This window comes from Anopheles marshallii, chromosome 2 (genome assembly GCF_943734725.1).
Source record: "Anopheles marshallii chromosome 2, idAnoMarsDA_429_01, whole genome shotgun sequence".
NCBI classification, from domain to species: Eukaryota; Metazoa; Arthropoda; class Insecta; order Diptera; family Culicidae; genus Anopheles; species Anopheles marshallii.
In genome coordinates this window covers 42,587,632-42,709,573 of record NC_071326.1, presented here as the reverse complement: position 1 = coordinate 42,709,573, position 121,942 = coordinate 42,587,632, and the positions used below count along the sequence as shown (strand labels likewise).

At 43.4% G+C, this 121,942-nt stretch overlaps 7 protein-coding genes and 3 non-coding genes across 10 annotated transcripts; 7 read left to right on the top strand and 3 right to left on the bottom strand.

Annotated features, from left to right (window-relative positions):
* Positions 1-22,539: 22,539 nt before the first annotated feature.
* LOC128718913 (uncharacterized) lies at positions 22,540-35,877 on the top strand. Its single transcript, XM_053812530.1, has 12 exons — positions 22,540-22,722; positions 22,812-22,971; positions 26,231-26,264; positions 29,686-29,833; positions 30,246-31,330; positions 31,417-31,517; positions 31,581-31,830; positions 31,906-32,032; positions 32,110-32,356; positions 32,427-32,886; positions 33,148-33,533; positions 33,605-35,877. Exons 1-12 carry the CDS (start codon positions 22,540-22,542, stop codon positions 35,875-35,877), a joined length of 5,454 nt encoding a protein of 1,817 aa, XP_053668505.1.
* Positions 35,878-37,979: 2,102 nt separating this feature from the next.
* LOC128719960 (male-specific lethal 3 homolog) lies at positions 37,980-39,739 on the top strand. Its single transcript, XM_053813603.1, has 4 exons — positions 37,980-38,087; positions 38,182-38,360; positions 38,447-38,616; positions 38,682-39,739. The coding sequence occupies exons 1-4, from the start codon at positions 37,980-37,982 to the stop codon at positions 39,737-39,739; spliced, it is 1,515 nt and encodes a 504-aa protein (XP_053669578.1).
* A 293-nt stretch (positions 39,740-40,032) lies between these two features.
* On the top strand, positions 40,033-41,678 carry LOC128717989 (microfibrillar-associated protein 1). Its single transcript, XM_053811665.1, has 4 exons — positions 40,033-40,102; positions 40,192-40,345; positions 40,416-41,174; positions 41,243-41,678. The coding sequence occupies exons 1-4, from the start codon at positions 40,033-40,035 to the stop codon at positions 41,676-41,678; spliced, it is 1,419 nt and encodes a 472-aa protein (XP_053667640.1).
* Positions 41,679-41,833: 155 nt separating this feature from the next.
* LOC128717988 (uncharacterized) lies at positions 41,834-48,612 on the bottom strand. Its single transcript, XM_053811664.1, has 6 exons — positions 48,598-48,612; positions 47,474-48,528; positions 46,630-47,412; positions 44,411-45,356; positions 41,996-42,166; positions 41,834-41,923 (listed from the first exon to the last, which is right to left on the bottom strand). The coding sequence occupies exons 1-6, from the start codon at positions 48,610-48,612 to the stop codon at positions 41,834-41,836; spliced, it is 3,060 nt and encodes a 1,019-aa protein (XP_053667639.1).
* On the top strand, positions 42,681-44,000 carry LOC128715133 (protein disulfide-isomerase A6 homolog). The gene has a single exon (XM_053810017.1). The coding sequence runs from the start codon at positions 42,681-42,683 to the stop codon at positions 43,998-44,000; it is 1,320 nt and encodes a 439-aa protein (XP_053665992.1).
* Trnad-guc (transfer RNA aspartic acid (anticodon GUC)) lies at positions 45,414-45,485 on the bottom strand. The gene has a single exon. It is a non-coding gene; the product is annotated as a tRNA-Asp (tRNA).
* Trnad-guc (transfer RNA aspartic acid (anticodon GUC)) lies at positions 45,971-46,042 on the bottom strand. The gene has a single exon. It is a non-coding gene; the product is annotated as a tRNA-Asp (tRNA).
* Positions 46,184-46,255, top strand: Trnad-guc (transfer RNA aspartic acid (anticodon GUC)). Its single transcript has one exon. It is a non-coding gene; the product is annotated as a tRNA-Asp (tRNA).
* A 552-nt stretch (positions 48,613-49,164) lies between the features above and the next one.
* LOC128707295 (putative sodium-coupled neutral amino acid transporter 10) lies at positions 49,165-51,830 on the top strand. The gene is made up of 4 exons (XM_053802247.1): positions 49,165-49,251; positions 49,322-49,439; positions 49,509-49,911; positions 49,976-51,830. The coding sequence occupies exons 1-4, from the start codon at positions 49,165-49,167 to the stop codon at positions 51,828-51,830; spliced, it is 2,463 nt and encodes an 820-aa protein (XP_053658222.1).
* A 46,115-nt stretch (positions 51,831-97,945) lies between these two features.
* Positions 97,946-99,723, top strand: LOC128717987 (chymotrypsin-like elastase family member 2A). The gene is made up of 3 exons (XM_053811662.1): positions 97,946-98,192; positions 98,257-98,928; positions 99,428-99,723. The coding sequence occupies exons 1-3, from the start codon at positions 97,946-97,948 to the stop codon at positions 99,721-99,723; spliced, it is 1,215 nt and encodes a 404-aa protein (XP_053667637.1).
* Positions 99,724-121,942: the final 22,219 nt, after the last annotated feature.

Here is a 121,942-nt window from a genome sequence, read left to right as displayed (position 1 = left end):
ATAAATCCCCCTGGCGGTTGCTAAAGATCAGTGCGTGATTAGTAACGTGAGTTTTGTAGAAAGTTTGAATAGTTGGTACTGATTTGTCCGAGATTGGGAAATAGCCAGCAACTCTGCACACCACTTCTTGTCCGCCAGAAACAGGCAAGCCGGTTTCGATCGTCTAGCTGTCAAACTTCTTCGTCTCAAGAACTACGGCTCATGCCAAAAAGGCGAAATTGTGGGGCGAAGGGTAACGGCTCATTACCCCTATGCTATTTCCGGTCCCAAACCAGTCAACCTGTGGGGCGTCCCGTAGTAAATGATGTCATTCCGTCGCAAGACGCGGGCAGCACTACTACTGCGAATGCTCCGGTAGCAGAAGATTGGCTTCGGCCGATGTAGCGGTACGAGACCTTAACGGGTACGCCAACGCAACCGAACACGATACGCTACACCAGCAGCTACGCGCGTGGAGGTTATGTTACGCGAGCTCTTCTCTGCTTCTCACCTGACTAACTTTTTTTTTCGTCCATTCCATTCGCTGTCAGCGTTAGGTGGTTGCCTTTAGGAGCTCTATCACTCGCAGGCGTAGCCGCCTTCATCGACTTCGCCGGGCCGCCATACCGACAGACTTGCTTTGTCACATCTTAAGTAATGAACGATTCCAATGGGAGATTTTTTCTTTAGCAATAAAAACGATCTTGTTACACCGGTGATCGCCGAAATCATTCGCTTATTTGAAGTTATGTGGTCGAGCTGAAGTAATAATCCTCTCATTCATGGATCCGGTGTTCGTAAATATCCATCACGGAGGACCTTCGGAGTTTAACGTAAAGTTCTCTCTACTCTCATACACAGACACGCGCGTTATCGCGAGTAGGCAGCAAACAGTATGGGAGGTTAACCGGATCGGTGTGACGACCAACCGTACCAGTTCTACGCACCCAGTGTCATTTGCCCCCGTTTGGAAGCCACTTCAAACGATTGGTTTTGATTAGTGGACACGGTTCACGGGTCACGCATGCCGAAAAGCATGAATGAAATCGATTCGTCACTGTTGCGTGTGTATATGTGGTCGTGAATGTGCGTGACGGTATCTCAAATGTTTCGCTACTTAATTAATAGTGTGACGTACGGCGGTGACCATGAGCGGGTGCGTTTAACAGCACGCAGAGAACGATGAATGAAATCGAGGAGGAGTTTTCGGTCTTATTATTTTTGAAATATGGATCATATGTTTGGTGCGATTGAATTACAATTGGTCACTGATGGTGTTGTTGTGTGATTCAGTGATCATTGATCATTGATAGATATTTCGAAGCAGATATGGAGTATCCGAGGTCTGACAATTGATGGGATATAAACTATTGAACGATTGTAAAATTTTAACTAAATTTAAAACAAACAAATGATACAAATTATTACTAGAAGATGTACAGAAGATCACCGTGTCTTATACGAAGAAGATAATATTAAAATGGTTAGGTTTGACTCAGACTCCGTTATAAAGAAATGATCAAGGAAAAATTTGCTATAAACATAAACATTATTTACTGGATAATTAAACTAAATGTACTTTGGTTGCAAACCGTAAAAAATACCAGGAAACCGTTGATGTTGATGTATGCGAAATATTTATTGGCTTACTTGGGATGAACGGTTGAGTCGATCAAATAGTATCATGGGCAAAGTGCCTATCATGTACATATAGGGTGTCCCACATCAAATTGCATCGCGGTTGAAATGCTGAGGATAAAATTAACTAGTTGAACGATCCTTTTCAAACTTTCTGGCAATAACATATAATCCTTAAGTAAGCTTTTGGGAAATTTATTTCATTTATCTTCTATACCAGAACCGTACGCTCGCATCTTGCGTTTAACCCAGTCAACAGGTTCTGACGATGTAGTTTTTTGTACATAAACTCAAATTTTCTTTATGTCTGCTAAACATTTGACCTTCTTGATATGTCTGATCCTGTTTAACTATAGTCCAGTATTTTTCGATGAGCCATAGTTCCTGTGCGTTTGGCAGGGATCATGTCCATGTGTAAGCATGTGAGGCACTTGGCTGGGCACTCTAGGAAATAGAATAAATAGCACAACGAAACTAGCCCATAAGACCCACGTGTTGTTTTTAAAGAGGAAACAAACGCATCTCTAGACGCTACTTGAGGTAGATATTCGCGTTTACAGTATCAGTAGTAACTAACTAACGAACGCATGCTTCTTTATTTGAGCAGTACATTAGTAGGTCGCTAGCCTAATCATGTATTTCGTGGAAAGTTTTTGAAAGATTTTAAGAAAATATAGATATTTCTTTCTCAGGCCTCTGTATGTCATGATGGATACGAATCATGACATACCTCTGTACGTCAGCATCTAATTTGGTAAACAAGTTATTTTCCACGTGTTTTCAAAAAATCTTTTCGCGACGTTGTGTTAATAATGGTAACGCCAGTTTTTTACTACTACTACTTAAAACTTCAAGAGCAAATTTCCAGTAGAAAATGTTCTAGCTCAATTCAACCGTAATTTGATGTGAGACACCCTTTATGATGAACAATGGTCCGGTCTGGGTTCAATCCTCGTCTAAAGTTTGACCTCTCGGAAATAGTACTTTTACTATTGAACTATGAAAAAAGTAGTGAACGGTTGTCTATTTCATTTCATTGTAAGCCTTTAATAGATTTAATGACAGTACATTTTGTTAAAACTTTCCCCCCTACGTTAATAATAATTTGACAGTTTTAATTGACGTTTGTTCGTTACAAGGTTATTGCTTTGAAGCATTTAATTCACCAATTGCACTAAATCATCTCCGTCGGTCTTAATATGAAACAATTGATGTTAATGAAATTATGTTGGTCGGTTGAACGCAATGTGTGGGTAAAGGAATCGCGTAAAGCGCAAGAAATTGATTCCGTTTCACTGTGCTCGTGCGCGGGCTTCATACAACACAGCGAAGCCCTTTTCACACCCAATAAAACCCATTCATCATTTCGGGGCGTCCTTCGAGGCGCTGACCTTTCCGCTGGGTCGCTGCCTGCTGCAGAGAGATCCCCATATGTGAAGCAAATTGGTCACACCTTATGGGAGGTGGGCCTACCCTCCCAAACCTTCCTCCCCCCTTCCCCCAGCGCGCACCGGTGATAAAGGTTACACCGCCGCAGCGAATTGGAGGAATGTGTCGCACGAATATGCCCATCCTGCTGGCTTAAAGGTAAGATTGTCACGCTCGCAAAACGCACTGCGCACATGAGCGCATAAATTACGCGCGTAGCGAATAAATTAAGCTATTTCCATGTGGCTGCGTGCGATTGGTTCCGTTTCACGATGCAGTGGTGTTTTTTCGCGCACAAAGCATCATGTTGCAGTTTTTGGATGGCGAGCGAGCGACACAGGGCAACCGAAAGTAATGCACCCTTACCGTGGCGTACGCGTGGCGAAAGACAAGGGACGGGCACCACCTTAATCGAGGGTAGCGATGCATTTTATTTTCTTGCCGTGTGCACACAACAATGCAGTGCGCTCGGGGTAATCTGCACGCGATCGCACTACCGAAACAATGGTAAGTTGGTCGGGGGATTGGTTGTAATGGCGAAGCAGTGGCCATTCCTGCATCATCCGGCCGTTCGGTTGGGTTGGTGACCGATGCATTGCAGCGAGATACGGCGCTGGCAGTAGGTGCAACGATGATTGAAAAATAAATCACCAGAAACACGCGAACATCGGCGTCAACGGAGTGCACTGGTGGGTGCAACATGAGTAGGAAATTATAACGAAGTATACAAACAAGTGATTGAAAAAGACGGACATTTTTTAAACAAAAGGTGCCAAAATTATTAAAATTATTTTGAACAATGTCAATCAATTTTAAGAGTATTCGACTAACTTTAATTTGTTTGCAACATTCTACACCTTTCCCTTATCGTGTAAATAATCTTTCCGTACGGTTGCTACCCTTAATGCTGCAGGGTTGCAAATCCCAGGCGCCACCCAAACGTCTCCGTCATTGCAACAGGTGCGGGAGCGACGTTTTCTAGCACTGCGATGCGATAATCGCGATGCACATCGATGGCCGCTTGTGGGGAGTTGCTTTGCGGGACACAATTGAATGGCCCATAATTGTTGCTCCATTCCGAATCACTCACGATTTCCCTCCCGGGATGCCGCGCCCCGGCAATAGCTTGGCGGGCGGCAGCCGCGAGTAGCGTACAGTTCCTTCGCTCGATCACGGTTTTGTTCTCACCGTGCGAAAGGAGTCGAAGCGGACGTGGAGTCCTCGCATGGGGAAGCAACACGTAAAGATCGGTCGCAAGATTGAAGGTTTTCTGCTTTTTCTGTCCCGGGTCCCAACAGGCGGGCTGGCTCCATTACTGTATCATTAACCCGATCGGAACCAATTTGAAGTCGTTACGATCGATAGGTTAAGCTTAATGTAAAATTGCGTGTTTGGGTAAAATATTCGCCGGGACGATGCGCGATTTACAACATCACGCTGACGGTTTGCCGGGGCACCGGACAGGGGTAGATAAATTGTGCTTGATCAAGATTAAAACATTAATATCTGAAAACTAAATGAGCAATATACTTAACACGGTTGCCCGACGTGACGGAGTGTTGTTTCTTGCAAGAAGTTTCGCACATGAACATTATCGTTATTGCTAAATACAATTGCTTAACGAAGTAGTGAGGTTTTCTCCTTTTAAATTAAAAACTATTTAAGCGCAAAGCATGATTTAACACGCATAGTAATATAAATTCGGTTTAAGAGTTTAAGCATTTACAAACATTGTAATTAATTTCTTGCTTAATATCGGCCATAATCTATATTTATACACCCTTCTTTGTTTCAAGCTGATGAATCGGTGGCGTGTCTTCGTGCCACATCACTTGGTATAATACACTGACGATCGTGGTTCAAATCTCATCTGAATCAACTTCCTATAGACAGGGGACTTACAGTGGCTGTCCGATTATATGGAAAAATAAATCACTTTAGTAAAAGCTGTCCCAACATGTTCTCTACTAGATTGTCGGTTTAGTCTCGAAAAAAAAGAAGAAATTCTTCAAAATATTAATTCTTAAAACGCAGCAAATAATTGAATGTTTTGCAATGAATCATCATCAATATACATTTGTTTCGTAGCAATTTGCCATATTCATATTTTCATAATAGTTGTTTACACTTCCTCGCAGCGCAATAAATTTCGTCCGAAACGGAATAAAATTCACATAATTATCAAAGGACATCTCCTGAATGGTATCCGTGGTTGTTCCAAAAATGGACCGTGAAGGAAGTGTTTTTGGTTTATGAGAGATGTATGCCACCGCTACCTTCACCCGGCCCATTAATCCACCGGATCGAAGAAGCATATTCACACGGTGAAGCATACCTTCCGCAATTCCACGATGACCACCATACGGCTCATACGTCCACCGTGCCTTGACCGCAAATCTCAGCCCCATGCACCATGTTCGGCGGGCAACACGTGAACACGCTTACAGCACAGTATGCTCTCCTTTACCCTATCGACGCGGTGAGAGGACTGACGCGAGCGGCAGACAGTGCTGCTAAGCCCCTTTTTGGGGGTCCAACTGACCCAGGGCCGAAGTACGCGCGCTCAGCCGTTTTGCCGGGCTAATCATCGGTTCGCGATCGCGATCTCCAACACCCCGGCTCATATTCATATCTTTTCTCTTGCGTCCTTCCCGTATGGCGCCGGCAATAAATCCGCATAAACGCGTGTGCGACAAATAAACAAAACCGATCCGTTGCTGCGGCCGGCTAACCTTCAACCGTCGGAGTCGGTAGAGAGGGTGGCGGGCACAAGCGCGATGTTAAAAGGGTAGAGGAAAATTTCGATCTTCCGGCGTTAATCGTGCGCCTAGCGCACTGGAGACTGTACAACCTGTGCAACCAAGTCCAAGTTCGCAAACAACGGCGATGGAGCGATGGGGTCGCGCGAGCGAACACGGGTCCGGTTCCATTGGTTGGGGGAAAAAATCATTCCTTTTAGGGAAAATTCAAGATTTTTAGTGGTTATGCGCAGCCTGACACGGTTCACGGAGCCCAAACGGGGTAGTGTGCCGGTGAGGAGTGCGGACGACAGCAGGGAGGGAATCCTTGTACCACAATCGTTCTCCCGCGCTGAAGGTGATGAGCGGCAGCATGGCCCCGAACTCCACGTACGCGTACCTATAGGTTGCCTTTTGGGTTGGTATGTTTTTGTTGTCGTTGTTTCCTGTTTTTCCACTCATGCAAACGTTTCGCGGTCACTGTGGATGGCTGGCGATTGAGTGTGGCAGGGGATGGCGATAACAGACGCAACGTAACAACACACGTGTACAAAACAATACTTTTTGTTTCACTTTTCAGGTACAGGACACGACGATGATGATATAGATGACAAGGGAGCATGTTTGCATACCCGATGAATAATTCGGAAGGGTTTATTTTTAAAGCGTGTATTGCAAAAAGATATAAAGAAACAAATTTTTAACTATCTTGACAAATCGTACCATTTTTCTTTGTTAGTTTGCTCCACCAGCTTTGCAAGCATCGTTCACTGAACAGTGCAAGAAAGAAATATTGTTAAATCGTTTAACGAGCATGTACGCATGTGGCCAAGAACCTTAACTGCAAGATCATGTGTCAATTTACGAACTGTAGAAATGTTCGCAAAGATCCTGCCCCGAGAAATGCTTCCATACTGGCGCTGCGCAAAAAACATCCCGCATTCAAACGCGTCTCGTCTTACTTTTGAATCATCTGACAGCAAAGCAACCACCGTTTCCTTGCTGGTGGTACACTTCATTACCAATCGTATCGGTACAAAATTACCATCGAACCATCTTCATCTTGGGCAACACCAGAGAGAACGTTTGGGGGGGGAATATGGGAAGCATCCATTCTGTCCGTCGTTGGTGTCATGCTTACGAAATATGATACAGGGAAGGGCAAACGGAAGGTTGCTCATAAATTATGCAGTGTGAAGATGTTGGCGTGTCCTCCTCCTTCATCATCTGCTCACCTTCAGCGGGCTGCGAGATGTTGATAATATAATTCCGATGCATTTCATCCACTCGGATGGTTTTTTTTATTGTTGTTTTGTTTTACATTCATACCCAGCTCATACGTGCTGTAGATGAATGATCTTCTGCTTGAAAAGAATGGGGTTGGGTTTCGTGGATGGTACTGCTGCCGGTACTGCAACATTTCAATTTTGGACCACCCGAATAAGCGGGTGGATTATTTTCCGTCTTTGGCAATGAACGAATGGACAGTAATATATTCGTACCCAATTAGCGACCGTATGTTCCGTTCGGGGAGATTGGTTGTTAAATTTTAATGATTGTTGTCTTCCCAATAGGTATCTGCGAAATGTGGATAATAATTTATTTTTCATTCCGTTGATAGTAATCCTTCGAAAGGATACTTATTTCCAATTATGAAACTGCAAGGATTTGTACGGAATTGATAGTTGGGAATTAGGTATGAATTTCCGGTCATTTATTCTCAGGCATAATCATAAAAGATTAATTAGATATGCGTAAACGTCCTTTGCAAAATACACTGTGAATGAGTTGACTACAAGGCGATTCTGTAGAAGGTTTGGAATTTTAATTGCTACTACATTATCCGATAGCGTCCGTAATAACTTTATCAATATTCATTAACACACGCTCTTTCAAATCAATGATAAAGATATTTAATTAGAGGTCCGTTTTACTCACAACCATTCCCTTTGAATGGAACTTACCACCCCATCAAAACTATTTGCCACCAGTGCCACAACTCAGCCGCTGTAGGCCATTTCTAATGAACAGAAAAAGAAGTCATTAGAGGCTGCCTCACCGACAGCTGTTAAGTGTTTTTGCCGTGCACCACGTACCCCTCGAAGGAATGCACTTGATCGCACCCATCTAACCGCGACTCATAACGTGTCCCAGAGCGCAACGCAGATGCGTTTAGCAAGTGTGAGTTCGGTGCCGATTTTTTTTCCTCCGCTGCTTCCGATTGATCACACCGATTGTGCGGGCAGAAGTCCTGTGCTGTCTGGCGATTTCCGTCACCGGTTGCTGGTCATTTATCTGTCATCTGATCATCGGATGAACAAATTGCGGCAAGGACGCGTTGGACACTTGGAGCTATTAGCAGACTGTTGCGGTAGGTAGGGTTTTAGGGCAGCCCTATTTGTGTGATCGCGTTGAAGTTGAATTGCAAATCGAACCAATATGCGCTTGGTAACACATCGAGCTGTGTGCGCAAAACAAAAAAAAACCGTCAAAGTATCTCGTCAATCTGGCTAGGAAGGCAGGAGAATGAGTGAGTGGTTGAAAAGATATGCCACATTTGCCAATGCCATGGCTATCTGTCTCCGGAGATCGTTTCATTGCTACGCCCGGCGAGCGTTTCAGTTTCATCGCGTTTTTTTTTCTGCGTAATAATAACCCTGCCTTCCCTTATGAACGCATACATCGGAACCGCTTCAGTTGGATCGAATCTAGTTCCTTCGCGTCAAACGTACCGGTCGAACAGCTGAGAATCGGCGGGATCTTCTGGGCAGTGGTTCACTCTCACCTGATGCACCTGTTCTAATGAGACCCAATTTCACAGCCTTCCGATGCTCCATACGGTCCGTGCTTGATCTCAACTTCAAGTGCGGAATGTAAACCATGTTTTGGTCGCACCCAGCTAAAGCTGTTGCGGGAGAAAGTAAAGGAAAAGTCGTCCTATAATCAATGCGACGCTAGAACAACGCCTGTGGAAACACGTACCACTACCAGTTTTGCACGGCACAGCAGATCGGCATGTATTTTGTGTGTGAGTGTATGCGTTTTTAGCGTTCGAGATGCTGCTTAAAGCTGTTTTTAGAATGTATAAACACGAAAGAAAGAGACTGAGCAAGCAAAGCAAAAAAAAAGAGAGATGGAGGAACATTACGATCGATTATTGCGTGAGAAGAAGGCTTGTTGATCTTGTGCGCTGAGTGTCTCGATCACACAACGCGAGTGCCGTATCAGCACCATGTCAAAACAGCATGTACATGTGCGATTTAGCCGGGAGACCTCCACTCCGCAATGCAAAGGTCAAAAGCAGACAGGATCAATCGGTGTGAGAAATATGGTTCCATGTTCGTACGTAATAACCGGACCGAAAGGGCCCCATCATCACCGTCTAATCCTTCCTGGGAGGTGAAGGTCTTCCCGGGCGAACCTTAAAAGGGATCTACTTATGGACGCGATCGAGCAGAGGAGTCTAATTGTTGTGGCGCAAAATCCCATCTTTCATTGGCAAGCTTTAAAAAAAAACGCTAAATTATGCCCCATTAAGCGTCTATTAATAGGTGTAATGAATTCTGCCAGCATGGATAAGATATGGGCTCTGCGAATATGCCTTCAACATCCCTCACACATTGAGCGACCATTGAAGGTACGGATTTTGGTTGTGTCGTATGAAGCGTGCAACTATGTCACGATCGCACCAACCCGTGAGATAGTCACGGAATGGGTCAGGAAGTAGAGCATGCGAGTAATCCTAGCAGATATACATTTGTTTTCCGTTGATAGAACACTGCTTAGTAGGCAGTGGCCCACTTTCGCAACATCTTAGAACGTCCCGCAACTGTTGTATATTTTGCTATTTTTTCCTCTTTCGATAGTAGACCGTGTAGGTCAAGGTCTTGGGTACGGTCAAGATCATGAGCGCTGATCGTAGGCTACCATCGTACCATCATTTTGGCCAGATTTGGTAGAGCACGCGGAAACGGCATGCCGTCAGTGTCCTACCGTTCCATTGCTCACTGCCAATTGACTGACTGTCTTGCCAATCCGGTTCCCCCCAGTGTGGTGTCAGCCCCAGCCACGAACTAACGAGCATATGCCGCGTGCATGGCATTTTCACAAATATGGCGATATGGCGCCGATGACTCGACGAGCCTCGGCCGTTAGCCATCGTAAAGGGGATAATAATGAGCTACCGGGCTCTCTACCGCTTTTGGGTGACCTTCCCGTAACATTGTAGGAGGAGGATCATCCATCCAGTGGAGTGGTTTGAATTTCTCCCTTGATTTGTCTTTTTTTTTTTGGTTGGCGCGTAGGATATGTATGCACACACCCGAACACCTTTCAAGCGGTGCTAATGAACGGCCTTGCCTGATGTCACGTAGATTCGGTAACCCGGGCACGGTAATGGTGGCAGGTCGCCAACTTCAACTTGACATTGACGGACAACGATTTTGTGTGTTGAGTACTTTTGGGTAATTTTTTTCATTCCTCTGTTCGTATGCAAATTTCGCAACTCGCGTTGGAGGCTGATGGCCTTCTTTTGCCGGTTCGAATATTTTTGTTTCGACGGCATTGATAAGTGACGTTGCACCGGCAACGTAAACGACCTGAACGTTCACCGAACGACGAACTGGATGGTGTCGACGTCATCAAACGCGCAGTGAATCATGTGCTAGCGCCGGATATGCTCGATTTGGACATCAATCAATTGCTATTGCCACGGGTGATTTCCCCTTTAGTGTGGTGCAAGCAAAAGCCGCACATTAAGCAGCTATTCACGGCAGGATGTTTAACGTTTCGTGTGACGTCATCTAGGTCGGAATGATCGAACTGGTTTCAGGTGCTTTGCCTTTATCTACCCTTTTCCAAACTATCGTCGTTAATGGTGCGAGTACGTGTCTTCGCTTTAATATTGTGGTTCATGACATAGGGGTAACACTAGCACCACTTTGGACTCGCCTTAACATATGCAACATGTTAGTACTTCATTACTCCAAATGCAATTAACGATTTTTTTTGTTATGATTTAGATTCACTAAACTGAATAATTCCGCTTCACTGACCTCTTGTGCAGCTACTAGATTAAAAGGGTATAGATAGAGGATTCATGAATCTTTTGATAATCCATTCCTGATTTCAATGACTCAATGACATTAATTAAGCACAACACTAGAGTCTTTTGTACATCTATTTGTACTATTCTACAGAGTAACATAAAAATCTTTTGCTCAGAGTGGCTTAGAAGTAAATTTCTAGTTGTCACAACTTTCTTTTCTATGCCATATCATTGCCCAAATCGCCTTCGAGGTGAAAATTTAAAGTTTATTTTATGTTATTGTTTTTCTTGTCTACAACATTGCCCTCATTTCTAAGGTGGATTGTTTTTCTATTATTTGTTGCCACGCTCGAGGCCATCTTGGAAGCGAACGAACAGCACTAATGATGGGCTTTCGCGACAAACAGGACCTCCGGAACAGCAGAGCTGGCTGGTGCGTTGTGGTGGATATGGGTTTCCCATTTGCTTATCAGCGTAACGATCATCCCTCCGAAATATGCATCCCATTACACAGACTCGGGCCATCGAAATTTTTTACGAACACGGAACACGATAAATGGAAGGGCACGAACGTTCCGGCCCTAGTGCTGCGGCCATATGACACACGGACCGTATTGCTTCCCACATATGGGTTGCTCTAGTATCGCATAAATCAAGCACACGCTTGCACACATCCACACAGTGGCGAAGGACGTCGATGTTTTGGCGTGTTTTTTTTTCTTTTATTGTGCAACCCTTGTATGTGCTGTTCGAAAGCGATAGCAATTGGAATGTGGATCTCGCTGTGTGAATCAATGTGTGGCTTTGTTTGGGCTTTTGTTTCTGGTGTTCCAATGGTTGAAAGATAAAAAAAAACGCCACAAGCCACAAAGTTGTCCCACACGGCCACTCGAACGGAACTTTCTCTCTTCCGTCCCTCGCTGCGGTTACCATTACCTTTGGCACTCGCATTGCGCGACCTTACGCGTGCCGGGAAGGTGGACCCAACCCGTCATTGCCGTGCGGGAAGAAAGTGATCTATCTGCACATCGTATCTCTAGTCCGACGCAAGCTTACCGCAAGACAGAACTCAAGGTGGCGATAGTGGGCAGTGTTCGTACCAAACCGTTTGCATAATGATGCACCAGCACAATGCCTAGACAAAGACATTCGCGTATCCAAATGCCAAACGTACGGGAGAAGCGGACGGTCGTGCGCTATGCGAACGTGAACTCGGCTCACAATTTGCACGTGGCTCCGCACAAATTTGACAGGTGAAATCTTGCCCGTAGTGTGGGTCCGTATCGTGCGGCCCACATCGGTTTGTGCGCGCGGTTCGTGACAATTCGGAGACAGTCTGGAGCCTTGGGAGTTTTGTAGGACCTTATTATGGTGGTCGGTCGTTGCTACATGGCTCTCTACCACTCGATTCGAGTAACTAACGCAAGCTGAAGAGGTCGATCGGTACACACAGAGCGAATTGGTTCCGCCTGGGAGGCATGCGTTTCCTCGCTCCAAATTTAGCCAGCGGTCTGCAAAAATTAGTCGATGTCTCACCGTTGTTCTTGGTGCCAAATCCAAAAGCTGTCAAACAAAGGAAACGTAAGCACTCCTAATATGTACGGATATTGGGTGTGTGTAGCTGTTAATTATACAGTATTACCTCTGTCAGCCACTTGACGGGTGATAGACAAAATATTGATTTTCTATAATTTGACAGGTGTGTTCTGGGATAAGTTTGTTGGGTCGTCGAACATCACGTCGCTGGGTTTTTAACGGCAAACGGGATGATTAATCGCATAACCATACGAGCTCTCGGCCAAGAGTTCCTGATCACAATGTCCAAGCGATCGTGGGAGTTTTGACTAGAACTTCCAAGCGTTCAAACATTTACTGATGATATCTTTCAAGTCAAACAGAAAAATCTCAACCGGGGTTTCGTGGGGGGATTTCAATTAATGTTTCCAGCAAATATCCACTGAATAACTGAGTATTATTTTCGAGGTGTTACGTTGGCGACAATGCGTCTATTCCTTGGAGTGTAATTGAATTTTCTATCACATCACAGCTGCGTCGAACTATGCGTCATCGTCGTGGGCGTCATTTAGGTCCGCTGTCACACGTCGAATTGTCCACGTTGATCAGGGTTCCGCCATCACGATTGCACATCACAAAACTAACGTGTGGAAGCAATCCGGAGTCAATTCTGAGCCAGTTCCCCGACAGAGGGTGTGCCATCAAATGCCTACGATGCCATGTTCCGATCGCAGCTTAAAGCTGTCCTCCTTATCTTAATCACTAATCTATTCCACATATCTACCCGACTGGGTGGTTACTCACAAGCGAACGAATGAAAGCAAAAGCGCCTTACCCGGAGTGTCTAATGCACGAGTGTTTCACACCTCGGGGCAATCAATTCCTCGCAGACTTTGGGTTCAGATGGAGCTATTGGGTGCATTATAAAGATGAGCCCGAAGGTGACAGTTTGGGCTAGTCGGTTGCGGTTATGCTGTACGGGGAGATTTGTTTTTATTTTGTAGGTTAATGCGCGTTGATGACCATTTGAACGATGTCGTACCCTGGGGGGATTATTCATGCGATGGTCGTAGCGCCCCGGATTCGTAACGGCGCCGCTGGAGGTCGTACGAACGATGCCAGCAAAAAACAAAACCAACGCACGTCCGCAGCATGGAAGGCGAACCTACGAACAGGGTTCAGATTACAACATTACTGCCGTTTAATGTAGCTGCGGCTGAGTAGATGTAGCCGAAGGTCATCAGAAGCCATTCGTGGCGATTGATATTGTGCGGGAGGCGAAGATGCCTGTATCTGCAAGATGGCTTATGGCGGCTACACATCGGTGCATGATGATGCATCGATATTGTTTGGCGCAGGCGTACTAAAAGAGGCGAGTCTAGAGTAAGTTATTAAGGGCGAATGATGATCTTCTGCCAGTCATCTTCTGATCGACACGAACGAGGTGATCAGGGGGTTAATCTAAAGTGGAATTTTTTATAAAGTTTCTCTGGATTACCTCCTGGAACGTTGGACAATCATGAAAACGAACCTCAAATGTTTGAATTGTTTCGCAATTCTACAACTAAATGCACTATAACTCTACTAGGCACTAGTGCACCTTTCTATCGGTTGTCTAAAAGCGTACGACACTTGACAGCTTACTCTCAAGGCACATATTCCACGACTCTCCGACTAACCTGCTTACCGGCATGGCCAATCCCTTGCCGATGCGAAATGCATGCGATTCAATTCGTTAACGGTTTACACAGCCGCATTTACTGGGTGCAATACATTATGTCACGTTCGGACGGTGGACTTTCGGAGAACGTTAAGTACCCTAACAATGGTACGCGGACTCCTCTTCTACCCATTACAACGCAAACCCTCGTGCCGGTTGATTAGCTCCCGCACTGCCTTCAAATGTTTCGAGGTGCGCAAATAATCAGCAGTTGTCAAAATGGAGCGATCTACTAGGTTGCGTCGGATTTAGGTAGTACTCGTCCGTTCACCTAAGTACGCAACCTCGTGAGTGGCTCGTGAGTCGCGAGAGACTGTGCGATGCTTGGTGCTGTTGTTGGTGTTTCCGTGTGTGTGCTCTATTGTTGGCATCTCGTGCTGGTAGTCGCCACTTACCAACAGGCCACCGAACCCCGGACTGGACCGATGTGTGTATGTTGACTTAACTGCAGTAAGCAGCTGGAATGTGCACACACATGGCCATACGCGTGACCACGGTGAAAGTGATCGATTTACATCTCGATGCTCTACCGAGGCAGTGCCCGGAGCAGTTTGTTTGCTTGATCCCGATTTCTGCTGCGGTCGGTCGGGCATACCTGCCGGAAGTCATAGCGCACGACAACAAACAATGCAAGACTCCCCGAACGGAGAACGGGGAGATGCGAAAGACAATCGCGCAGCATCGGTGTGGAGCGGGTCGGGCTGGAACGCATCTTTCGTAATGGCAGTAGCGTGCGAAGGTGGATGATGGTATAGCTTGGAATTCGATTTGCATAGGTACATGGTGCAAATGTCAGTTTGACCCGCTGGCAGTTAGTGACCTGGTTCCAGATCGTTACGGGTTGAAGTAAGCCACAAGTGGAAATAGAGAAGCCAAACAGCGGTGAGTCTGTAATCCAATACACAACAGTGTTTATTAGTAAACCTCTAAAACTTGAACTTAATTTCGATAACATTAGAACGAAAATATGACCGACCTTATAAAAATGTCATTTAAAAAGGTCACGTGTGTTTTAGCATTGTACGACGCATTTGCACGAGGCTTTGACAAATTTTCCACTGGTTGGTCTACTAAGATGCCAAGCTGGTATTTGTTTGACTAATATCTCTTTGATTAGTATCGATCGAGTGCAGTACACAACTTGTCTGTCCTTAGTCTTGGGAACCACCAGCAACTTCTCGCCAACGTAGCTACTGTCACTGAGTCACGCTGAAAAACTCCACTATTCAGAACTGTTCCTTCGCACCGGCAATCGGAAAGTTCCTTCTTGCTGTTAATTGAACTGTAATTATAAACACAAAAACGGAACACACTAGAACCTTAACTAAGGCTACCCCTTGCTGCCAGTGTGAGAATGGTGCGGTATTCTAGTTCGTATCAACACGATCGCTAAATTTTAACGTCCAGCCAAAGGTGCTCCCAGCGAAAAATTCCAACGCCCGTTTGGTCAAAGACTTCTTGCAGTAGTCGGTCCCCGTCCGGCAGGGATATAATCTGGTCCAGGTGAGCAAAGCTTGACCGGTGTGGTGACCAACGGACACGAGCAAATCGGTTCGTGTACAAATTGCGCAGTAATTGCATCGCGATCGCGGCCACCTCGTGTCAGCTGGTTGACGAGGTGAGCTTGTCAGATATTTGCATGCCACCGTTTGTGCTGCGAGACATGTGTGTGTGTGTGTGTGTGTGTATGTTTACGATATGGTGGAACACCGACAAAATCAATGATTCTGGGTAGATTAAAATTTAGGACCAGCTTTGGAATGCGATCATACATGTGCGGTTGTGTTTTTCGCCAACTAAAGGAGATATCTACTGGGTGTTTAAAGAAATTAATCATTCCATTTGTCACGCTTGCACGAAGTACAGGTTAGCTATGTGCGAAATATTTCAAGTATGTCACAGCCGAGAAGAGGTCGTCTTGTTGCCGACTAGGGTATGACATCGACACAGAAGCCATTCGCACTGGCCAGGTTCGACAGCCCAACTGGTGAAGGTTTCGAGTGGCGCTGTGGCCTAAATGCTACGATCACATACTTAACGACACCGATTCGCATCGATTCCGATGTCCCGCCGAGAGTAGCTTTTGCGTAAGTTTGTTTGAACAGTTGCAGCTCCATTGCACTGCTACTCGTCTTCTCGAGGAACTTCCTTCGCGGGCTACACAGACCTGAAGTCTTTGTAGGAGTAAAAAAGAAAAGAAAATGGGAAAAAAACCGTAACCGTTGCTAGTTTGTTGTTGTTTGCCCTGCTCAGCTAATTGAAATCCAAACAGTTGATTAAAACGTTTCGCGCGTTGTAATCGCGCATGTCGCGCATACCTCGCGCAACTCTCGCAGTCTCGACTGCTACTAGCGCACCACGGAGAATGGCGGCTTTTCAGTATGGGGAAAAAAAAGCCCAGTGAACGACGGTGTTCACTTCCGTACGGGCCCTTGTTACACGCTAATAGAACCACTTATCCTACATTTAGGTTGCACCGGTATTACGCACTTGATTTTAATCACCACGCTTAGAGCTGAGGATCTTGAGAAGTACCTCAGGGTGCTGGGTTGGGGATTTCAACCCGATGGTTTGTGATGGAAAAGGGGTGGTATAGGGAAATTATGCACCTTCAGTAGTAGCACTAGGCAGTTTATGGCGGCACGCATCAAACAAATTGGCAAATAAAATAAAAAAATCCAACCCTCCCCCTTAGTTACACCCTTCGCTGCTGCGCGGACAAGTTGATACCCAATTTCATCTCATTGAGAAGTTTTTATTGAAACCCGAAGGTCTTTAATAATATCGGTCTTGTTTGCGATAAATAGCCATTGGGTGGTCGATTTGTTGATATGTGCGCTATAAATCAGGTAACATCCTTGCGACATAATTGCAGATCGATGTTGATGAAATATGACCACGTGTAATAATTATTCCAGAGGTGATGCATTGCTTGGTGATGCTTTTCCTAGGAAGTTGTTGCAAAAAGAAAACTCCGAACTACGTTTCAAAATACGTATACAGCATTAAATTATGTGACAAGTACTAAGGTACCCCTACTGTAAGGATTTCTCGTAAATGAATCACCAATGACGACGATCACATTTTGTACATCACAAAAAGATCGCCCAGCCATAATGGACAGTCATCTCCAGGCCAACGTCTGCAGGCATCAATCTTCTATTAATCTTTAATTTTATAGACCAATTCATTTGATCTGCTTTCCTGCTTTTCCCAACTGTCTGGTGGATGATGATGAGTTGTCCCGCGTCTGGAATCGTTGCGCTCCCTCAGCTACAATTCGACCGAGAACGCCGTCCATCACGTGCGAGAAGAACTTGCCCCGCATGTCATCTTGTCACCCGCAATCGTTAATACTGCACACATCGCTGAGACATCGCCGAGGTCACAGACTGTACAACCGGTCCCCCTCCCCTCCCCCCTGCACTTTCGCTCCACACTGTGAGTCTTAATGGAGAGAAATTGAAGTAGAACGTATCGAGTTACAGAACCGAACGTCCGGTTGCTTGCTTTATACCAGTCTTTATGCGTGTTTGTGTATCTTTACTGTTTCGACACTTGGCAGTATTGCTCTCAGTTATTATTGATTTCATCCATCCCTGATACAAGGAATAAACAAATTATGTATTCTTGTATCATTCATTTTTAAAAGTATGAGCAATAATTTTTAACCCGTTGCAGAAAAAGAACACAACGAAATAGTACTACGAGAAGTCCCGATGCGTTGAATTGATCCATCTTCCCGTTGGAGTTGCGATCCGCCCTTTTAACCATTTATGGTGCAGGAATTATGGCGCATTATCGAGATTACTTCACCTTCCACGGTGTGACAAACGGCACCGATTAAGTGATCAACGTGAAACAGGAAATACAAACAATGGACATTGTGCAAAAAAACACCACATCTTAAACGTCCCACCCTCATCGTTCGTCCGGGGATGGTGGCACTGCGAGTTGCGGTCATCCAGCATCCGCGGCCCCAGGTACTGCTGCTCTGCAGGTGGCAGCCAGATATTGAATTACCGTCGATCAAACAATCGATCGACCACAAAACCGTCCGAACGGACATTGGATTTATCCGGCATGTGGGGTGCGATCGGTTCCGTCAAGCCTTACTACCGCTGCCACCTACCAGCAAAACGAGTTCCAACGTTTCATTAATGAAATGATCACGAATTTATTACCGTAATCGAAGTGACATGATTTTTTTTCTTCCTTTTGCCCTGGTCACCCAAACCCTCCAAACGCGGCACGCACTTCTGCCCTGGTCCTGGTACACCCCTTGACCTTGACTCTGTCCGTTGTATTACGCGCCTTCAGCGGCGCAAACAGCTTTGAGGCACTAAACATCACAACCAGCTAAACTAACGTGCACAAACGTATTTACAAGCCAACAATGGGGAGGGTATTTGGCAGTTTCGTGCCCTGGGGTAGGGAACGGAGACGCACCCACGCACCTTTGCGACGTCTAAGCGATGCTAAACGATGGTAACGATGGGGCCTCCACTTGCTTAAACGGCGCGTGATGTGGAGAAGACTCTTCGTTTCAACCTACAAACGAGCAGAAGGTTGTATGCAGCGGGCGGAATGTGGGCCCAGGACATTCCCTAGCCGTAACCCAACAATTAACGGCACCCTATTAGCCGATGGTGTATGGGTTGAATCGTTTGGTGATCTATGAGTCAGGGCATTGGGCACGGGGGAGGGAGGCGGTTGTGGAAGCCCCAATTATTATACACTTGTGCCCGCTGAGATCGAGCTCGTCGTTTCACAATTACACCTTTCACCTTTGGCTGCACGGCAACGGTAACGGCACCTGCCCAGAGATAGAGACACGTTTCAATGGGTTCAGCTGACCTTCAAACGTACCAAGGTTAAGGATGAGATTTAGAGGCTTTGTGAATTGAGGGGTTTAAAAGCATGCTGAAGCGGACAGACGATGCTGAGAAATATACAAACTCTTTTGCAACTCCGATAACATGATATATCAATTAAGCTTAACTCCACCAACTCCTGCTGAAATGGAACAAACATATCAGCGAAAAACACGGGAAGTTCAACAAAAAAAAAAACCCCAAAACCGAGCTCTTTCGTCTTCCGTATCCAAAAATACACCTCGTACAAGTGACATTATGCAGTGTCTTTAAATAAATCATCCCATAAACAAAACGCCTTTCCGTGTCCGGAACCGGCTCTCAGCAAGTTGCAAAACAAGTTGCCGTCGTTTCACCAAATTCGTCACTGTCGTCGGATAAGAAACAGGGTGGAGCGCGTTTCCGTGCCGGCGGTGAAAATCTGTCCACGCAATGTTCAGCGGCATCATCAGACAATTGCCTTTTTCGTACACCGGCCGCGGTTAGAGGCTTAGAAATTTCCTCGTCCTTCAATGTTTCACCGCCACGTTTCGGTGCAATCGATCAGATCGGATCATTCGATCGATCGTACACCAGCGTCCGGTTACGATGAGGGGTATAAATCAAGCCCGCTTCCTACGGTGGTTCGTTCCTCCAGGGATGACCAACAAAGGCAACGACAGCCTTGACGGCTGCCATTTGTTTGCTGCGGTTCGCCTATATCAGTCGTTACACGTCCCGGGCGCACTCTCCACCTCTCCGGTAGCAAGGTCAGCATTATAATGATGCCAAGCGTCGATGGTTTTCGCATAGGGAATTCGTCGATTAATGAATAAATTTGAATCTCGTTGTTATGTTTCGCCTGAACTCCCTGGGGGCCCAACCCCGTAGCCGTTGTACCTTTCCCAACCAGGGGGACAGTAATCCAATGGAGGGCAGTTGACTGGTTGAACGAAAAGATGCAGCTCAATCGCAAGATGTTACGAAATGTAACCATGAAACCGCGAAATAATCGTGTGCACTTGTCTCTCTTGCTCTTGCACGCCACTGCCCCCCGTGCACGGATCGTCGTATTATTTGTGCTCATGCACATCTTTGCTCTGCATTTGTGCGCTTCCGAAACACCCCCGCGGATCAGTGGCGATTCGATTGAGCAATTGCAGCCGGAGGGCAATTTCCCGTAGGGACCCCGTCGATCATCGTTCGAGTTGGTGCGTGTGCCGGATCGCACGAGCACGAGATCGAAACGACACTCCGTTAGCGTGCACACCGAACCGGTGGGTTCATCCGGTGGTTCTGGTTCCAACCGCTGCTGAAGTGAGTGAGTAATGTGTTTATTTTGTTAAACGATTCGCTTTAACACCTACGCGGCACCTTCAGCGCGATCGTTTGCTGACGAGGATGACGATGCTCGGCCAAAGTCTGCAATACGCCCTCTCGCATTGGATAGAGGCCGGGACCTGATGCTGCGCTGCGCTGAGGGAAATGGAACGCGTTCACGAGGCGCCTGCCTTAATGCATCCACAGCATTGCCGATGGGTGCGTACATTGTACGGGCGAGGTATGGGTACCGTGGGTGGGTGTTTTGAAGATCAACTACGATCCGAGCCAGTCCACACAATCTGAGAGCGGGAGAAGACGGTTATTGTTACAACAAAGACGGAAAATGAAACTTTTCAGATCAAAGAACACTCACCTTAGCGATGTTTCAGATGACAGACTACTTCTTTCCTGCCCTTTTTGATATCCGACCCTCGATACTCAGCTCCACTAGGAGCAAATCAAACTGTTTACAGCACCCCCACTGAGGATCCACTGAGATAGTCGGTATTGCTTAAACGGTTGACCCACTGACACTTTGACCAAGCATGGAGGTCCCGCGACGCAATTTCTCTGCGAGCCCTTATTCTAATTCACCGACCGAGCAAATGCTTTGATTGAAGGGCACAACCCAACACCCTGGTGCTGTTTCCACATCGAAATTGTTTGTACCCACACGCGCCCATCGAGCACGTAACGAATCCCGACAACCGTGACCCATGATCAAGTGACACTTTGTAGCGTATGGCAGGAACGCTAGTGATGACGATCTTCCATCTGGTTCTACTTAAGAGCTTCTGTGCGCGTCTTGACTTCCTGGTGTCAATTTAATTACGGGCCAATATGCACTCGCGTGAACGGTTCGGTACGTCTAGACCGGGATGCACGGGTGAGCTTCTTTTGCTGCTTGTCAACGTCTGATGGCAAGCGAAGACATCCGGTGATCGTACCGAGACAACATGTCGTCAAACGAAAGATCAAATATTCTTCCTTAAGCCATCTCGAATCACAACGATCTTTCAACAGCACATTCATCAGCTTTGGAGTTTCAGATATTGGTATGCATTCGTGATTATTAATTTGCCTTTTATTGTCTGTTCTGTTCCACGTTTGATTGGTTCTTGACGGTTTCTTGAGTTAAAACCATTGACCACAGTCATGACGTCTAGTTGTCTACGGGTCAGACATACTGCCCGCTGCACGCATACACTTCCATGATTTGAAAGTATGTTATCGCACTGTTATAAGCCGTGTTGGCAAAATGTCGCAGAAGAGATAATTTGCCATATAAAGTTTAGTCATCAGTTTTTTCGAAGAAAGGCCAATGTATTTATCTTTAACGCTACTAATCCAACTTAAGCCGTGAACATCGCTTGACTATTTATGAAAACAGATTCGGAATGTACCCATTCTACTTGGGGATATCTAAAGGTGTGTATCGTTTTGTTTTACTAATTAAAAGCAAAATATCAACTTCTTTTTTCGGTAAAATTTGCTCATTTTGATGTAATAACATTAATATACAAAATAGTTGTGTATTCGGTGAACTGAACCATAACGTAAATGTCCCCACACCTTTAACCACTGTCAATCGATGCTAACATCAATGTCAAGTGTCTCGATTGTTTTGTGAATGTTGTGAAAATAATCACAAACAAATTCCACTGGCCTCTTTGGATAGCGTCACGAGAGTAGAGTCGCAAAAACGCTCCATCCAATCATAATGCGACCTAACTAAGCGTCCGTTTTTGCGTGACGCCGTGAAGTGCAAACGCCTTACCCTTGGCGTGCGCAATGAACGGACAGGGCAGAAGACGAAACGTGCGTGGGGAATGTTTTACGATGATTTATCTATTGCCCCATTGACATGCGACTCGGCGCTGTGTGTACGCTGATGGCGGTACACTTGTTGTCATTTATGTTGTGCGCAGGCTACTGGTTCTATGTGTTCGATCTATTCATGCTTTTATAGGTGGAACTGCATGTTGCTGGTGTAGGGCCCGTATAGTGAAGATCACGCAACGTCCGATAGCACAAACACGCCATCAGGGATGATGAGGTTTTGGTGTTGTTACGACCCTAACTGGGGGTCCTAATTTATTAGACCACCTAGCGTTGCTAGAGTTGCGTGCTGCCCGTGAGCACACATGCGTTTTATAAGACCGGGATGAAGGCTTCGAATGTAGATCTAATAAAACTAGAAACTTATTGCACCATTGACTAATGGCCATCCTTTTTCTTTGCTCTCTTTCGTACAGACCTTTCTAACATCGACGGATAGACTCCACCATCGGCATAGAAATGGATGCCCGCATCGGATTGGAGTACATCATCGAGAACAACGACTACGTGAACAAGCTGGGACTCGCACTGGACACCAACAATGTCACGGTTAAGAAGCAAATCTTCGAGCTCCTGTCGACGCTTTGTGCGTTCAGTGCAAACGGGTACAAGCGTGCCATCGAAACGCTGGAACACTACAAGGTAAGAATTGCTAGAACCGCTCAGAAGCAAGTGATTGTGATCTTGCGAAAATATCTTCTGATGCGGTACCTCTTATCCTTTTTTCGCAGAGCATTAAGGGTGAACGGTATCGGCTGAATCTGGTCGTGTCGGAGCTAGACAAGGCGACTGCGGTCGAGTACCAGATAGCGCTGCTGGCGTTCGTCAACTGCGTGATCATATCAGCCGGGTCACTCAAGGATCGGATACGAATGCGCAACGAATTTATCGGTAAGTACTGCAGCTCAAGGTGGAAGCATCGGGGACTATCAACTATGAGTAAATCGAGATCCTGGCGTAAACTGAAGCCTTAGGAATCATCGATTTAAGGCTCTCCAATATATTGGATGCTTGCCAAAGGATTGAGCAGGCGGCGGAAAACCTCAAAACACCTGTCGCGACAAACGAAGCTGGAATGATTATTTTACTATAGAAAACAGGAAAATAGCAGAACTATAGAACTTATTTAGTTCCAGTACTTACACACACCTCTGAGGCATAGACTTTGTTCAAAACTGCCAAAACCTATTTAGCCGCTTTCGAGAGGAAGATGCTCAAAAGGATTTTTTGTTCTCGCATATATGGAAGGGCAATGGTGGAGCAGCTTCAATCACGAGCTCTATGAGCTGTACGATGAACTCACTATCGTACAGCGAACTAAACTCGCCAGGCTCTGGTGGCCTGGTCATGTCATGAAAATGACACCGGACGAACCAACCCGTAAAGTTCTTTTAGGTCGTCCACATGGACAGAGAAGTCGTGGTAGAGCCAAAGTGCGATAGACCCGAGGACAAGTTGGTAAGCTGAGCGCGTATCAAAAGTATGCGTGGTACCAACATTACAAGAGTAGAGCCAGATTGTTCAAAATTAGAATACATATTAGAATTAGAATAGTACCAAGATGCTGAAGATTCGTGAATATTAAGGTTCCTCTTCTTGACGTAACGACTTACCTTCCAAGGTCATGCCTGCTGCCATTTCTGACTTACTAAACTTATTTTACCACGTAGACGAATAGTCAATCCCTTCCTACGGAGGATTGCTCCGGATGGGATTTTGAATCGGTCCTGTCTTGTGAAGACCGATGCCGCTACCAATACACCACCGGCTGCACCTCATATTAAGGAATTTAGACTATATACACATATCATCTAGTAGTCGAGTTACCTTTCGTCCAGTTCGTTCAACGCAAAATCCAGTTCTCATTTCAAAATTCAAACAATGTTGTGCAAAAGTTGTAAATGCATCGAATGTACACTTACTTTGTCGTATCAAAACATACACTTTGCTGGCTATTCGAGCTCCACTGCAAGCTACTTCGCATTGTAGTGCACGTACATTCTTGTACATTCCTTTAGAGTAGTGCCATAAAATGAAGTTAAATATGAGTAATATCTTGCACCTGAACACGTTTCAGTACGCTTAATGTCTTAAATTCTTTCCCAACGGCCTTTTACGTTCCCATACACATGTTCGGTTTGCATGTCTGGTACGCATATACCGCAGCCGGCAACCGGGCTGAAGGATTGTGATAAATTGATCTTAATCCTCTGGACACGTTATGCCCGGTGGGCTATGCGATATCTGTCCGCTGTATCGATGGCAGGTGAACAGCAAGTGATAGCGCCCCGTAACCGGCTTTTCGAAACGATCGTTGCTGCTGCTGTCCGAACCTGTGTACCATGTTGCCGCAGGAACGACCATAATGTTTGGCATGGGGTCGTTGGCAAGTTAGAATGTGGTCCGGTCCTCCCGAAACTTGTGTGCATTGCCACCGGTGGCCTGGTGGTCGGTTTAATGAAAACGCTTGCATTACAACAAATAGAAAAGCAAAACAAAAATACGACGGTCAGAATGATCGAAGTTGATTGCCATGGTTTGAAATTGATACATGTCCTCCGCATCAATGTCGCTGTCCCACGGGCAGCCTCATTCTTAGGGCTGTGCATGGAAGGGCGAAAAAAAAGCGTTCGCTTTTATCCACCCGGGCGAAGGTAGCTTTGGATGGCAAATAATGGAGTACGATAAATTTGTGCTTGTCACTTGCGGATTACACTGCCACCATTGGCGTTGGTACGCGGTGGTTTGCTGCCAATGTAATTTCTTGCAGGATTAAAAGCGCTTAGGTTTGTCAGTCTTCAGCAACTGACACACACGCTTCTTACCTCACCGCAGCAATTCGCGATGTAATTAACGTGTTACACAAAACACGCTCCCAATTCTAGTTGGTTCGATGCTTATGGGTTGCTTGAAGCAACAAATCATTTAACTATTCGAATAGCTCAAATCCTTCTGATACAGGAGAACATGGAGGAATTACATTATATAATTCATTTCTTTTGGGTATTTTAAAAGTTAAGTAGTAATATAAATATGTAGGAAGAATCGTAACATTTAATAAATTTTTTCAATCGATGCTTTGCTGCCCTCACTTTCCGTAAACAAAACAATGCTTATCTGTGTAAACTCCACCAGCCTACCCCACGCCCGCTGAGTCGGCTCTGGGTCTAATTGCAATGTGTGCGACCTTGTCGAGGACGCGCGGTACCGCGTCAGTCAGCCCCGATAGAGATTGTTATCGTGTTGCCTTTCTGCGATAGAATAGACACCGCTGCTGCAGTGGAACGGCAAGGGGCAACCCTGCAGCCGCTTCCGATAAGACCGGTGTATCGGTGAAATCGATGATGAGCTAATGATTAAGGGTTTAAAAAGAGAGTGAAAAAAAAATTACTAAATGAAATTGGAAATGGCTTGTAAAATTCTGCACAATAAAGTATACGTTCACCCAGGATAGGTGTGGAGGAGCGAATCGATAAGTGAAGCTTAAGCGGTTCTCTTTCACCTAGCACCGCCTAGCAGCAGATGACACGTTCGTCCCAATCCTTACACCGCCCTTTAGCCATTACGATGCCGAAACGGCGCGTAAACGGTGAACTCGTAAGCGTTATCGGTGTCGTTTAATCAAACGACCCGTTAGATAAGATTTGCCCGAGCATCGGTTGCGGCTGAATCTTCCCCAATAGCAAGCGTCCAGTTCGTTTGCGCACGGTGTCGTGATTTGACGTTACGGGTGCGAGCCGCGCTATGTTGACGTACAGTCGGTGAACTATGGCCGTCATGTTGCAACAGCAGTTAGGGTTTGGCCCACTGGTGGACAATTGCGTCAGCCCCCGGATCATGGTGAACGAAGTGTTTTTCAATGATGCACCGGAATTAGCGTCCATGGTGCAGGAGGTGGACGCTGTCGATAAGTGTGTGGAAGGTAGGTGATGATGGGAACGGGAACGAACCCATTCGTGGACAATGCCACAACGTTCGAGTGCACCCAAGACGTTTTAACAAACAAAAGTTCCTATTCTGGTGCAGTATCGTTGGTGTTATCTTAATCACTGATTGATCGACGGTCTATTCTATTCACGTTTAATGCACTAACCCAATCCATAACCATCTATTAATGTTGATTACTTTGTTTGCTTTTCTATTTTTGCAGGATTAAACCTCATACCAGTATTAAATAATTTAAGGTAAGTGCATGCGTCCTTGAGGTTACGATGGCTTAAACGAGCCTCCGCATTTAAGACAGGTGAACAGGTTAAAGCGGCACTGGCACGGCCAGAAGAGACTACGAAATATTCAAGCACGATATACAACGCTCAACGGTGAACGGTTGATAAAGGCACCTAAAGAAGCTTCTCTCGTTGTTTTTTCGGCGCGGGTGTCACACAACGGAGCGTCAGTGCGATCAGTGACAGATAATCGGATTATATTGCACAGTTCATAAAAAGCAGCAACGATAGGATAGCATCGGATCGATCAAAACAGGATGTGATTCGTGTGCTTGGTTGCTTTTATAGTGGACCTCCGGAGCCGATTATTACACGCCGCTAGCAAGAATAGGGCGCGATAATCATTGGCGGAAAAACATTAACCAGTTTTGATGGTTAATGGGTTTCAATTACTTTATCCATACCTTCTCGATAGTGGGTAAGTTCGTGATTGGTGTGCTGATTTTGTTGGACTCCGTGAGGTGACGTGCAGTATTTGCGTGGGACAGGTATTAGGAAGTTCGAGGGTTCGGTTAACCCCGTCCCTGATAAGGGAAGTGCGTGAGTGATTGCGATTCTAGCGAAAAGTGTGTTAAGTGGGACTATGGACCAGCAGTTGGAAAATGATCGACAAGGGGATGTTGGTGACTAATGCTGTTTAAACGTGGGAATGAAATGTTCGAAAGGCGTGTGAGCGTTCCCGTGTATCAGTGGCTGTAATGAAGCCGTCTTATACGACAGGACTGATCTGCCTTAGCAAGGCCAATTCGAATTCGAGATAGAAATAAGTCTAACAAGCCTGATGTCCTTGTTGTAGATCATTGCGTCAAGAACATCTTTAAATGAAGATTGGAATAGACTAAACATGATGGAACTTTTCAACTGTGGGAGGGTAGCAGCACCATACGCACCCGCCATTATCAATCATCCGGCTCCAAGTGTCGTGTGCCATTCTGTTAAGATCGACCTGTTGGGAACGACAGCTTGACGTAGCAATTGTGGCGGTGTATGCTCCCTGATGGCGCCAATTACTCAACATATCTGCGCTCTGGATGGAGCAATGCAGACACACATATGTAGCGAGTGTCGTGATAAGCCTCCCAAAAAAAATGAAAAACTCAACTACAGCTCAACGACACCATCAACATCACAGCGTTCATCACGTCGTAGAAAAACGTGCGCAACGTGTGTTGTGTTTTGCTCAACTTTCGATAACGATTGTGCAGCTTTGTAATGTATCTGTATGTTATGTTGTTGTTGTTTTTTTTTGTTTATCGAAACCCTTTCCAACGGAGGTAAACAGAAACACGCCTTCGTTGGTTGGTGTTGAGAGGAAGAACAGAATGTACCGCCTTTTGCTTTCCATCGCGGAAGAGGCCACGCTCTTGACACACTGCGACCGACGACGATTGGGTCAGGGTTGATGCGAAAGGGACCGTAAACAAGAAAGTAGATAAATTAATAATCGTTCACGTTGAAGTCGAAACATTAAAGAAACACAAAAAAATATGAACAACAACACTTAAACATGTGTTCTATCTGTGGAGTATCATCTTGCGAAGACCCGTCCGGTGTAGCGGCGTATTGACAACACGTGGGCTAGTGAGATATGACGATGTCTAGCAAGAGACACACAGCAGGCCTTTTTTTTTGTACCACACCGGCAAGTGAATCACCTGTTCAATGAGAGAAAACCTACTCATCTTCATCCTCTCATCACACACACCTGGAGGCTCGCAAGCCGGTGAAAACGGTTCGTTCCGCAGCTGTTGTTGTTGTTGTTGTGGCGACGGTTAATTTTTAAAAGACGACGCGTGAGAAAAGCGCGAATTTGCGACAGATTTAGCCGGAGACGGCATCTTCGCGCGGAGAAAAGCACGCGAGAGAAATGGCACGCGAGTGCGCATGAGTCAGCAACACGTGCTCGGGCAAACTTCAAAGCACGCGGTAACGGCCGATATGTGCCAGGGCTCCGAACCGTCGCATCTGTTCGATGCGGACGTTTTCTCTACGCTCTTTCTCTCGCGCTCGCTCTCGTGCTCCCCATCTGATCCGATCGTTCCCGTCGGCAATCAGATGTTTTTCGCGTGTTCCGGAGCTTCCGATGCGAATGTTTGGTCGCAAATCGGCAGACCGAAATGCACACCAGAGATGTTGTTGGAGGTCACGGATCGCATAATCACCTTCGAGAATCTGTATAATCCTTAGGTGATAGTACACATCCTTGATAAGGGAACGCTTCTGGTGGGATATATTACTGGTCGGAACGGGAAAGACATCCCACAGCTTGCCCACAACCATACACTGCGTGCGTAGTCGGCAGTGCGAAAGAGACCGCAACTACTGGTACGAACATTAGTTTGTTTCGCGTTGCGGCTTTTCCAGTCTCGCACGCTCCAGCGTTTTGAAATGGTCGGCGGCCAGGAGGACCTCCTGGGCAGGGCAACCCAGCAGGCTCGAAAATAGTCGCGTGCTAGTGCCGAGTAGTTCACCTCGCAGCAAAACAAAAAAAAAACCCGACTGCGGCACACACTGTGAGGCTACAGAGTTCGCTTACACCAATCTGCCGCGCTCCAATCGTTCGTATCCTTTTTCTGCCCGCTATCGGGGGGGTCTCGCTTTGCTTCCCGTTCCGAGCATCCATCGTGCCCCGTTTGGCGTTGCGTCGGTGCGCTATTTTTGGGGTTCTGTGCGTTCTAAAAACAGGAACACAACCAGAACGAACGATAGCAAACAAACTCCACTTCCTTCCACGGAGCGGAATTATGACAGTTCGGTAACGCAGCAGTGTGCAGGTGGTTTTGCGGGCTTCGATTCTGCCTTCATTCGGTGATGGTAGTTTGCTTGTCTTTTATTTACTCGTTGGTTCATTACTGTTACCATTGCCGTGACAGTAGTGCCAGTACGCACGCACCCGTCCGTAGTGTTACAGGAAGTGGCACCTTACCCTCCCGGTCCGCACTTTGGCCACTTCTTAGCCACAGTTCGCCTCTGTCGTCACAGCGCTGCGTCTCTGCTGCTGCACCCTTGTCCGGACGGGGTCTGCAAACAGTGAAAATTCTGTGCAGAGAATCTTGGCACACCACCATCATCATCGTCCTGTGTGCGCGTGAGTGTGTTTGTGTAACGTGGATCCGTACGCTCTCCACACGGTCCCAGCACACGCAAGGGAACGGAACCGAACCGAATGAATATCGTCCAGGAGCTGAGTGAACTGTGCCGTCGGAAGTTGACCACTCTCGGCATACGGCTCGCCAACAGTTGAGAACTAAAACTGCGTGATTTGTGGTAAATCCCGTTCTGCCCGTTGCCTTTGACCTTTCCTCCACCTGTTTGCACCCCGTTTGGGTCTACGTTTCGGTGTTGCTGCTAATGTTCCTCTCTTCCCATCCACGTACAGGCGCACGGCCAGCAGCGTTCCGGACGTTGCCTCCCAGTTGGAGGTGTACGACGAGCAGCAAGAATGCGACCTATCCCAGAGCCTCCAAGTGCCGGACGGGATCGATCTGAACTCGCATCTTGATGTCTTCAATGCCATCCTAGCACAGGTAAGCAACGTAACGGGCGTGCAATAGGGAACAAACGCTGCAGATCCAGATAAGTTCAGCCTCCCACCAGCGAATGCACAGCAGATTCAGCCGACGGTGGTTCTTACCGGGGAAGGATTTGCAACCGGAGCAAATGGAGATGAATTTTACATTAGGCTTCGTACGCTTGGGTGCAGCTGCATCGCACGTACCGTTGCAATGGGGATAAAAGGATTCACTTTCATTAGTGTGTGCTGCGGTTGTGGATATTAAAGTGTCATTAGTGTGCAGCTTTTAGCTTGCCGAGCCGAATAAACAAGGTCACCCATTGAAAGTCATTTCCTTAATTAAGGCTGGCGCTTGGAACAAAAGGCGACATCGATGCGGCAACCAGCGGATGGTTTTGTTTACTCTTACCGTGTTTCCATTCCAGATCGCCGGCACACCGCAAGCTACGCCATTTCTAAGCATACTCCAGCACCTGCTGCAGATTGACCCGAAGGAGCAGATCAGTGACATCGTCTGGGATACGGCCGAAACGCTCGTACACCGGGCCACACTGCTGGAGGACAAGGAAGCATCTGCCCGGCTGCTGAGGGCACCCAGCGTCCAGAAGTTCTTCACCTGCCCACACTGCCGGGGCGATCTGAGCGGGGGCCCTGCACGGCGACCTTCCATCGGCAGTTCGCTGCAGCCCTCGCCAAGCACAACCTTCAACCCGCCACCGCCTCAGTGTGCCGCGGCACCACCGCCACCCCCACCGCCCGGCAGTGGGTGTGCTCCACCTCCGCCTCCTCCACCACCTCTTGCCGGTGGTCGAGCACCACCGCCGCCGCCTCCGCCGATGGCTGGTGGACCGCCGCCACCTGCACCACCGGCACCGCCGGCACCCAACTTACTCTCCGTGCAGGCCAACTCCAATGGTCCACTGGCCCGTTCGAAGACACCGGACGAGCAGATCGTAATCGTGAAACCGCTACCGCAACAGGAAACGCCAGTGCCACGCGCCAAGATGAAGACCATCAACTGGAACAAGATACCGCCACAAAGGGTGCTCGGCAAGCAGAACATATGGTCGATTGTGGCCGATTCGCACCAGGATAGCCCAATGGCCGATCTGAACTGGGACGAGATGGAAGGACTGTTCTGCTTGCAGACGCAAACGCAAGGCTCGCCGAAACTTGGTCAGCGATCGGGAGCCTCCGGCGGTGATGGCAGCAACGGTACGGACACACCGGATGCACGCAAATCACGGAAGGAAAACGAAATCACCCTGTTGGATGGGAAGCGGAGCCTGAACGTTAACATCTTCCTGAAGCAGTTCCGTACCACGAACGAGGACATCATACAGCTCATACGGAACGGTGAGCACGAGGACATCGGGGCGGAGAAACTCCGCGGACTGCTCAAGCTGCTGCCCGAGGTGGACGAGCTCGAGATGCTGCGAGCCTTCGATGGTGACAACAATAGGCTGGGCAATGCGGAGAAGTTTCTGCTTCAGCTGGTACAAGTGCCTAAGTAAGTGTCTAGGGTAGTGTAAGATGAAGTGATCATTACGCACTGTGTCTTATGTGTCCGGGACTGCTCTGCTCTACTCATTGCAGTTACAAATTGCGAATCGAAAGCATGTTGCTGAAGGAAGAGTTTAAGGCGAACCTGATGTACTTGGAGCCAAACATACACGCTATGCTGTTTGCTGGTGAAGGTAAGTGACTGCCACGAAGTACTTGGCGGACATAATCAACCTTTAAACTGCATACACCTACAGATCTGATGAACAACAAACCACTCCAGGAGGTACTGTACATGGTTGTGGTGGCCGGTAACTTTCTCAACTCGGGCGGATACGCGGGTAATGCGGCGGGCGTGAAGTTATCGTCGCTGCAGAAACTCACCGATATCCGTGCGAATAAGCCGGGCATGAACCTGATACACTTTGTGGCGCTGCAAGCGGAGAAGAAAAATGCCTCGCTGTTGGAATTCCCCGGTCAGCTAACGATGCTGGAAAATGCGACGAAGTAAGCAAGCCGCATTGGATGGAGATGGGCAAAACACCCTGACGTTAACACATTGTTTGCACTATTTACCTACAGAACCACTGTCGAGCAGATAAGCAACGAAGTGAACGCGATCGACAATCGCATCAAAAAGATCAAGAAGCAGATCGAGCTGCCGAAGACGGAGGAAGATATCAAGTTCCAGATGGAAGAATTTCTTTGCGTAAGCGTCAACAAAACCACCTCCCGTACGTACGTACGTCCGACACCGCCGACTAACTCGTTTTCGGGTTTTTTTAGGCAGCAGAACAGGACGTAATAATGCTACAGCGGGCACTGAAGCAGTTGGAAGCGATGCGCCTTCAGTTGGCCGAGTTCTTCTGCGAGGATATGGGCACGTTTAAGATGGAAGAATGTTTCAAGATTTTCCACACCTTCAGCGAAAAGTTCCAGCATGCTGTGAAGGACAATGAAAAGCGTCGAGTGCAGGAAGAACAGGCCATGCTGCGTAGGAAGCAACGGGAAGAAACACTTAGGAGAAGGCAATGTAAGCTGTGGTTTGTTGCTGCAGTAATAATCAAACTCTTTCTAACATGTGCCCTCTGATCACTTTCTAGCTAATCAACCCGGAACACCGGTGTCGGATTCGGAGGGTAGCCTACTGTTGGATGCATCGCAGTACGATCTGCGCTACAGCCCGGCCATGTCCCGCCGTCGTTTGGGCTCATTCAACAGTAACGGAGATGCACTACTGATGCGGGATGAGTGTGCGTCCCCGGATATTACGCCCAACGGTAGCCTAAGGCGACGCCGCAGTCGAGTGCTTTCGGAGGAAGATGAAGGTAATCTCATGGACTTTTTGCGCTCGTCCGGTCACGAGAGCAGTAATCGGGAGCGAAAATCCGCTGCCTATGGTAGTCTGGATCGATCCTGGGCCCGCCGGGCCCGTTCGGGCAGTGGCAGCAAGAAGCGTCCTGATCTGCTGAACGTTCAGTTCGGTGCGGATCGTGAACGACCCAGCTCACCATCGCCACTGACCGAATCAAAGCCGCTCGCGGTGGAAGAACACAAACCGAGGTATGTACGATCCTTAACTTCACCCACCCTTCTCATGGTGTCCAGTGGTGTTTGCTGCTTTTGTTTGCTATCCTTCTCACTTTCATTCCCCTGTGCTAACCATCGAACGTGTTTACGACCATTTCGTGCCCACTATGTGTTCATGTTTGTCGTGTATATATCGTCATGTCCAACATTTGCTTACGTGCGCAATGACCCGCTTTGCACCCGGACCCCGGTGGTTTTTTGTCGCCGTACGGTCGCGGTCTCTTACCGATCCAGAATTTCCAGGGAATGGCGACAGAAGATCGAATCCTGGCTGCAGGCGAACGAGCAGGACGAGCGACACAATGACGATTACAAGAAGAAGCTGAAACGGGTCGCCGCTAACCGGCGCTCTTACGAAACCGACAACGAAAGCGATCGTGGCAGCAAGCTGGATCCGCTACCGGAGGAGAAACCACCGACCGTGACCTCACCCGAGCCACCCAACGTGCCCAGAATAGTGGCTCCAGCTGCGCAGGGACAGGCGTCAGCCGCATCACCATCACCGTCGGAACAGCAGCTGTTCGGTGGACCGATGACGTACAAACGGGTCTATCCAAATTGGCGTTCGGCGACGTCACTCGAGCAGACGGATGTCGTTGGTGCGATAGAGGCCTTGACAGGTTTGTGTTAACCGTTTACTCCTTCTCTATTAATTCTCACACTATCGTGGGTCTTTATTGTCGTGTTTCAGGTGCGGCCTCACCGGATGCGGATAAGTCACCTTGGCGCAAATCGGCCCTCAACACGGCAAACAGTGCGGACAGTGACGATCTGTCGAATCAGCGCTACCGTCGACAGCGCTCCCGCGAGGGAGCTAATCCGAGTTCCAATCTGCAGTCAATCCTCGAGGAAGACAAGCGTAAAAACATTATTCAATCGTTGGGCGAGCGGCCACCATCGGATCGGCTACAGATCTATATCCGCCGTGGATCGGATAACCCCCCGGTAATATCGTCGGAAAATTCGCCCACTTCCGCCACCGGTGTTAAGAGTACCGGCGCAAGAGATACCAACGGAGAAGAGCACAAGCAGTCCATCTACATCCGGCAGCAAGTTGGCAGTGACAAGCAACCCAACGCTGCCGGGACACCTTCGACGATAACGTCCAGCACGACCAGTACAATATCCGGCTCGGAACTGGTCGGAGTAGCTGGAGGAGATACGACGTCATCTCCGTCCTCTGGTGCCGTGGCTCCACCACCCCGTCGTACTCGGCGTGCCCATCACGTGTACGACGAGTCAACTAACAACAAGATTGAGATAGATTCGGACAATATCGAAACACCTCCTTCGATCCGCCGTAATGTGGGAGGTATTGGCGGAACTGGTGGTACGGGTGTTTCCTCTGCCGGTGGAGGTGCCTGCCGACGATTACATCACCAGAGCCAGAGCGATTCCAAGGATTCGCATTCGCTGCTAGCAAACGATTCTGGCAAGGGTTCATCGGCGGCCGACAGTACCGGTGCGGAGGTGCTTGGCGACGGACAGTTCGATCGGTTCTCGTCGGCAAGACGCACGCGTCGTTTCAAGCGTCCGGTCGATCTGGGAGCATCCGGGGCGGGCAGCGGCAATGAGACTACCACTACCACGGCCACCACAGCCTCGCCATCACCAGACTCCTTGCCAGACAGTGCAGCACAGAGTCCATTGCTGAAGACCACCAGCATTACGTCCGCCGGCAACAAGGACAACGTGAAGCACGAGCAGGAACAGCGTTTGAAGCGCTGGCAGGATAAGCTAAAGTCATCGACAGATACCACGAAGACGGGTGGTACGGGCGCGGCTGTGAACGGTCGAGAATCACCCCGTTCGCATGCCGAAGCCGTGCTGAATAGGGCCAGCAAAGTCGGACGCACCATTAGCCGCATCAGTCAGGAGGATGTGCGTGAGGCCATTCGTAGTCTAAAATCTCCAACACCCGAACGCACATGGAGCCCTACGAAGGATATCCATCAGCAACACGCCAAGGGTGCGGCAGTGACTCACGAGCTCAATGACGAGGGTTTCGAGGAAACTCAGAGTCTCGTCTCAGACACACCTTCGCAAGGCAAGGACAGTGTGTCGTCCTGCAATGATTATGGCTCGGATACGAAGAGCAAACGTGTCGTGACGGCCTCGCCAGCGCCCGCCACGAAGCTCTCGTCCCACAGCTCAACCGGAAACCTGAAGACAAACCGCAACAGTAGCCCAAGCATGGCTAGCCTCCTGTTGGTAAAGAATGGAAGCTCCGGGCTCGAGCGAAGCCGCTCGTTGCGCGGTCCACCTACTGCTGCTAGTTCCCCCGTTAGTAAGAATCTCCTACCACGTCGGACGGCCTCCATGCGACGTGGTATCACGACGTCCTCAACCAGCGTGGATGGTTCCCCAAGTTTACATCGGCCGATCGCACGTCAAACGCAAGACGTCGAGCGGAGCAATTCCCGCACCAGTCTGCGTTCGTCTCGCTCGTCGCTGAGCAGTGCTGTATCGACGAATACTGTCCGTAAGGTGCCTCCTCCGCTGCGTTCCGGACCGAACAACGGCAGCAGTAGCACCTACCCCAAGACTTTCTCTCCGCTCTCTACGATGGCGACGTCCACGCTATCGGCAAACAGTTCTCCCTCCAAACGGCCCTTGGCCACCGCTACCTCGAGCAATATCGGACATCGGGGTGCTCCGGCCAGCCGCAGCAGTTCCAGCGGTTCTAGCATCGGTCCGACGGCGACCATTGTTCGCAAACCGCCCGCCAAATCGGCAACGAAGGAGAATCAACTGCATTCTTCGTCGGGCGGTCGGTTACCACCGGGTAGCAAGTCGACTAGTAGCGGCAGCCTGGCCGGTTCTGGCACTGGTGGTGGTGTAAGTCCAACGCCGGCCTCGGGACGTCAGTCGGTCGCCGCACAGCAAGCGGCGGTGACCACCCGACGTACCAGTGGGTTCATGCGTCCAACTACCTCCAGTGCCACCAAAGTGAAGGGCAAATAGGTAAAGTTCCGAGTCCGAATGTGCAAAGGTCTCGCGACAGAACCATTAGTCAAGTCATCTCCTCTATTTGTAGATGCTCCTATTTTTAACAAAAGTATTTTTTTTTCATTCATCACACACCACACCTCCGTACACGACCTACAATGCCGTCCACTTGATTGCATTTCCGCATATACGCCAAACCGAGAAAGCCGAACGGACCAGCGAATTGCTAAAATTTTGTTACACGAATAGCTATTTTTATTTTGGACAACACTTTGCAATTTTGGACGCACAATTTCGTACGTTTTACGCTTACTGAAGAACAGGGGTGATAAGGATGCGCCTAATCGCCTCTTATGTTGATACCAGGTGCCGCGGACACCGGAGAGATGCAGCGCCAAGCTGGTACGCCATGCCACGGTTGTCAGATATTTAATGTGCTGAGGGCAATAACGATAAAGATGATAATAATGATAGTGAAATCGATCGTTGACGCGGTAGAACGCATGCCACCGCATGTGTGGAACGAACGTGTTACGTTTTGTGGCGCCATTAGCTGTTTGAGATATAAGTGTATATGTCCAAGCGCATGTGTTTTCGAGATGATGTGTTATTTATTTACATACATATATATATAGATATATGCAGCATGTTACAAACGATCGACTAGTAAGAGCAATACTAATTCCCCTTTTTCACAGATATCGAATTCCGACCGATTGATAAAGGTGTGTCGTTGTTACAGAAACACTGGTAAACTGATAGATTCGTGTTAGGATAAACTAGTATACATTAGGTTAGCTAGCTATTGTGAAGTTTTCCAGCGAGGACATACGATTCTTACCGCGGAAATCGCTATCGAAACCGAACAAAAAAAAAACACACTCAAATTGGTTACTCGTCGAACAATATACCCCTCGGATAATTAACGCCATTAGTTGTGTAGAAAGTCGATTTTGTAAACTAGACAAAGAACAAACCAACCTTGTCCTTAACGAAAGCGCCATGTATCATTCCCCACATCTCCCACATTATTCCCACGCAAACATGACGATATATCATGTAGGAAGAGACAACCAAGCTAAGCAAACACTGAAAACCACATAATAATGATAAGAAGTGCGTACTTTTCATCCTTTGCCTATTTATCTTTCGGAATACGGTTACATTTATAAATTTAATGCTATTTTTTTATTACCAACTTCTTAATGTATTCTTGGTGCGGAAATTCAAAATTTATGATCAAAATTTTTAAAATTGTTACGTAGGCATAAAAGGAATGGAAATTATATTCAAAAATCCGTCAACAAAAATCAAACAGGTACGTGTGATTCAAGCTACTTCCCAGTGCATATTTGCCATAAACGAACAGTGCTGAAACGTTCATTGCTGAAAGCATTTTTAATAGCGAAAGCGAAGTATATAACGATTACAAACGGCTCTATCGGCGTGCAAGATTTACTAATCCATTAACTAATTCAATTCTACTCTTTAAATGCTAGAATTGCATAGGACACACAGCAACACATTTGCGAACCGTAATCAGCTGTATGTATGAGGATCCCGAGTGAGATTGTTGAGTTTCCTCCTTCGTCCTATTCCCTTGCTCCCAAGCCGTTCCAGTATATTTCGTATGAATTCGTTACATTTTCTATTTCAACTTGATTGCGCATACCAGGCTCGATGTTATTGCTCGAATAGTTAGCGACAGAGTGGAAAACGTGTTGAAAGCAATAAAAACAAGAATGAAACGTATATTTCGTACAATAAAACAGTCGCTTATTCTGTTATTTTTCTGTTATCGAAAGAAATACCGTTGCTTGGCAAAGGATTGTTGCCCCAAAAACATCGCATTGAACATCGCAACGGATATTTTAAACTCACCCCCACCTGTCAAACGATTGCGCAGCGTTTTGACAGCTGGCATGCGCACGCTATCACGCACGCACGTTCAAGGCCATCCATTTGTTTACCGACAAATGTGACATTCGTCGGCAATTGAAGACGCAGCAGCTGCACAGTTTCCACGACTCTCCGGCAGTTTGTTTACGGTTTTACGCGTACAGCGAATTCAATTACACGTCCAAAAACTGCACGGCTTCAAAATTGAGTCTCCTAGCATGGTTTCAACCCGTGGTCATAACACGAAATACAAATTTTGCGATGGCGAAAAGGTGCTCTGCTACGAGCCGGATCCGACCAAAGCGAAGGTCCTGTACGATTCAAAGGTAAAGCACGGAAGAAAACAAGCAAGTGGTGATTTGCGATGCTACATATGCTTCCTGCACGCTTGTTTACTGTTTTGATATTGTGTTTTTCAAGGTACTGGAAGTATCTGAAGGTAAAGACAAACGGGGCCGGCGTGTCGTAGAGTATTTGATACACTTCCAGGGTTGGAACTCATCCTGGGATCGGAAAGTGAGTGAGGATTTCATCCTGAAGGACACGGAGGAGAATCGACAGCTGCAAAAGGATTTGGCGGAAAAATCGCAGCTTTACCAGTGAGTAAATTGGCGAAACTCTGCAATGTTATCATAGTTTATATGTATTTGAATATTTTTTTACACGGTTTTGTTCCATTCGACAGAGGTGGTTATTTGTATCGGAAGGAGCGAAAAAAACAACGCGCCAAAAGTTTAACCGATCGTATTGAAAGCTTAACGAGTGCCAAGGCGCAACCGATCAATCCGTCGTCCGAAGATGGAAGCTCGTGCAGCAACGGTTTTAGCAGGGACGACAATGAATACAACATGGATGGTGAGAAGATTCATAGGTCCGCCGGGATTAAAATACCGTAATTTATCGTTCAACGTTTGTTCTAGACATGGATGAATATTATAGCAGCTCGGTTGAGAGCTCGCACGAGGAAGAAAAAGTTTACCTTCAAGCCGGTAGTAAGTTCCGCAAGCATCTCGACCTAGATCAGCACCTCATAGTGTCCGATGGTATGCTGGTAGAACTACCAGCAAAGCTTCCAGTGGTGACGATATTAGAAGATTTCGTACGCTACTACACCATTCGCCAACTGTTCGAGTGTGGTCATCAGGAGCAAACAAAATCTAATCGGCGGCGCAACAGCTCTGCCCTTCGCAGCGAGCACAAAATACGAGACTACGAGCAGATACGTACGAACGTAGAACTGTGCAAAGAGGTGGCAGATGGGTTGCGCGTATACTTTGACTTCACGCTTCAGGATTACCTGCTGTATCCGCAGGAAAAGGGACAAGCTCAGCTCGTTCTGGCCGAAGAGAACCTTCGTAGCTTTACCTACATTGCATCGCAGAATCTGTCCCTGGACATGCTTACGGTACGACTCGAGTCACCTACGGTAGATATGCATCAACCGCTGAGCGAACATTCCGACCACCAGTCAACATCGGCTACTTCCGCCGAGGAACGTCGTCGCAGACGATTGCGCTCGCACAAAAACGAAGAGAACGAGTTTGTGTTGGATTTCGGTGCCTTGCAGCAGAGTACGGTCGTTGCATCCGGCCAGCAAGGACACCCCATTCAACCGAGCGTTGCGATGGAATGTACCGGCAATCTTTCACCATTTGGTTCGAGCCTGAACATTCTGCGATCCGTCATTCCGCAGAACGTGACCATTTCGCGGGAAGCCAAAGAGATACTAGACGACGTGTTCCGGTGGCGCATTCTACCATCGAATGCACCGGCCGAACCGTCCATGATCTACGGCGCGGTTCATCTGGCACGGCTCATTGTAAAGTTGCCAGAATTTTTGTCCGCTACGGCAATGGCAGACGAGAAGTTGAAGCTCCTGCTCAAGTTCTTGGACGTATTTGCCGAGTTCATCGAAGAACACGAGGAATGGTTCGGGAAGCAATTTTACTTCAGCTTAAGGGACAATGAAGGGGTATGAATAAGCGGTTATGTTTTTCTTTTTGCGTGATACGCGAGAAGCTATTTGTAGGAACAGATCCAAACGAATAAATGTGAGAAATAATTCAAAACGATGTTGGACATTGCGTTCTGTTATACCCTGTGTGTATAGATCTCGTGCGTGAAGACTGGTGCATTCTGGCAACACTGGTCAAAACGTCAAACGTGTGTTTTGTTTGTTTACCATTTGATGAAAATATTTTGTGGGAAGCCAGGATTCGTGCGCTTTATTTTAACGTTTATTCAGTTGAAAGCATTGTGAAAGCATTAAACATGAGTCCTCCAACTACACAATACGGTATTCAAAGTACCGCTGGAGCAGTTCCAGTCAAAAACACAAAAGGTACGTGTGAGAAATGTTAACCAGATTGAACACTGCCGCCGTGATGAGTAACATCGGGTATGAGATGTTGTAATTTCTATGTCTTTTAGGTGAAATATCGATGCAAAAGGTAAAAGTGCATCGCTATGTATCCGGAAAGCGACCAGAATACGCACAGTACGCCAGCAGTGACGAAGAGTCGGAGGATGATGATTTCATGGAACACCGTCGTGCAAACGAGGAGCAGCAGCAGCGAGAAGATTCGTGAGTACTTTTTTGGGTGTTTATTACGAGGGGATTAGATCGATTAAAATGACTATTTTTCTGGAATTAGTGACGATAACGATCTGCCGGAGGATGTCGATGATCCTCGTATCCGACGTTTACAAGCGGTGCGAGCGGAAACCCAGGATGATCTTGAACGGGAACGCAAAGAACGGCATCGGGTAATACACGAACCGGAACTGGTGGAATCTGACGATAACAATGAGCGTAGTGATGGAGAAGATGAAAATGACCGCAGACGCTACAGTGATGATGAACCGGAACAAACAAATGCTTCGTCCCGTCGGAGACGTATTTCCTTAGGGTCCGAGTCCGAATCGGAAGCGGAACTGAGCGATACAGAGATCGAACGCAGGCGCAACTTGCTGAAGACTAAAATGCTTCAGCAGAAACAACGTGAAGAAGAGGAATTGCTGCAAAAGCAAGAGGAAGAAGGTATGTCCGATTCGGAGGAATCCGAGAGCTCGGAGTACGAGGAGGAAACGGAAAGCGACGAGGAAAACGAACCCCGGCTGAAGCCACTGTTTGTGCGCAAAAAGGATCGCACGACGATCATTGAAAAGGAACGTGAAGCAAACCGTCAGAAGCAGCTCGAGTATGAGGCGAAAAAGATGGCCAAAGAACGACGAAAACAGACATTACGCTTGGTGGAGGACACCATCAAGAAGGAGTTGGAAAAAACGAAGGTTGAGAATGAACCATCTTTGAACGATGTTAACACGGACGACGAAAACGACGAGGTGGAGTACGAAGCGTGGAAGTTGCGCGAATTGAAACGCATCAAGCGGGACCGCGAGGAAAAGGAACAGTAAGTATAACCGCAGGGTGATTGTATCCCGGGACAGCATAATTAATTCTGAATCACTTTTGTTTCAGGATCGAGAAAGAAAAGCAAGAAATCGAACGGCTGCGTAACATGACGGAAGAGGAACGCCGCCAGGAGCTGCGCAACAACCCGAAACAGGTCACGAACAAAAACGTGAAGGGCAAGTACAAGTTCCTGCAGAAGTACTACCATCGCGGTGCGTTCTACCTCGATCAGGAGGACGACGTGTACAAGCAGGACTTCTCGGCACCGACGCTCGAGGATCACTTCGACAAAACGATCCTGCCGAAGGTGATGCAGGTGAAAAACTTTGGGCGGTGTGGTCGAACCAAGTATACGCATCTGGTCGACCAAGACACGACCAAGTTCGATTCGCCGTGGGTAGCGGATACGGCCAACAGTACCATCTTCCACTCGGAGAAAGCTGGTGGCATGAAGCAGGTGTTCGACAAACCGTCGCTTTATCGCAAAAAGCGCGACACATAGATATTTATTTGCTTCGTATTACGGTTTTAGTTTCGTAAAGTGATTAATTATAAGGTTACATAAGAAATATGTTTGAAATAAACGATTAAACGTGCACCGATCTATTAATATCCGTAGACGTGAATATGTAGCTATCCTTTACTCACTGTGCATTGTTATTTTTTATCCAGAATGAGGACTTGCATGGTCGGGAAATGTTTTTCCAGCACGTACATCAAGGTGACTATTCCACAATCGAACAATTGCTGCAAATGAATGGAGATAGGTAACATTGCTATTGGTTGCATTTATTTGAGCTCCAATACAAGTGTGCTTACCTCAAATGCTTTGTCCAGCAGGAGTAGTTTACAACCGTCGCAGTAAAGGAAGCTGATGAATAGGACGAGGAAGGAAAGCTGTCGCTGTTTCTTGCTGAACGATCCTTGCAGTAAATCCTCTCCGGAAGTGTGAATGTGTATGGAATTTATTCCATGCAGGCTGAATGGATTCTGGGGATAAGAGTATAAACTTCAGGATATTAGCATTTTCCCATACCTAGACTAATTAAACATAAAACATGATGTCATATACCATTTTTTTGAATGCAAAGAATAATATTGTAAATTTAAAAATCAAAACATCCAAAATACATCTTCGAAAGTACTTTCGTAGCAAACAACTTCGACATCCGAAACATTATGCATCTTGGTTTCTCCACTTCGCGGCATTGCTTGCGTTTATACTTGAACTCGAGGGTTCAATTGTTGGCCAATCGCCTGCGACCAAATCATACCCATTGCAACCGGTGCAATTGTGTGTGTATAAAAGTCCTAAACAGCGGCTTTTCAAAGTTCGCCTTTTGTTTATGGTGGGTGCAATAATAATTCACATACGGACCAGTGCACAACATAAGCTCGGTGGCATAGAGTCAGCCCGATACGACGGAGATCGCAGGAACCTCATTGCAACTCTACTGATAATAGCTACGTGGCCAACCAAAAAACACACCCCATCGTTTCCAGGATGATTCCGCGGGTAATTGCGGGCTTCTTGGTGCTTTTGGTCGTAGTTCTGGACAGCACACAAGCTCTGTACTCATCGTCCGATGATGTCGTGGCACTGACGACGGCCAACTTTGACCGTACCGTGGTGAAAAGCGATGAGGTATGGGTGGTAGAGTTTTACGCACCGTTCTGTGGCCATTGTCGTAACTTGGTGCCGGAATACAAAAAGGTGGCCACCGCACTGAAGGGTGTGATCAAGGTCGGTGGCGTGAACTGCGAGGAAGAGCAGGGTCTGTGCGGACAGCACGGTGTACGGGGTTATCCGACCATCAAGATCTTCGGTGCGAACAAGCGATCCCCAGTTGATTACAATGGGCAGCGCACGGCCAAGGATATCGCAGAGGCAGCACTGGCAGAGGCGAAGAAAAAGATCAAGAACGTTCTCGGTGGCGGCGGTGGTGGCAGTAGCGGCGGAAGCGAAGGAAGCAGCGGCTCCAAGGACGACGTCATCGAGCTAACTGATGCGAACTTCGACAAGTTGGTACTGCAAAGCGAGGAAGCATGGTTGGTGGAGTTCTTCGCACCGTGGTGTGGTCACTGCAAAAATTTGGCACCTCACTGGGCCAGGGCCGCGACGGAACTGAAGGGCAAGGTGAAGCTGGGCGCTCTCGATGCCACAGTACACCAGCAAAAGATGTCCGAGTACGGTGTGCAGGGTTTCCCGACGATCAAATACTTCCCGGCCGGCACGAAGAATCGCAACTCGGCCGAAGACTACAACGGTGGCCGCACATCGTCCGACATCGTAACCTGGGCGCTGGATAAATACACCGAAGACATCCCAAGCCCGGAAGTCGTACAGCTCACCTCGGAAAAGGTTGCACGGGACACGTGCGAGAAGAGACCGCTGTGTGTCGTATCTGTGTTGCCGCACATTCTCGACTGTAACGCGGAATGTCGCAACCGTTATCTGCAGATCCTGCAGACGATGGGCGACAAGTACAAGAAGAAGGATTGGGGCTGGCTTTGGACGGAGGGTGGCGCACAGCTTGATTTGGAAGCCACGCTCGATATCGGTGGTTTCGGCTATCCGGCCATGGCGGTGGTTAATCTGAAGAAGATGAAGTACTCGCTGCTGCGCGGATCATTCTCAAATGATGGCATTAACGAATTTTTGCGAGATCTTTCATTCGGCCGAGGTCACACGGCACCGGTGAAGGGTGCGGAACTGCCAAAGATTCACACCGTCGAACCGTGGGATGGTAAGGACGGGCAGCTACCGGAGGAGGAAGATATCGATCTGTCCGACGTGGATCTGGACGAGAAGGACGAGCTGTAAGATAAATCAAAGGACTGCCAGCAACGAAAGCCAGCCGGGGGAAACTCTGTCGTTAGGTTGCGGTTTTCCCATCCCCCATTCGCGATATCTTCCCATGGAAGCGCTACGTGTGCTTTAGTTCGTAAGAATAGTAGAAGCAACACGGCAAGGATGAATGTCAATGCACACAACAAAGAAACAGTCAGTTGCATTTACCACTTACACAACAAATAACACCACTCCCAAACGTTAGATTCTGTCGGTTATGGGATAAGTGTATAATTTCCATTGCGAAGCGTCAAAGATAAAGGTGTAAAAATAATAAAAGAACTGATAGGAAAATATGCTACTAAGGTCTCTGCAGTCATTCTACAGCTTTGTCACCATAGAACAGTTGGTAATCCTCATTCATGCACACGTTTTAAACTTACCTGCAAGTAGTCGCCGGGTTCTTCGTATTCCGGGCTGTGTTTCTCATACTCAAAGAAAACTTGTGCAGTTACACCAAGCTCGGGCAAATCCTCCGAAACCGATGAGAACAGTTGACAAATTTGGCGCATCTTTTGCACGTGCAGCTTGTCGATGATCGGGAGGATGAGATTATTTAAGCACAGTTCCCTAACTTCCGTAAGGTGCCGTTCGAGGAGCTGTAGTCGATTTAGCTTATTTTTCATCTTGGCAATTGCTGTACTGCTGCATCCTGGCGGTATTTGTTGCAGTTCGTTTTGAGTAGCGACAATTTTGTTTAACAGATCATCGGGTTCTTGCAATTTTCGGCGTGGTAGGGAAAAGTGGCTTAGTCTGTTCTCGAGCGTGAAATTGTTCTCGCGCTGATAGTCTTCGAGTATGGATTCTGTGCAGGTTATACGAGACAGGAGAGCTTTTTCGCGCAAATCGAGCGATTGAATTTGTTCGTTTAGATCGTTGATTTCGGCAGGTGGGACCTCATCGGCATACACGAACTGGTTCGCCGCATCTTCAATGGCCGGAATAGTGCGCAAAATTAATTCACTACAAGTGGTCCAGCAGGCAATCAGCTTTTCGTAGACAGTAGACGATAAACCTTCAGACATTGAGCAAAAATCTTCCTCGTAACGCTGCAGTGTAAATTGCATGGTATCGCATTTTTTTGTAAGTTGATTTAAAAATTTGTAATACGATTTCTTGTTGTGGTCCTCCTGTTGAAGAATTGTTTTCAGTTGTTCGTTTAAGCGTGATTCTTCTAGCTTCAGTGCATCTGCGTTTGGTAGAGGGTTGGAACCTTCAATTTGATGAATCAATCTCTCCAGTGCATTGTAACGTGCGCGGAGCCGTATGTGATGATTTTTTGCAGTTATGGTGCGAATCACCAGGCTAGGAAGCTCTTGCAGTTTAGTTCTGTAAGGAAAGCAGGAAAAAACAAAAAGAAATAAAAGAGAATTCGAAAAAAACTTCCTCCCCGACGGGGAATCGAACCCCGGTCTCCCGCGTGACAGGCGGGGATACTGACCACTATACTATCGAGGACTTGTCGTGCTGCCTCGCTAGAGCATTATTAAAGCTACAACACTGCTACCAAACTAGCGTGTTTATCAACTCTTGACTGTTTTATCGCGGGCATTTAATTTTTTTAAGAATATGGCACACAATGAATTATGCAATAAACTTTACAAAATATAGCAACACGGCCTGACGGCCTCATTTTTCGTGAATAAAACAAATGAATGAATCTCTTTTAAATTTATGTCACTATACGATATTTATATTCCTCATTTGCAATAATAATAAGCAATGCAATACGTATTTACTATCTTCAATGGAAATGTAAAGAAAAATAAAATGAGAATTAATGTGTTTTTGAATGTTTAACATGTATCTCAATATATGAATTAAAGCAATTAAAAAGTATTTCTGGATGATACTGTAAATTTGTCGTGAATAGCGTACAACACTCGTTACAATGAATAATGAAAATTAATCGTAATAAATATTATTTATAAAAAAAAGCTTCCCTCCCCGACGGGGAATCGAACCCCGGTCTCCCGCGTGACAGGCGGGGATACTGACCACTATACTATCGAGGACATGCTTTTTCAGCGATTTTACGCACTTTTTGAAACTTGCCCCCTCTACGACGTAAGTTTACCATTCTAGTTGAATAAACATAGCAAAGGTGGGAAACAGCGTTATATTTTTATTGCGTAAAATCGAGGCAACACGACAAGTCCTCGATAGTATAGTGGTCAGTATCCCCGCCTGTCACGCGGGAGACCGGGGTTCGATTCCCCGTCGGGGAGGAAAAACTTCTTTTTTAAAATAATTACTAGTGTTTTTTTTTTAATTTGTATCATTTTCATACTAATTCAGAACATCATAACACGCTAAATCAAAGTAAATCAACCAAATTTTGTATGTTCACTTCTTTTTCAAATTAATAAAAAAAAATAGCAACAACGCTGTCTTGCATGCCACACTAAGAGACTAAAACATATTAAACATTGTTAACAAGATGCAATAAAAAATAATAACACAAAAGCAAATCTACACAATAATGAATTTGATTGTTATTCGACAACTGAGAGGAACAAAGTTTTGTTCGCATCTCTTAGACAGCATCACATAAATTAGCCAATAATATTGTTACTGCACAATGCACAATAGGTACACTTACCTGGGCCACTGGATGCAGCTGCCGGTATAATAATCGTCGAGTTTGGCCAGAAGTTCTTCCTTGGTGGCAGTCAACTGTTCTAATATTTCACCCGTTGCATTTAACTCTCGTTTTGCACGTAACTGCTCCACCATGTGTTGAACTACCGTGTTCACTTTTGCCACAGTCTCTTCGTAGCCCATGCCAGTATCTGCTTCAGGCACAGTTTTGGACAGAAAATTGTTTAAGTTTGTACGGACACGCGTTTCCAGTACAATGTACTGGAATGGTTTGATGGACTGCTTCTTTTCCATCAGTTGCTTAACACGCGTAACACCATTCATCGATCGAAATATTGCTGAACAGGAAAGACCTTCGCACCATTTTGTCCTTATGCCAGCCTCTAGCGCACGTTCGTATACAAAACCGAGGAAATCATCGCTCAGGTTTGCGTCCAATATTTCTATTGCCAACTTCACCGCAGCAATGGAAACCAGCTCGGCAAAAGGAACATTGGTGGACATTTCTAGATAACTTTGCAAGATCTTCTGCTGGAGGTTTTCGAATTTCGTTTCGCACGTGGTCATTGTAGCTGTTGTTTCTACAATCTTAACAATGGTATGCTGAAGCTGGTCGACGAGCTCAGCCTGATGGGTATCGTCATACGCTGTTGAAACGTTGAATAGATCTTTGAGTGTTTGCATTTGATCGATAAACACACTTTTCTGCCTTTTCATTCGGTTTACATCTTCTTGAGCAGATGCCATCTGAATCTTCAGGGATTGTTTATGCATTCGAAGATTGCTGAAACGACATTAATGATTCCTTCACTGTGCATAACTGTGGAAAATAAAATCCAACTTACCATATATATATCCCTTTCTCACTGTCGTTGCTGATCTTTGATAAGATCAAAAAGGATTGATTGTTGTCGATGGAGCATCGTACACTCTCTAGCTCTAACTCCAAAAATCGAATGCTATCGACTTGATCTACAATGGTCTCCATCTCGTGAAAGTGAGCCTTAAGTGTATCTAGAGAAGTTTCGAACGCATTTCGAAGTTCCAAATTCGCCTTTGCTTCGCGTTGTTCCGCTTCACAGAAAGCCAGCAAGTTTTCAAGCTCATTTTTCCTGACTAACATGCTTGTAGCAGCGATTTCTCCAGTAACTGCCACGGTTGTGTTGTGATCGTGAACCGCTCGGGTGGCTAATAGCTGTTCCTTTTCGTGTACCGCCTCTCTTAACTTTAGTTTGAGCTGTTTAATATCATCCTTGTAGCGTTGCACTTGGTGCGCGTGTAGGTTGACGATCATCTGTTGTAGAGAGTTCTTCAACTTGGAATATTTGTTCGACATTTCGATGCGTTCCTCCAGTTCGGCTATTTCGGGATGGAAGTCTTTCAGCTGCGTGGCAAAGTACTTCCGACGCATTTCCTGCTTAAAGTCACCTTCGGTTTGTTGGCGTTCGTTAAACTGCCGGCAAAGCAGGCAATCGTACATTATGGCCCAAAGTTTCGATCCATTGACGACATGTTGCCGGAAGCGGCGTTGTGAAAGCAAAATGTTAAGATTAGGATACTTTACTGTACCGTAGAAAAAACCAGGACACAGTTGGTTAAAGTCTTCGATGGGGATTCTGAGCCATTCATCGATGCACACAAAACCTCCATGCCGTTCACTGCGCTGCAGGTTAAATCCCTTCCCATCGAATGGTGGACTTTGGCGACGGCGTAGGTGCCGAAACGGGTCAGTCTCCGTTTGCAGACGTATCACGACGCAACTTCCGCTCAGCACGTCGAACAACGGTATGGCTTGGGTGAAGAACCATGGCAGAATTTTACGCACTGTGCTATTTTGCAAACTATTCGACGATCGAATCAATACCGTTTGAAGCGAGCCGTCTTCCGTGGGGCAGGTTATCTGTAGTGCAGAGATACAATTGAGTAATCACGCTATTTATTGCATAAAGAGACTTGTTTTCCATATTACCCCAATAATGCGCATTGTGCTGAGGGTAAATCTGCTTCACAAGAACAATTTTTACCACTTGAAATACACTACCAAGTTTCAAGTTCACAAACAGACCACGAGTGACGCTGCGTGTAGATTTTCATTCATAGCATACCCACTACAGTTACAGAGAACCGTTGCAACAGCCATTTTGGAGAGATAATTTGAACCAGCTGTTATCCTCACCAAAAAGTACAAACTTTCTGAAATTAATGCTAGCGTGGTAATCCATTGAGTGGTAATAAGTGTGAAATTGTTGTAGTTACTATTGTAAACGTTGGAAAAGAAAACATTTTCATCTTTTTTTGCAACTGCACAGGGTGTCTAAAAAAATCCTGTGTAGAGATTGTATACCCTAGTTATGCGCACCTTGTGCGATGTAGTTTGACGTATCTAGCTGGTGTTTTCAAAACAAACACGTACTTTATGCGAAACGCCGCGTACGCAAATATATTCTGCGGAGAAACATTTGTGCAAAGAATTGTGTTGAAAAGCAATCTAGTGCCCCATAGGAAGCATGATCCGGAAAGGTGATACGCGTACGTGATGGAAACGAATACCGTGCAAACGGTCACGCTAACTAACAGCATCATCGGCGTGGGCATACTTTCTATGCCCTTTTGCTTTCAACGGGTAAGTACGATGATCGGTGTGGGTTTAACAATTTTCAGGGCCACATGTTCAATTCTCCCTTTCGTTTTAGTGCGGTATTGTGCTGTCAATATTGCTTCTACTGCTCAGCAGTTATGTTACCCGTTTGGTGTGCAGCTACATGGTTAAATCGGCCATAATTTCAAGACGGAAAAACTTTGAACAAATTGGTAAAATAACTCACAAAGCATGCAGTCTTTATATTTCTCTACTAACAGACTGATGTTTAACAATTGCAGCATTCTACGCATTTGGTTCTGGCGGAAAATTGCTCGTTGAGCTATGCGTCGTCGGCTACCTGTTGGGCACGTGCATTGCCTACTTCGTAGTTGTCGGTGACCTTGGTCCCCAAATCACGGCCAAAATCCTGTCCATGCACGAAAGCGATAGTCTTCGAACATGGGTTATGATCGTGGTTACTATCGTTTGCATCATTCCGTTAGGAATGTTACGAAATGTGGACAGCCTAGCGTCGGTTTGTACGGCCTCGCTAGGGTTCTACCTGTGTTTGGTGCTTAAGGTTGTTTCGGAATCGAGCGAAAGGTTTCAACACACGGGTTGGTTCGAGCGGCTGGATTTGTGGAATTGGAGCGGGATATTGCAGTGCATGCCCATTTTTACTATGGCTCTATCCTGTCAGATGTAAGTATGATAAGCACCGCCGCGGGTGCAGCTTTTATTGACCATTCGATTTGTTATGTTGCAGGCAAATATTTGAGGTGTACGCAACGATGCCCACCACATCGCTGGATAAGATGAGCCGTGTCATCCGACAGTCGACAAACATCTGTACGATGATATACGTTGCGATCGGTTTCTTCGGGTATGTGGCCTTCAATGGGCACCGGTTCTCCGGCAACATTCTCGTCGATTTTACTCCCTCGTTTGCTAGTGATATTATCAAGATGGGATTTGTGCTTTCGGTTGCGTTTAGCTTTCCGCTAGCAATCTTTCCCTGCCGGGTGAGTCTTTACTCGCTGCTGTACAAGCGTGCCTCGGATGGACACATGTACATTCCCGAATCAAAATTTCGACCACTCACGATAGCGATCGTGGTTGTGGCGCTTATATTTGGTTTGATGATACCATCGATTGAGGTGGTTATAGGGCTGGTCGGTTCTACGATTGGGGTTGCGATATGTTTGATCATACCGGCAGCATGCTACATGACGATCTGCAAAACTAACATAAGCGAAAAGCAACTTGCCCAGGTAATGATAGCGTTTGGGTTTATCATCATGGTGCTCGGAACGTTCGCCAACCTGCAGGCGATCGATCGTGCACCGGAACGAAAGTATGATCCCACTGTTCCACCGGTTGTGCTAGAAAAGCTCGTCGTTAAACCGGTGCCGATCGTACCGGATAAAATGGTGGACGATCCCAAACCGCCCGCTTTGCCGGTAGAATCCGTAACGGAGAAGATCAAACCAAAGATAGAACCACCATACGAGGCGGTACCGGAACCAGGAAAGTCAACAAATGTCGAAGGAGAGTTGAAAAAGGATGCGCTGGATGGGATAGGATCTAAAAACGTTCCACCGAACGGCGTTGAAGCACCACCCAAAGACACGCGAGCAGTGATCAATAACGAGGCTATACTGAAGGAAGAGCGTGAAATAGCAGTGGAAGAGAAGGATAAGATAGTGAAGGAAATCAGTGAGCTGAAAAACGCGAAAAAAGTACTTGAAGCCGAGGTGGAAAACATTAAAGAAGAGTTGGTGAAGAAAAACAAAGAAACGGAACAGTTGGTGCTGAAGAAGTTGGATGAGATAGTGGAGAAAATAGCCGAACAGAAGGTTGGCATTGGATCGCGTGAAGAGGATCCACCGGTAAATCGGAACGCTGCACCGGAACGCATTCTCCCGGAGGCAATACCTAACGGAAAGCAAGATCTTGGACAGATGCCAAGCGATCCGATCGTGAAGCTGCTGAAGGCGGGTGGAAACAATAAATCGATCCCGCAGGATGGTGTGCATCTTCAGGGGAGAAGTGTGGGAAATGATACAGAGGATCGTAACGCACCACAACCCGATATGGATCGTGTAGATCCGGTAGAAGGTGCAGGAGCAGGTGCATTACCCGTCGAACGGACACCTGAAATAGAAGCAAAACACTTGGAGAAGGAAGAGGAGAAATATGAAAAGGACGGCGACAAGCGTGTTATAAAGCCACCAGCCGTACTAGTGCTGGAAAGCGGCAATAAACAAGCATCACAAAGTCGGCCTGATCCCCCGAAGTATGAAGTTTCGCCGAATGCAGATTCTACCAACAATGCAAAGGCTAGCGAAGTAGGAGCGAAACTTCATCCACCTGGGGACGATGATAAGCTCAAAGAGAAAAATGTTCCATTACCTCCCTTGCCGGTGGAGGTGCCGGCGGAAGCACCGGCCAAAGTTGTTCCCACCGAGAAGGTGGACCAAAAGCAGGAAAGCATTGCCGATGAAGCGATGGCAGGCAAGCGGGATTTGTTGGCAATGCGCTTGAAGCGTGAAGCGATTAATCCGCACGAGCCGGAAAACTGTCCAAAACGAAGCGCATCCGCCGAAGTGGATGGAGAGTAAAAAGAATAGTCCATTCGAAAGCACGAGCGAACCGGCCTAGCTGGAGAAGGATGGATTTCGTTAAAATGCTGTAGACTGAAAGATGTACTGTGTAGGTGTTAGGAGAAGGGGTTTTGGAAATCTTTTATAGAGAAATAGTTTATTCTTGAAAGTGACCTATCTGAGTATTCATAGCGAGGAGTTGACGTGGAGCAAGGATCGTTGTTAAATCATATTCTTAGAAAAGATATGAAATAAACTATAATTGGTTTCAATGAAATCCAGTACTTGAAATTAAGCTGGAATTTTTGTATTTCCACTCTAGATATCTTTCCCTTCGAAATAGGCAATTATTGCGTGTGAATTTGTAATAAGAGTCAAGTCGTATCAAGTCTGCAAAATATATAAATTGTTTTAATAGATACGCACATGTATTCTGAATTTGAATATTTATTTAATACGCCGCACCGTATCGGAATAGCTATTCAATGATGCTGATAAGCTATAGCGTTATTTTTTTACTTTCCATCCACGAGCATCCATAGAGAAAAGGAAAAAGCTTTTGTGTTTAATTTCCCTTACCACCATTGGCGTTCCAATCAACAGACTATGTTCGGAGTTCTACATACGAAAACAATTGATTGTAGGGTGCCTTCTCACGGTTTTGTGGGGAGATCGATCGAACCATTCGAACCCCAAACATATTCAGCAGCCATTTGCGTATTATCCTGCCAGTTGCAATACAAAGCCAAAAAATGGAGCTTCTTTCGACTAACGCGGGAGGAAAGGTTAGGTTTCGGTTTCATGCTTTTAGCGCCGTTGGGAGTGAGGAAATGTTTTGTTTCATAAAGAATTTTCCAATCAGTGGCGGATTGTCGCGGTGAAAGATTTTTTTTTCTGCTGGAAGAGAGAAAGAGAGAGCGAGAGGGAGAAAGAGCCGTGGGGCGGATGCGCTTGGAGAGGCACGGAATGATAATATGAATAATTGATAGATAAATTGAAATCGGAGCATGGAATGCGGTACGAAATGTTGATACAAAGAATTTCCACTGCACGGGGAAGACAAAGACAAAAAAAAAACCACGAAACGGTTGAGCATAACACGCTATTTGCTATGCCAAGGACGACATATGCTATCACGAGAAGTATGGCAAAAACACGGGGCAAAATCCTTTTTTTTCCCGGTGTCTCTTCTGTTTGTTTGTTGCATTACTGTTATGAGTTGTTTTACTAGCTCTGCAGCAAATTGAAATAAAATGCACATGTCGTGCATTTGTGTGTTGTGGATTATCGGGTTCACTGTTTCGAGTGAAGGTTCACCATCCATCGGCATGCAGGAATTTTAAGCTGCAGTTTCTTTTGTTTAACAAAACCCTTTTAGTAATGTGGCTGTGGCTTATTTGTACGGGAGATCTCATACATTTGAACCATAAAAATACTGTACAGCGGTAAACGGCAAAAGTTCATAATAATCGACCGCAAGAAAAGTGTTTTGGGTACGGTGTGGTTGCTTTCCCTGCTGGAAGGAATTATGATTCAGTGTTCTTCTTGCACACTTGTTACCGACATACCGTGTAGTAAAAGCTACATGTAAATGCAACGTTGATGTCACCATCGTCGTGCTGCGGTGCACACCATGTGCGCTTCATTAGAGTCATATTGGTGTTTTTTATTTAAAAAAAGCAGAATTTGTTACATTTAAAGCTTTAAAAAAGCTTAAACAAGCTCATGATTAATTATGCATGACTGTTTTTTTCGTTTTTTTGGTGGTGGTTTATATTAGCTAGGTGGTTTATATTCTTTTCTCTCTCTTTTTGTTCTTATAAAAAGCTCGCACAATTTTATCCAATCAGTCTAGTGTGCCATTTAAAGCTTACGCACTTTTCGACGACGATTGGACGAGACGGCAACACACACCAATGTTATAAAATCAAACAATTTCATATCGAGCTGATTATGATGCTTTTCCGTTTCTGTCTCTTCCATATGCAGCATTCATGCAGGAGAATCGTTGTTTTTGTTCAATTCCATCTAGCCGTTCGACTTTTGAACGATTTTGCATTGGCAAATAAAAATGGACTATGCATATTTTACATCCCCCCGGGTTGATCGAAACATAGTCGGATAATGCAAATGAAATTGGGCCGCTTCTTTGTTTGTGACGGCGGCTAGTGAAGCCTAGCCGCGTTTTGTTTGTTCTGTTTTGCACTCGTGCTGACTTTCTTTGGCCATTTTGATTTCAACCCTTCTTTCCCATCCCACTTTCTTGCCCTCGCTTCGCAAACACTATTGGCTTCGGCTGGAGGCAATGAATCGGAAAGGGTTTAGGTTTGTTTTCCCCATTTTGTTGGGCTTTTATGGTTTAGGAGGCTTTAGCCAAAAATGAAAAAAACCATCGCGAGTTTGTTTTACTTTAAGTATTGTTTTAAAATGTTTTTTTTTTTTAAATCACAACAATAGTTTTAAAATAGTTATGTAGTTCATTGCCAATAGTTTTAGAGGTAATGAGCTTGTTGATCTTTCCATCTCCTTCAATGATCTTTTTGCATGATGTATCCAATACTAATTATTGAAATATACTTATTATATTGTCTAGAGTTAGGTGAGACCAATAGACTATCGTGATACTGCTTTGTGAAGACGATAACTTCGTCTTGATGAAGGAAGACATTTTGTATGCATCTCCGCGTAGTTTAAAAGAAAATAATATTTCCCTGTTGGCGATTTGTCAACTCTAGAAGGACCTTCTTCGGACACTTAATGTGAAAATGCTGCTGTTGGTTTTCCTACACTGACACTTTTTTTTAGTAAAATACTCCATGCAGTCTACCAACTGATAACGCCGTCCAGTTTGTGCGTGCACAGCACGATCAGTACAACAGACGATGCACAGGTGGATTAATCAGTCAGTGGCAGAGAACTACATATTAAAAATTGGAAACAACAGTTCAATTTTTAACTCATACGGGATGTTTGCTAATTTAGGAAGTAAAGTGTGTTATTAGAAAGTTCAATGGCAACTCAGACGGGTGGATCTCGTAAGGTTATTCTTTTTGGAATTTTATTAAAAAATATAAAAATTCTATTTTATTCTACGTCCCTACGACGATCTCACTGTTGTAACTTTGAATAGTAGTGCTTCTCTGCTTAAAGTATAGGTTATAAGTGTGTATAACTAATCAGATTCGCCAGGTATTGGTGTGCAGCTCATGTTATGAGAATGATACCAGACGACGTCCAAAATCCTCCTGGAACAAGGCTACAAACCAGATGTGGCGAGTCCTGTTTAAGATGAGTAAAAGGTGTAGAAGAGCAGTTTTCTCAAACTTTGCTCTTCAAAAATTGAGTATACTTCAAGAGTTTAGTGTTAAAGGATAAGCAAGTGGATTTTTAAACAAGTTTTAACTTGTTTAAAGTTAACAATTGTAATTATTGCATTCCTGCACAATCTAACAGTTCGTAAAATTTGATGAACATGGGCATAATTACCCGGCGAAAGGTTAATCTTTTTTTTGCCGTACCAGCAGTATACTCCCAGCCTGTCAAAAACTTCGTCGTTGATCGGCCACCACATCAGAAAAGGGGCACCAAAAGAAAGGGACTAATGAGCGTATCCAAAATGTCGGGTTTGATAGTGGCGAATAAAATTTCTTAGTTAGAAAATTAATTTTAATTCCACACCCTAGTAACGTTTTCTCCCATTTCCCTTTTCGGTTCCTGACACTCTTGATGATGCGTGTCGTGTGTACGTGTTTGTAGCAAAGTTTCCCACCCCCTAAAGGCACACCGCCACACGTCCAGCTAGACGAGGTGAGCAAAAAAAAACACACACACACACAGAATGATTACCTTCACAAAACCTAAGTCCAAGGCAAATCCTTGACAGGATAGCCACCGGGAAGCTGGGCTAAGGAAGTAGCACCATTGTGAGGCATCAGGACTTTCACCAGACACCATTCTACGGTGTGAAAAGAGGTGGAGAGATGTAGGTTTTGAAAGAAAGTTTTTTCCTCCCCTCGCTTGTACTAATCCCGGGACAGGGCGAAAACTTTATCCTTATCATCGTTGTTCGATCGGAAAATTGAATTTCGGAAAGGATGAGGCAAATGCCAAACTAAACGGTGCCTGGGCGTTGCGGGAACGGACTGATCGTTAGAACGCCCGTGGGTAGTAGTTTTCGGACTATCGGCCTATTTGTTGCTATTCACCGCCTTTCACTGTCCTCGGCTGGGTTTTACCGCATACCGACAAGTGGTAAATTTAGCCGGATTTTCGGGGATGATACGCCCTTAGCTGACAATTAAAACACTTTCAAACTTCCATCACCTTCACTCCGGCAACATTACTGCAAGGAGGGTGGAAATCGTAACGGAAGCGCTAGAGAGGATATTTGTGTGCTTTCATTCCTCCTGCAACCATTCTGGGGTCCTTAATTTGGCCAATAGTTAAAGGTGTCTGCCGAGGAGTGGTGGTTATAGTGTGTTGCTGACAACTTAACCTTAACGGACGAGGACGTTTGGTACGCAGACGTTCGATAGCAATCGTTATTAACTGTTCTAGATAACGGTGTGCAAACATCGTACGGTTTGTTGGAAGTTGGAAAAAGCATGAGACTTATAGCTTCAATACAGACCATGTGCAAAACACCGTTCAGCTTCATGTGCGGAATTCATTTCGATGCCTCATGACCGTTGGTTTAATAGTTTTGGCGTATAGCTGGCAATGGCTTCAGGTTAACCAAATTCCAGCCATAGTAAAGGTACTTTCTTATCAGATTAATATTGAAACTAATTTTCGGCATAATATCATAAAACGTCCTCAAAATGTCCACTTACTATAAACTCATTCGGGGTGGATTCAGATATTTTCCAACGACTACGGGCGCACGTTAGACCACGTTCGAACGCGCCGTTGAAAGGTGTTTTGGGCAGTTGGTTGATGAATGCAAATTGCAATTAATTACGTTCCGTTCCATTCATTCCGGCTCGTGGCTACGTGCAATTAGGAAGCCTCTTCGACCGTAGCGAGAAAAGCACTTCTTCTACTTCCAATCTGGATGGCTCGAGTGAGGTTCAATTGAATGGGAATGGCAGCGTGATCCGTCAGCTTTCCTGTCCCACCGCAACCATCGATAGAATTCGTGATGTAAATCACTGATGATGGATGTGAAAGAACTTTGCTTCACTTTTAGGGAGCACGCTAATTTGCAAAGATTTCGCTTCGTTATGCGCTTAGTGTAATAATGGTCGTGATGCGGTTGCAGTGGCTGCAGGACACTCTGTAATGGAAGTTAATAGACATATTGCTGGAGACGAAAAGAAAAAAAAGGTTGTAAGATGATGGATTTCCTATGGAATATTTAATCATGAATAACAAATAAGAATAATTTTCATTTAAGAATTCTTGAAGACGTAATGAACTATTGTTGCAGCCTAAAGTTAGGCAATCTTCTGTACATGATATTTGGTGCTTGGGGCGATCAAGCCAGGGGACCGAAGTTGATTCATTAGTGTTAGTTTTAGTTTGTAACAAATATATTGTAAGTTATTTGAAATATAAGCTGTCTTCCGTTTCAACCGTCATACGAATCGAACGTGTCCTTAACCGCTTTTAGTATCACAAACAACTATATTGGTTAAAATCTATGCTAGTATATTAGTATTATACTTATCACAATAGTGAATACTCTATCCTCGATACGGAGAACCTGTGGCCAGATCTACGACCATGTGTGATTAAAATTGCGACCTCTGGTGTAGTGACTGAACGTTGAGGACTAAGACAATACGATGCCTCTACTTGAGTATGGTTTTGATATATACTTATGAGACATTATCATGGTTTGATAATGGATAATATAGCACAGTTTTTCATTTCATTCATTCTGCCTTATATTAATTTAGTCATCTATCAGTTTAAATATCAGCTTGAGAAAAGTGCTCGCATAAGAGCCCCGGTATCGATGATTTATTTCATCTATCTTCGTCTCAAAAAGCAGTTAGCAAGACACCACCTAAAAAGAAACTTCCATAAAGCGATGCCAATGTCAATTAAAAACACATTGCCATCGCCCAAACGATCCCACCGAAAGGACACAATAGCCGAACCGTGAAAGGAAACGTTTGGCCCTCAATTAAAATTTGCCTTCCAAATCGAGGTAACCGTGGTTGATATACTTAACCAGAGATTGATAGGCTTGGTCCTTTCCTTGGTCACTTTCTTCTGGGCACGGTACGACGCTGGTCACTTTACGCGTTAAATATGCAGGCAGTACATTAGCTACAATCTGGTATGGCGTAGCTCCACCGTAGCGCTATAATGTGAGATCATTTTCGCGGTCACGCATCGGTATTTCCGGCCAGGGGCGGTTGAAAAAGGACGCGAAGCAAAGAGACGGAATACCTTTACCATGCTGTGGGTCGCAGTGTTATTGCGTGCCTAATGTTCTTTTCTGCGCTGGGGAAAGATTTACTGATTTCTTACCGTTTTGGTGTCTGTTGTCTTAAACTCCTGCAAATACCCAACATCACGAATTCGCCATGCACAGCGAGCGAGTACTGTTTTTGTGCATGTTCTATTTGCGCGTACCGTACGGAGGACCTTCCCGAAGCAAGCTACAGCAAAAGTGTTAAAAAGAAGCGAAAGGATAAAAAGGTACAATTTTTTTTTTTGCTCAGTGCTCACCAATCCGCCATTCATATCGTTCGTCGGGATCTGCTTCAGCTCAGGACAGCTTTTATCCAACCGGGGTCGCATAAATCATTTACTCGCACAATTTCTCACTCTCTAACACGCTCGATGTCCTGGGGCCCATTTAAAGGTGCCTGTGAGGCAACCAGAACAAGCTACTTTCTTCTCGCATTACGAACGATTGTAGTTGCCACGGATACGAAAAGGAACAAAAACGCAAAGCAAGTGATGTTGGAACAAAAACTAGTAAGCGCAGAATAGGTGAAGCGACATAATATCGCATGTCGGATGAACATTTACAAGTTCACAGGTCGTTTGTGGTGGTGAGTTGTATGATACAAAAAAAGCAACAGCAGTTGCAATGGATCAAAAAGCGTTAAAAACGACTGTCTTAAGTATGCTAGAAATAGCACCAAATGATTATGATTAGACAAACAAATGTGGAAGTGTGTATGGGAATTCTGTCCAAGTGAAGTATACCGTTTTGACGACAGCATTTCGATCACAAAAGTATTCAATCTTCCGTTAAGTGTGTGTGGGCTATTTGACAAGCCTTTCCAAATATTGAGCGCCCTCTTGCGGAATTGTACAGTACTACCAAAGTTGTTCGGTTTGGTTGAATGGATTGTTGCGCACAAAAGAGTAAAACGATTTGATAATAGTATTGTATGATTTATTAAATTGTTTAATAACCATGTGACGATTAATCAAAAGCGCTAATAACTTTTGGGTCTTTATCTCTATATAACGAACTGGAACTACACAGTTTCTATCACAATTCCACAGTAATAGTTCCTTGTTAACTTCAAGTACTCTATTAATTTCGTATAGCCTTCTGATTGATTAATTATTCTGATTGATTAATAAATCTCTTCAGTTGGTTTTAGGGAACAAAACCAGCGTTTCACGGCTGCCTAGAATATCCTCTTTAAGGTGGCCGCCATTGCTCGTAAGTTATTGCATCAAGACGGTGGAATAACTGCTATTGATGTGATGCGTTCGGAGGAAAACGTGAGACCAATAAAACTCACTCATCCATGGTATATTGGCCCATGGATTGCTATCAGCTAATATCTTCCTCTCACACCCGCAATCCACTCCTATACAAAAACTTCCTATCCACCCAAATTTAATTCCTTCCGATTTGAGGCTTTCGATGGTTTGCGGCTAATAAATATGTCCCATTCCGTTCTAGCTATGACCTGCTTGCGGTAAAACCACCTTTAAGCCCAGTTACGAACGCTATCAGCTGCACGAAATCATAATTATAATGATCCTCCCTAAACGCACCCGCAGGCGGTGGAAACCGCCACCGGATGTAGTATTCATGTGCACGTTTAAGCATATAATTCAGTAAAGCTGGTCAACGGATCCCGCCGGAAGATCACTTAAATTCTCCATTTCACAGTTAATCATAATGGACGCTGCAAATATAGTACATCGAGGCAAGGTGGAGGAAAAAAAAACACTTTCGCATTAAATCCATGCAAAATAGCTGACCAAAGTCCCGAATCATAGGGCACCGTTCGGAGGTTTCCGTTCCTTCCGGTTTGCATTCGGTCAGGTCAGAACTTTGCAAGGCAGAGTAGAGATATTTCATCCCCACTGTTAACCGACTGTACTTCGGGGGTGGCAGTAATGGGTTGCTTCTTGTGCCTCCGTAATGTGTCGAACCTACCCAACCGCCACGTGGACACAATGTTCGCGGACATCTGGCGCAATAAATCATGGTCCCGTTTGTGAAACATTATTCCACATTTTATCCCTGTCTGGCCACGGGCACGATGCGTTACGGGCTGTTAGTCTAGTCGAAACCATCAAGGTTGGGCATGGTCGTGGGTTTTACATGTTTTATTACAGATTTCTCTTTGTATTCCAATTCGCTGCTCATGTGGTTTAGCTTAGGTTTGGTTTGAAGATGGAAGGATGGTTCGGCAATGGGATGAGATGTTTAATATGTTTGATGGTGGAAAGCGTCGTGGAACATGTGCGAGTAAACTAAATTAATTTTTTTTTGTGCAATTCACCGTTAAGTTACTAGAAACGTTATTGAAGAAAGGAGTCTTTGTAAATGTTTCAAAAAAAGATTGTTTTTCTAGCATTAAGCATCAAATTGTTTCAGAGTTTTTGGGTAAAAATAATCTCAGGCGTAACAATTGCTGTTCAAATGTTATAAGAAACAAAGTACTAACTATTGCATCAACCTAAACAGTTCGTGAGAATAATATTTGAACATTTTTTTTGCTCCTTGCAATGCTTCAACTACTAGTTGCTCTGTTGTCTCTTTCCTTTACTATTCGGTAGAATCGTAATGGCGAACGTAATGCTCGTTACTTACCCTGCGAAGAGTTGATTTAAGCCTTCGGCGGAGTAACCAACCGCTAAGCTTGCGGAAGATTGATTGCCCGAAATACCGCCCAACTCATTGGCCCATTTCTAGTGCTCCGGAACGAAATGGTTGGATTAATCTCCATTTCTGTACCATTAAAAAGGTTAAGTGTGTGCAGTTCTGCAGAACAAGCAATAAAGATGTTCTGAATCACATCCTCCCTTTTTACATTCGTCTGATACGTTCAAGTGTGTGCATTCTTTTAGTAACACGTGGGTAAGGCTATTTTCTTTGCTGCGTAAAAAAAAATATTTTTTTGGGCCTTAGGAATTGTTCTGCCTAACCATCTACATAATTGGAACGACCATTTCAAAAAAAAGAAAACTCCTTTCCTTGAAAGTGATCTAATCATCAAGGGTGCAGGAACCTTCAGCGTGCAGCATAGGATAACGGCAAACTTTTGGCATGCCACGTGTCCATTGGCTAGGAAATTTCATAACTGTCAACTTGCTCATCATAGCAACCGCTTGAGTTGTGCAGAAGTGTGGTAAGTAAGTTGGGCATCCACGTGTTTGGTGTTACGAACGCACTGGGTACACCGTTGTATCGACCCGTTTCGGAAGATAAACTACGGCAAAACTTTCACCAAACAATTGTTATCGTCTCGAAAGCAAAAGGGTAAGGACACGTTCTACACCTGTGTTCCTGCTTCGCCTTTCGCCGAGGGTGGATTCAGTGGATCAGTGAAGAAAAAAAAGCCAGATAAAACTGGAAGGCTGCTGGGAAAACTTACACTGGTGGTTGATGTTGTGTGCCTAAGGCAACACAATCTCAAAACGCATAGACACTAGCCGGTGATCAAACACTACACGATCGTATGAATATTGCATGCTAAACCGGGTGAGTGGACGAGCTAATTCCAGGTGCGAATTTGTTAGGGCCAGAGGAAACCCAGGAGAAATACACCGCAAAAGGGGAACCGCAGCCCGTAAGTAGTTACGTATCTTTCCCAATAAACACCTCACCAAGAAGCGCCATTTTGCATTGCCGGTCCGGAATACAGACAGCCTTAGCCTAGAAGGAGAAAAGTTGAGAACAAAGTTTTAATCGTTATTTTTCCCCGCAATGCTTCACGCTCCGGCTGTTTGCGTTGTGAGCAATTTGGGCAACAGTGGCCGTAATCGGGAACGGAAAGCAAACCCCATCAAGAGGGTAATTGGGCTATTTTAGTTAGAGGTTCGTGTTGTAACGGTGGGCGTATAATCAAGTCCTGCATCAATTTGCGTACGCTATTGCGCTTGAAGAGGGGTTTAGGATTGTGTAAAACGGAACGGTTGTCAAGGTTTAGGAATTGCGGATGGATGGTTAGCTAATACAACGTAACTCTTTTTTGGGGGCGCAAGTAGAAATTTCTGTTTCCTGCAATATTTTCCCACAAAAGTTTTACCTGTTGCTCAAACACGTGCCTTACCACAGTACCAAACCACGGTGCGTTTATTATGGGCGCGTCGCACAGTCGCACTGCCAAAGTCAATGCGGACCATTGAGTAATGGTGCGATGGTCTATCCTTTCGCCCATAAGAACCCCATTAAGGGGAGATGTTTTTGGAGCAATAAAACTGTTGTTTGTGAAGCAAAAATCCCAACCACAAATCGTCTTTTGCCCAGCAAGTAAGTTTCAAGTTGTGGCGGTGTATGTTTTTCTTTGGCTCACCCTGATGGATCCCCTGGGGGAGGCCTATACTGTGCCGTGCTGGTGTCACAGTCAGTCCGGGTTGTAAAGTAATACCTGGGTCAATAAAAATCGATCACCGGTACGTGAGTCAAATGCGAAATGTTGTAACATCGGCCTATCTTTGCAAGTGCTTGGTTCAGAAGGGGAACTGTTTCTAGAGCAGTTACTAGACTTCACGGTCGTGCAGACATAGACGTTGGCTACTGTTGATGGTACACATATTTTAAACTTACTGAAATCGGGGACTCTGTTGCTGTTCGGCGTTTTATTCCTGGTTTGCTCTGCACTTTGCTCCTTAAGTGAGTTTATTCGACCAAGACGGTAGTTTTCCCAGCGTTGGAAAAATTAATAGACATGCCAACTCCATAATTCGGGATCGTTTCTCACACCACCATCGAAGCACGGTCGTTGCCGGTCGACATCGGTAACAGAAGAAGATACATTGGCAACAGCATCGTGTTGGGATCAGTTGCAGCTATCGTACTTGCGAGCTCCGGCCAAGCAAAGGCGGTTTGTTCGTTAGTTCCGCTTTTCGGTTTGGGATAAAGTGCGCCATACTCGTGAAGCTTGGCAAAAGGATTCGCTATTGAATTGAGCTTAGAGCAAAATGCAGTTTAGGCTTTAACCGTGTGCCGTGGTGGTGCTAGCCGTGGCCAAGTGCCCATCATTTCCCGGATGGGCTAATAGTTTCAGTATCGTTTCGAGAGGATGTGTCTGTATATTTATCCTGTTTTCTTCCCTGTTTTGCATCACATTTGCCGTCGGTGGGTTAACCTGGTAGTAGCGGGATCGTACACGGCCATAATCAGGTTATCATCGAAACCTCAAGGGAGAGTGCGACAGAGTGGTACGTTGTAAAATTTTACGACAATCAAATTGTGCACGGCACGAGGCGGCCATAATGTCTCATGTGGTTTTGGGTCTTGCGGCAAAGAGTATCGAGTGTTTCTTTCCTGTCTTGTGTAGACCGTACCGCTTCCGTTGCTGGCCAGTTACCATCGTTTGTGTGATCTGTACTTAGAGCTTTACCTCCCTTGGCAAGCCGAATCGCGTGCTGTTGGGGATGCAAATTCGATGAATGTAGATTGTGTGTTCGGAGCACACGTACGCCGGTACAGCGACGTTTGATGGGTATGGTAAATGTGGCGAATGAATAACTTATGGTTGAGATTTTGGGCAAGTTTGCTTCGAGTGCCATACACGGGAACAAGCCACCAAGGGCCGGCATACATTTTGTTTTACAAGATGTACGTATTAAAGTTTTCGTTTGAACATTCACACAAATCGGTATTTTTTTTTTCTAGGAAACATCAGCATCAGTTGTTTTTTTCCGTTCTTTAAAGGTGATTGTTATTTTTTGTTACTTTCTTCGATTTACGTACTTGTGCTGCAGCCATCCGGTCGCCTAAAAGTATGCAATCATTATCCAATTAATCATTTTTACACCCTCCGAAGATGTTATGGGAAGAAATGATTGGATCATTTTCAATTCATATTTTAAGAACTTAAAACAACTTTACAAAAACATACAGTTTCAAAAATTTTAAAACTTTTCAACTCATAGCTTTATCAACTTTTCGTACATTATCTACTCTACTTTTATACTTTTGTTCCGTACGGTGTTTCTACGGAAAGCCTCTTGCCGGTATCGGTACCAGTAAACCACACGCAGGATACACGCCCCGGCGTGTAAAGAAGAGGTCCTATATATATGCTTCTAATAAACACCCGATAACACCATCGTGCCGACTAAATTATAACGCAATGAAAAGTTATTGGCCGCGAAATTCCTGCCAACGACACCGGAGGATGGTACCCAAACGAAATTAAACGTTTCCCTTACGATAGAAAAAAGTGTCCCAAACGTCCTGAACCTACGCGTGGCATAGTGATCGCCCCGAAATTGTAGGGCAAATTTTGCCATTTACCAAACAGCCGAAAAGGATGTATAGCGACAAAGGCGGCTAGGCTTGGTCCACCACGAAAACGACGAGGGTGATGGGCTACGTAAACTTACTCCTTCTTAAAATGTGCTTTATGCTTCCGTTTTGGCAGATAGTACGATACCACCATTCCGAAACGTTACAGACATAACTAACAATCTTGGCAAATGGTTTTAAAGTTGATTTTCGTTATCGGAATTTATCACCCATCTCATAGCTCTAAGCCCCTTGGTGTACGGTGTGTCTGGTTTGGTATGCGAAGGTTTGGTTTGCTGGGTGAAACCGATTTCACAAACTCAAGCTTCTTCGACGGCCCAGGGTCACCGGGGTACGGGATGACGATTATTATGATGATTAAAAGTGATTACTTTCAGAAATTGTCTCTCGATAAGGGTTTTGGAAAAGTTCGATCGTGAGGGCCTAGCGTGAGCGTTTGGCAAAACGGTAGACATAACTTTGATTGAGCTTTCCAATTGCGTTCCAGCTCTCCAATAGGCAGTTTTGTACTGTAGGTGGAATGTGCTAAAATCACATCAAACAATGGATTTATTTGCATTGGTAAGACATACACAAGGTCGAGTCTGTGTTGTGCTGCCAAGTAGAAGATAGGAAGGGAAGCTTTTGTGAGATTGTTTTCAAAGTTAATTGAAATGATTACTTACATTGGAATTCTTAATTTGAAAAGTATTTTTTAATCAACCTTCGTTTATGGCATTTTCAAATCAATGAAATGTTTTGGTCATTCCTTTTAACTCGGATTTCAAGGATAATTTTCTATAATATGAAGGCTTAAGTGTGCTTAAATTACCCAAGATAACGTTGAGGAAATGAAGATTATGTGACTACATACTATTTGTTCACAGGCTTGTAACGCTTTTGTGTCAGAAAATATTTTGAGGGGGCTTTTAGCAACGAACGATGCTCTTGATAAATTCGATAGAGAGCAATGGTGGTCACGATTATGTGAACTGAGCAATAATGGGTATGAAATTCATCTATGAACCATGCAGACCATCGAAACATATAGAGGTGAACCAAAACTCAGTAGAATTTGTGAACTTCTTTGAAATACTTATCTATAAATGATGTTATGAAAGGATCCGTGGTACACTACCATGCTAATGCATAAATGATAGCAAATTTCTTGCATCCTTCCAGTAAGCAAGTGCATTTTGTTGTCACCCAGCATACGTATCTAATAGCATCGTTCTGGAAAATTCAATGAACATAAGGCACCGATTGATGTATTCCTCGAATTAATCTGCAAGATAGCAGCATTTTCAAGTTTCGTAGCTTTACTTCGTGAACGAACATTACGAACAGTACAGTATTTCCCGAAAGTGTTTTATGGAAGTTTCGTGTTTTGCAACGTGCGGCGTAGTCACCCACCGGGAATACCTGCTTATTCTTACCTCATTTCCTGACCACGGCTTCCCACCTCATAGCCGGTTGGAAAGTTTGAAAAAGTGATTTAATAACATGTTGCACAAATTTCATCAAAATTAGCCCAACGGGAGAGGATACTAATTATCACGCGAACGCGCACCGTTTTGCCGGGATGGATGCGTTTTTTTTTATGCTTTGCTTGCTTTCCGGGTATTTGTTTTCCACCCAAGGACTAGTTAATTAGTCATCGTACACTGGCGTTGCAAAAGAGGACGAAAGTGATAAGTTAATAATGGGCATCACTACCGTAAGGCATCTGATGCATTTTAAAATGGCCACAAAATGAGGGAAGTTGCTTTTTTTTTGCGTGGCCGTCATTTGATTTTTTGGCAGAAGGGGAAAAAATGTTAGAATTATTCGAAGAATGTTTCTGGCGGGTTTGTTACTTTTTATCAAATTGCCTCACGCGGCTCGTCAACCCTTTCGGCAAAAGAGACTAATGGGACCCAGCCACCGATGGATTCAGGCGCGAGGGCATTAGGTGGAGAGGATTTTTCCTTTTTTTTTTGTTTTGCTGGAAAAGTTTCCGGTCCCGGTGGGAGTCTCAGTTCCCGGAAGGGTTCCCTTCGACCCGGTTCGGTTGATACCGGCCAACATTTACAGCGCTCAACTTTTACCACTGCAGCACTGGTGAGTTGAACATGTGTAGCAGAGGTTTCGAGGGCCAAAGGGTGTGTACGCCTCTGGGGTGGGTGGCACGGTCCGGTTCCGTAGGGTCTCTAGTTTTGGTTGAGCTTTCTATAATTAGTTAAGGGATTTCTCAGAGTTTATTTCAGGTTTTGAGTAGGCTTTCATTTGAAGTTCCGTTTACTTTCCGTCTTGAAAGGCGGTAAATGTGGTTGCTAACTTTTGCCAGCAAACACCGTTCACGTGTGGATCTTTTATGTAAAATGAAAGGAAGAAATGAATATTGTAATATTTTACTTTCTAAATGCAATAGTACGTTATAATGTGGAAAATCTGGTGAAAAATCAATCAAAAAGCTGAAAAAGACCTGTAACAACTTAGAGGGTAACGCTATTTATTGATTCAAATCATATTGGAAGTCTTGAAAAGTAGAGGACGTAATGTGAATTGCATAGTTTTGGGCGCTTATTGAATAATTATCAAAAAACATCCAACACCTTGTTTTTTTTGCACGTACTTCTATGATACACACTCGTGAAACAGCACAACGAGCCGAAAAATAATTGTTATGATTTGGAAAATAATCACACAGTCGATTTATTGCGGTACAGCGTTGATGATGCAATTACATTTCATTCATTTCGATTTAATTTGATTTTTACTTGGTGGGAATTGGGTGATGATTCATAGTGAAGGTACAACTCCCATAGTCAAAAACAATCAAAGCAACGGAGATAATAGCGTATTTAAAACGAAAAAAAAAACAGACAAACAGATATAAAATGGAGTTTGGGCTGAAGCACCCTTTTATGATCCATTTTAATGTTTCTGGGTTTACGGCGAGCACGTGAGCAAACGTTGATAAATCTAATGTTTTATACATTAATTGGGCACCAATTTAAGCGGAAGGTGCGAAAGGTGTATATCTCCTCAATCCGTGCGTTCACTAATCAATTGCCATAAATGTAAAAAGTTTTATTTATTGACGCATATTGCCATTTTTATTCTTCGCTCGGAAAACACTGGTCCGTTTGGTGGGAGAACGACGGTGCGTAAGCATGGCAGGTATGAAACAAAAACAAAAAAAAAAATTCAGTACGGAAAAACACATGTACGAGGCCTTGTTGAAATGTGATGTGAAGAAGGTAATTCATTCCGTTGATTTGTTGCTGCCAGCGTATGAAGGACGCAATGCGAGTTCAAACCATATCCTGCCCGTAGGCGCTACGTCCGGAAGCGCTACGTCCCAGAAACCTTCGTGTCAAACGCGGATGTGTAGAAATAAATAATATTTTTACGACTCTCGTATAGCGTGGAGCGCTTGGTGGGCTCTAACGGCCTGAGTTGATGGGTTTCCAACTGTTCGTGTGTCGTTACTTTGTTAGCAAAGGCGTCCTGTTGAGCCTGCAGTGTGACCGATTCAGATGCGTTCTCGAGCATGGAATGGGATTGGTACGGTTTTTATGGCTGGTGGTTAGGTACCGGTGGTTTTAAAGGGCACACGATTAAAACGTAAAGGTGGTCGCAATACGCGTGTATACAAATTGGCACAAAATGAGTGTTAGATTCCCTCCAACTTGAGGACCTTTTTAAAACCTATCCGCTAGATTACATTAGAATATTTATGTTTTTATGCAAGCAAATAAAACAATTCAATAAATCATCTAACATTCTTGAGTTAAATTAAAAGAAATTCTTGAGAGCCACAAATCATTTTGGATCATGGAAGAATTTCACTTTTATTCCCATATTAATGACATGCTTGAATGAAGCGTATCCGGATGGAAATTGGTCGAGATGTCCAAAATCAATAATAAAGATCATCATCTCACTAGCCGCTCGACAAGTAAAATGGATAACGAAAGGCTAAGAAAGCCCATCATTCCAATGAACTTTACCCAACTTTACGCGTTTTACATAGTGAGCGGTGGAATGCAATGATTTTTCTAGAGTACTTTGTTCAGTCAATCAATCTTCTGCCTGTCGATGGGACACGCCCGTTAACGCGCACTGCACCGACTGTCGATCGAGGTGACAGCTATGCGACCATTAATCGTTAGCACATTGCGGTACACAAATCGAATCGTAGAAAGGATACTCTTGACAGTTGATTTAAATCGGCGCTCAACAGCCAAGCTGCATACTTATGCTCGGGTTGCAGCATTTTCCGCAAGCCGGGTGTTACTATGCCACTTACAAATGAGGTGCATCGCAATCAACGCACATCCATATCATTCGGGGTCGTGTGTCGAAAAACAATCAACGTTCTCATAGAAGGTGCAAATTAAAAATTAAATCAACTCTGTCGACACAGTCGTCCAGTGGCAAAGTATTCGATGTTGGAGGGTTTTATCGGCAGGGCTTAGTTGACGTTGTACCATCGTGCTGCAACGTTGAGTGGATGCAGCCCATCGATTGGTAGTGGACCAACCGATGAAGTCACGAATCGTTCAGTTTGCTGTAAAATTGGTCATACACTACTGGGCTGGACTGCAACGTATCGGTTCCCATTTTCCAGAGGTACTAGTGCCGCCCGGACATGTTCAACTGTAGGGAAAAAGGGAGAAAAACACGCCACGGGAGAAGTTCCATCAATCAACGGTGGTTGATGTCCGACCTTCGGCCGGATCATGCACGCCAGCAAATGCAAACAAATGCACTTTGCACAATACAGTACTCAGTACTCGGAACAGGAGAATGGATGCGATGTTTGAACTAGTGAAACTTTACACACGCCACAACAGAGCGGTGCCAAAACCACATTCGGACGCGTTCCGGATGGTGGTTTATGTAGAGCGTTAGCATTAGGGATTAACGAACAATGTTGTTGCTAATTTTCATTATTTTAACAAAGGAACAAATAAATTGTATGTAAAATGCAAACGTGCTGTTTGATAGTTGCAAGGAATTTTGAAATATTTTTTTACTACTACTACTAACAAATTTTACTATTACTACTAACAAATTTTAAGCGCTAATTTGCTCGTGTATTTTCAAATAATGTACACGATATTCATCAGCATCTTTCTATAAAGAGATTCTTAATGACGTCATGACTTTAATTATCCTGGCCCGATTGGGGCGAGATTCAAACTCAGGCAGATCGTGTCGTTGGATCTTGGATGTACCGAAACGACTAGTTAACTGAACGTGATATTGGGCTTTAAAAAGTTTTATAGCTATAGCACTGTAATATGCAAAACATGTTGTATTAACTTTTTAGATGTAGCACTTAACCTTTTTATGATATTTTTGAAACCTTTAAGAAAAAGTTAAACTGTTAACTAAGAGTTATTTAACTATTTTTATATTTATTATTCTACTTATAGTACTTAAATAATGTCAAAAAGCATGAATGATTCAAAGTGTTACCAATCTTCGCACTATTTACTCTAACAGCAACCGCGGCAGTTTGCTGCAGTTTCGTAAGTAAATTGCACGATTTTCGTACCGTATCAGGACTCATTCAATTATTACGTAACGCTGATAGGAGGAGGGGTGGGGGGTGGGTTTACACCAGCGTTACGATTTTTTACATAGGGATAGATTAGAAAGATTTAGATTCCTGCTACATAGTCTATTAATGAAATATTAACTTATTTAAGGGATTTTTTTACAAATTCCTTGTAATATATGTACTTATTGTAGTTTAAAGGTCAAGAGTCTCGCTATCTTTCGATACTTACCAGTTGATACTATGTGATGTACACTCAGATGGTGGTTTTTGATTCAGGTGTGTAGTGGTGGCTCATTAATTACACAATATCATTTAGTGCTCGGACGCTCATTTTCGGAACAATGATAAATTTTGCGACATCTAGAACGTGCGGCATCATGATCGGTGCTTGTATGCCCGTGCTAGAAGTCAGCATACCAGCCAAAATATTTGTTTTGAATGGTGCTGACTTTCATGATGCTTATCAATTCAATTGAACCGTTTTTTTTCCACCAAATTGCAATTTATTATAACCAACTTAAATTTTTTAACTTAAAAAAAAAACAACAGGGGTTGACGAAATGTTACGCAATTAATAGAGAAGGGGTGGCGTCAAGTTTCACGTTTTGTTACAATTGACAAAACGGCAAATTGACATTTTTTGCGTTACGTAATAATTAAATGCGCCCTCAGTTACAGCTTAATCGATAGTGCTTTAGTGATACAGCTCCACAAGTTCTGCTTCCTGATCTGTGCAACAACGCCAAATCCCCGATGGTGGTGGTGCTGTGTATGTGGTTGCAAGGCTGTTGTGGCATGGCAGTTCTATTTACCCGGAACGACCAGATAACTTCGTTGACATGATCGTATCGAGTGGACAGTTACGGTGTCGTAGGACACGTTTTTCGGACCATGAGAGCATCGATAGCCGCATGGTGTCAGAAGGGATGCGAACCAGTGAAAACTGTGCAAAAATTGCTCGATCCAATTGGCGATTATTTGACTTTACTTTGCTGTGTGATATCCATAGCATAAAAAAGGAAAAATAGATATGTCATATAGAAACATTGGTTCTGACCACGTTTTCATACGCTGAGGCCTTCATAATGCAAAAGTTGATAAATAGTTGAGTAAAGTTCCATCTTCATAGTTGACAGGTTGGCTGATAAGTCCCCGGTCTAACAAAGAAAAACACATTTTTTTGTCAAAATTCGTTTTTATTATTCAACATAGTTCCCTTCAAGAGCGATACAACAATTATAACGACCTTCCAATTTTTTGATACCATTTTGGTAGTACTCCTTCGGTTTTGCCTCAAAACAGGCCTCAGTTTCGGCGACCACCTCTTCATTGCAGCCAAATTTTTTCCCTGCGAGAATCCTTTTGAGGTCTGAGAAAAAGAAAAAGTCGCTGGGGGCCAGATCTGGAGAATACGGTGGGTGGGGAAGCAATTCGAAGCCCAATTCATGAATTTTTGCCATCGTTCTCAATGACTTGTGGCACGGTGCGTTGTCTTGGTGGAACAACACTTTTTTCTTCTTCATATGGGTTGCTTCAAAAGTTGCTTGACAAAAGACGCACTGTCTCACAAACTAATTGACATGCAGACGTCAAATTTTGACACGAATCATTTGAAGGTTGGTACTATATAAAAATAATATGCATTTAATACTAGCGGCGCCATCTATGAGTCAGACCGGGGACTTATCAGCCAACCTGTTAAAGATTGTTACTGTGAAATGACAAACGATTAAAGAGAGCACTATTTTTAATAAACGCTGTGCTTCGTACTGCCCGTAACACAGTCAGCCACCCGCAAACCGGCTTGCATACATTTTGCAAATGTTTTTGACAGCAAAATAAATAAACAATAAACGAATGGTGCAGTTGCACAGCCCGAGATTCGCTACCACATCAAAGTGCCCGGAAGTGCAAATGTGCCACCCTTGGCCTCTCGTTTCGTGCTTCCTTTTTGTACTCTTCACATTGTGCGGTATAAAGGAACACATATGCAGAGCAAGCTTGTGCTACGTCTTTCCCTTATAGCAGCCGAAAGACAAACCGCGATCGTTTGCCCCCTGGTTTCCTTCAGACGAAAAAGCTCATCATCTATTCCGGTCACTAGTTTTTCGTGAAGTACGTACTGCAGAGCGGTGTGAGCAAGAAGGTCTTTGCAGGAGTAGTTTGCCGCTGTGGAAGGAAACGGAAGTGATTTGTTCTAAGCACTCGGAATAGGAAATTTTCACTTTACCCCGTGAATTGCGGTTCGGTGTGAGGTTCTGGATCGTCGGGTTTTGCTCACTCGACTTAGGCGGTTGCGTTCGGTTGTGCCCGAGGTCAGTGCCGAAACCACTGCATTCGGGCAGTTCGCAGCGCGGGCTTTCTTTGTGTGCTGAAGCACATCATCTCACCGTCGAGTGTGAGTAGAAGTGGTTCCGGTGGTCGTTTGCACCGAGTGGACACATTTTTCCCATCCTTCCATCCACACTAAGTGAGTGTTATTTTTCTTCGTCTGCCATCTGCATATAAAGTGGGTACAAGACGGTAGCACCACCGGCTGAAGAAATCGCCCATCGTTTCTGTCTGCTCGGCTGGACAGGAAGATGGTCGATCGTTATCGCTCATGGAAAAGAATGATTACGTGCCGTTGTTAGCATTTATTATTAGCTTAAAATATTCCGCCCGTGGGTGGATCGTGTGCTGCTGCGGGATCGAATGGGAACCAGCATCTTCTGGCAATGAAATGGCACGGAAGGAACAACCAACCACACGAGCGTGGGGTGAATTTTTCATAATTTCAATCGCAAATGCATCCCCTGTCATCGTTCGCGATCGTCACAAACGGTGTTTGGTGAAATTGAAAATGCTGACACAGTTTGTCGGTTGAAAGGTGTTTGCTTTCAATATATACATTTTTTTAAATAATCCGTTTAGAAACCTCTAAAATGCACTTTTCTCTACATTTTTTTCTTCGGTCCTTATCAATTTAGTTCCAAATGACAGTGAAAATTGATGAGATTGCATCTGACAAAAACATCCAAAAGAGCCAACCTCGGAGACATGGAACATTTTCAATTAGTCTAATTGAGTTTGGGTTTAAATCATTCGTAGAAGGGATTGTCAGGTTGACAGGTTGATATTTATCATATGTGACACGTGGTTTTATTTCTTGTAGAGTTATCATATTTTTGGCGATAGAAGCAAATTCACAAATGAGAAACATACTGCTACTGATATATTTGTTATAAATTTATATTTCCTGCAAAAAATTACCTTTGCACTAAAAATACGAATAAGCTAGTTGAAAGGTTATATAAAAACATATAAATGCGAGATTAGGTTAGGGAGTTTGTAAAAATCATTCTGTGATGCTTTGTTCATAATCTTATCTACTTTTGCTACAAGTGGACTAAAATTGACGAAAAACTTGTATCGAGCACTCCCGGTAACATCTGTACTGTTGTTTTATTAGTTTTATGACCAGTTCCTAGGAATATATTTCATCCATTTAAACCATTTTGTTTAGCAACTGTTAGGTTAATTCTACCTCATTTACAGAACCATCATGCATTATGCCTTGAGGAAATTGCAGACAATCCCTATTTCTCGGAAAACTTCGCATTTTGGAATGTTAGGCCTAAAGATAGCTTTCTCGCCCGACAACAGCATCACCGGCAACACTAATACTGTATCCCGGAAAATGTTCCTGTCCCAACTTTTCACGTCCTGCCGAGCAACCGCGAGTACCGTGCGCGTAAGTAAGTAAATTAAAAGTTGAGCATGTTGTAGCGTTGAGTTATTTATCGGCATCTCTATCGGAACCACTTTGCAGCATCTACCCACGGCCGAACGGTTGGTCGAACTTTTCGTTTCAAATAATTCTGTGAATTAATTTCTATTTCTTTCCCCCTGTTTGACAGGACCGTGAAAAATGGACGTTATTTTTAAATGTTTAACGGTCTGCGCCCACCACTGTCTACCTGTGTTGCGGAAGGGCATTTTACGGGAACAGACAAGGAATTAGGGAGAACCATGAGCAGTGAATGAAAATGTAATGAAATTAGCATGTGTCACAAACAGCAGTAACAACGTGAGGGAAAAGAGAATATTAGGTGGCGGAAAGAAAATACAAAAAAACTACCCAAACAAGTGAGTAAATTCGATACCTCCAAACAGTGGTGTAAAAAGAATGTTCTTGCTAAAAAATCCACTGTTTGCGACCAAAACTTAATTTCGTATTCAAGAGGGAGGCGTTTGGAAACAAAGTGCTTCGGTAGCAATTGTTACCACCGCGTCCCCAGGAAGAAGTATAGCAAAGTTTGGCTGTACACACGGTGTGTATCAAGCAAGGAAATTTATTTTCTGTGGTACCCCGTTGTGATGATCGACCGCACAGAGAGACATGCAGCTATCATAATTTTTAAGAACTGAATACGATGAAGCGCGCATAAATGGCAAGATACCGTACCTGCGTTAAGAATCTTCTAAAAGGCTTGCAAAAACCGAAAGCCCGCCGGGGGTTAGCCCTCATACGACCGTGTGAGGCGTGTCGGACGGCCCCATTGCAGCGCGATCACATCCTGAAATCTTCCGCAATACAACCCTTTGGGCGGCACTAGCCAAGATGCAATTGTGCGATCTTGTGCAGAACATGATAAGCAACCGTGATAGAATTTGTCTCGGTAACTTTTGGGAGCGTACAATCCCAAAAAAGAACTAAACCTTCCGGCTGTAAGCTGCCAAACTGGCTAAGATTCTGCCGTAGATAGCGATATGACAGCTGCACTGCTTTGCATAATCCATCATGTCGACAGATTACAGTGCTGGCATCTGAACATGAACCTGTTATTAAACCCGTTCAGCTGGAGGTGATTTGTGGCAAAAGAAGGTGGTTCCCAATTGTGGTTGAAGTACTGCTTTTTGGGTGTGCATTAGTGTCCCAGTGTATTTTATTCGGGCTCGTGGTGAGACAAGATAGCTTAGAGATAGTTTGTAATTATCACACCTGAAGGACGACGGCTAATTTTTCATTATGTCTTCGTAAGTGTGAATAAACATTGGAACTTGCATTTGATATGTGCTAATCCGAACATTGTTAGCAAGTACCCTACACGTTGTAGATTGAGAACATAAGCTCAAGGGTAAGGTTGGGAAGATGCTGTATTTATTGATGATGCCATGATAAAATAATGAAGTGTAAAATAAGCGGACCAATTAAAGAAGGCACAGGCAGATCCATGAACTGCATCCCGTTTAACCAGTTCGACTTTGATCGTCCAAGCGTTAGCGTGATTTGGTGGTGGGTATGTGCAGTGTATCTTGTCTAAAGCGTTCGTGATAATTTCCCCATTTACGACCAATTCCATCCTCAATAAGCTCAATTTCGTAGCCGATGCTTCAGGTGGTTATCGTGCAAAGGATCTTCAGGAAGCAGTCATATCTTAACGCCACCCAGCGATTCTTGAAACACGGTGCTTCATTATCGAATCGTGCGGGAAATTGAGAGCAAGAGCCGGGAACAGGGGAATAAGATAATTAAATTAATTTTTATCGTCCCACAGAAACAGGTTGGAGCGAACATGGGCGCTCGGGTCGGGACCAGCCACCAGCACAATCGATGGCGACCCGGTGTCGAAGGCCCTTTGGCGATATTAACAATCAATGGGACTCCTTCGCTAGCGGGTGCTCTGTTCATCCGTTTCCAGAACGCTCACCATTCTCGGTGGAGGAAAGTTGGTTTATTAATTGGATTTAATGGTTTTCGATTCGCGTTCCGACTGTGGAGCACCGGGGAACGATTAAATCCAACTTAACAAGCTGGTGTGCAAAGTGCAATAAATTTAGAATTAGTCCGATTAACGTAAAGGCGGGTGTGTGTGAGTGTTTTCTGGTGTTGGGGTTATACAACCCAATCGGAGAATTATTACAAACGGGGTTTCGTCGCAGCACGTCAATCGTGCCAAGTTTTTAGCAAGCAATAAATTTTATTGCTCTATTTGTTGAAGAGTGTTTCGTTTTTGTTGGAATGTAGTTTATGGTTCCATGTCGTGTGTTAGCCAACGAGGATTATTATACTCGTTGACAATCCTATTATGATCGGGGTTCAGATGTGGGGAAAGGAGTTGAGGATAATGTTGCTGGAACGAGTTTTAATTTAAATCGAGAAATAATTACATGTTGCTACATAGTTTCTGTCAGCAATGCACTCCGACAACATACTGAAAAACTCAAGACATAAAGAAATTGATACATTGATTAAGATCGTATACAGCACTTAATAAAATTGTATGCATGCGTGAAACGTTAGTACGTATGGTGAAGTACTACACATACTTGTTTTTTTTTAAATTAAATTCTGACATATAGAATTTTTAAATCTAGCGACATTTAGTAATATATGATAGAATGGTTATTATTGTCGAAAGTTATTTAAAAGTTGATAATGTTAGCTATGCATTTAGAGATTGTTGTTTGTTTTTAAACTATACGGTCACATCTCATATTATCGTTATACACAAACGAATTAAACCCCGTGACATTTGGTTTCCAGCGTGCTATGAAGCTTTTAAAGTTTTCTCTCCCAGCACTCAACTGTCCAGGCTAATGGGAAAAAGGAACGGTACACGGACGCAGACAAGCTGCGAAAAGGAGTTTCGTTGTTTTACTCAAGCAACAAATTGAGCTGATGTGTCTGTAGTTTTGCGCACAAAATGAATAAACAAACACAGCAAGAAAAAAGATGCAGCGATGTTCATGCAATTAGTCAGCGCGCATTGCACTGCCGTCGAGGGAGAATGAAAGACACTGATGAATGATGCATTATTTAAATTTTGTAATGCATCCTTTTGCATCGCTGCGCATCTGCTAAAAGTGTACCACCAATCAAGTTGTACCGTGTTGAGACTATCGTGAAGGCAGGCTAGATAAGTTGCAACGAAATGAACAGGGACATCAAGGGAACGGTCATAGGTGGAGCAATGTTATTTGCGTTGAAAGGTAGCGCCATCTGTTGCAAAACAATTAAAGTTTGCATTAAATAGTACACATTTCACTACACTTCCTTTTTCATCACTACGCACAGATTAAAGCACTGCCACGTCCTGTCCCGTGCTGTGACTTAAATTGAAATACAATCCTTTCATCTAGCAGCTCTTGTTTCTGCATATTAAATGAATTAAACCATTCGCCCGGCAAACATGCACATGCTACTCGAACTATGGTAACGAAAACAAATGCCAAAAAAAAAACGCATAATACGCCAATAAGCATCATCTAGCAGGCGCGGACCAAGTAGCCCAGTTGCTAGTGGCAAACATGCTGGCGCCAACGCGTTGTATCACTTATTTGTTGAATATTTTGTCCCTCGTTCGGCGTGTTTGCATTGGGCGCCAACATTGCACTCATTTCGTTGCCGAGATTCCGGAATTCCCGGATTTCGAATGGATACGGTGGCAGGAGTATAATTTGCATTTTCGTGTTCTTGTGCTAAGGTTGTGCTGAAGAGTGTGGACAAAGAAGAAGATTCGCCAGCTCAATTTGCGAGTGAAACCGGGAACGATCCGTAGCATTGAGGATTGTGTGCAAGCCAACACTTGTCCACTAGCGCTCATGTGCAGAACTATGGAGTTTTTGGTGTATAAAACTTTAAGATACGACTCAATAATGATGAAGAAGTTGGTGAGGGTTAGGTTATAATTTTGGACGAATATCACCTCACTTTATAATACGTTCGTCAATCGATGTTTGGTAATAAATTTCCCCTCGCGAGCGTTGAAATTATGATCCTAAACTTCCTTACTTTCACTGTGCAAGGACGGTATTAATTTTGCAAAGCATCCCAACCGTGTTCGAAATAGTTTCCTATGATGAAAAATTCCCTCTCTTGCGCTCCAATAGGAACAATTCAACGGAGCTTTCACGTGGCTCAGCGTTGAGAAGTCGCTGCTTGCCTGTTGGGCGAGCTCGGAGAAATGAAACTCCAGCTAAAATCAGAACAGTCAGCCGTCGCATGGAAAACGGTTGATGCCATCCTACTGTGTGCTTAAAGTTCGTAACGTTGTTGCAAATTTCAGACTCGAACAATCTTAGCGCTTCTGGCTAACAACTACTTGGAAGGGATTTCTATCCCAGAAATCCCGGGTGCGTATAGTTTGTACTAGTTTTTAAACATTTTATATTATTGTATAAACCATCTCTGCAAGGCACCGAGTGTATATTAGAGGCGGCAGTTAGTTACCCAAAAATCTTCATCAAATCATTCGACGGTCTATGGACGGAAATCATCCCGAATTCAGGCTGATACAGTTCTAGTTTAATGTGCAGACAGACAACCGACAATCGTCTGTCAGTCCAGCTCAAAGGGAACTTTTCCAATATTCCAGAACATATTTACCATGTTCGTTCGTTTTACAATTTAAGGTCGGTTTGGTACAAGGAATTTGAACTAAAATATGGAACGCATCAAGTTGTCTGCTGGTCTGGATCAAGAAGCTAATTGAAAATTAATTAATTTCATCAAAAATACATAACATTTTATGTGCTGTTTGTTTTGCACCGTTCCGATCAAAGTGGTCGTAAAGCGGGTTAGGCAGGAAGAACCGAAAAAAATTTCCTGACTACGATCACAAGCAGACGGAAAGCATCATTTATCTTCTGGCATTGTTGGCGCAGCAACGGAGGCTCAACGGGGAGTTGGTTAATGTTTGCCGAACAAAGTTTTGGTCACGATTGAAAGTGTATGTTCGCGAGGAGAGCGACCTTAAGAATAGCGTAACTCTTGCGTTATTGATGCCAGAGACAATCGGAAAGAATGTTCGTGCGAAAACCCCTTTGTAAGGGTGTATATTTTCTTATGTTAAACATATTTCGATGGAATGTACAATACGGGCGATCCTTGATGGATCATTTGATTTAAAGTTTTCGCGGTATTTTCTGAAGTTGAGAAGCAAAAGAACCCACACTGACACTGAGAAGTGGGAGTTTTAGTTGAAATCTGTTGCTGGAACTTCAAAGTTCTGTATCTTTGGCTTGATTTGATAAGTTCTTCAAAGTGATGCACGCCGTTGGTAAGGATGAAAGCTTATAGCAATGCTTTAAATTGAATTCCTCGGTGTATTTTCAAAGGTTTTTGGTGTTTTAGTTACGAGAAACGTAAAGAGATTTGGATGAAGTTGAAACAAAACTTTTCGAAACACCTCGCGCCAGGGAAAGTGTGACCGATCGAACCAGCGTCTCATCGTTGCTGCTGGAAGTTTGTAATTTGATTCAGAAAGGTGTCTGCATCAACAAACCAGCCTTTGAAAGCGTTGCGCTGTAGAATATAAGGGCTAGCTTCAGCAAGTTGAAGAACAGACTGGCATGTTTTCATTCATTCATAAACATTGCTAATGGTCTTTCATCAAGAATGTTATACTATAGAACGCTATGATGAAAAAGTAGGTGCAGACTAGCCCTTTGTTTTGGCAAAAGTTTTTCCTATACATCTTAACTAGAAATTGTTTATTTGGAAAAAAAACAAGAATAGTTCAGTTGCTTAATGTCTTCTACTAAAACTTGTATGTACCCTAAAGAAGTACCATACTGATTCGTCATCATTCGAGTGGTTTGTAAAAACAGTGCTAAAACAATGTTAAAATAATTTATTCGCTTGAATTGTGTACAGCCGTCCTACAATCTCGTGTTGCATATTTTATTCATCATAAACTCGCATTCGCTGTCCGGGCCCTAGAAAAAAGCTTTTGCGAACACATGTGTACAAAAAAGGATCATATTCCGCGGAACATTTCAAATGATGAGATGAACGTTTTATTTGGAGCAAGAAATTAAATTAAATATGTTATTCGCGTTGGCAATGCTGTGCCATCCTTTCTGTTGTTAACAAAACATAAAAGAATTTGTTTTGCAGATTGTTCTAGCGTATGGTGGTTGACTTTGTTTTTCTTTCAACTTCCCTTTGCTAACAGCATCAGTTGATTATTTGCAGAGGTTCGTACAATATTTGTTTGCTAGCTTCATTTATTTATACGCACCGAAGTGGATTGAATTTTGGGGCCTACATTGGGCTTGCCTGTATGAAAATCGTTTTTTTAATATTACAATTGTATCATTTTTATTGTGATTGTGCTTTAGCTGGTGAATTATGAAATTTCTATTAGTACTATAATGACAGTGGTTGGATCACATTAGAATTATTACTTTTTAGGTATCTATTGTTACCGTTAAATGTATGACTCTTGCCGTTTAAGTTGTTTAATATGATTACATCAAATACATTTTCATTACTTGATCATAACTTGATTGATTGTGTGGTGATTGCCGGGGTTATAACCTGATTACGCACTGGGCTCGGGAATCCATTCTATCTGCTATTTTTTTCTCAATTTCAACCAACAATCTTTGTTTACACATTTGATGATAACAGGCGTTGTAATTGGAGTACTTGGCTGATATGTAGAGTATGTTTAATGTTTGTAGCCACTTAAACGGCATACTGTTTTCGTTTTTCACGCAAACGTAAACGGAGCAGTCCGCATAAAGTACACTGCATTTGAAAGTGCATTCCATTTTGCTGATGCACTTTTCATGCTCAACCTGAAAGCATAATGTTAAATTCATGTTGTATTCAATTTCGTTCAGTAAATTCTTTGGTTTTGTTCGTATTTTCGTAGCAACTGTTTGTTTGTTAAATTAAAGAATCAATCACTTACAGTGGCACTCCGTTGTACGAAAAAAGCAACAAAAAAGGATTGATGCAAAGTCCGAACTCGTGGTACTTACGAGAAAGGGTTTATTTGGCAATGGTGTGTAAATTGAATGCGAATATTTTTGATGCATTTCTGGTTTTACTTATATTTTGTCAAAATAAGCATGTTTTATTTTCCCTCTTAGCGTCCCATTTCAATCATTTTTATCACAAGATCTAGAACGTAGTTTAAAAGATCATAGAAATTTGAAAAAGAAACATTTTTTTTACTGGTAGCTGTGCCGTGCTCGATGGCTGTATTTCTGTACAGCACACTTACAGATACGGGGTTCATCTTTCATAATAATAATCTTTGTTCACGAGTGCAAAAACACAAAAAGATGCCAACAAGTATCTTTGACTTTACAGCTAGCGTAAGGTACCGGTTACCTTAAAAATGCTATTCGGCATTGGTGTAATAAAGCATGAATATTAAGAAGGCACGCGGCAAGTGATAGTGCACTTCACTTCCACGAAACGTGCTCAGTTGCATTTTGCCGGCACTCGTGGCAAGTCAACTAAGCTTGGTAAATGAAAAACGTGTTAAGAATTTATGGTACCACGGAATACCAGCAGCGCATGAAAGGGTACGGGACATTTCCTTGTAAGATGAGTTGCACGAAGCAGCTGCAACTGTTCGGTGTGTGTATGTGTGTGGGATTCTTTCCTATTATTCATCGTTTTCAATTTATTGCACCCACTTCAGAACATTTGCAAAACCCCCACTTTGGGTTGTGCTGCACTGTGTTCCTTCCTTTCGTGTGGAAGATGTTGCAAGTGCGGTTTGGTTGTAAGTGGACATAATAATGCACCCAGGACGAACTTAATTGCATTTCGTGCATGTTCGCATCCAGACGAGCTTTGATGATGGGAATTGGTATTTAATGGAATGTTAAGAAGTGTGGCTGAGTTAGTTAGTTAGCGCAGGTTTATGAAATCATTTATTGCGCTTGAAGAGATGATTATTTTGATTTTTTTGTCGGAGGCCGTTATGCTGGAAAATATGAATGTGAACTATTTTTTAATTGGAGTCCTTGATTTGAATTTCCTGTTGTTATACATTCGTTTTGGATGGTCCAATTGGAGAAATGACTTCATGCTGACCGTGTGTTTTTGGGAATGCGTTGGCTCCAATTTCATATTATCTGTTGAAATTACCTACCCATGTTCAAAACAGAAGGAATAGGAATGATAAGAAGGAATGAATTTAAACTAACGATGATCGGACCAAAAACGGAGATTGAAATCAATTTCCGATCTCCATCTAGCCGCAAGGACTGTGTTGTTTGAGTTTGCCAGCAAAACTTAGCTTTGACACTCTTGTTTTGCCTTATTTATACCATCGATCACGTGATCCGCTGCAGATCACCGAACAAGGACCAACTTTTCAGCACCTCAAGGTACTGGATGGTGCTTGGACCGAAGTGAAAAGAAAGTTGATGTTTTTCTTCGCCGAATAGCAGCTGAGCAGCCGTTGGGAAGAGTTTTTCACTTGAAAGCTTCATTCTGCAAACCGTCCCATGGGCGTTCCAGAGCGTGTTCCACCGTGAGTGTTTAAAGCGAGCGGTGCGAAAAAGAATAGTGAACTGAAAGTTCCGGAAACTCTAAAACACAACTTCGAAAAGCGTGTCGTCACTGTGCGGATGTCAATGTTTGCCACCCGAGGGATTTCATTCTATTAAGATAAAGCCACATTAAATCCGTACCATTCGCGGGCATACCGGTACGGTGCGTACCGGTAACATCGGCGTGTTCGAGGGTTGGTGCCAGTAATAACATTTTCATTTATCATAATTATGGTAATGTAATAAAGCAACACAAACTCTCGCAGCGGTGGCGACGCTGTCGCGAACAGTCGCGAATGGTGGGAGAACAATATTCGGAGAACGATGTCCAATGAATGTGTAATTCGAGTTGTTGCGGCACAGTAAACGGCTCGGCGGTTGACAAAAAGCGCTGCCCGTGAGTGTAAGAAAGGAAAAAGAACAGCGAATGCTGTCAAAACAGTGGAAAACGACTAATGGAGGCTTAAGTTTGTTTCACGCGGAATGGAAATGTGTGCAGGAAAAATAAAATCAAGATGGAGTAATGTGAACAAAATGGAAGAATGGAAGAATGGTAGTAGCCTTGCAAAAGGCAGAGTTAATTAAATTTGACGAGTTCAGAAAAAAACAGGATAAACATTGATGGACATAAACTAATAGTGGAGAAGTATATAATGAAAGCAAAGGAAGTAAATTGTAACAGATGAAAACTAGTAGTTGATAGAAGAGAGATACTCAAAAATGGAAGATAGACACTAAATAGTAAACGTTAGTCATTTTTCCAACAGGCTGCAGGCAAATACTAATGCTAACTTCCGAATGAAGTTATTAAGCATTTTCATCACACTCATAACCGCAAGCTTATCATCAATCCAAACTAGATTTACATTCGCTACAGCTCAAGCGTGCTAACCCCTGTCACAGTACAACAGTCGGTACGAATTTGCTAGATGGGGTAATTTAAATTTCACTTCCAATTCGAAGCATAAGTGCCGCCTGCTGTACGGCGAAACCGTTCTGTACCACATCACTAGCCGAAACTGAGCTCATACCGCACCAACAATATGTTGCCCTGTAGGAAACAATCACAGCCATAATCACACGTACCCGTGCATGGTAAATCCAATAATAATCTCCTCTGTGTCGGAACCCGTAGTTCGTACCGCACTGGCACTACTGTTACACGACATGTCGCATGGCCCACTCGGTAGGAACAATTTCACTACATACCACTTCCGGTTGCAGCATCTGGCCGTATGTGATGGCAAAGGGCTTGTCTTCAATTTTCATTGCAGTTCGGTATGCGTCTCACCGAACCCTTGGAATAATATTCACCAAACGCTGGTGGCTGTGGCTGTCGGAACGAACGCCCGAAGGGGGCTTCGCTACGCCACGTGGGTGGCTGGCATTATCCGGAAATGCTCGGAATGGAGACATTCTGTGGTGCTGCAAGTAAGCTTTCTGGCCCTTCAGCTGGCGTTCGCCCATACCGCTGGAATGGATTTTAATCAATTTCGTCCAACACGAACACTCGTCACGTCCGGAACACACTGGGTATACCGGGTCGGGCTCTTAGGGCAAGATTTGATTTTTACAAGCAGACAAAAATTCCATTTTCCTCTGTGCGTGTGTGTTTGTTTCGCTCTTTCAAGCTTTTGCACTTCCGGTTTTTCCGGTGTGTGAAAGTGTAGGTTTTTCTATTGCATGTAAATAATTTCTGGAACCATGTCCATGTGGGTGGCATAGCAAACGAACTGCTTGCAGTCGTCTGTTTTGCATTGACAAGTGTGATATTGGAAGTGATGGGGATTCTACAAATACTCACCAACCACAGCTTGTGGTACATATTTTGTGCATATTGTACTTTGTGGTTATACAAAAAAATCAAGTCATGTTAGCACACATACACGAGGAATTTTAGCTTCCTTATCGTTTCGTGTTTTTGTGTTTCATATTAACTTAGTTCTAAGTCACATGAAACATGATACGTATGAAAAAAAAAAAAACACTTAAAACACATAGGACAATTGAAACGTTGAAATGTTGATCAAATGAAATTTTGACTAAATACCAAAAATGTATTGTCAATATTACAGCGATACTACAACAACATTTACTTGCTACATACATTAAATAGGCTCATTCTTATACAGGGTACGGTACTAACGCCCCCTCAAAGCCACGATTCAGCGACCTAGTCAATGTTCGTTTCAAATCGATTTTACAATGTCCGTGTCCTAATTTAAAAACTCTTTGCGATTAATATAAGATGAAGCATCTTTGTTATTGTATGCCCTTGTAGTTTTGGCTGTAACATCCTCGTTAAATCATTTTCGGTGGATGAACTGTTTGATAAACAATTAACAACAATGAACAATGCATATTATGCACTTATTAAGAAGATTAAACTATTTAATAAATAAAAGGTTTACCGATTATCTCAAAACAGCACAAAATGGCATGCGGGGATAATAATTTATCAAATCATCAAGCATATAAGGCACTACAGGAGAGAGTGAGAGCTTACCAGTGGTGAAGAAAAACTGTGCAAATTACTCAAATTTCATGCCTCATGAAGGTTGAGTAGCGATTTATCACACTGTTTGGACACTTCACCGACCGTACAGAGACGACCGAGTTTTTCTGGTGAACACAAAGCCGTGCTGCCTACCAGGGAATGCTTGCGATTGTGGTGCATCGACGGAATTTTCCCGAATCCCGACCAACCTCGTACAGTGGTACAGAAAACTTACGAACCGCCAGCAAACCACAAGCCGAAGTTTAATGAGGTGCATACTTTTGAAAAATTAATTTTCATCCACAGCACAGCCTCCGGCAGGACTAGCAGTGGACGGGCTTCTCGCCCAAGAGGGTGGGAAATTGAAAGAAATTTTCCTTAAACGAAGGCGAGATACGCTGATCTCGGGGCTGCTGCTGGTGAAATGTTTCTGGCGAGTTCCAAAAGTGCCCCACCGTGTTTTGTCTTTAAAGTTTGGACTTTGGCGTAGAGTATGGTGCGAACGAGCGTTCGATTTAATAAAGATGTTGCGTATCGTTGGATAAGTGAAGTGTCCTGGTTAAGATGATATTATCTTAGAGGCTTCAACGAACGATACGTAAATTAAGTCACCTTTTCTGTGTCTGAAGCGATTTCGAATCTTCATGAGTTAATACAGCAAAGGCTTGTAGATCGATGTAAATTATAGGTTATAGAGAACCAAACATAATTTTGGAGTTCTGATAAAATGTCTTACATACATTTCCACTCTTTTCTGTACATAAAAACGGAACCTTACAACGGTAGTAAATAAGGCGTTTCATCATTCGTAAACATAGTAGCCCTAAGTAAGAACGGTTACTTAAGTGTGTTGCTATACAGCAGCATGCCGCTTATCCGTGCTCATCAGAACTTAAAAAAATGAACATTTGGAAATTATTGGAATTTTTCTAGATGTGTCGTTGGACTGTGTTTACAGATTTCCATGACCCTTGATCACCGCACGAGTGCTGCTTACATTGCAATCAGTGTTGAAGTACACCAATATCAAACGCTTGATGAGATTAATTTAAAATTTATCCCATCAACAAAACGTGTGACTTCGAATTGATGTGCTGGTGAAATCTTTAATAAAGGTACTGGGGTTTTTTTCAACCCAAACCACACCACGGGCATGCATACCATTACCGAACGTTTAAGGCAAACGCATTTAGCGAATGAAGAAGGTAAGCTGTTTTAAGTGTGCGCTAGTTAAAGAGAGCCACCGTAGCGGGAGGAAGTAAATTGACTACTCATCGAGCGGTTGGTGGTAGTGAAAATTGGAAAAGTTTTTGCGTGGCCAAGCGACCAACCAAACCTGCCAGGCGCCTGTTGTTTCAACCTAGCATTCGCACTACGTACTGTGAGGTGACGGTGGGGCTAGAGCATAAACTTTTCCTGCTTCACTTTCCCACTTTGCCAAGCTTTTTCAGGGTTTGCTCGAGAGTTCGTTTCAATTGCTGCAATTGTTTCACTTGTGCTTGAGTGACTTTTTATCATTTTGCAGCACTACTTCTGTTTGCTAGTGGATATTTCTAGATTCTTTTCGATATACCGCCAATGAGCGACAGGAGTGTGCAGTAGAAGTTTGCTAGTGTATAACCATGGATGCTGTGTAAACTTTCGGGATGAAGTTATTTGTTGGATTCAGTTTTGCCTTAGTGATTGAAGCACAAGTTTGTAAATCGTAAGCAATCGTTAAAAGTTAAATTTTGTATATTGGGTTAACGGATCGAAGCGTTACGCTATTCGCAAAAGTTGGGACAGTTTTTAGAATGAACAATTGTGGTTGATTAATTTTGATTTGTATTACAATACCATTGCATTGATAACTTTTAGGTGGCAATATCAAGGAAGGCCGAAAATGATGGACGACATAATGGAAATTGGAACCTTGCATAAAACAAATAATTACTTACTTATCCGGCGCTACAACCGCTTCGCGATCTTGGCCTGCTGCAGGAGTCCTCTAAACCGCTCACGATCGAGCGCCGTCGTCAGCCGATCGTTTATCCAAGTCTTTATGCGCAATCACTCCATCTCAATTTGTGTCTTCACGCTTCCTCTGTCCGTACGGACAAACTAAAAGGACTTTACGCGCTGGGTAGTACAGAGTCATTCTCATGACGTTACCAGCCCGGAGCCTGGCCAGTCTAATCCGCTGTACGACTGTAAGTTTGCCGTACAGCTCTTAGAGCTCGTCATTGAGGCGGCTCCTCCATTGTCCTTCGATACATACGGGGCCAAAAACCGTCTGAGCATCTTCCTCTCGAACCTGACTAAGAGGGTTCCGCCAATTTTGGACAACGTAGAATGACCGGTTGACAGTCAGCACCCTAGCGCGTATCTCAACATCTGTGTTTATCGATGTTAAAAATCAAATAAATCTTTGGCAAATATCAAACCACAAGTCTGTGTTATGCGGTACTCATTATTCTGAGTTTACGATACCTATAAGAGTTAAATTTGATGAAAATCAAGAATGTAAAAATATGAAGACAAAACACACTTTCAAACGTTGACTATGTTATGGTTATCAATTTCGATAGACACTTGTTTTGGATTTTGGATGAAGAAAACTTACTGGGTTTAGAATTTTTTTCATTAAGGATAAAATGCCGGCCGTTGAAGTTGATATTTTGATGGCGATTGAAGCGATTAAAATAAAACATTCTTAAAACGTAATAAAGTATAGTTTATTCTACGTATATTATTCTGACATTATTGCAAACTAATTTAAAAACAACAACTTATTTGGTACTCATTGCTATTTTCTGTAACATTGGCCATGTAGCAAGTAACATTGGAGATTGTAATATGTAACCAATAGCCATACGTATGGAATATTCCGGAAGGAATTTTAACGCAGTAATCACGTAGATTTTCCGCTGTACGATAGTTTTTTTTCACACTTCATTTCCACATTTCATTGCGGATTGGAGTTGGTGTGGATATGGTAGAGATTTCTCCTGCACGGTGTTTCTGCTTTTGCTCTGAATGTGCACTTTTCTTCGAGCTGGGTTTACCAGAACTGATTCCATCTAGGATTGGGATGGGTTGCAGTAGCTGTGCACGATGCCTGAAGCTGCATGTTTTCAGCAAATCTCTTGCATTACGAATGACGCAGAGCGCGTGGATTACTTGAGGTTTTTGCTTCAGGATGTTGGATCCAGCTTTTATGCAGGAAGAGAATCGTTACAACATTCGAGGGAAAACTAAATGTTGCAATTCTCCCTTTGAAACAATCCGAGAAAGGAGAGCTCATGATGATTTCAGTCTGTTTGCTGCAGTGTTGAGGTTTCTGATGCTTTAGACGTAGTTTTAGATGTTGAACGGGTACTCATCGATGTACGTGCCGGAAGTGATGTGTTCACAGTAGTGGTATATATCATTATTTACGTTAACTGTTTAGGCGCCTTTCTGGGATGTAATGTTGTGATGTTTACATTTGTTAACGATTTACAGTTTGCAAGCAGAGATAGTGTGCTGATAAAGGTAGCATTGCCTTTAATGAACCATAAATGCCTGTAACTTTTAAGCAAGTTAAATTCGTTGACATTCTTTGCTCGATGAAAGAATATCTTCTTTTGTGGGGAATATTTTTCGCAACGTGTTGGCTTGTGGTAGAATTGAGTCGTTTGGTATTGGTCCTTTTACGTAGAAGGTACGATTACCAAAGCTACAAATAATTTGTTTCTAGCATGAGAGAAAAGGAATCGATAAGCTAAACATTATAAGGCGTTGCATTTTAGCTGTTTTGTAAAATTGCAACTTTGCGTATTTTTAATCCATGTCAACAATAGTCATTGAGTTACCGCTTGAACATTTTTCTTTTTAAAGTACGAAAATAATACTTTTTATTGTTTTCTGTGCATTTGTTCCATACCAATGGCAAAAACGGAGGAAGTAAAATGTTCAATCTAAAGCACCCAGATACAATTACTAGCTGATATAAAACGATTCTGACAAAATCGTTTCCAACTTCATTTTCTATGCAAAAACAATTTAATAAGCTCTTTATAGAGACCAGACAAAACCAAAAAATTTAAATACGCATTGCATTGGTATAGTTTTGAATAAATTACTGGTCCAGCAATAAGAGTAGATCGAATCAGTGTTCGTTAGATGCCATTGAATGGTGTAATTTAGTTTTTTTTAAAGCTTTTATCAAAAGGCTCCATTTACTTTGAATTTTGGGTTTCCTCCTTATACGGCGGCTATTGTTATTTTTCGTGAAATAATTTTGTTTTCAATTTGAAAGCCAATCCAACTTTTCACATTATCACTCGCTTGGGAACGTACATTTGGGTAAAATTTTATAATTTCTAGCACACCATACCACATCTAGATAACTGGTCGGCTGAATCATCCATTGAATGGAGCACTCTTAAAGCCACAGCCGGATGCGTTTCTATCCGAGCTTTATTAAAACGCAGTGAAACAACGGACGCATAATAACGTCCTGCACTTACATTGCGATGCATCAACTGCACGAAACAACCGTTTTACACCTCATCACCTAGCCGCAAGTACCGTTCACGCATGAGAAACCACCGCAGCGCACAATGAACCGCAAAATTGGCAACCAATTAATGTTTGAACGGATTCATTTTTGCGTATAAAGCGCATAAAGCTGCAACGTGTTAAGCTGCACTGCTAGCAGGCTTCGCAGTAGTCGACCCCAAACAGAGTGGACCCGTCTGTATAAGTGCAAAACATCAAACAGAATACGTAATACAGTTCATTTTGCTGATGAAAGTATTTCCCTCCGAATGCTTCCGGGTACAATCCGATCCATCATTCGGTAAATGTCTTCACGGGTGAATCGTGCAGAGAAATCAATTAGTTTTGCTGGCACGGACCACACACGTTGGTTGGCTTAATTCTCCATACGGGGAAAAATGTATATGATTTAAGCCGTCAAAGCCTTCGTTCCTCGTACCGATGATTGATATCAACTCGTCGGTCATACCATTTCACGTCAGCCTAAACGGTTTTTCAGCACAACAAAAGCAGGAAAGGAATTACGTTTTGCCAGCACCGAAGATGCACCTTTTTCGCGGATTGTTAATTTGCTTTTAATTTGTGTGCAGCGTATATTTCATTGTTTTCGGTTGCCGTTGGCGCTCGTTTGCGTTACTGTTACTGTTTGCACAACAAACGACACAGGTTTGCAGGTTGGTTCGTTTTACCAAGTTAATTAAACGGAAACCGTTGATGAAGATGACTGATGACTGGGGCAGGCGAATGTGTTTCCTTGCGGGAAGGCAAATGATTTAATGTTCACGATATTCGGTAGTTTCATCTTAATCGATCACGTTTTTGGGCGAATGCTTATGATGGAGGACCGTAACAGGGACGTGCCATTAATTCGTGCCAACGAAACAAAGAGATTATGGAAGACAATCGTTTAATTTTATGGTTTATTGGAATGAAGTGGTTAGGAGAGCATTGAATACAATCGATTATTATAATTAATTTAATAAATCGAATATTAATTTACGAAATCAAACAAAGGTCAATGATTCATGATATTTGAAGAACACATCACATTTTGGGAGTAGATTATGCAGCATTCGCTGTTTGTTTGTTTGTTTGTTTGTTTTGCGCAACCATTTCGGGACACACGTGATATCCTTCCGTTACAGTCGGAAAGATCGGGAAGGAATTGTCCTGGATATCCGGTGTGGTTCACCGCACACCACACACGCTCTTCCTCCTATGGCTCCTGTGGCTCCTCACTCTATGCCCTAATGCTGCTCGCTCGGAATGCAGAATTTATCAAGGATAAAAGGGGTTTCCACGCGATTGACTCTCGCTGCACGTCAATCCTGCTGGTGGGGAGCACTACGGGAAAAGTGGTGCCCAAACCACGACCCTTCAACGATACCTAAGCCCACACGCAAAGCTCCGTGTCTCCGTGGTATGAAATTTACGAATTTTCTCCCCATCCCATCCAGAAGAAGATGTTTTCCCGCTGTCTCTTCGTGCCAGCTTTTGTTCCGGAAATGCGCTCCACTGCTTTCATATTTGCATGTATGCACGAGTGTGTGGCTGTGTGTGTGTGTGTGTGTGTGTAAGGAGTATGCACATAAATTTTCATTGTCTTGCGACGTGCTGTAAAGCGAGCAATGCAGATCAGGGTGGCTATGTTAGGTAGGGTATGCGCGGATAGGTGCGCTGCGAAGCTTTCATTCTTTCGGGAAAACGGGAATGCTTGAGTATGCAGCAAGCGGGACATATTTTTGATGGTGGCGCAATGCCTTATTTGCCAGGCAAAGCCCAGGGATGCCCCATACACCGCTGGATGGGAAAGAAGATTATGGGACCAAGAAGATGATGGGAGTGAATGCCGAATGGGACTGGGAAAATCTGAGGGATTTGCCAAAGGTTTCGCAGCGTGGAGAGATGAGAGGCTTTAAGGAAATATTACAATAAATTTGGATCATTAGTGCTTTGAGGGAGCTAAATTTAACACCATTCTTCGCTTTGTGGCCCACACCTCCACTCGTCCATCTCCTTTTCCCTTGCCACCCACATCCTACTCTCAGTGGATCAATTTTTCATCCTATTTTGTTTTGTTAACATTATTTGTGTCTCGCCTCAGCGACTCTACATTTCATGTGCTGCTACTTTCTTTTTACGCACTCGCGGAAGGTGCACAGAAAAGAAAATGTTGGAATCATAATAAGGAAATAAATCTGATTTTGATAGCTCGGGGAGTGTGGTGGTGGGACGCGGGTGTTTCGCGCGAGGGACATCGGTTGGTATGGCTGCTGCGATGAACACGAATGCGCGCTACAATACTGATGGGCAATAAACATAATGGGTGTGGTGATTTTGCTTGATTCATGTCCCTCGCGAGAACTTTGAGTGGGAGGCATGGGAATTTTAAACACGATTACGGTGCGAATCACGGCGCTTCGCAAATGGATATATTGTGCATTCGGAATGGTGTGTGCCCGCAACAATCGAGATTCAATTCGATCCCGCTCACACTCACACTCACATGCACACCTATGCGCATCCATCATGATGGATGGTGTGACGCCACGCGTTCTGTGTTTTATGGTGCTTAGACAAATTTGATTTACGAAATTCTTGTACGAATTGAGCGTCGGTCTGGTTGAGGGGGAGGACAGCTTGGGAAAAATCTGTTAGTGCGGCTCATTGAACATTGGTCGAGCGGATTGTGGTCAATAAAATTTAATTTATGTCAATTGGGACGGCTGAAGTTTGCGGCAACGGTGGAACAAGGGATTGCAGTGATTGAGGGCCGATGTCTGCTTCATGTTATGCCAAACATTGAAAGCTTTTTTGTTTAGCAATGCGAGGGGATATCGGGCCCCTATGGTTGCTAAAAAACGCGCCCGGCATGCAAATATATCAATCAACTTTGATGCACTATTCAGGTGGCGTGTGCGTTGGTTTTTGTTGGCCGTTTGACATTTGACGGGAATCAATCGGTTTGTGATGTGTTTGAAATTAACGTTAAGAATGTACATTTAATAAATTATTTTCTTTTTGTTTTCTGTTATACTCATAACTGTAGAGTAGTACAGTATAAATAGTACCGCGTTATTCTACAGTTCGTCGAATCAGCAATAAACTCTGTTTGAAATGTAGCTCTTTAAAGAACTTTATACAATAAGCTCAGTTTCTACAGACCTATCCTCAATTTTTAACAATGTATAGGATAGTACTAAAATAAGACGACCATTCATTAAACATTTAGAAGTTTAGGGGATTTTAAGTTAGAAGGCAGAAAATTGGGAACTTTTATAAAATGTTCCCAAGTTGATACGGAAAGTGAAATGTTATTCAACTCAACACTTACTAAAAACGTTGTAATGCCGGTCTGCACATGACAGGACCGGTCCAAAATCCCATCCAGACCAATCCTCCGTAGCAAGGACTGACTATCCGACCATTGGAGTTTATGCGATCGTTGGTACTAAACTTGGTAGACAAAGATCTCGTTAGATATAACTGTTGACGAAGAAGAAAAAGGTCAGCCACCGAAGTAATGGGTTGTAAATCCCAATGACGGAATTATGTAGGTTGAATACTAAAGTAAATCATTTAAAAACCTGAAGAACTAACAAAGTTTGTTTGATTGTTTTATTTGAGCAGTTCAAATTATTCACTATTTTGTTTCATGAGTATTTAGTCAAAAAAAAAAGGACAGCTTAGGATTTAATAGATTATAATTTAATTTACTATTGATATGATTTGTTGTTCATGTTTAGAAGTTTAACTCATTGCTTTCTTTCTGTTCGTTTATTACTTTTTAAATTTAATGCCGATTGTTATGCGTAGTTCAAAGATGCATTGGGCCATTGAATTGCCCTTGGACACGGCTAAAGTTGCACTTTCAGAAACACCCTGAAAACTACAAACGCAACAGTGGATTCCTGTGTTGTTCCCGTAACGGATAATACCATTCTCTTACCTTCTCCTTTTTGATTATCAACACAACGGCAAGGGCTCTGAAAACGACATGGAATGCAATATCAAAGATAGCCCCGGTTTGCGTTCAACAGAAAAACGGCAGACAGAAACAGAAAATGGAATCTCTTAGTAGAAGCGTCTTTCAATTTGAGCTGTATAGAAAAGCAAACGGCTATGTATTCCCCTAACAAAAGTATACGATGGTAGCCAGTGACTGCTAACAGCATACCGTTGCTAAGGATGCACTTTTTTCATCCTCAAGAATCTAAAATCAGAGAAAAATAGGAGTGAGCTTTTGCAAACAACGTTTGGTAGGCTAAAGAAATTGTGTTTGTACGATTGCTGGCCCGCCGGGATCAGTAAAAGTCTTCTGTTGGCAAATTGTTGAACCGGCAATCTGTGCAATGGCATTACGCTCCTGGTTGGGTTGAAATGCATCTGAAGCTGGAGTGCGTATCAGTAACAGATTATCTTTTTCTGTTGTCCACTTTGTTATCTAGAGGCTGGATACGGGTGCAGACTGTATTTTACATGCATGCAGCATGCTTTGATTAAGACTAGTAAGCTTCAAACAGAAGGTTGTTTTGGCACCTGTTATGTATTATAAATTAGGGAATATTTTATAACAAGCAATATGAGTTAGTTCCACCCAATGCTCACCCAATGTATTTCACCGTTTAAATAAATAGTGTTTCTGAAAACTTTTAACATGGTACTAGTTGATCCATTTGTTAGGAAATATGAAACAAACGAAAAGAAACCGTCAAGGGTCAGAAGTGATGAAAATATCTACACGTAATGGTATCGTTTCAGATGTTTTATTTGAACTAGGCATTATTTACCAAATGTCAAGTTGTGTATCCATAGCAACGGTTTTTTTTCTCTGTCGAGCTTTATGACTGACAAAATTTAAAGAAAGAATCAAAGATATAAACTTTAAAGAAAGAAAGAACACACCATGAAATAAGACTAAGGAAAACTAGCTCACTGCTAAATTTGTATTGTAGATGCTTCATGTGTTTTTTGCTCTTTGTGATGTTTGCTCTCGCTGTTCTGAAGAAGGCCATCACTCCCAAATACACACATTGGAAACGTAATTAAAATTGTATTTATTACTAAAAACATTGAAAAAATCTGTTCGTCTGTACTATTTTTTCATTTGACTATTACGTCCAAAATGTGTCATGCAAATTTAAAGGAAAGTTTGGTTTCTGCAAAGGGTACAGCTTTTCCGTGAACGGTTTAGAATTTCAATTCTGCTTGATACAGTCTAATCAACGAAATGTTTTTAATAAAAAAATCATCCACTGGAATAAACGAGAAGCACATACTGTTTCTTTTCTATTAAGTTTGTAACGCATGTCGGTCGAAACAAATCAGCACCCGATAGCATCTGTCGAAAACTTTAAAAACCTTTTCGGATTCGTGCTTGAATGGTGGCAAATGTGAACCACTATCGACAGATTACTAGCAGATAAAGCTAAAAAAAAACTGTAAAGAACACCCCCCAGAGGGTGATTTTTTAAACGAAAACTGTTTCTAGACGAACAGGGATTTCTCTCCGAATTTATAGTACGAAAAGCAACGTAGAATTGATTGGATGTGTGTTGCACATTCAGCATAAGTTAGTTAGGATGAAAGGTTACCGGGGCATCGTTTGCTTGAATGGTTTCCTTCGAGTGTCACCAGATCACCGGATGGATCAAATTGTAAACCTTTTGTGTTCAATGGGAACTTTTGATAGTTTTCGTCAAATATAGTTTTTACTACACCGTAAGCTTCATTACATGATTGTAAGAGTCATACAGAAAAATGTACAGAGCAAAAATGTGCGCTAATGTGGCATTATTTCGAGCCTTTCCGCTAAATGGCTAGAAGGGTTCTGAAAGAGAAAACTTCAAGTTGCTTGGTAAATATGAATTTCATATTTACACATCAGCCACGTGTTACAAAGTGCATGAAGGTATATTTTTCCTTCATTAAACGCGGGTGTTCGTCGTCAAATATGATTGCCTTGAATTTTTGATTACTTCATGATTTGTGTTCGCGTGACGGTATGAAAATGTGCCCGTCTGGTAGAAAATGTTCCTCCGCTTCCATTTCTTTCATGATTTACTTTCCTTTCTTGCACGACATTTGTTTCCTGCATGTGTTGATATAAGTATTACGTTGAAAAGAAGTAAAATTCCCGCAAGTACTGCCCGCTTGAGTGCCAATGAAATCGGCTAGTAATAGCAGATCGGTAATAAAATGGTAATTTAGCAATGATTTGTGGCTATAAGGTGTTTTTGTAGGCAGCTACGACACGGTATCTACACATGGTGTCCTGCTTGTTTGTGACATAATATTACTCAGCGTTTAGAAGCAATAAGTTTTTTTTTAAACAATACGGCTTGGCCGTTCTGGATTTGCTTCGGAGAGAGCACGAGGTAATGCTTCTAGATAGGTCTAAATGGTATACAGTGGTTCCTCAACATATGAGTTTAACATAAATCGTTTCGTAACCTTGCTGAAATGTCAAATCCGTAAGCAAATCAAAGCACGTTGAAATGCAATGGTGTAGTGTACGATTGCTCGTATTTCAAATCTCTCCCTCCGCAAAATATCGCTTACTCGGCCATTAGTGTCTCAAAACTTTCGACTATGAGTGCACTCATTTATCGATGTACTATGGCATATTTCATTTCATATCGAGCATGTGAACCGTTGCATTGCCGTTGGATGTCATTCACAAACGGAAGAGCGGGTGTATGTAAGTCTTCAACGATCATTACCTTTGCCCTCGATTCCACGACACTGCTGTAGCTAATCGGATTGCAACCTCACATCATACGGCCTGCGGTACGGTATTACTTATTGACTTATTGTGTTCAATTCCTCAGAAGCTTCGGTGCAACTACAATACGTTGCTATAGGTATGGGTTTAAAGAAAATGCCACTTAGCTTCGTTATCGGTTTTCCAGTGACATCACTTGTTGCACAAGCTGTACTAAAAAACAGGTCGCTTGTTGCGGTTAGTTTAATGGTATGACTTGCCTCAAGGACAAAATGTAAATGAGGAAGAAAATGTAAATACCGTGTTAAGATAGGTTAATGATGCTCCTTTAATTTTATTTATTGGAAAAGAAAATTCTGCTTAGATGAAAATAAAAAAAATGAAGTTCGTTAACGCGTAACTCGGGAAATGACTGCGAAACAATGACATCGTTAGCCAAAGCCTAACAAACGATGAATTGGAGCATTTCATTTTGTTTATCAAAGAAGATACTAACAAGGTTGCTAACGTGATGTCATGCACATTTCCAAATATGGAAACATTGCTAAGAATATTTTTCACCCTTCCAATTTCTAATGATTCCGGAGAACGATCATTCTCTACAATGAAAAGAATAAAAAAATGTTCAAAAAACTCGTTAGGTGAAACGAAGCTAAACGCTTTGTATAATTTATGAAATCGAACAGTAGTTGCTGGATATTATCGATACTACAGAAATTAACGAATAACTCGCTAGGAAGAAGATCAGAAAATAATTTATGTCGGTTGATCTTATGGCATCTGTTGAAAGGTTTGCTCACAATTTAAATAGTTCCTTAATTTTGAAATAAATAGTTCCAGACGGGATCATGCAGTGCGAATATGCGTTACACCTGTCCGTTATACTGATACCATCCCACATCTCTAACTTCTGTATCCAACCATCTCAACCGTATCACCTCCAATCAGATCGGTATCCAAACGATAAGCACCCATTTAATTTTCAATAAACAGTTGTGGTTCCGTACTCATAACTACTAATTTGGACAAATGGGGAAATACGTTTCCATGTGCTATTATGTATGAGTTTTTTTTTCGTTCCATCAATGTTATACGTTAACAAGATTGTTCGTTGTTGAGTTGCGATCACAGTGCACAAAACGAATATACTTGAAGACCATTGGAGGTCAATGATAATAGCCGGAGTATGCGGTTCTCGTCAGGCAATGTTACACTTACAGAGTCACAGAAGATTAAATGAGTGGTAAATTCAATACAGTGATTAAGAAGCCGATGTGCAAAATGTGGGAAGAGAAATTTGCTTAATCTGTAATCGCTGCAATGGTTTGGGGTCGTCTTATTCCGTTATAGTTCCTATTCTCTTGAAGCTAACGGTCGGTACGAGTTGAATGATTTTATGAAACTAACGTTATTTGTGAGTTATTCATGTTATAACTATAAGCTAGTTCTGGAAATACAAAATAAATATAAATGTAAGGATGAGCTGGAAAATTTATGTTTTAAAAAATTTATAGTAAAATTATATTAAAATGATCGTGTTGTCATAATAACTATTAGTTTTTTTCAGAATATCCAGGCGGTAGCGACTTATTTACTTACTTACTTCTTGTTCAAGAGGACAATTCGGATGGGATTTGGCATCAGTTGGAGATATTAATTATATTATTACGGACTTAGAACAGCGGCAATCTTTTATTTTCTCACTGTTTCGTTCATGTTCATGTTCATGTCTTATCATTTCAAGAGCGTACAAAGATTCAAAACTATGTACTTATGCCGTGATAAGAATGTTGTTGATTTTAAAGTACCCTTGATACTGACTGATTTTGACTGACTGGAACGATGAAACATTTAGTTTCCCCAGTGATGTTCGATCAACAAGATGCAGCATCCCGCGTCGTTAAGGGTTCTATTTCAAGGGATCGTTTTCATAGCAATCACTTACGGTTGTTACACTTCGGGACTAGAATGTGGACAGCGAAAGGTGAACCATGTGAATCTAATACTAGGAGGTCAAAGGGCATCATCCGGCAAATGGCCATGGCATGTTACCATCACGCATCGGACGCAGAATGAGTTTAAGATCGTTTGCGGAGGATCAATCGTTGATAAGTATACCATTCTCACGGGTGCGTGATTCTCTGCACCTCGTTTTGTTCGGCTTAATAATTGTACGATTTTGTATGAACTTAGCGGCACACTGTCTATACACGAAGCACGGTGTGATCTCGAAGGAACGGTTGGTAGTGCACGTAGGACGATCGGAGTTATTCGTCATCGAGCAGCACACCAGAACTTACGTTCCGGATAAGTTTTTGATATATCCTGGCTACAGACTGACCAGCGTAGAGGACGATATTGCTCTGATCAGACTGGGTAACGAGATAGCGATGAGTGATTACGTTCAACCGGTGTGTGTTTGTCCAGAGGAAGACTATACCGAACTAGTGGGCCGTAAAGGAACAGTGATGGGTTTCGGGTTGAAAGATAACAATTCGATATCAGATTATTTAACGGAGGCTGAAGTAGCTGTCGTGAATCGGTGGGATTGTTTAGCAAGTAATAGAATTGTGTTCGGTATGACACTGACGCGAAAGATGCTGTGCGCCGGTGAACGCAATGGAGTAGGTCCTTGCAACGGGGACAGTGGAGGTGGATTTGTTTTTGATACCGGCGACGGATGGTGTGTGCGAGGAGTAGTTTCATTTGCACCAAACGTGTATGGTACTGCAACGTGTGACCCACAAGAGTATGTTGCGTACACGGATGTGGTTAAATACATCGAATGGTTGCGGAATAATACGAATGCAATGTACTATTCGAATGTGCGGCTTTTTCGTGTCAACGCAACACAGCGGCAACCAGGTAAACTATCCGGTTTTCTGGAGGGGGTCGAAGTTGAATGCAATTTTTAAACTATTTTGACATCATACCTAGAGACTGCTGTAAAAATTTTAAAACTTTAATAGCATTGGTTAGCAATCTTACTTTGCACATGGTTGGCGTAGTTATTACATGTATAAAAAATGATTCTAAATGGTTTTTTAATTTGTTTATATAGTTATAGCAATAACTATAGGGATATGTTTGTCTAAAAACATTCAAACTCCATAGAAAAATGTGTTTTTTATTGTGTTAAGTATTCCAGAATAACATTTTTATCAACCTCTCTATTCCAATTTTTTGTTATTATCAAAAAGTGTTATACTGCTTCAAGTATGCTTCAAGTAGCATTGTTTATGGTAGATGTTCACATCCTTTGGCGAAAGAATGCACTAAGAACGTATCAGTAGTGCACGTGAGTGATAATATTCGGTTTGGCGACTAATTTCACTTTATGACACTTTTGCGCAATTCTTTCCAGTTCCAGTGACGTTGCAAATGTACTACCCGCAGGGACGTGAACTGTTGCCAAATAGTAACTTCATGATTAACTGTACCGTAGACGGATATCCGAGACCCGAAGTGAATTGGTTCAAGGATGACCAGATGCTAGTGCCTACCGATCGCATACAAATTACCGACACGAACCTGCTGCTTGTGTTCGGAGCAATACCGGCCGACAGTGGTCGGTACAAGTGCCGCGCGTGGAACGAAAAGACGGAAGCATCACAGGAGGGAAGTATACGCATCGAAGGTATGATAACCAGTTTGAAGTAAGTGTGAAAAGGGGCTAAATTAATGATTAATTAATGGCACCCCTCTGGATCTCCTTTTCTTTTTGCCTTTCCATAGGTGTGTACGTTCCACCAGGATGTAACGATAATAATTTGTTGGCTAAGTGTGACTTGATTGTTGCAGGGAACCATTGTAAACACAAATACTATACTCGGTTCTGTTGCCGATCTTGCACGCTGGCGGGACAGATAAATGTGGCCAATGGATACCGTTAAAAATGCGTGCCATAGCAAAATCGAATTGCATAGTCTTTTGCAATCACAGAAGCACTATCGCGAATGCACTGACCAAGTTGTAGAATACATTCAAATCCAAATCCTGTCGTGTTATAAAACAGTGACGCTACCACCATCACCAGACCGTCACACATACGGCAATAATTTAGTTTCGGAATTGTTTCACTGCTCTCAGCATAAGCGTTATCAATGTGAAGAGCGTCTAAAATATCAAAACTTTCTACTCATGCCGTGATAAGAATATTTTGTATTTAAAAGTTCCCCCTAAAACATCAGATGCTCGCTCATGAGAAAATCTAAATTTTGACTGACCGGAATGATGAAACATTTTGTTTCCTCAGGACAGTGGTTCATGGTTGAACAATACTTTCAAACATTTCCTTGACAACGAGTTAGGATTTGGTCGTCGATTCTTGCACGGTGGATGCGAAGATAACAACAACCGCTTCGACCCGTATTCGGAATGCAGGAACAGATGCGTCAACCCTATCGGAAAGAATATTTGTTTACTACCGAAAAGTGAAGGGTGTTGCACAGGAATGTTGCGCCGGTGGTATTACCATTGGGGCCCAAAAAAATAGGAAACAGTTCATTTACGGTGGTTGCTATGGAAACGCTAATCGATTCGACAGTCTCGATGACTGTGTAGTAAATTTTAGTTAAAAAAAACATGTTGCAGATATAGTTGCAGGGCATTTTTTTGTATTGAACAAGAATGGCCAGGCCATATTGCTTATATCTAAAGGTAGCTTTTCGAGTCTCACCGGGGATTGAGGCAAGGTGACGGACTCTCCTGTCTGCTGTTCAACATCGCTCTGGAAGGTGTCATGAGAAGCGCGGGCTTCGATATGCGGGGCACGATTTTCACCCGTTCCATCCAATTCCTTGGCTTCGCGGATGACATCGACATCATCGGAAGGACATCTGCGGCGGTGTGCGAGGCGTACACCAGACTGAAGCGCGAAGCCTCAAGGATAGGATTACTGATCAATGCGACGAAGACAAAGTACCTGCTTGCCGGAGGCTCTGACCGTAATAGGGCCACGCTGGGAAGCAGCGTATCGGTCGACGGCGATGATCTCGAGGTAGTAGAGGAGTTCTGCTACCTCGGTACGATCATAACTTCGGACAACAACGTAAGCAGCGAAATCCGAAGGCGCATTGTTCAGGGGAATCGTGCCTACTACGGGCTCCACAAACTCCTACGATCCAGAAACCTTCTCCTGCGCACGAAATGCACAATATACCGTACATTGATACGGCCGGCTGTCCTCTATGGTCATGAGTCTTGGACCATGCTCACAGAGGATACCAATGCACTCGGTGTTTTCGAACGCCGTGTGCTAAGGACGATCTTTGGCGGTATCTTGGAGCACGACGGGTGGAGGAGGAGAATGAACCACGAGCTTGCTGAGCTGTTTGGGGGACCTGACATCCTCACGATGGCGAAGGCCGGAAGGATACGCTGGTTGGGGCACGTCATGAGGATGCCGGACTCGTGCCCCACCAAAAAGGTCCTCGTCGGCGACCCGTTCGGCACGAGACGCAGAGGAGCGCAGCGAGCCCGTTGGCTGGATCAGGTGGAGCAGAACCTGTCGGAGATCGGGTGCAGCAGAGGATGGAGAGCGGCAGCCCTGGATCGAGTCTCCTGGAAACATATTGGTGACCAGGCCATGTCAGCACGACGTGCTCAACAATAAGAGCGGGCCAAAGAAGAAGAAGAAGAAGAAAGGTAGCTTAATCTAAGATACAATTCACATTAGCTTGAAGACATTTCCTTCTCCAACAGAGAAAGGTCACCTTATCCCGGGAATACTCGGCCGAGTTGCAGAGCAATGAAAATATATAAAACATGTTACAATACAGATACAGAATACTTAAACAATACAGATTTCCCATTTTTGTGACTCAACAATTAAGTACGACTTTCTCGGGTTTGTCGATAAAGTGACATCCAATTTAGTTGCCTCACACGCGGTAATTAATTTTGATGATCACTATTCCTCATGTACTGCTGATCAAGATTAGATCCTGTCGCATGACTGAGAACCATCTATTGTCAAAAATGGTAAGCCGGAAGTCAACATGAGCTGTTCATTTTCTATTTTTTCTGTCAACCGCTAAGCCGTACAAGCGAATCGGATGTTGATTATTGTTAAGAAATTAAGAAATATGATAAATATTTACTTAAATGCAGGAGCTGTCATGCACCAGTCGGAACGCTAGACGCTGCATTACGTAGAACATAAACTCTTGAATTTGATTCATGTAAGTTAAACATTATATACATTATTACCTGGTAGAAGAAAGGAAATTCGTGCAAACGTATAATAAGCTATCGACAATAGAAACATCATGTAATTTACAGAACGCCAGGATTATATTTGCGTAGGAAGCAATTAATTTTATTAAATTGCTTTTGATTGCATTTGCACTGAACCGCATTGTATTTAATACAGAGAAATAATCATCTTGGGTTTTTTCCTGTTTTCTTTATTTGCATTTCTTTGCAATTGTGGCGCTTTTCAATTAGTCTACATCTTACCGAGTTAAGATTTTATTTTCACATTTTACCACCAAACAGTCAGTCCGATGTCCACCGTAACCGAACGTAACCACAGACAGGGCCGGAACAGATACTCATATAACAGCTCTAGAGACTAATGATAGTGCCTAATAGGTATTAGAAACAAAAAAGAAAGATCTATTCCGTTGGTACTGATGGTTGAGAACAAGATATAGCTTTAAGTATTTAAGTACGAAGTAAATGCATCTAGAGAGTGTCATAAGGATCGTCGATATTGTTTTTCGTGTTAAAATAAATGACATTTACTGCAGTAAAAGTCCGAGTGTCATGGAGAGTTTTGGTGTCTTTTAAATCATCAAAGAATCGTTGATGGTTGATGTTGGCTATGAATTTTCGCATCATTAAGTCATCATGAATCGCATTGCAACTGTTTTTTGTAAAAAAAAATGTCCTTTTATTTAAGTTGGAAAATGTCTGTTAATATCTCTTCTGTCACTTCCTATGTCGCTTGAGCTGTGACGCCATCTTTCGGAAAACGGAGGAAATAACAGCTTTTACGGTGAGTTGCTGTTCATTCTCTCATCCACTGTAATTAATTTTACTGAAAAAAACTATTCAACGTGCAACAATTGAACGAATACAAGCGTTTGCCAATTCAAGTTGAGTTGCATTAAAATGTCATCGAAATATCACCCTCACGATGAATAATTACTTGTTTTCACCTTATAGTTCGCTCATGCAATGGGTTGCAAATTTATGGTTAAACACTTTACTTGTAAAAAAAAGGGTAAAATCTGCCCACCCAAGCATATGATGTACCGTACATGGTCGCGTAAGCTTTTCACAGCATATTTTCCATTGATTTAATTGTCCGATCTCTGGTAATACGCTTTACGCCGGTGTGATTTTAATAACGTTAATTAGCCAGCCAGGGATTTTTTCTCGCGTTTTTTGCTGCCGCATTCTCATTATTGCGACAAGCCAACAAAAAAATCACCCGTTGGCTGATTTTGAACATCGAAAATCCTTTAGCAAAGCACCATCAAAACGCATTATGTGGCATTGATTTTTAATCGCCGATAACGATAACAATATTTTTTCTTTACACACGCATGTTCTAGCCCCACTGAATTGCCCAGTGGTCAGATGGAAATGAAGTTTTTTTTGCTGTTTTCATTTGGTAACAATTATGCTGCTGGTGCCCCACGGTGCTCGGTTGGGGAATTTGGATCATTTGTGCTCCGTTATGTATGCTACGCTTTTTTTTCTCTCACTCACAAAAAGGACCAGTGGAAATGGATTCCAACGCAGCGTTTGGTCGAATGGGTTTTCGATTCGTTTATTGATTATGTTTTTTTCCGATTCTGGTTTTTATCCGGGAAGGTGTCGTGGCACAAATGGAAACAAACCCTTTGCTTCCGTGCCCATTTCGTTCGAAGTAGCAATGTTGATGTTTAACTATGGCATACAGTGTATTATTTTAAAAAATTCATCTACTATTGTCTTGGTTTTCAGCGAAACCAATTTAAATGACGAAGTGGAAATATTGCTGAGCGCTGTGAAAGTTGTACGATTTTTACATTTTCGTTGTTCTCGAACCGATAACAATGCGTGTTAATGTTGATGGGTGGAAAATCTATTGAAAATATACATATTATTGTTTCCCGTCTTCGTAAATTGAAATATATTGTTGTATCTTTAGGTAATTTCTTAAATTTAACTACAAGAAGCTACTGTGCTTTATCCACTAACCCATGTGAAGATGCTGTTGAAGAGCTCTACTAGCAGTTAGTAATTTTGTTTTCCCATCAATTTTCAATGGCCAAAGACTGTGGGTTTTCCCCCTCGATAAATTGTGATTGTCCCCTATAATTGTCTCTTCAACGATCGTTCACTTTGCACACTCTCAGCGCTCCATGATTACATCGTTACCGAAAGTAAACTTTGATGGCGGCCGCTGATTAATGGTTACTCACTTGACACATCACACACGTCGAGCGACATTAATTGGACAACGCGCTCGAGTGGTCTCTGCTGTCGGTTTTTGGTTTTGGTAGGAAGCACACTCACTGCACGAGCTTTCGAAGTTAAGTTTACTTGTTTGTTGGCGATGGTTGGATTACTCAGACAATGATTATGCGTTGTGATAGATCAAGATGTACTAGATGTACTTAGTGTACTTGCTTGTTCTCTTGCCATATTTTGACATATTTTGTTGAAAGAAAAAGCTTTCACTCCATGGGTAAGTGCTCATTGTGTAACATTTCATTTTTGATGCATACTTTTTCAATCATTGTGCAATCCAACGAATAGTGAATATCACACTGATTAGACTTTTTACTGTTAGGATTGCTACACATGTGAAATAAAATCAGTTGTTTTTTACTCACTGTGTATCAAAATTATGTAACTGTGCATGCAGAGCATAAAATCTTAAAACGATTTGTTTGAATCGTTACTAATTCACATTGCTGGTAGCGTTCTTTCCTCAAACCAGGATAACCGGCATAAGCGGCAGGGTGTTTGCAAGTTTTAACGTACTACACATGGTGTAACAAGAGATGCCGAACATTTATTGTATTGTTTATTTGCATTCTGATATAAAAAAGGTCTTTTTTCGTCAGGATATAGAAGCATACACAAATGGGCATAACTCCATATTTTATCCACCTCCAGTTTTTAGCCACACCAGAATGCAAAGGTAGATTCTTAGTAACCCGTCCTGGTCGGCCATTCTCCTACTGCTCCTACTGGTCGGCCGGTCTTTGTTCTGCCAGTGAAATTTTTTTTGAAACTAATTTTATAAAACAATCGTTTCACATACATCGAACAAATAATTACCTTTTGAAATGCATGTGTACAGATTGTTGGAGATTACGTCCTTTTTAAACGAATGATCAATTATCGACAGTATTAATAACACGCTGAAAATTTTATCATGGTGGTGTTTTATCAGTAGCAGGCTCTGTACTTCGTACACATCAACGACAATGAGACGCGTTTGTTGATTTCAATAACCATCATAAACCATTGGCGAACGTCGGTAGAACCTTTCGCAAGGAAAATATGTTTCACAAAGCGGTTGTTTAATAATTCAATAAATCCCTTCCCTGTAAAGCATAAAAATGGATCACTCGTATTCGTTTGCACTGCTTTTACAGTACATCCTGCTGTGCTGCATCAAGCAAAGGCAACCCATCCGATCGTTTGCTCTTTCTCTTCTCCAAGTGTACTGAGGTGGGGGGTTCCGCGGGAAGGAAGTTCACAAATCCCCATCAGATATCAAAGTTTTTGCGTACATTGGCCAAACATGTCTGTTTATGTGTGTGTGTACATAATGCTTGGGCAACGCGGTGGAACAATGAACACAAACAAAGGAAAACCCTGCCTTTTCGTTCTCTGCCGATCTGGGGCACTTGTCCCCGAGCAACAGAATGTGCAATTACAAAACTTTGCCCGTGTGCAAATTATCTGTCTGTCACCTGTAGGCAACGAGGTATCACGCAACGCAATGGGGATATGATAAAACCCGATCCCGGTGAAGATGCAGCGCACGGAACATTCGCACCGACTGACCCAGAATGCAAATATTTGCATGCATATTTTATCCACCGGTACCGAAACGGAGTGAAAACAGCTTTGTCCCTTTTCGTCCCTTGTATGCCGCAAGGAAGACGGTCCTGTGGTATGTGGTGTATGTGCCCGAAGCTTCCGGAAGGTATTGGAAGAAATCAATTAATCATTCATTTTTCATTCATTTTTACACCTCAACGACACACAAAGCAACCGACCGGGGATGGGATGGGTGTCTGAGGTGATAAACAAACAGACACTGAGGGGAGGTTTTGAAAAAAAAACCCGAACCTATAGCATCAACCGTGCTGGAGGAAGACTATTTTTGTGTCCATTCGCAGTCCACTGGCAATGTATGCCGTAGGAAAGGAGAAAAGCACCGAAATCCGATATCAGATTGAATATTAATTTATTTATGGGTGAAATATCACCACCAGGGCGATGTAATGTCCTGTACCACATCTGTTGGTGCTGCGCAGACGAAAACAGCAAGGCAATGTAACAGGCGGTAATGATGGATGAAAGATTTATTAGCATGCGGTTAATTTATTGTAACATTTCGTATTGCCAGTGACATGTTTTTGTACATTTTTGTTTTGCATTTTTTGTTTGTACGATACACAAACTTTGGTGGCCTAATTTTTTGGTAATTTCCAGAAATTTACATAAGAAGCACGAATAAGAAACAGGACTTGTCACTAGACGTAGTGCTGTCCGGAGGCTTAAGACTGCTGATGCATTTTCTACTGAAATGTGTGCCCCGGGCTGGCACCAGCTTTTGGACTGAAATGGGAATTCCATGTTTTGCTCTGAAAATGTATGCACTATAAGAAATTGCTTCGCTTTTTTCCCTGCCATAATGTCCCTGGCTGTAGATTATCACTAAAACCCTCGAACCTTTTCCCTGCCGGTACGTTTATTTCCCAGTGTAATTCTGTAACGCATCTGAGAATGACCTGAACGAATTTCTTCCGGCTTCTTGAACGGGTTTGTTTAAACGGAGCAGATGGTATGGTCGAACATTTTGGGACCGGGGGGTATATCTCTACGAAAATGATAACCCTTCCGGTAGAATCATTCCAGGACCGATTTGAAGCATCGAAGGGATACTCCATCTTATCAATCATGCTCACATCGGGAACACCCCGGGGAGTCTGGCTGTGTGACATGGGTTCCATCGGTCGGGGAGCAAGTTACGTTTCTGAAACCTTCCTCTAAGACTTTTAGCCTTAGACATCAACAGCCAATAACCATGAAGGTCAGGCAAAATGTTTGCCCGTGCTGCGTGAAGATTACGAATCATCGCCAGGATTGCTGCTCAGTAACGTAGCACAAAGTGCACAACAGTTCCTCGCTCACTTACCACTTGCAGCAAAAAGGTGTCTTGATATTCGGTGTAAATGATGTAGAAAACTGTTTCGTAACCCTTTTTCCCCCTTTGGCCCCATTTTTCAATGGCCTCTAGCGACTTACTAGCCTGCAATCAGTACGTGTGACTTCTTTTCCAAGAGTTTAAGTTTGATTAACTTCTGCCTGACACTTGATTCTCCGTTGGCTTTCTTGCATTCCGGCTCCTCGTCTTACGCAGACAGATGCTGGATAAATTGCGTAAATCAAGGGATCGGATCGGGTGTCAGGTGATAGCAACGATGAGCTGTGCGGCAAAACTGCCATGATGTGAACAATGGTTTGATTGTTATGGAAGCTGGAATGATAAATTGAAAGCTATGGCCGGATGAGAAAATTGCAATAGCGCTAGGGGAAAACCCTGGTTTGAGGTGAGTTAAAGCAACATTTAGCAGTGTGACGATTAATGTGAACTTGGAACGAAAAGGAACTCGGTTTTGGTTTCCCCAAAATGGCTGGCTGAAGGAATTACAGAATAAAACATTTAAAAAATCAAATGATACAAGGGAAAAACTATTCGAGAGCTCAATTGCGGGCAAAACGATTAAGCGAGCGAGCTAGCGAACGGTTCGATTTTGGTGATTCTTGTCACTTGCCTCACTTGCGTCACATATAGTTGAAATTGAAAATTCAATAACATCTCAAACATTATGCATTGCTCATATGAAGTCCAGCAGTAGACGAAGTAGTGGCAATTCTTCAAAGATTCAAATCGTGAGTCATTCTAGGGGTCATCGCTTTATGTCATCATAGCGCATATTAGTACGTGTACATTTACTTATTATTACTAAGGAATAATATTTGAAATTAACTCACAATAATTTGTAACTTAAACCAGAAGCAAAAAGAGTACTTGCCATATCATTGCCAGACACTCTAAGGGCGTTGGGAATGCGATTAAACATTTCTATGTGAAATGTGCAACATGCGAAACAACCGAAACAAAATGAATTCTTGTACCAGTTTGGTCAATATTTATTCGTAACTTGCACTGTGTACTTTAAATTATCGATCCAGCTGAAATGCAAATCGACTCAAAACACACAAACACACCGTTGGGAAGGTGAGGGGTTTTTTTTTTTGTTAGTACCGATTCGAACACAATTCCAATTAATCATTTATGTATTGTCGGGCCGATTGCTTCGCATGTTCTATTAGCAATTAAAATACCAGCACAATTTAATCATCACCAGGTTGTTTTGTTGTTGTGGAGGTGATATCGAGGGACGGGACGGGTTACTTTACAAACACTCAGCCCACGGTTTCGTCCCATTTGCAATTGCATGTTTTCGGGATGGCGACACCCTTTCTATCCGCCCTGTCTAACCCAACCCGAGCGATAGTCGTGCTGAACGAAGCACCAATGGCAAAGCCTTATGCAGTTCACGTACTTCCGTGACATGCACATTCAGTTAACAACGCGTCCGCACATAAACTATTCGTACTTAAGGAAGGGTGAAGGGTGCTTTTTTCTTTCTTTATCACGCGCTCTTAGTCGTCCTTACTGGAAGCGCTGTGTGTGTGTGCTTTTTTGTTTCTGTTGGCTTCTAGCAGTTTCAAGTTACGTTTTGTAACGTTTCCTATGTAAATAGCGACGCAAGAGGGTACGCTAAACAGAAAACCTGCAAAAGAGGTGAGTAATGCGAGCGGAACGAGTCGGGGAAAAAGGTCACCTCGGGATTATTCGTGGGTGAGAATGCTACAGCCTTACGCTCCGTGACATTGCGTGTGTGTGTGTGTGCGAGCGAGGCAGAAATGGGATTTTAAACTGTTGCTTCGATGCTAGACCACGGCCAATTAAACATTTCACCGGTATGGAAGCGTACCGTCACAAAACAAATAGTGCACATTTCCGAGCGGCAAAGAATGAGAAATAAAAGCAAATTTAACCATTACGAGGGGCTGGTGTTGGATGCGTTGGTCTTATTCATATTCACCGGGAAAAAGGGAAATACTATCGCCTAACATTGTAGCCAGCCACGGCGAGGCAGTAGTAGGATACAGACAAAAAAAGAAAACAGTTTGTCTAGGACGCCTAGTTCTGTTGTTTTGCATTTGCGTTACATTTTAAGTGCGTTCCGGTACATTGTTATATTGTTTGTGGGGCGGTTTGTGTGCAAATGGAGCAGGCTTGGGTTTCGCTTTGAACCAACTATTGCTCTATTTACTATTCTCGCGTTACAAGTAACGCGTGACGGCTTGTATGCCAGTTATTTTTTTGTTATTGGAAAGCTAGGAAAAGTCCCATTTTTTAACTCTATTAATGTGTGTATTAATGTAAAATGACTATTGAATGAACATGTTCAATAACTTTCCACAAAAAAATGTGCAATTAAAGTCATGATAACTGGCGCAGTGGCGCACTAAACGTAGTGTAAAGTAATGATTAATTAAAGATCATTAATTCCATACTCGTATCGAATTATACCAATCATTGTGGCACTGCGAACTAAGCGACCCTACGGCACCAATTCGTACGAACCTGCTGTCAAATCAGAATGGCATTCCTTTCAATTAACATACGTCAAATATTGCTCCTTTACCTAGCTCCAATTCGCAAATCCATCCAGCCATTTTGCGGAAGGAGGCATAATACCGAGACAAATGGCATCCATTAACTGTCATCTGGTTGCTGGTGCCGGGTTGTCTCTTCTACTACCAATTATATTCCATTTCGTGAACCACCCGCCAGTGGGGTTGCAATTCGGGTTAGGAACGAATCTCGAATCCGATTCCTGAATGAGGCAAATCGCTCATCAGTCGTGCTTTTGACCGGTCGGAATGCAAAACATCCGAATCGGAATCGGGTACTATGGTCCATCTAGTTCACCTAGTAAACGGTACATTGATATTGACAAGTGATCACTTCCACGTCGTTCCAGCAGCGTTGGCCAGATGGCATAACTCCTCGGTGCTGTATGCGTATCATCTTCACTCGGTATCGTTTCCAGGGCGATCCAATTAAATTTGACTATGAAGTGGTACGCTGCCGACAAATAAACAGTGCTTTCACTCTCACTCCAACACACACACACACGTACTTCAGCTTATTGCCTGTCCGTCGATGAAAACAGATGAAAATTAAATGAGCTTGCGATTTGAAAGGCCTGTATAAACTCTTAAGATGATTACAGCTGGGAGGTATCATCATAATCATCTGCCGGGTTCGAACCCTTCCCAAAAACGGGTTTTTGTAATACGTATAAACTTACCGACAGGATGGTTTTGAAGCTTTCGGGACACATCCGTGGGGAGGTTGTGATTGACGCCCTTGGAGAGAGTTACGACGGGCGTTACAGGGTACCGCTGAGACAGGCGAGTGCTGTGAATATTGCATTAACATTTTATCCTAACCATTCCGCGTCTGAGAGGCTGCTGTTTGATTATGAAACTCATAAAACGATATACTGTAAACTTGTGACCGACTACACCAAGTACACCCGGTACACCCAAGTGAGCACCAAGAAGAAACATGCACGATAAAACAAACTATCCACGATGTTCGGTGGTGTCGCTGGCTTGCAAGAACCACCAACTCGCAGAAGCTTTTTCCGCTGGCAACTAAGCCACGTGAGCCGTATTTGACGACTTGACTAAAGCACGTTGTCTTCTTTATGATTGATTACCACTCAGCACGATGACAGAGGGCGCATACTGGCTTTGGGATGGTATGAAGATGCGCTGTTTTTAAGATGATTACCACCGGCACCACCATCATCATCCTTCTGAACGTTCAACCGATTAAGCGAGAGAGAGAGCGAGAGAAAGAGAGAACTAGAGAATGCTTGTTTGATTAGCGAAATGTGACAGAACACTTTGACTTTCACTAAGGAGCAGCGAGTAGAGAAGATGGCGCAGGGCGTAGTAAATAAAATAAATGAATAACTCAACAGCCATCCAACAGCCGCACAGTCGACAACTGTGCAACAAGTTAACGGGGAACCAGTGTCGTAGCAGCAGCAGCGGGAAAAAAACTGCACCAGCTAATGGATAAGTGATGAGCGACGTTGATTAGATTTTTGTGTTTCGCACATCGTACGTCGATAGGGTATACGCTGTATGAGATACGCGAAACAGTCGTTGCCGGTGCTCGTGCTAATACGATCGAGAGCAAGCTTCAGTCCCATTAGCAGCCGTGTGAAGTGGTACATGATTGGGAAAGTCGGGACGCGAGAACACTGTGGGAAAGTGTGCGAACGCTACCTACGCATCGTTTGTGTCACAAATGCTGATAAATGAAATTTTGTCCCACATCTCGTTAGGGGAGGGATTAATTTTTGTTTGACATATAATTTATCGTTTTGATCGGCATTTTAGCGATTGTGGATGAAGGATCCACACCGTGGCTGTGTGTGTTTAAATTGATTCAAGGCTTTGCACGTTTTCATTACTTCCATTCATACATATCATGATTGAATGGATATTGCCACGCTTCATTAGGGATTTATCAACAATTTTTATGATGTTATAGATGATGTGAGCTGAGGTCGCATCGTTGTTAAATGATGTCTTAATCGATTATGAAAATAATCGGTCGTTGCTCCAAAAAAACGTTAATTTATAACTCGAATATGGGATAATTTACACATGATGTTATGTAAATGTTGTTATAAGATTCCTATGTATTATTCCTGATTTCATCACTTTTGGACGTCGTAAACGTTCGGTAGAGTCAGCTCCTGCTATGGGGAGATAGCAGATGGATAGTTTATATATTGAATACATAACCTTTTGTGCCGTCTTTGCACATATATAGGGCAACCATGCTTTAGAGGAACTTTTACTGTTACACAGCAACAAGTTTTTTTCAATTTTATTGTTAGAAATGGTGTATGTTTTGTGCCATTACTACGGACTTAAAATGTGACTATCTGCTAGATCATTTCTTGATGTTGCTTGATGAACTTGAGCAACAAAGTTTTATCAGACTAAGGTGTCCAGCTTGTTTTAAATGATATCAGATGATAATTTAAGAGTGTTTTTTGCCAGTACCACTTCGTGGATAATTTTGGTTCGAAATAGGTGTGTTTTGTTGTGTTTGAACACAACGGGAGTAAAATCTTTAGGGTATTATCGAATAAAAAAGTGAGCAACAAAAATATGAAAAATTAGAATTTTAACAAATTTGATATTGATTAAAGTAGAGGAAAAATGATAAAAAAAACACCTGTAGGAATACATTTTTGCACAAAATTCGAAAAATATAACGATGAAATAATAAATTAGAACGAAATAAAAATATTACTAATTCTTCAGATATCTAGGCTTACGAAGATGTTCAAATGAAAATATTGTTCAATTATTTTGGGTCGTTCCTAGACAGAATACAATCTTTCATGCCGTTCGGATTAAGATATCGTACCCCTGGAACTGCAATGGGTTACCTAGAAATGTAAATCAAAGAAAAACATTTATTTGTTTATATATAAAATAATTACATTAAAATAGTTTACAGGATTACAGTATTATTTAATAACATATTGGTAAAAGCATTAACTAAAACTAAAATTTCACCATAAAGCAAGTCAGAAACTTTCGCTTGCATTATTATTTCACACTCTATCGTAATGAATTAAAAGATTTAATCAAACGCGTTCGATAGCTCCATGCGTCTGCATAGTTGTGTAACATTTACCATCCAAATCCAGCGCTATTTGGGTTGCTTTGTCCACTCGCTCACTTCCGAAATTGTTATTGACTTGTTCGTTCCGGACGTATTCCGGATCGATTACTCGTGTTGTGTGGTGTAACAGAAAAGTGTACTCCGTTGCAAAGCAGCGTTCGTGAAAAGGGTCTGTCTGGTGGCTTTTTGCAGTCGTATTTGTAATAAATCTACCTTCTGGAATTTCTTCCTTTCACCCGCACAACATCATCCTGCGGGCGATGGTTTGCCCGGGATATGCGGCGGGCGCTTATCAGCTTGATGCCAGACAAAACAGGTCCATATCTCATCTCGGCTGTGTAATGTTTCCGCACCCGGATTTTTTCCTCGCCCCCGAGCGCCAATCGAGATGTGGGGATATGTTGCAATCAACGGGGAGAAACAATTTGGACGTTTTCCCACGACTTCCCCATTCCAAGCCGACCAGGACTCCGTTTGTGCGTGGATGAAGATTATCTCGTAAATTGCAACCGCAACCCAAACCGGCGCCTTCCGTGGGCGGTGGCTTGCTCGGGCTATTGGTGCCGTAATTTGGACACAGTTTTGAATTGTGTTGCCTGCAGTGACGGCCTGTTTAGCCGGCCCAGCGGAGTAGCGTTTTCCCTTCTATTAGTGGAAAATTGCGTCTCTGTTGCTCGCGATACGACACATTGTGCATTGCGGTGTTTTGCGAATTTGAATGATTACAGCCCAGTTCACGTCGTCCGTTCCGATGATGATTGGGCGAAAGCATATTTGTCATTGAGCCAAAAATAAAAGCTCGCGGTGGCGATTCAGCGGTGGGTGTGGTTCTTGAGGGATAATCATGATTATTGTGCTGTTGTTTTTGGGCGCAAATGGAAGTGGACAAATGTTAGCATGCGAACCGTCAAATATGTTGATAGATTGGGGATGGATTATTGTTTCGTTTTGTATTGTAATTAGAAAAGCTTGCTGTGTTGATACTGTATTGTCAGCGATCGTTAGTTAGTAAATGTATGGCGAATGCTTTGATAGATTGAACGATTACAAAATTTCCAATAAAGACTTTGGAACAAACAAGTTGCCCATAGGCTGCTGCACACAAGCTGGTTTGGTTTATTGAACACAGACGTATCGTTAATTCATACCCAACGGGCTCTTGGATGGATTTCCATACTAATGAAACACGGCTGGCGGAGACAAATGCCTTGCCTTCGATTGGCGACTATCGAGCGAGTTGGTAAGCTTAAAGTTAAAATGTAATCAACAGATAGAAATGAAACATAAGTATCCCAATCAGAATACATAACCATTCGATTAGTTCAATCAAGCGTAACATGCATGACATCCTGTTGTTGTATAAAAATATTAAAAACCTTATTTGCCGAAAATAAATTCCGTTCAAAATTTTGATTGGAAATTTTGTTTTAAGATGCAATATGATGCTATAACTGTGCTATTTATTAAACAAAAAATCGGTTCTGGACCTTATACCTGATTTTACTCAATAAAATAGAATAAACAAAAAAAGTAATTTGAATATGGAATTTTAAACAAACTTTACAACATGTTAGTCGATACGATTTTTGTTTTGGTAGTACCAATCTAATATCAAAAGCTATCCAAAATAACAAAAAAGTCTCGTGCACCGTACGGATGGGCGCAAAGCTTTCATTAAGTCCTGTTTTCCATCTTTAGAAGAGTTGCGTGACTGAAATAAATATTAAAGCGGCACACGAAAATCACCCGAATCGGCACTTCGTTATCGGAAAATCGGCCGAATTTTTCGGTTATCAAAACAAATTCTCCGACACTCTGGTATCAGCGCTCCTGGTTTTTTGGTCTGTTTGGGTGAGAGCGCCAGTTGAGCGAAAATCAGGTCGAGAGCAAATGAAACGCTACGAGAGCGGCCATTTTATAGCAAGTAGTCGCAAGGGTAGTAGGGTAGCAGTAGCATGGGTTTTTAGTACAAGCTCGGAGAGCAAAAATCGTTTCATACGAGTTGGCCGGATGTTGAACGACGCCGGTTGCTACCCGGGCACGCCAAAACATGCAGCCAGCGAGATACAGACGGTTCAGTAGTCTGTGAGCCGTTTTACAGTGGGCAAGCGTTAAGGCACGTGGTGCGTGCGGTGAGCGATGTGATCCGTCACGAAAAAGGGCGGATGCGTTCTGTGACCGGGAATGCATCCGCAAGTTTTCTATCATTTGTTAATGGGTTAATAAGTTTTAGCGAGATTTTAGATTTGTTTCCTGTCCGTTGGACGCAAACGTTTTACTGTGAATAACGAGTCATCGAAAGTGTTCAACAATTATCTTACATTTAGCGCTAAGGATAGGATAGTGTCCAAGGATAGAAAGTGACAAGAAACCAGCTAAACTTTGAATAAATGGTAAGTAGTGATAACTCATTTTTTAATATCGAAACGATGTCCAGCTATTGATAGAACTCAATTTAGTTAGTACCTACATTAAACATAAAGTGATGTATAACGCCGACCAGTAGCAATCACTTACAGCGCTTCTAGTACAGGCAATAGTTTGAAACGCACCATTTCACAACATAATTTCCTCTGCAGTGAGCTATTAGCATACACATAATTATAATAAACACATAAAAATAATCACGCTGCCGTGCAGCAGGCAGCCAGCGTCCTATGGGTCCCATTGGCGAGCTTTGCGTCCTGGGCTACACACGCTAAACTGTCACAATCACAGTTCTCAGTTTAAATTACGACCCTCAATTTGCCGCGTCACCCATCCATCCATCTACCCCGGCCTGCCCTGCACGGTAGACGAACATACGCAGACGTTTTTGTGATGGGCTAAAAAATGTGCCCATAAAAAGTATTATCCGCATCAGCAGAACAAAAAAATGTCACGTAAATAGGAAGTAATTTTCCAACCGGCAGGAGCTGGAACGCCTGGGAGCGGAGCTTTGCTGTTTTGTTTTGCTACTTTTTTCCACCAAGCATAGAATTTAGCGCAATTATAGAATACAAGCAACTAATAGCATTATTAAGTGAAAGTGGGTTAAGGTGAGATGGTTAGATACGTTTTTAGTGGAGCTCGAAATTAAATGCATGGACAATGGAATGGTTAAGGTGGACCGATCCTTTCGGGAGGAATTTCATCCCTCTAGGAAAGTAGAGCACGTTGGTTGCGTGTTTTATGGTTTACACGGACAAGCAGAATCGAAAAAAAGGTTACTTCTTTCCAATATCCAAAACAATCGTGCGTACCCTATCATCAAACATTAAAAAGGAAAGTGTCCATTATTACTGTCAAGCTTTAGCGCGTTCCACGAATCGAATTTAAAAAAAAATCAAAGCTCTTCGAAACGATGAAAAAGTCTTAACTTTTAATGAAACGGTCAATAAAGGGCAATCACGGGGTGAAACGAAGTAAACAGCACAAAGGTTTCTTCCCTACAATGGCAGTAGCACTCCCGAAACCGGATTGTACCATAGAATGTGACAACAAATTACCCTTTCGTCGGTCGTAACATTAATCAATAGAATCGACGAAGCAAAAGGATGATAAACAGGGAAGAGGTCGGCCTTCCTTTCATGCATTCGGTACATTCAACTTTTATTGATTTTACATAATGAAGCAAAGCTCATCACGGCCAGAAGGTCATCAAAAGATGTTCTTTTGAAGGTAAGGGAAGTTTTTTTTTTTTGTGGAACAGACTAAAAAGGCAACACTTGGAAAAAAGGTCGCGACGAGACGAAACTCAGTGTACATCTTTCTGGGGAGTTAATTTTGGAGCAGGAACGTGCTGACGTTTCTTGAAGCTGTTAGATGTTGTCATTCATCAAATATTGTCCAATCCCCTGCGTTTGTCATCAATTGAGCAAATATTTACAGAATCGTATCGAAAAAGGAATTTTTTTTTCAGAACGTGTATCAAAACGCTCCTCCAATGGTTCGAGACGGTTGAGCGAAAACGATCGATAAGAAAAACCTTCTTTTGGATGGAGGATAAAAATAAAACTCAGTGTACAAATGGCCGTCCAAAAAAAAGCCCCCGACTACGGGCGCAGCGGAACACTTCCTTTGCACGCAAATAAACAGGCTTATTTGACAATCTTTTCTGCCCCGGAATTGCCTCGGGAGGTTTGATCGTATCAAAAACAGCACATAATGTATTAGCCGATATTGGATTGCACACGCTAGAATTGTTGGAACCCGCACAAACACTTTAAACTTGTTGTGCCTCGGTGCCAATATTTGATGTTTCCGTCTAGCCGCTACGCGTCCTGCAAAAGCAAACCGCCGGAACAAATTTGGCCCAACGGAACCGGAATCAACTACCACAACGGCAATACCGAATACGCACACATCCTTTCGATTCACTGCACCCGTTCCCGTTGTGAGTGTGTTGAATAATAGATTTCGCAATTTCGAAAAGCTTTGCGTGATTATCAATCTCATCTGTGCCGTTCACTAGCGAACCACCGTGTTCTGTACCAGCAAGGATGTTTCTTTACCGTCGGTGGCTGTACTGCGATCTGCAAGCGGTTGGCAATGCGTGTGAAGGTGTGTTTACGGTGAAGGTGAAAATGAATTACAACCGAATTTTCATCAATCATTCAGCGTGGGCGCGTCAAGCAAATGGGATCAAGCGGGACGCAGCACGCATCCCGATGGGAAGGATTATTGTACACTTGCACTGTGATGAGATGTCTTTTAGCAGCTTTTACACTGCCGGCCGGAGGAGCTCTGTTTGTCTCAATTTGGGAATGTCATTGGATTTAATTTGGTGAACATTTAAATGAATTTTTAACGATGCTGAATGAATAATGGAGCTTCCGCAATTGGCACAAGCCCTCTGTTTAGGTTGTTTCATTTGATTTGTGTCGTACATGTTTTGTTATGTTTAGTCAATTGTAAATGCTGATAAATAAATGCTTGTTCGGATCTACTGTATGCATGAAAAAGCTACGCATAATGATTCATTTATCATGTAGTATTTCATGTAGTAAAAATAATTAAAGAATTACAACAGACGGTTAGACACAATAAGTTTAAGCAATAAATTTTTATGGAACACCGTAAATGGAACACAGTGAAGCGTTCATTTGTGTATGGGATTATGTAACTGTCAGTAATACGAAAAGTAAGTAAAATAGATCAAATTACGTGTAGTTAAAATAAGATTTACAAGAAGTTATGCAAGTAATGTCCAAGCACACTCATCCGACATTTTACAATTTGTCAAAATGTAGTGCGGCCGCTTTTCATTGAATTCTCATGTGAGGGTACTGACTGGCGTTTCGTGAGCGAAGGGGCAGATTGATAGCTTGTCATAAGAGTGAATCTTAACTGTTACTTTGCTGCTACTTTCTTCAATGCAGCAACAGTAGATGATAGTACCCATTCGTACACGTCGGACGCTCAATATTACGAAAATGGAGACTTTTGGGTAAACTTTCCACTCTTTAATGGTTATGTTTTCTTACGTTTGCACAGGGACTCACTCTAGTGATGATCTACTTTGAATTTCAACTCAAAAACACATTATGCCAGCTCCTTGCATGCGCTCCGCTTCCGGTAGCATCTCGAGAGGATACTTGTGTAACACTTATGAGATGAGAGAAAATATATCGTCATCGCCTAGCGAAAGCACTGGGGCAAACATCAATCGTGTTATGATGCGACACTTAGTGCCGGTGAACGTAGGAGGCGCTGTAGATAGTTTGGAGGGTTATGCATCACTTATAAGGGGTTTCTGAAGAATATCGACAACCATGCCGGTATCAATACGTCACATGAAAGGGAATGATTGATGCAAGCGTTGGTTGACTGCTGACACCTGCCCAGGCTGTGTCTCGTGTGTTTTCTACCCGCCAGGCGGGATAGCATGTACGAGTAAAACAGTCAAGTCAGTTTCCTAGCCTACTGTTTGGTTCATCCCCAAATGTATCAAGTGAGTCAGCATTCTACCGCCCGTACAGTTGCTAGCGTTTTGTATCCAGACCTTCCACGGCACAGCAATGAAGATGTAACAACCGTCGCGTATACCGCCATCGAAAACGTCCGGTCCAGAAGACCGGATAATGAAGCGCCCATAAAAGAAGTTCCTTTGTGAAGCGTTTTCGTAGAACAATTCTATGATAAAGATTGATCGTTCGCGTACGGAGGTTGCGCTAATAAAGTGGCTTGACAACCAACGCGGTTGAAATTCTTTCTTGAAGCTGAGAAAATACCTCTTCACAACACGTACACTGACGCATTATGACACTCCCAGCCAGCCAGCCAGCCAGCCTACGGTTTGTGTAGCGTGGTTCAAAGCTTCCAATGCGAATCGCATAATAAATCCTTCTCGTAATCGCAACATGTCGGAATGGTAAGCAGTGCGGTTCAAGAGGTTCGGTGCCCTAGCCCTGAACGGCACAGGCGAAGATGGTTGATGGTACAAAATTATACCAAGCGCCTCATATTCTCAATCCATCATACGAGCCTCCTGAGGATTTCTGCCACTTTTGCGTGCTCTCTACCGTTGGGGATTGTCTTAGGAAGAGGGACTAGGGAATCGAGCCTAGGGTTCATGGGTAAAGTATTCTCATTATCCTTCCGCCAGCCGACCCGTTTGCTTTGGATGGTTTGGCTTTGTGTTTCTTACCGAGCTAAAACGTCTGCACAGTGCGCCGCATGTGAGGTTGGCCAATGGTGCCGCTTTACATAGAATTACTAATGACAGCAGAAAACATACAGACACACAACACAAATAAAAACAAGGACTCTTACCGTGTGCTCTGTACGGGCGAAGGCATGTTTGGTGATGAAATTTTAAATTAAGCACAAAAAAAAGACAAAACACCTTACCCAGGGAATGCAAGAAGGAGCGGACCGTCTGGGAGTTATCCCGGTGTGAGTGGGATACCAGCAAACACCCGGCACTAGCGTGGTTCCGGGATGACGATGTGCTCGAAATTTTTGCTTGATTACAGGCACACAACTTTTAAAGCCAACGGTTCTGCCCGTAAGCTGTTAGTCTCCAGAATTGCGCCACATACACACAAAAGTCATCCGCTTTTATCTCAACTTCTGAAATGTGAAAATAATGAATGGAGCAACCGGCGACGATAAGGATCGTTGTCCTTATTGCTTTGCCCCCTCTGTGCGCTGTTTCCCACGTTTCACCTCTACAGGTGAAGAAACCCTCTCCCTGCATCGAAGGACGATGTACGCAAAGCGGCAAAATTGTTCAAGCTCCAACATTTACGGAAGCTGAAGTGAATGTTTGGCCGAGACAGCCAGTTAGATGAAACTGGGCAGCCTACCCAAAAAGGCATCTTTCTACGAGTAAGAGTAAGCAGAGGGAAGGAAAAATTATACTCAATGTCCTTTGGGAGCCATTCCTAGTGGTGAGGTGGTGGTCCTCGCGGAAGTGTTCTGGTCTCTTGCTGATGGCGTTGAAAAGCGGCAGCGTTTGCATTGTTTTTCACTGCTCTGTGACAAGAGTTTTCTATTCATTGTTTATGGTACGCGTGTAAATGTGCGTCCGAGTGACTGTGAGCGAAGAACGGTACCACACCAACGCAGGGGAATGGGTTTTCCCCCAGGCAATGGAACTTGCTATTTTGGAGTGAAGAATGAACACTCTAGTGGTGTGTTAGTGCAAACGTTTTAAAAGAAGTTTTCTTTGGGCTGGAAATGACAGTTTTTAACCGAAATTTTCAAGACTTTCTTTTTATTTAAAAGATTTTTGGGCTCTATGAATTCAAACAGAACTTACCCTAACATTCTTAAAGAACTCCCAACATTTTCTGACGTGTGTTATTAGTATTAATTGATCTTGCTTATTGGAATTTGAGGTTCCTCTATCTCCCCTTCTAAGTAATTTTCGATTGCAAAAAATTCCCTGACAACAGTATGTAATGCAATTTCAATAAATAAAATGGGACTCCAGGGGCGTCACTATACTGATGCAACCAAATTGTGCCCATAAAAGAAGGCAAGATAAGCGGCACGTGTGAATGGGCAGTAAATCGAAGTCCAGTGCCCGTTGGGGTGGGATTTATGGGCCAGTAAGGAAGAGCCCAGATTCGGAAGCACTGGCCGGTGTGGTATGTAAATTGCTAGCAATTACTCCGTGCCAGGATATGTAAATCAGCTTCTGAAGCAGTATTTCTTCCGCTAACTTCGCTTTACTGCTGGTTGGCTTAATCAAACCATTTCGAATATCGAGTGGGTGATCGCATGTTGGGAAAACATCAACGTGGGTAGTCTTTTTGTTTTATGAGCTTTTCTGTCGAGCTTTCCGGGGGACGACCATTTTATTTTGCTTTGGAGAAGGAATGGGAGAAAGTGTTGTTTTAAGCAAATTGAGCAGCATTATTTCAATTGTCCATCAGTTTAATTTTTGTACTGTCTTAAAATATCTTCCACGATACAATAATGGGATGTATATTAAGATTTATGGTCGGTGTAAAGAGAGAGGAGTTTTTGATTATTCGTGAAGAACAGCCAAGCCGTATTGCTATCTGGAAAGAGGATAAATGAACAGAAATGTATAGTAACAACACAAATAGCCTTCCTTTTTTAAATTCGAAAACCATTGTTGAGTCTGATGCATATGGTCTGGCAAGATGTTAGTTTTTCGGTTATACATTTTTGAACGCATTTGCATGTTAGTAGCAACCACGACACAATGTTATGTGAACACATTGTTCAATCTTTTTCGTTTTATATACATTCTTTTAAATGCTATGATGCTATTAACATGGGATACTGAACCCATCCACTCCTTGTTTCTCTTTTAAACCTTAAAAAAAAGTCTTCGCTGTGCACACCACTCAAGAATTTTTGTTGCTGTAGGTTTTGTAA

Coding starts and splice junctions, on each gene's coding strand:
- LOC128715133 (XM_053810017.1), top strand. CDS start 42,681: ATGATTCCGCGGGTAATTGCGGGCTTCTTGGTGCTTTTGGTCGTAGTT.
- LOC128707295 (XM_053802247.1), top strand. CDS start 49,165: ATGGAAACGAATACCGTGCAAACGGTCACGCTAACTAACAGCATCATC. Junction 49,252..49,321: donor TGCCCTTTTGCTTTCAACGG/GTAAGTACGATG, acceptor CTTTCGTTTTAG/TGCGGTATTGTGCTGTCAAT. Junction 49,912..49,975: donor ATGGCTCTATCCTGTCAGAT/GTAAGTATGATA, acceptor GTTATGTTGCAG/GCAAATATTTGAGGTGTACG.
- LOC128717988 (XM_053811664.1), bottom strand. Junction 47,413..47,473: donor GAGAAAGGGATATATATATG/GTAAGTTGGATT, acceptor ATGTCGTTTCAG/CAATCTTCGAATGCATAAAC. Junction 45,357..46,629: donor AGCTGCATCCAGTGGCCCAG/GTAAGTGTACCT, acceptor CTTTCCTTACAG/AACTAAACTGCAAGAGCTTC.
- LOC128718913 (XM_053812530.1), top strand. CDS start 22,540: ATGGATGCCCGCATCGGATTGGAGTACATCATCGAGAACAACGACTAC. Junction 22,723..22,811: donor AAACGCTGGAACACTACAAG/GTAAGAATTGCT, acceptor CTTTTTTCGCAG/AGCATTAAGGGTGAACGGTA. Junction 32,357..32,426: donor AACACTTAGGAGAAGGCAAT/GTAAGCTGTGGT, acceptor ATCACTTTCTAG/CTAATCAACCCGGAACACCG.
- LOC128719960 (XM_053813603.1), top strand. CDS start 37,980: ATGGTTTCAACCCGTGGTCATAACACGAAATACAAATTTTGCGATGGC. Junction 38,361..38,446: donor GAAAAATCGCAGCTTTACCA/GTGAGTAAATTG, acceptor TCCATTCGACAG/AGGTGGTTATTTGTATCGGA. Junction 38,617..38,681: donor CAATGAATACAACATGGATG/GTGAGAAGATTC, acceptor CGTTTGTTCTAG/ACATGGATGAATATTATAGC.
- LOC128717989 (XM_053811665.1), top strand. CDS start 40,033: ATGAGTCCTCCAACTACACAATACGGTATTCAAAGTACCGCTGGAGCA. Junction 40,103..40,191: donor TCCAGTCAAAAACACAAAAG/GTACGTGTGAGA, acceptor TATGTCTTTTAG/GTGAAATATCGATGCAAAAG. Junction 41,175..41,242: donor GACCGCGAGGAAAAGGAACA/GTAAGTATAACC, acceptor CTTTTGTTTCAG/GATCGAGAAAGAAAAGCAAG.
- LOC128717987 (XM_053811662.1), top strand. CDS start 97,946: ATGCAGCATCCCGCGTCGTTAAGGGTTCTATTTCAAGGGATCGTTTTC. Junction 98,193..98,256: donor TAAGTATACCATTCTCACGG/GTGCGTGATTCT, acceptor GTATGAACTTAG/CGGCACACTGTCTATACACG. Junction 98,929..99,427: donor CGCAACACAGCGGCAACCAG/GTAAACTATCCG, acceptor AATTCTTTCCAG/TTCCAGTGACGTTGCAAATG.